This window comes from Meles meles, chromosome 18 (genome assembly GCF_922984935.1).
Source record: "Meles meles chromosome 18, mMelMel3.1 paternal haplotype, whole genome shotgun sequence".
Taxonomy (NCBI): domain Eukaryota; kingdom Metazoa; phylum Chordata; class Mammalia; order Carnivora; family Mustelidae; genus Meles; species Meles meles.
Window position 1 is genome coordinate 13,984,486 of NC_060083.1, and position 106,076 is coordinate 14,090,561.

The 106,076-nt window shown below is 43.0% G+C and overlaps 1 protein-coding gene and 1 non-coding gene across 4 annotated transcripts; one reads left to right on the forward strand and one right to left on the reverse strand.

The window, feature by feature from the left end:
• The first annotated feature begins 45,838 nt into the window (after positions 1–45,838).
• Positions 45,839–105,291, forward strand: DHRS7B (dehydrogenase/reductase 7B). Of its 3 annotated transcripts, none has more exons than XM_045984321.1 (7): positions 45,839–45,899; positions 83,550–83,728; positions 88,922–89,031; positions 97,787–98,003; positions 98,594–98,686; positions 102,287–102,439; positions 104,078–105,291. In XM_045984321.1, the coding sequence occupies exons 1-7, from the start codon at positions 45,880–45,882 to the stop codon at positions 104,281–104,283; spliced, it is 978 nt and encodes a 325-aa protein (XP_045840277.1). In that variant the 5' UTR covers positions 45,839–45,879; the 3' UTR covers positions 104,284–105,291. The 3 variants fall into 3 exon arrangements, with proteins under 3 accessions (XP_045840277.1, XP_045840278.1, XP_045840276.1); XM_045984322.1 differs by lacking the exon at positions 45,839–45,899 and adding an exon at positions 62,069–62,206; XM_045984320.1 differs by lacking the exon at positions 45,839–45,899 and adding an exon at positions 80,382–80,403.
• Positions 55,327–55,461, reverse strand: LOC123930411. Its single transcript, XR_006816110.1, has one exon. It is a non-coding gene; the product is annotated as a U4 spliceosomal RNA (small nuclear RNA).
• Positions 105,292–106,076: the final 785 nt, after the last annotated feature.

Sequence of the window (106,076 nt, forward strand, 5' to 3'; positions counted from 1 at the left end):
AATTTGGGGGGGGGGGATATCTGTGCCTCCTGGATCTGAATATCTGTTTTCTTCCTCAGATTAGGGAATTTTTCACCTCTTATTTCTTCAGATCAACTTTCTACCCCCCTTTCTCTTTCTTTTTCTTCATCTGGGATCCCTATAATGCAAATGTTTTTAAGCTTGATGATGTTGTTGAATTCCCTAAGTCTGTTGTCATTTTGTCTAATTCTTTTTTCTTTCTTTTGCTCAGCTTGATTACTTGCCATTATTCTGTATTCTGGTTCATTAATTCATTCTTCTGCTTCCTCTAGCCTGACATTTATTCCATTGAGTGTATTTCTAATTTCATTTATTGTGTTCTTCATCTCTGATTGGTTCTTTTTTCATCTCTTTGTTAAGGCTCTCACTGATGTCCTCCACTCTTTTTTTTTTTTTTTTTTGACAGAGAGAGAGGTCACAAGTAGGCAGAGAGGCAGGCAGAGAGAGAGGGAGAAACAGGCTCCCCACTGAGCAGAGAGCCCGATGTGGGGCTCAATCCCAGGATCCTGAGATCATGACCTGAGCTGAAGGCAGAGGCTTAAACCACTGAGCCACCCAGGTGCCCCTCCTCCACTCTTTTCTAAAGTCCAGTGAATATGTTTATGATCATTACTTTAAATTCTCTATCCAGCATATCACTTATATGCATTCCAGTTAGGTCTCTTGCTGTGGTTTTGTACTGTTCTTTCATTTGGAACATATTCTTCTGTCTAATTCTCTGTGTCTGTTTCTCTGTGTTAGAAAAGTCAGTTACATCTCCTGCTCTTGAAGGTAATGATGTTATGAAGAAGAAGTCCTGTAGGGCCCTACAGTGCAGTGTCCCGTCTGCCCCAGGACCTGTGTAAGAGACACACATAGAGAGTCTCCTATGTGTGCGCATGTGTCCTGCTCTTGAGTCCTGGCTGCTTTTTCTTCCAATCCAGTTGTCTGAAGAGATTCTCTTTGCCTGTTTTAAGCAGTGTTTTCTCCCTGCCTGGGTGGGGTGTCTTTTAACAGAGTATGAATTGGTCTGCTTTCAAAATAAGACCTGGCACCATCACTGCCTGAAGGGAGGCCCCACAAAAGGCATGGGTCAAGAGATAAGGTGTTAGTGGGGTTTGCAGGTCTTCTTGGGGTGGGGGCCTGAAACTTTATGCCTTAGACAAACTTGAGTAGAAAGGGCAGATCTGCCCATCCCATGGGGTTGGTTTATATAAATGAGTTAGTTAGCAAGTATTGACACTGCTGGTTCCTACAGGTAGCTGGGTGTTTATGCTGAGTGGTTGGGAAGGGAAATGGTGCCTGCCAGCTCCTTTGCTCCTAGAAGGTTCTCTCCATGATTCCTGCCTCTCTAGGCCACTCTCTGAGATGAGTAAATCATTATCCCTCCCATGGGCCACAGGCATTTTTCAAACTACTGCTTCCATGCTTTATCTCCACAGGCTGTTTGTTGTGCTGTCGCTTTAAGGGCAGGGACTCAGCTTCCTAAAGCCCTCCCAGCTCTCCCACAGCCAAGCCTGCTGATTTTTTTAAAGTCCAGGCTTTAAGCCTCCTCAGAAGATTTGGCCCCTCTTGCCTTCAAATCCAGGTATTATGGGGATTAATTTTTCCTGTGCAGGCTCCCCAGTGTGATAGTCTATTTCTTGCCTTTCTCCATGACACTTGCTTTCTCCTGACCATGCACAGTCAAGGTCCTTTCAACTCCCAAACCACATCGTTCCCCCTCCTACTTTCTTCAATGTGGTCTCTTTTCTACCTTTGGTTACAGAATTTGTTCTTCAGTTCATTTTCTGGGCTATTTTGCAGTGAGTGTTATCTACTTGTGCTCATGGGAGGAGGCAAGCTTAGGATCCTCCTACTCTGCCATCTTCCCAGCCTTTCTACATGAAGTTTGATTCAACAAACAATAATAGGGCCTTCCTGTGTGCAGAGCCCTGCTGAGACACCAGAGGCCGCCAGGTGAGGCCAGTACTAATGGCATCATCAGGCTGCCTTCCACACTGGGAAACAGGCTGCAGACTTGGGGAAGTGGTCAGTTTGGAAGCCAACAAAAGGATGTGGAGATGAAGGAAACCTGATATGCGTCAGGGCCTGATGTGTGCCAGATACTGGACTGGGTATTTATAGATACCATCTCACTTAATTTTATTTACTGAAATTATAGGTGTTATTTATCTCCCTTTCAAAGAAAGAGCTCAAAAAGCAAAGTTAGTAGGAAAAGGGCAAGAATTCTCACTAGTTTCTGGAACTCCAAAATGCACCAAAATGATGAGCTGAATAATAATCTCCAAAGATATTCATATTTTAATCACAGGGCCTTGAGATGGAGGAGGATTCTGGATTACCCAGGTGAGTCCAAGGACCCACGAGAGTCCTTATAAGGGAGAAGCAGGAGGGTCAGTTAATAGTAAGAGATAGTATGATAGAAGGAATTGTGATGATGAGAACGGGGGGATGCAGTCAAGGGATGCAGTCGGTTACTAGAAGCTGAAAAGCAAGGACACAGATTCTCCTCTAGAGCCTCTAGAAAGAGCCTGCCCTGCCAACACCATGGCTTTAGCCTGGTGAAACCCAGTTCAGACTTCTGGCCTCCAGAAATATTCTCTAGGGGATTAACTTGTGTTTTAAGTCACTAAATTTTAGTACTTTGTTACAGCCCACAGAAAACTAATATACTCTCCTTCCAGACCAGCTAACTGTTGGGGATGTCAAGTGGCATTTTCCCCAGAAATAAGCTGCTAGAGAATCCTGGAGAATACTTACTGGAGATAAAAAGAGAAAAGAGGAGACTTTATAGCTACTAATAAGCTCTTTATCTCTGTATTCTCTCACCAATGTGGAACGGCAAGTGGCCAAGTAAAACAAACAGAATCAATTTGTGGGGCTATGAGTGGACCATGCTTTTGGACAGGACCCTGGAATACGTCCTAAGGGTACAAACAGCCCGGAGCCTGGTCCCAAACCAAGACAGGAGCTGGCAAGTCAGCTGTGTGGGGGCACAAGGTAACAGAAAATGTCCAGGGATGCAGATGATATGGACACTAGCTGATCAGGGTCAGGAGACAATGCTCAGAGCCGTGATGGGGAGGGGTCCCTGGAGAGAGTTGTAAGGAGAACCTCAGAACACAAATCTATTCTCAATTGTGGTGAGCCTTAACTCACGGGTGGGGAAGATCTCTTCTCCTGTTTAGGTGTCCTGTAAGGTGAGGGGACTGGCCAGCAAGCTCCTTAAGGCTCCAGTTTGCAGCAAAAGGTTAAAATAAGCCTTTTAATTCCAAACGCAAGTTTACGGTTTTCAATACATATATTTTACATTCTCAATCTCTAGGAGGAAAATGCCTATTCCTTACCAGTTTAAGGTCCAACTGATAGTAATAACAATAACGACCACTTTGACTAATGACAATAATGAGGAGGAAGTGAAAGATAAGTTACCATATGCCAAGAACCTTGCTAAATGCTTTACAGATGTTCTCGCATTTAATCCTCACAATAATTAATACTATGAAGCAGGTACTCTGATTATCCTATAGCACAGATGAGGAAATTGAGGCCCAGAGCATCCCAATATCCAACAACCAATAAGTGCAGAGCTGAGATTTGAACACGGGGGCACATATGCTTACTAATATAAATGCACTGACTCTTTCCTTTTTAAAATAAAGATTTTACTTATTTATTTATTTGACAGAGAGATAGAGAGCACAAATAGGCTGAGTGGCAGACAGAGGGAGAGGGAAAAGCAGCTTCTCTGCTGAGCAGGGAGCCCGATGCAGGACTCGATCCCAGGACTCTGGGATCATGACCTGAGCTGAAGGCAGGTGCTTAACTGACTGAGCCACCCAAGCGCCCCTGCACTGATTCTTTCATAAGGGCTACACCACTTTTGGGGAAGTCAGGGATTTGGTTTCATTGAATACCAGATCTACAGTAAAGAACATGCCTTCTTAGCAACACATACACAGATATAATAACCAAAATAACCATTTCATGAAACAGCACTTCATCCTACTCTTTGGTACATTCTTCTCCATTTAAATAAGATTTGTCTGTAAATCTTTTTCCTATCTGTTGTTTGGTCCTGACCTGTAGTGTTTTGTTTTGTTTTTAAGATTTTATTTATTTGTTTGTCAGAAAGAGAGAGAGTACATAGGGGGAGTGGCAGGTGAGGGAGAAGCAGGAAGCCTGATGTAGGACTTGATCCCAGGACCCTGGGTTCATGACCTGAGCTGAAGGCAGACACTTAGCCCACTGAGCCACCCAGGCATCCCATGACTTGCAGTTTGAAAACAAAAGACCACATGACCTGTGAATTTCTAGGGCATAACATGTGGCTGCTGGAGAGACGTCCAAGTCTGCTAAACTCCAGCCCAGCTTCACTTATTTAATGCATTTCACACACTTTAGCCTGCTACTTATATTTTTAGGTCAATGGCTAAGACCTTCCAGCTTTCCCAGCTCCTGCAGATATCCTTTCCTATGACTGAAGTCATGTGTTCCAATTCCGCCCCCACGTGCTTCCACCTTCAGGCTGAGCCGCCCCCATATCCCCCACCCCTGCCACTGCTATCTGGCTTTGATTTCATTCCCCAATTCTAGGTCCATGTCAGATATATTACATGATCATAGGTATATAGATATATAGATTATATATCATAGAGATATAGATCATATAGATAATATATGTTAGAATTGTAATTTTGGCTCATGGAACAGAAACAACAGAAGCTTGAACAAAATTAAGTTAATTTCAAAATAATCTGGATATAAGAACTGTAAGGTTGGTATGACTGCTTCAATGGCCAGAAATTCAAGTTTCTCCCATTCCGTTGTTCAGCCATCCCTTGGCCATTGCCAGGTCTGTACAGTACAAGATGGCAGACTGCCATCTCCACTTCAGCCATTGGGAAAAAGAAAGGGGAAAGGGGGAGGAAAAAGCCTAGCCCTGCCCCTTAAAGAACACTAATACATGTTGTATCTACTCTCACCAATTCAGTCACTTAGCAACATCTACTCATAAGATAGACTAGGATATAATCTGTTTTCTGAGTGCTCATGTGCCAGGCTAAAGATTGAGAGTTCTACTGCTACAGAAGTGCGGGTAGATGACTATTGGAGGCAAGTCATAATCTCTCCATTTCCACAATCTGTTTTCATCCTTGGATGCAGTTAGCCCAGTGGGTAATGCTTCTGGTGCCCCAGGATCAAGGCTCTTTAGGACTAAGACTTTTGTCTTGCTCTTAGGAGTTCTCATCTAAGGGACCATTGTCCCATGCTTTACGTTGGGCCTTATCTGGAGACTGGCCTGCTGACAACTCTTTTCATGTTGACACCTGCAGTGGTTTCCTGGGGCTGTCATAACAAATTACCACAAACTAGGTGGCTTAAAGCAACAGGACTTCAACATCTCTTTTCTACCCACGACGGTCTGCTCTCTAGCTGCCCCAAATTCATGCCCTTCTCATATGCAAAATATATTCACCCCCATCTGTACATCCCCAAAAGCCTTGACACATTTCAATGTCAACTCTAATTACAAAATATCTAAATATCTAAAATCTAAATATCATCAACTCTAAAAGTCCAAAATCTCATCTCCTAAATCATCTAAACCAGATATGGATGATTCTCTGGGTATGGTCCATCCTGGAGCAAATTCCTCTCCTTCATAGGTCTGTGAATAGGTTGTCTACTTCTAGAATACAAAGGTGGGTCAGGCATAGGATCAACATTTCCATTCCCAAAGGGATAAATTGGAAGGGATGAAAGGACCATTGGTCCCAAGCAAGACAAACCCCAGCAGGGCGAAATCAATTTATGTTTAAGGCCTGAGAATAATCTTCCAGGGCCTAACGCTTTACCCTCTGGACCTCAGTACTTTCACTGACTCCCACTTCAGTTCACAGAGGCAGATGCCCCATCGGCCTCCCTAACTTCTGAGCTACCACTGGAGGTTTTCTTCCCTTTTCCTGAAGGATAATGAGTATTTACAGCTGAGTAGTTCTATCAGACAGCTACCTACCTACAGAATTCCAGAAGTCTAACAGCCTTCTTTCAGGTCATCCTGTCACTGTCCTCTGCAGTCAAAGCTGGTACTGTTTTGGGGGCTATATTCGTCTCACAATTACTGTGGGTCCCTATGTACGTCAAGAGGAGCCATATCATTAAACATGAAGATTTGCCATAGATTGTTCCTGTACAATTCAGCTCTCTTTCTAGCTTCTGCTGAGATGATGATGGGACTCATGAGTCACGTGCTTAATCTGACCTGCTCATTGTCCAACCACACCCTTGACATTCTCTCCAGAGCAGGCCTCAGCATCTTTTGCGATACGGATACGCTGAGAATCTGGGCAATCATCAAGTTCTGGTTCCTTTCTGCTTCCATTTATCCTTTTCCTCTCCCATTTTACCATAAGCAGGAAATCTCTTCACCTAAATACCCAAGGTCCACCCAACAGCAGAACACAGTTCAATCAATTTCCTGACACTTCTGCCAAGGCTCATCTTTCCTCCCATGTACAGTAACATGCTCATCCTTTCCTTCTAAGGCTTTACCACGTGTGCCTTTGACACTGACACACCAGGCTGTTGAACCAACGGTCTGTTAATGGTGATACATATATTCTCTAGGATGATGGACACTTTCTCTACAGCTCTCCTCACTTTCTTCTGAGCTCTCACTAGAATCTCTAATATGCATATTTTATCATCAATCTCTCCCAGGCAATCTAGCCTTTTTCTACCATGAACCTCAAAATTACAACAACATAAACATATTTCCTCACAGTTCCACAGCTAGAAGTCTGAAATAAAGGTGTCAGCAATGTTGATTCCCACTTGGAAGCTCTGAAGGAGCCTCTTCCTTGGTCCTTCCTAGCCTCTGGTGATTTCTGTGATCCTTGGTGTCCCTCAGCTTATAGATGCATCACTCCAATCTCTGCCTCCATCTTCAGATGCCCTTCCCCCTCTGTGTACCTGTGTCTTTGTTTTCTTTTCTTACAAGGACACTAGTCACTGGATTAGGGCCCACTCTAATCCAGTATATCTTCATTTTAACTATTACATCTGCAAAGCCCTATTTCCAAATAAGTTTACACTCATAGATATCAGGCGTTAAGACTTGTACATATCATTTTGGGGAATACAACCAACAGAAGAGTCTGCAGCTGGCCTGGGAAATAGTGGCTCTCTAACCAGCCTGTGAGAGCCAGACTATGGAGGGAAAGCGCCTTTTTCCCTTCTGACTCAAGTCTCCTCTCTCTCTCTCGCTCTCTCTCTCTTTTGTGAGTACAGCCAAAGAAGTTTATTAAATGAAGATCCAGGGAAAGCTCCTGAGAGTGAGAGGGGTCCCCAAAGGGTTGCCCCTGATTCAAGTCTTCTAAATGCCCTTCAGCGAGGTTGCTGAGCTCAGTTTTCCTCTTAGAAATGAACAGCTGGGGACTACATCCCAGACTTGGTCATCAAATTAGCCTCTCGACTTCATCCCCACTCAAATGACTGCTGCTATGAATAATCATGGAAATGTGCACCAGCCCCTGCCAAGTTTAGAAAAGCCCAAATGAGGGGAGAGAGGAAGCCATGAAAATAGGTGGGAGAGGAACATTTTTGGCAGAGAAACAGCAAGGACAGAGGCCCTCCAGCCGAAATAGGTGTGGCATGTTTGAGAAGTAACATGGCAGAGAGCAGGTAGGCAGAGTTACAAGAGTGACTCCAAGAGGGGTGAATATGGGCGACTTTGTTCCTCAAACTCACCAATCAGACAAGCTGGTCTACCTCCCTTAAGGTAATGAAGGACAGTTAGAAGGCAGGAAGGCAGGGACAAAGGGCCCCACCCTAAGAGGAAACCACTCTTTAAAAAAAAAAAAAAGATTTTATTTATTTATTTGACAGGCAGAGATCACAATTAGGCAGAGAAGCAGGCAGAGAGAGAGAGAGAGAGAGAGAGAGAGAGAGAGGAGGAAGCAGGCTCCCTGCTGAGCAGAAAGCCCGATGCCGGGGCCGAAAGCAGAGGCTTTAACACACTGAGTCACCCAAGGGCCCCAGAGGAAACCACTCTTTTTTTTTAAAAAAAAAGATTTTATTTATTTATCTGACAGACAGAGATCACAAGTAGGCAGAGAGGCAGGCAGAGAGAGAGGGAGATGGGGAGAAGCAGGCTCCCCACCGAGCAGAGAGGCCGATGCGGGACCCGATCCCAGGACCCAATCCCAGGACCCCGGGACCACGACCCGAGCCAAAGGCAGCAGCCCAACCCACTGAGCCACCCAGGCGCCCCCAGAGGAAGCCACTCTTAAAAGGATTTTACATCACCCTGAAGGAGCCCTCCACCCTTTCCCTTGGATAGATAGGTGACAAAAACCTGATTGGATGACAGGTGCAAGGAGGGTTCATCAGATTAAAACAGCCCACCAACAAGCCCATAAAACCCCCTAGATTTAGAAAGTTCGGTGGCAACCCTCTAGGGTCCCCCTCCCTCCTTGGGAGCATTATACTATCACTTTGCTATCGCTCAATAAACATTGCTTTGCTGCCCACCACTCTGTCCAGTCCACCTCTTCATTCTCCAAAGTGGTGTGACCAAGAACCATGGGCACCTACTGAGAAAAAAATCCTGTAACAAAGGTATCTCTCTTCTTAGAAGCACAGCTGAAATTTCCTCTCTTTTCAGAAAACCTTGAGTGTCAAGGAATAAGTGCGGGCAAAATAAAAGGTTAACTTGGCGGACTTGAGTTACTCAGATTCTACACATTCCAAAAGAAGGACTGAACCATAAGAGCTCCTGGGAGACAGCTCCAGGAGCTCCTTGAGTCCTTGAAATATCCTGCCTGATTAGAGTGCCATGTGTAACTAAAATCTTGGTCATGCCCATAGTTACTGTTGGCAATGTAATTTATGGTAAATGCCTGTTTTCGTTTGTTGGAAGCCCTGTGCCACACGTTAACTTTTTTTTTTTAATTTTTAAAGTTTTATTTATTTATTTATTTGACACAGAGAGAGAGAGAGAGATCATAAGTAGGCAGAGAGGCAGGCAGGGAAAGGGGGAAGCAGGCTCCCCGCCGAGCAGAGAGCTTGACCCGGGGCTCGACCCCAGGACCCTGAGATCATGACCTGGGCCAAAGGCAGAGACTTAATCCATTGAGCCACCCAGGTGCCCCCACACTGTATCATTTTGACCTCTGAATGTGTTAGGGCTGGAGTACGGGGAGCTAAGTTTATTGTGTGGACCCTCCACGCCTATGTGACTGACAGCCAATAAAAACCCAAGGTTCAGGTGAGCTCTCCTCATCGACAATACTTTGTGTGGTTGTCACACATTGTGGTGGGAGAATTAGGCACCATCCATACAACTCTCCTGGGAGAGGACAACTAGAAGCTCACCCTGGTTTCTCCCTGACTCTGCCCTATTGTGTCTTTTCCCTTTGTTAGTTTTAAACTGTATCTTCTCATTATGATAAACTGTAACCATGAGTATTACAGCTTTTCCCAGTTCCGTGAGTGCCTCTAATGAATCACCAAACCTGAGAGTGGCATGGGAGACCCTGACACAAAGTGGACTTTACCCCATCTATTTTCCCATCATCCAAGGGTCTGGGTGTGTGTGTATGTGTGTCAAAATCCTGGCAGAAAGATTCTGATTGGCTTAACTTGACTCACCTGACCCCCCACAGCTAGGGGAGTGTGTAATTGTATGGCATATTATATTGTCATATAATCCTAGTAAGGCTGCACCAAGGGAGAAGTAAGATTCCCAAAATTGTTGGTACCAAAAAAAAGGGAGTCAGGATGCTGTTTGGGACAAATGGCTATTTGGCACCAGATGGAGATGGGAGCCCAGGCTAGCAGGAGAGCCTGGGGTCCTGAAGAGAATTTCCAACAGGCAATGTGATATCCAGGTTTGTGTCCACCCAGCTGTCAGCATCAGGAAATCACACCACCAGAAATGAAGGTCTCAGCTGCAGGAGAAAGACAAAGCCTGTCAAAGATTTAGAGAGTTCTACTGTGTATTGAACTGTGTCCCCCCACCCCCACCCCAAAGATGTTTTAGAGTCCTAACCTCTAGGACCTCTGCATGTGACCTTATTTAGAAATAAGGTCTTTACAGATGTGATCCATTAAGCTGAGGTCATATTAAATTACGATGAGCTCTAAATCTAACGACCAGTCTCTCTATAAGGGGGGTTGGAGACACAAAGGAAGAACACCATACAAAAACAGAAGCAAAGCTTGGAGTGGTGTAGCTGTAAGACAAGGAATGCCAGCGGTGGTTGACAACCACCAGAAAGTACGAAGAACCAAGGAAAGCTTCTCCCCCGCCCCAGAACCTTCGGAGAGAGAGAGAGAGAGAGAGAGAGAGAGAGCACAGCCCTGCCAATACCTTGATTTCAGACTTCTGGCCTCCAGAACTGTGGGAGAATACATTTCTATTGTTAAGTGATAATTTGTTATGGCAGCCCTAAGAAATTAATACAGACTTTGGTAACTGTAAGTGGGGTTCCGCTGTAACAAATATGCAAAAACATACAAGGGGTTTTGGAATTGGGTTACAGGTAGAGGCTAGAAGAATTTTGAGACCCTTGATAGAAAAAGTCTAAATTGCCTTAAGAGACTGCTGATAGTAATATACATGTGAAAGGTAATTCTGCTGAAAAATCCTGAAAGAAGCAAGAAAGCTAGAGAGAAGGCTTCCGTTGTCTTTAGAGAATATACATGTCATCATGAGCAGAATATTGGCATGGCAGCCTGGGATATGAAGTTAAATTTTCCTGGTAAGGTTTCAAAGGAAATGAGCAGGTCATTGATCCTGGAGAAAAAGTGTTGTCTGTCATAAAGTGGCAGAAACTTGGCTGAATTGTCTTCTACTGTCAAGTGAAAAGTAGAACTTGCAAGGGATGACCTTGGCTATTTGGGTGAGGAAATGTTCAAGCAAAATATGGAAAGTGCAGCCTGGTTTCTCCTTCCTGCCATTAGGAAAATGCAGGAGCAAAATGATAAATGGGAGAAAGAATTATTAAACACAAAAAAGAAACCAGAACTCAAAGGTTTAGAGAAGTCTCATCATATCTAAAAGATGAGAAAGTGTGAGAGAATACCAGGGTGTGCCTGGACAATCCTTTGTTGGAGAGATTAGGTGTGTAAATTGTGGATCTAATAAAATATCTTCACAGAAGTACTGCCAGCTGGGACTGGCAGAAAAACAAAGATAATGAGACACACAGACATGGGAGAGAAGCATGAAACAGTTTTTCCCTCAGTCTCCAGTAAGAAGCTCTAGAAGTATGAGAGAAAGGATTTTTGTTGTTTGAAACCTCCCAGCTTGTGTTAATTTGTTATGGAAATGAATGCACAGATTTTCAAAAGTAATTACATAGCACAAACCTTTGGGGAGGCAGGCATCCTAGGAAGGTAAACAGGAATAAATTTAGAGGGCAATATCCGTAAAAATATAAATACATGTGCCATCTGACTAAGCAAAACTACATCATATATGGTTACATATTTGCACAAAGGAGGATGTTCCAGGACAACAAATTGCCACATTGTTTGAAACAACCATCAGGAGTCTGGATGGATACATTATGGAAAATCCTGTCAATGCAATACCTAACAAAAAGAATACACCCATGCCAGGAACATTTTACTTCTTCAAAAACAGTAGAAGGGACCTGAAGAAATAAGGTGACATTTTCTTTTTAGAACAAAATTACATGATGGTGATGCAATACGAAAATATACAATGGGGGGGTCATTCATAGGACAAACTATTCCATTTATGAAGCAAATTACAAGGAAGGAAAAACAGAAATGAGACCTATAACTTAAAAGGGATTTTAAGGGTTTCTGTCTCTGGTGTGGCAGAACAAAGCTCCTAATGGAACTGACCTGTCTGCAGAGAACTAGAAACTCTGAACAACAACAAAAGAAACAAAACAAAGCAAAGGCAATGACCACAAAGCATCAGAGAGAGAAGGAAAGCAGGCAGGCAACCTTCGGAGGGCAGCCAACACCTGGGAGAAGGACCAACTTGCAATGAATCTCCTGTTTTTATAGCTTTTAGCTTAAGGGTAAGCATATATTGTCTATATTGCATGGGCGCTAAAACTTCAATAGTAAACCTACAGTTGTTCTGACCTGAAAGTCCAGAGTTCAAACAAACCATAGCTGCTTGCAAGTGGTGGAGGAATTCTGGAAAAAAGAGGAACCAGAGAAAAGGAGCCCTAAATTCTGTATGTTAACCAATCCCTGTCTCTGGCTTATCCCCAGAGTAGCTCGGCAAAAAATAAAGAACCAAACTGAGATTTGAGCTGCCATCCAAAAAGACAGTATTTAAAGTTAAGATGATTAAAAAACAAAAACAGAACAAAACAAAACCCCTCTTCAGAGGATTGGAACAGAGTTTAGAATCCCCACAACATAACATTCAGTGTCTATATTAAGATTTTTGTTTGTTTGTTTGTTTGTTTGACAGACAGAGATTACAAGTAGGCAGAGAGGCAGACGGGGCGGGGGGGGTGGGGGGGGTGGGTGGGGTGGGACGCAGGAGCAGGGAGCCCGATGCGGAGCTTGATCCCAGGATCCTGGGATCATGACCTGAGTCGAAGGCAGAGTCTTTAACCCACTGAGCCACCCAGGTGCCCCCAGTCTCTATATGAAAAGAAAAAGTTACTCCACTATGAAAAACCAGGAAGGAATGATGAATTCTCAAGAAAAGAGACTATCCTTAAAGATTAATCCTAGAATGATCAGATGCTTCTAGCAGAGAAAAATTTCAAAGCAGCTGTAACTATGCTCAATGATGCAAAGCAGAAGTCACCCACCTTTTTCTGTAAAAGCTCAGATAGCAAGTATCTTTTGTTTTGTGGCCCACACAGGATCTCTGTTCTAACTGTTCAGCTCTGCAGTTGTACTGCAAAAGCAGTTACAAACAACATGTAACAAAGGGAGAGGCTGGATTGCAGTAAAATTTTGTTTACAAGAATAGCAAATTAGGCCCACAGACTGTCACTTGCTGACCCCTGACATAAAGGAAAATATTGTCACAATGAATGAGAAGATAAGAAACCTCAGCAGAGAAATAGAAACGGCAGAAAGAACCAACAGGATACTCTACAGTTGGAAACCATGACGCCTATCACAAAAAAATTGACTGATTGGGCTTAACAACAGAATTTAGATGACAATAAAATGGTAAGTGACTTTGAGGCTGGATCAATAGAAATCATTTAATTTGAAGGATAGAGAAAATGAAAGCCAAATAATAACCCAGGGACCAACGGGATAATATCAAAAAGCCTAACATAAGTGCAATTCAAGTTCCAGAAGGACAAGAGAGAGAGAATGAATTGAAGAATTAATAGCTGAGAACTCAGCAATTAAAAAACCAAACAGCTCTGATTTTAAAATGGACCACAAACACACACACACACACACACACACACACACACACACACACGGCTCTTTTGGCAAAGGAGTCACCATGGTTTAAAAAGTGGTTTTCGGGGCGCCTGGGTGGCTCAGTGAGTTAAAGCCTCTGCCTTCGGCTCAGGTCATGATCGCAGGGTCGTGGGATGGATCCCTGCTCCACAGGGAGCCTGCTTCCTCCTCTCTCTCTGCCTGCCTCTCTGCCTGCTTGTGATCTCTCTCTCTGTCAAATAAATAAATAAATTCTTTAAAAATAAATAAATAAAATAAAATAAAAAGTGGTTTTCTAGAGCAAGGCTCATCCATTGCTAACCCCTGCAATTTCCCACATGCTAGTAGGGGACTGTGTTAACACTTCCCTGAGAAAAAAAATGGGCAAAACACCTAAAAGACACTTCACCAAAGAAGGCATACAGATGGCCAACGAGCCAAGTAATTCATGAATCAAAGAACTAATCACAAGAAAAATTAGAAAAGACTTGGAATTGAATAATAATAAAATCAAAATTTCTGGGCTACAGCTAAGCTTGGAGAGAAGTTTAGAGCTTCAAATGCTTCTATCAGAAAAGAAATTTCTAATCAATTATCCAAGGGTCTGCCTTAAGAAGCTAGAAAATGTAGAGCAAAGTAACTTCAGAGTTAGTAGAAGAAAAGAAATTATAAAATTAAGAACAGAAATCAACAAAATGAAAAATAATTTTTAAACTAGTAAGGCCAAACAGGGCTTCTTTGACAACATTAACAAAATCAATATGCCCTATTTAGAAAAAATTTTAAAAATACAGAAATAAAAACAAGTTGGTGACATTAGGGATGAAAAACGGGCTTTGCAACAGAACCCAACGATACTAAAAGAATAAGAGAATATTATGAACAATGTCATGGCTACAAATTCGTGAACCTAGAAGAAATGAATACATCCCTTGAAAAATACAATTTACCAAAACTGACACAAAATAATAAAACAGGAAATAGAAATAGAATTGTGTCTATTAAAGAAATGGAATTTATTTAAAAAAAATCTTCCACAAAGAAACTAGGACCAGAGGATCTTACTAATAAATTCTGCCAAATATTTAAGAGATAAATAATACCAACCTTACATAAATTCTTTCAAAAAACAGGAGGATGAAATACCTTCCAAATCATTTTATGAAGTCAGTAGAACTGTAATGCCAAATGCATTTTTTTAAAGATTTTATTTATTTATTTGACAGACGGAGATCACAAGTAGGCAGATAGGCAGGCAGAGAGAAAGAGGGGGAAGCAGTCTCCCCATCGAGCAGAGAGCCTGATGCGAGGCTTGATCCCAGGACACCGAGATCATGACCTGAGCGGAAGGCAGAGGCCTAACCCACTGAGCCACCCAGGTGCCCCAAATGCATTTTTTTCTAGTGAAAAACACATTCTAAAAATTATAGGCCAATAAGTTCTGTTAATATGGATGGAAATTTTCATAAGAAAATTTAATCTAACAGTAGATAAATTGAATAATACATCATGACCAAGTAGCATTTATCCCAGTAAGGCAAAGTGGCTTCAGCATTAGAAAATCAAATGTCATTCACTATATTAAAATAATAAAGGACAACCATATTTTAATAAGTTAAAAAAAGCATTTGGCAAAATGCTCAACACTCATTCGTCATAAACACTTCCAGTAAACTAGAAATACTAAGGAATTCTGTCAATCTGACAAAAGCCATCTATAAAAAAGAAACCCTACCCTTAATATACTGTTTAGTGGTGTTCCATAAGATCATGAGCAAAGTAATACCAGCTCTATTCAACATTGTACTAAGAGGTCCTAGCCACTACAATAAAGCAAGAAAAGAAGGAATAAAAGGCACAAAAATCTGAAAGGAAAAATTAAAACTGACACTCCGATGATAAGATCATTTAGCTAGAAAATGCTATGGAATTTACAACTACTAGAACCTGAAAGTGATTTAGATAGAAAGTCAGACTTTAGATAGAAAATTACTATACAGCATTTAATTGTATTTTATATTCTAAGAGCAAAGAATTGGAAATAAAATTGTAAATCATTTCCATTTATAATAGTGTTCCTCAAACAATGAAATTACTAGGAATAAATTTAACCAATGACATGCAAGACTTGTATGTTGAAAACCACAAAACATTGCCGAGAGAAATTAGGGGATATTTAAATAAGCAGCAAAATACCACACTCAAGAACAGAAAGACTCGTTATCCTTAGGATATCAATCTCCTCTCATACTGATCAATAGCAGAGACTGGCATATTGTTTTCTCAATGGGCTAGATATTTTAGGCTTGTGTGCCATATGGTCTCTGTTGTAACTGCTTATAACTCTGCATTGTAGAGTGAAAGCAGCCATAGACAATAAATAAACGAAGAATCAGGGCTGTGCTCCAGTAAAACTTTATTTTTTAAAGATTTTATTTATTTATTTGACAGATAGAGATCACAAGTAGGCAGAGAGGCAGGCAGAGAGAGAGGAGGAAGCTGGCTCCCCGCTGAGCAGAGAGCCTGATGCGGGGCTCCATCCCAGGACCCTGAGATCATGACCTGATCTGAAGGCAGGGGCTCAACCCACTGAGTCACCCAGGTGCCCCTCCAATAAAACTTTATTTACAAAATGTGTGGCTGGCGGCCACAGGCCACAGTCTCCTAAACCCAAACTTATAAATTGGACACAATCCCAGTCATGATGCTAGCAGGATTTTGATGGAAATCCACAGCGTGATCTAAAATTTATTTGAGAATTCAGAGAATCTAGAATATCCAAAGCAATCTTAAAAATGAATAATAAAGAGAACTTACATTGTCTTACTTTAATATCTAATGGTAAAACCACAAAAATCAGGACATGTTGTATTATATTAGTAAAAGGACTGACAGATCAACAGAATAGAATAGAATGCCCAGAAAGAGATGCATATTTGTTAGTCAGCCGATTTTTAATATGACACCAAAACAATCCAATGAGGAATTTTCAACAAATAGATCTGGAATTACCACAAATCCTTATGGAAAAAAAACAAACCTCAATCCCTACCTCATACCATACAGAATTCAAGATTAATTCAAGATGAATCATAGATATAAAAGCTAAAGACATAAAGCTTTTAGAAGAAATCAAGAGAACATCTTCAGGATTGGGCTGGGGGGTGGGGCTGGTAAACAAAATTTCATAGGTCACTGAAAATAACAATAAAACAAAAATTGATGAGACTGTATGGAATAAAAATGTCTGCACTTTGTCAGGCTCCATTAAGAAAATAAATAGTCAGGGCACCTGGGTGGCTCAGTGGGTTAAGCCTCTGCCTTCAGCTCAGGTCATGATCTCAGGGTCCTGGGATCGAGTCCCGCATCAGGCTCTCTGCTTGACAGGGAGCCTGCTTCCTCCTCTCTCTCTCTCTGCCTGCCTCTCTGTTTACTTGTGATCTCTCTCTGCCAAATAAATAAATAAAATCTTTTAAAAAAGGGAAAATAAATAGGCAAGTCACACTAGGAGAAAATATTTGCAAAACATATATCTGAAAAAGGACTAGCACCTAGTTTGGATATATTATTACAAATCCTATAATCAATAATGCAAAGACCAACAACTAAATTTTAAAATAGGCAAAAGATTGGAACAGGTACACCACCAAAGGAGATATACGAGTAGCCAATAAGCATGTGAAAAACAATGAACACCGTTAGTCATCAGGGAAATGTAAATTAAAGCCATTACATACCATTATGCATTTGTCAGACTGGCTAAAGTTAAAGTGAGTAGCGTTAAATATGTTTGATGATGTGGAGCGGCTGGAACTCTCACATTATTGAAGGAATTTGAAATGTGACAAGCATCTATGGCCATACTACCCTGAACGGACCGATCTCATCTGAAACGTGACCACTTTGGGAAAAGGTCTAGAAGTTTCTTGTAAAATTAAACACATACCTACCCCGTGATGCAGAGTTCCACTCTCTGATATGTACCAAGAGAAATAAATAAATAAATATATGTATATATATCCATATATATATTAATTTTAAGATTTTATTTATTTATTTGACAGAGAGAGACATGGTGAGAGAGGGAACACAAGCAGGAGGAGTGGGAGAGGGAGAAGCAGACTTCCTGCTGAGCAGGGAGCCTGATGTGGGGCTCAATCCTGGGACTCTGGGATCATGATCTGAGCCGAAGGCAGATACTTTACGATTGAGCCACCCAGGCTCCCTGAAAATATATTTTCATGAAAAAACTTGCAAAGCAATGTAGCCACTTTCTTCATAATAGCCCCAGATTGAAAACAGCCCTAGTAGCCATCAATAGGAGAATGGTTAAACTATGGTGAATTCATTCACTGGAATACTACTCACCAATAAAAAGGAACGAATCACATCTCCCCACAACAGACGAATCTCAAAAACAGTTTCCTGAGTGAAGGAAGCCTTACACAAAAGGAAGCATAGTATATGATTCTGTTTATATGAAGTTCTAGAATAAGCAAAATAAATCTTTGTTAAAAAAACTCAGAATAGTGACTGCTTCTGGGCGATTGTAGATGGACATCAAACAGAAAAGGGCATGAGGACACTTTATGGGTTTACGATAAATTTCGATGTGTTTTGAGTTATTTATACATATTTTTGCCAAAACACAGAAGACGTAACCTAATATTTGCGCACTTCATTTTTATAATTTTTCTTTTTTATTATAGTAATGTGTATGTAACAAATTCTGCCATTTTAACCATTTTTAAGTGTATGATTCAACGTCATTAGTTGGACTTATAAGGAGCAGCCACACTGCTGTGTGTACCCCAGATGTTTCATCACCCCACATGGAAATTCTATGGCCATTAACCTGAAACTCCCCAACTTCTTATTCCTCCCCACCCCGGCACCTTCTATCTACTCTATGTCTGTAAGAATTTGCCTGTTCTAGGCGTTGGGAGCTTAACCTAGCTGGGGGTAAGAGAGAGAGAAAGCACTCACTGAGTTGCCAGGTGTTGGAGGAGAGCAACAAGCCCAGAATGAAAGAGTTACATTTTAATCACTTGCCAGATGAAACAAGCAAGAATCTAAAACTGGAGCAGGCACAGACTCCCCCTGTTCCATCTTCCCCTGTGAAACGATGCACCTGCTGAGGGTCAGGTGGATAGCACAGGTGTAAGGTCATCTTACTGTCGAGGGAATCCCAACAGAAGGCAGGTTTATGAATGCTGGTCAGAGGATAGATGAAGGAGAGGGCTCAGAGTGGAAAAGGGCTGAGTACTGAGTCCAACTGGAGAAAGAGCCCTGAGGTTCCCCCAATCCTCCCATAAAGAAGCCACACAGAAGCATCTGGAGATCTCTGCCCCAGGCAACAGAGAAGGCACCTGGGTCAGGAATGCACCTGGGCAAGGAGAGCGGCCAGCCAGGGGCCAGAGTCCTTGACCACAACTCTCCTTGGAGACTGAGTTGCACCTGCCAAGCTTGAGCCTGAGCCCCCATGGAGGGGGAAAGCTTTGACCCACCATCCCACTCCCATTCATGCCCGTGAGGCCTGACGGGGAAAGCCTTTGTGATACCCTGTGGTCAGGCCTGAAAAGTCACACAAAGGTTTCCAACCGGGAATGAGGCTCCTCACTAGATATTTCAAATAATTGCAATCTTACAACATTTGTCCTTTTGTGCCTGGCTTTTTTCACTCAGCCTAATGTTTTCATGGTTCATTCATACTGTAGCATGGATCAAAACTTCATTCCTTTTTGCAGCTGAATATTATTCCATAGTGTGTGGACACACAAGGTTACCCATTCTTCTGCTGATGGACACTTGATTGTTTCTGCTGATTGGTTATTATGAATAATGCTGCTGTGAATACTGGCATGGAATTATCTGTTTGAATGGTTTTCAGTTCTTTGGGGTATATACTGAGGAGTGGAACTGCCGGGCCATGTGCAAATCCTATGTTTAACTTTGCGAGGAACCGACTAGCTTTTTTCACAGCAACTGAACTGTTTTTACATTCCCACAGCCGTGCGTGAGCATTACAGTTTCCCTACATCCTTACCAATGTGTAATTTTCCTTTTTAAAAAAATTACAGTCATCCTAATGGATATAAGATGGTATCGCACTGTGGTTTTGACATGCATTTCCCTAATGACTACAAATGTTGCCCATTATCTTCTGTGCCAGTCTGTTATTTGAACATGTACTCAAGTCCTTTGCCTGTTTTCACATTGATTTGTCTCTTCGATGTCAAGTTATAGGAGGTATTTATGTATCCTGGGCATTAAACTCTGATGAGACACATATTTGCAAATATTTTCTCCCACTGCGAGTTGTCTTTTCACTTAATGGATAGTGTCCTTTGATGCACAAAAGCTTCACATTTTGAAGAGTCCATTTTTTTTAAGATTTTATTTATTTATTTGACAGAGAGAGATCACAAGTAGACAGAGAAGAAGGCAGAGAGAGAGAGAGGGAAGCAGGCTCGCCGCTGAGCAGAGAGCCCGATGCGGGACTCGATCCCAGGACCCTGGGATCATGACCTGAGCCGAAGGCAGCGGCTTAACCCACTGAGCCACCCAGGCGCCCTGAAGAGTCCATTTTATCTGTTTCTTATTTTGTTGCCTCAGCTTTTGTTGTGATATTGAGGAACCCGCTGCCAAAGGCAAGTTCATAAAGATTTCCCCTTATGTTTTCTTCAAGGCATTTTAGCCCTTAAATGTTAGTCTTTGATCCATTTTGAGTAAATTTTTGCACACGGAGTAAAGTAAAAGTCCGGTTTTGTTCTGCACATGGGTATCTATCTAGCTTCCCCAGCACCATGTTAGAAAGCGTCGTATTTCTTCATTGACTGGTCTTGGCACCCTTGTTGAAAATCTACTGACTACAGATATGAGATTTAATTCCTGGGTTGTCTATCTTATCCCGTGGGTCTCTTATTTATCATTATGCCAGTGCCACACTGATTATTCTAGCTTAGTAGTCAGTTCTGAAATGAAGAAATGTGAGTCCTCTAATCGTTTTTGGGGGGGGGATTGTTTTGGGGGTGCCATGGTGACTCAGTTGGTTAAGCTTCTGATTTGATTTTGGCTCAGGTCATGATCTTGGGGTCACAGGATTGAGCACCGTGTTGGGCTCTTTGCCCTGTCTGGAGTCCACTTGTCCCTCTCCCTCTGTTCCTGCTCCTCCTTCCTCCCTCTTTCAAATAGGTAAATAAGTAAGTAAATAAAATCCTTACAAAAAAAAAAAAAAAAGAGATTGCTTTGCCTATTTGGGGTCCCTTGAGATTCCAGATGAATTTTAGGTTGGGTTCTCTATTCTTGCAAGAAGGGCTATTGAGATTTTAATAGGGATGTCATTGATTTTGTAGATTGCTTTGGGTAGAATTGACAATACTAAAATTATTGACAATACTAAAATACTAAAATTAAAATTATTGAGATTTTAATAGGGATTTCATTGATTTTGTAGATTGCTTTGGGTAGAATTGACAATACTAAAATTATTTTGTAGATTGCTTTGGGTAGAATTGACAATACTAAAATTATTTTGTAGATTGCTTTGGGTAGAATTGACAATACTAAAATACTAAAATTATTGAGTCTTCTGTTGCATGAACACAGGATGTCTTTCCATTTATTTTGTTTTCTTTAATTTCTTTCAGCAGTGTTTCATGGTTTTCAGAAGATTTTCCTCTGCTAAGTTTCTACTTGTTTTCTGCATGTCGGAATGGCTAAAATTAACATGTCAGGAAACAACAGATGTTGGCGAGGATGCAGAGAAAGGGGAGCCCTCCTACATTGTTGGTGGGAATGCAAGCTGGTACATCCAGTATGCACAGTATGGAGGTTCCTCAAAAAGTTGAAAATAGAGCTACCCTACAATCCAGCAATTTCATTACTGGGTATTTATCCAAAGATATAGATGTAGTGATCCGAAGGGGCACGTGCACCCCAGTGGTTATGGCAGCAATGTCCACAATAGCCAAACTATGGAAAGAGCCCAGATGTCCAATGACAGATGAATAAAGAAGGTGAGAGATATATATATTATATATGTAATACATGTATGCATATATCTATATACCTACATACTCAGCCATCAAAAAAAATGAAATCTTGCCATTTGCAAAGACAGGGATGGAACTAGAGGGTATTATGCTAAGGGAAATAAATCAATCAGGGAAAGGCAATTATCATATGATTTCACTCATATGTGGAATTTAGAAACAAAACAGAGGAGCATAGGGGAAGGGAGGGAAAAATGAAACAAGATGAAATCAGGGAGGGAGACAAACCATAAGAGACTCTTAATCATAGGAAACAAACTGAGGGTTGCTGGAGGGGAAGGGGTTGAGGGGACGGGGGAACTGGGTGAAGGGCATTAAGGAGGGCATGCAATGTAATGAACACTTGGTATTGTATAAGACTGATGAATCACTGAACTCTACCTCTGAAACTGATAATACATTTTATGTTAATTAATTGAATTTAAATAAAAATAGAAATAATAAAAATAAAATAAAAATCCTATGAATGCAAAAAAATAGATTCTAATTAATGATATACATGATAAAGTATTTAGAAGAAAGTATATGGTGGCTTAAATTTATTTTTATTTTTATCTATTTTTTATTTTTTAAAAAGATTTTATTTATTTATTTGATAGAAAAGAGAGAGAGATCACAGGTAAGAAGAGAGGCAGGCCGAGAGAGAGGGGGAAGCAGGCTCCCCGTTGAGCAGAGAGCCCGATGTGGGGCTCAATCCCATGACCCTGAGATCATGACCCAAGCCGAAGGCAGAGGCTTAACCCATTGAGCCACCCAGATGCTCCTGAAATTTATTTTTAAAAACACAACAAAATATACTGGCTTGATGAATGGGTAGAGAGATGATACATACGTGATAAAGCAAGTATATCATTCAGGGTTCAACTAGAGAAGCATAACATAAGCGATATATACTACGAGATTTATTGCAAATAATTGACTTATACAATGGGGTGGGGGAGACTGTCTGGGCAAGTCTGAAGTCCAGGAGGCAGATCTTTGGGAAGATCAGGCCAGAACTCAAGTGTGTGGGCGAAAGCTTCTTCTCTCAGGGAACCCTCAGTCCTGGTTTTAAGGCCTTTCAATAAACTGAATCAGGTCCACCAAGATTATTCTAATTTATTACCAGATTATTTTAGGTTTAATTACACGTACAAAATGCCTTCATGGCAACATCAAGACTAATGTTTGATTGAGTATCTAAGAATTGAGTCTAACCAAGGAGCCTCATGAAAAAGATCATTACAAGAAAATATTTTTTAGGGGCGCCTGGGTGGCTCAGTCGTTGAATCTCTGCCTTCTGCTCAGGTCATGATCCCACTGTCCAGGGACTGAGCCCTGCGTCTGGCTCCCTGCTCATTCTCCAGCTGCCCCCGCTTGTGTTCCCTCTTTCGTTGTCTCTCTCTGTCAAATAAATAAATAAGATGTTAAAAAAAAAAAGAAAATATTTTTATTGAACTCACATTCCCAATTTCTTTAGGTGCTATTGAATTTTTGAACATATTTTAAAAATATTTTAAAGAAAAAGACCATCACGTCCACCCCTAACACCTCTAAAATACACGTAACTTGTATATATTGTAGATATTTCTAGAGCAAAATATAAGTAACAGGCAACCATCATTTCCTCTGAGGAAGAAGAGGGATAGGACAGAGGCTTATTATGTGCCTATTTTACAGTGTTTGAATTCTTACCATGGGCCCACATTGCTCTCTTCAAAAATAATTTTTAAATATATAAATGTAGCCAGCTATCGTCTGGGGGCACTTGGCCCCACACCTGCTGCGCTGTTTCTTTGTGCTTTCAGAAATGGAAGCCCCAAAACTACATTTCCCAGGCTCCTTTGCCAGATGCTGCCCAATTAGCTTCCACCACTGAAGAGCGAATGGGTGAGATTTGCGGATATGAGGGAAGATGAAGCTTTTTCTGCTGCCAGCAACTGCTTTATCAACAGCAGTGCTAAGTGCAGCTTCGTGGGCTCTGTTACAGAAGCTAGAATAGCTTACCTATCAGTAACACCATCTTTCCACTTTCAACCCTCCAGGCTTTTCAGCTACTTTAACTCATTCCTTGCAATGACTAGGAAGGAATTGGGGAGGATATTTGGGTGAATTTGGATATATCTTAGACCCTTGAACTCATGTGTAACCCAAGCCTTCCTTGCTTGAAGACCATGTAATGACCTCATTGGAGGCAGTTCCTTTATAAGGAATTATAATGGAACTCCCTCCGCCCATGTCTCCTTATTGCCCTCAGACCCTAACTAGAGTCAGATCCCAGGGTGCCCCCAAGAAGACAAGTACTGTGTTGTCTACACACCGAAAGAAATACAAGATGATGAACGAATTGTAAGATTTTAGACTTGTCCGCCCAAATCTGGGGAAATGAATGGAAACGGATTTTAAAGGCACTAGACCGAGAAGAAGAGAATATTTTGTTTGATTAGATAGAATTTAGGGATATGGATTCACTTAGGAGGACTTCAGAATTTGAGTAGCTTGAGTAGTGCAAGTGGCTTTAATGGATTGTTTGATGGGCTGAGTAAAACCTGAAATCATCTCAGCCTATATTCAATGAGGCTGAGAAGCAGAACATTCCCAGTTTAACACTAAACAGCTGCCCTTATACTTGCATGTGCCTACTAGGACATAAGCTGGTGGGCTTCACTCCGAAAAATTCTAACGCAGTAGGTTTGTGGCAGGAGCCAACAATTTCCATTTCTAACCAGTCTCTCCACGGTCTGGGCCTGTGCTTGGAGAATCACTGATATAAAGGACAGAATCCAGCATGAGTGAGCTAGACATGGTGGAGGAAATTTCTCCCATGAGACTCTCCTGAACTCCCTCTACCCTGAGAGTGTGCAGAGAATGGCCCCTTGGGAACTGAGAAATGCCTTGGTGCGGGAGCCTCAGCATCTTTGGAAAGCTATGGGGCTTTTAGAATGTGGGCATGGCCTATAGAAGACCTAATTTGTGTGCCTCCTGTGAGATAATGCCTGCAAGTTTGGGAGACTGTCCCATAAGACACAGCACATACTTAGAGTCAGTGATAAACATGTAGGGCTGTTTTTCTCCTGCAGCCAGAACCCTGGGGCTGGAAATCGGAGGTGGAATTGTAGCATTCCGTATGATGTTTCATTTCTTTCATTCTCTCTTCCTTTATTGTGGTAAAATACACATAACATAAAATTTACCATCTTAACTATTTTTAAGTGTACAGTCCAGTGGCATGAAGTATATTGACATTGTTGTGCAACTGTCACCACCATCCACCTCCAGAATTCTTTTCATCTTGTAAAACTGAAACTCTGTCTATGTTAAACAATAACTTCCACCCCCCCCCCATCCCTGGCAACCACTCTTCTGCTATCCATCTTTGTGATTTTAACTATGGTAGGTCCCTCCTATAAGCAGAACCATACAGTATTTGTCCTTTCGTGATTGGCTTATAAACTTAGCATAATGTCCTTGGTTCAACCGTGTTGTAGCAGAAGTCAGAATTTCCTCCTTTTAAAGGCTGCATAATACTTCACTGTGCGGATATACCACCTTTTGTGTATTCATTCATTCAGTCGTTTATGGACATTTGGGTTACTTTTATGTTTTAGCTATTTTGAATAATGCTGCTGAGAACATGGGTCTACAAATATCTCTTTCAGACCTTGCTTTCGATTCTTTTGAGTATATGTCCAGAAGTGGAATTGCTGGATTATACGATAATTCTATTTTTCATTTTTTGAGGAACCATCATACAATTTTCCATAGTAGCTGTACCATTTCACATTTCCGCCAACAGTACACAAGTGTTCCAATTTCTCCACATCCTTTGCAAACATTATTATTATTATTATTATTATTATTTGGTAGCTATCCTAATGGATATGAGGTTACCTTTTGTTCTTACACATAGATTCATGTGCAAAAATTTTTGCTTTTCATTGTCATTATGTTGGGCTCAACCTGGATTCAGTTCTTAGTTTCTTTCTTTTTTTTTTTTTTAATTTTTTTTTTTATTTGACAGAGATCACGAGTAGTCAGAGAGGCAGGCAGAGAGAGAGAGAGAGGAGGAGGAGGAAGCAGGCTCCCCACTGAGCAGAGAGCCCAATGTGGGGCTCGATCCCAGGACCCTGGGATCATGACCTGAGCCGAAGGCGGAACCTTTATTCTACTGAGGCACCGAGGCACCCCCAGGTTTAGTTTCTAATGGAGGAAAGTTTCCACAGGGGGCACAACAATTACCCCATTTAACTGGAAGTTGAGATGTCTCCTAGTTATTTTTAGCTCTTCCGTTGAACCAACAGGAAATTAAGAGAATTATTATGCTGGCTTGGATGATTGATCCTGAATACCAGATAGGATTGCTGATGCAAAATGTGGGCAGGGAAGGCCATATCTGGACCCTAGGGGATTTCAGAGGGGACCTGGGGCTTCCAGATCCAGTAGCAAAAGTCAATGGAAGATTATAGCAACATACTCTAAATGACAACATTGGGGCTCAGATCCTTCTGGAGGTACAGAGCCCGGACTAGCTGAGATGCCGGTGGAGGGTAGAGGTCACATGAAATATGTTGTGAAGGAAGGAGTTATAAACACCAATATGGCATCTGCCCAGTAAGAGTAAACGCTCTAGGAAATATGAATACTTCTGTTTTTGCTTATATTTGTGTATATTAAGGGCTTTCTGTTTCTCTATTGCGCTTTCCCCAAGCTATTTTAGATAAGGGAAGTGGTGGTGATTAACCTCATAGCGCTTAGGTACAGACTAGACAGTCCAGGATTCTGGCTGAAAGAGAAGAGAAATTAACATCATACGGAATGCTACACAATGACTGCTGGGATTCTGTGTCTCTTCTCTCAGGGAAGAGGATGAGAACGTGAAGGAGACTCATATATGTTAAGCAGAAGCATGATGCTGTTATTGATCTTTGGAAAGTGAAATAAAGACGCCCACTAAAAGCTGCTAAGCAATTTTCTATCTTTTTTTTTTTTAGCAATTTTCTTGATGACTCTCAGTGCTCATGATTCTCACCGAAATATCTCATACTTCTTATCTTCTTCCCCTCATACTTCTTCTTTCCTCTCTCCTCTCTCTCTCTCTCTCAAAAGTCCACAGAGGGATCCACTGAGTCCTTCCATTCGGGGAAATTTCCGTTTAAATTTAGAAAATCCTGAAATGTGAAAAATTTCACCAAACTTGTTACGACTTACCCACCAGAATTAAATGTTAACAAAGTAATCCCAGATAAAATATTTTCTATCATTTTGAAGTTAGTAATGTCCACCATATTCAGGGGTAAACATGTGACGTCTTTAAGAGGTTTTCTAGATCAAACAAGAGTCAAGTTTGGCCTAGAGCAGACTGAATGATCACGATTTCTTAGCAGAATTCGAACTCTGAAACTCTCAGACTCATTGTTAAATAATAAATCCAGAAGAGTTGGACACTGTCCTTCCCGCATGTGGGAAAAGAAAAAGGGGCCAATGATCTTCTTCAGATTTAACAGGTAAAAGTGTCTATTAGGAATATAGACACATCAATCATAACACTATCCCCCTCAGCAACAAACTATCAACTAAAGTAACTATGGAGGAATGATTTCCTTGTTGCAGGTTTCATTTGTTTGTTTTTGCAACAATTTCTAAAGCATCTTTGTTCAAATAACACTTGTAACAAAACATTTATTCTAATCACAAACACAAGCTGGTAGCTGTTCTCAGGGTTCACATTACTTTAGGTTTTGTAGCAGAGGGTGTACCTTGTTACCACTCACAACTTACTTTCTTTCAAATCAGATTATTTTAAATTGTTTACGATTATAATAGATGGTTTGTGTAATAAATTTTAATAGGTTATTTAAAATAGATTATTTTAAATGGTTTAAACTATTATTTTTAATAGTTTGAGATGCAGAACATTTTCTCTAACCATTACATCTTTGGTTCTTTCTGAGATTCCCTCTGCTAATTTGTAAGACTTGCAGTTTTTTTTTAAAGATTTTATTTATTTATTTGACAGACAGAGATCACAAGCAGGCAGAGAGGCAGGCAGAGAGAGAGAATGGAGGAAGCAGGCTCCCTGCTGAGCAGAGAGCCCGATGCGGGGCTCGATCCCAGGACCCTGAGATCAGGGCCTGAGCCGAAGGCAGAGGCTTTAACCCTCTGAGGCACCCAGGCGCCCCAGACTTGCAGTTTTTAAGGTCTGGCTCTGAAATGATGCTACTCATCATTACACACAAAGAACAGGCTGCAAAGAGCATTTTTGCTGCCAGAAATGGGGAAAAGATTGATAACAGCTTTTACTTAATAACAGTGAAATGAAAATGAAGAGTGTATGGAATGTTTCTTCTCTCAAACAAGTTAGTTTTCTATGAGAAAATACTCAAGATATTAATAATCTACACTTCTCGAAAAAGCCACTTTCCCTTCTATACTTTTGTGTAATTGTCACGATGGACCTGTGAAGTCGGCATTAATTTCCATTTTGCCCACGAGATACCTGAGGCCCAGGGGTGCAAACTCACATAGCTTTAGTGGCAAAGAGGACTGGAAGCTTGGCTTTGCCAGGGTTTGATGATGGTGGTGACATCAGTGGTAACAACAACTGATATTTATTGTATATTTATTATGTACAAGCTCTGTTCTGCGATATACTGCATAATTTAGTCCTCATAAAAGTCCTGTTAAGGAGTTACTAGGACTAATTCTATCCCACCTAGATGCATCCAACTCTTCACCCCAGAAAATGTTTATCCTTCAAAAAGTGAAAACGTTTACATTTCTAAAAACCTTGCATTCTGAGATAGGCCATGGATATAGAAGCTTCCAGAAAGCCTTGAAGTACAAATACCCGTAGCTTGTCATCTTTAGATAAACCATGTCTTGTTTTTTGTTAATAAAAGACAGGAATTTCCAGTTTTTGTCAACAAGAATACATTATCCAATCAGGACTGACAATTTGGATATAATAACCTTTACTATTAGCACCATTTCTTTTCATCTGCTAGCCAGTTGTTCTGAAAGCTAGACTCCTTTGTACATTTTACAAGAAAAGAAAAAGCTTTTTATTCAGTGCTCAATGCTAAGCTGTGAGACTCTTTATTCAGTATCTTCTTCACCATTATCATATTACAGAAACTGGGACACAGAGGTGCCTGGGTGGCTCAGTGGGTTAAGCCTCTGCCTTTGGCTCAGGTCATGATCTCAGTGTGTTGGAATCGAGCCCAGCATCGGCCTCTCTGCTCAGTGGGGAGCCTGCTTCCCCCATCTCTCTCTGCCTACTTGTGATTTCTGTCTATCAAATAAATAAATAAATCTTTTTTTTTTAATTTAAAAAAAGGGGGCCCCTGGGTGGCTCAGTGGGTTAAAGCCTCTGCCTTCAGCTCAGGTCATGATCCCAGGGTCCTGGGATCGAGCCCCGCATCGGGCTCTCTGCTCAGCAGGAAGCCTGCTTTCTCCTCTCTCTCTCTCTGCCTGCCTCTCTGCCTACTTGTGATCTCTGTCTGTCAAATAAATAAATAAAATCTTTAGAAAAATTAAAAAAAAAAAAAGAAACTGGAACACAGAAATGTTTGGTAACTTGCCCATGGTTACCCAGCTAGGATAGGGAACCTAACAATCTGGTCCCTAAGCCTGCTTTGACTCTCCCTGCCACATTCTGGCCGTCCCTTGACTCGTAAGTCCCTGCTTTGCTGAAAAAGTTGTTGGGTTTCTCACAATTTACTACCCCTACTTTTTCCTACCTCTGCCCTAGCCACTGGGAATACAGAGGGTGAAAAACACAGTCACTGCTCATGTGAGTTTAACATTTTAAATGGGGGCGTCGGATAATCGAACAATGATTATAGAGCTTGGGGTGGGGGGTGCCTAGAGGTCTGTGGGGCTCCAGGGGCAGGCACCTCACTTAGACTTAGAGGTAGGTCAGAGAACTCTTCCCAGAGGGAGAATACTGGAGCCAAGTGTTGAAGAACAAGAAGGGTTATTCAGATGGAGAAAGAGAGGGAGGGAAGGAGTGTTCCATTCAAAATGCTCCAGTTACCTATTGCTATGTAACAAGTCATTCCAAAACTTCGTGGCTTAAAACAACAAGAATCATTCCATTCCCTCATGGTTATGGGAGTTGATTGGTATGGTTCTGTGTCAGGATCTCAGACAGTCGTAGGGAGATGGCTGGCACTAGGATCACTTTGAGGGCTTCCTCAATGAAATGTCTGACAGTTGACGCTTATTGTTGGCTAGAGCTTGGGTTGTGGCTGTCGAAACCCTCTAAGTTGCCTTCATATGGCCTGGGCTTCCTCAGGAGGATCCCAAAATAGCCAGAAGGAACTGATCTCACCTTGACTTAGAAAGTGTATGGGTTCCTTATAAACCCTCCCAGATTCAAGGAGACAGGTTCCACCTCTCCAAAGGAGTATCATCAAAGTCACCTCTCTTCCCACCACACAGATGCAATTCAAACGCAAACAACCCTAGACCATAAAAAGGTACAGTGCACCTCAGTAAACTACAGACTTTCCCATAATAATTCCTTCCAAGCATTTTGGAATTTTTTTTGGACGGTTCTCTTTTTTGTGTGTGAGGGGGTTCCCTGTTTTGCTGGTGCTCTATGTTTGTGCTCAAACTATGTGTTAGGCACTCCAGTCCAGGGGGGAAGGCTGTTTCAGGCAGAAGGAGCAGCATATGAAAAGAGAAGATGTGAAAACGCATGGTTAAGTATATTAAGTGAGTAGATACTGGAAAGTGAATGGGGAGACCTCCACCGGAAGGTTGATAGGGGACAAAGGATGAATGGCCTTGAACACCAGGAACAATAGCATGCATTCTTTCATTCTTAGTATTCTAGGCACTTTTCATGTATTAACTCATTTAATTATTCAACAATCCTGTGAAGTAGGTAATATGACTACTTCACTTTACAAATGAGGAAAACTGGTCAAACACTTTCTTCAGGTTCACATGACTAGTGGGAGGCCGCGATATGATTTAAGGCCCAGAAAGTCTGGACCCAGAACCTGTTCCTTTAACCACAATTATTATGTCATTATCAAAGGAGTTTTTAGTTCAGCCGAAAGATGATACGGAGTGATTTATTAGAAGATGAAATTTGGGGAGGAGGAAAAAAAGAAAATGAAATTTGATTAAAATGAAAGTAGAGAATTCCCATTAAAACCTTCCGAGACCATTTTGGATCCTATGGGAATACTGACGCAAGAATGAAGTGGTGTGTCTGTCAAGAAGAAAACCATCAGCCCAAATGGCCTTGCTGAGGTTAAAGGCCCAAGTCAGTAAACCAAGACTTAATACCTAACCTAAACGCAGTTGCAATCCCCCAGGAGCATAACCTTTAACCAGTCAACATGGGAGTTTCCTGGTCAGCACTAGAAAGTTCGCTGATAGACCCCTTCCATTCCCTTTAGGAGGGTGGCCTTGCCTAAAAGAACGAATTCTCTGCTCATGATACCCTGTTTTCTGCTCCCTCTTGACTTATAAAAACCCTTTCTATTCTGTAGCCCTTTGGTGTTTCCCTCTACTCGCTAGATGGGATGGTGCCTGAGTCATGAATCAATAATAAAGCCTATTAGATCTCTAAAGTTTACTCAGTTGAGGGGCGCCTGGTTGGCTCAATCATTAAGCGGCTGTCTTTGGCTCAGGTCATGATCCCAGGGTCCTGGGATCAAGCCCTGCATCCAGCTCCCTGCTCAGCGGGAAGCCTGCTTCTCCTTCTCCCACTCACCCTGCTTGTGTTTCTTCTCTCTTGCTATCATTCTCTCTGTTAAATAAATAAAAATGTTAAAAGAAATGTTTTTTACTCAGTTGAATTTTTGTTATTTAGGACATCCTTTACCTTTTTTGCAGGGCAATATATACACCGTTGTTATACAGATAATAAAGTGCACTAAGGAGAATTTTTACATATGTATACACCTATAGAATTATTCCCAGATCAGCGTGTAGACAAATTCCTGTACCACAAGGCTTTCTCGTCCCTTTTTCCCCACAGTCCCCAGCCTCAGGAAGTCACTTTTTTAGCCTCTGCCACCTCCATCCCCTGTTCCTAGACTTCATGAAATGGTACTCAACTTTGTGTCTTTGTGAAAGATCATCAATCACAACGTCTGTGATATTCATCTGTGTTGCCCCTAGCGCAGTTAATTCTTTCCCATTAATTTGTTACAATACATTTTATGATTACATCACAATTTGTGTGTTGATGAACGTTTGGGGCCGTTTCTGCATTTTGGTGATTACAAATAAAGCAGCTGTGCACATTCTGGTACATTCCTCTTGGCAATACACCTACCAGGGAATCACTGGGTGACAGGATGGGCTACCCCTTCACTTGCTCAATTTGGCTGCCTTTCCCGCAGGCCACTCCGGGCCCAACACCCCCACACCCTGGGCTACTTTCTGAACGCGAGGACCCCTCAGCATTAACTCCTTGGAAAGCAGCGAGGTGGACACAGCGCTCAGCGCCCCCTCCTAGGACTCTGGGGACTGGTGGCCTCTCGGTTACTGACATCTCTTTGGCCCTCTAGCCTGCAATGCATGCTGGGAAATGTAGTCTTTTGTTGAAGACAGAGGGACCGGCTAAAAATCAGGGGATTTTTACGCCAATATCCATCCAGAGGATCGATATTTATTCCTGTTACAGTGACAAAAAGGGATTTTATAGGGAAAGAGCAGGGATTCAGGGAACAGAAATTAACAGGCAGCTTCAGAGGACAGGATACCAGGAAGTATCTGCCAATCTCTGCCCACCCCCCCCCTTTTTTTTTTACTTTTCAGACTTGAAGTAGCTTCTCAGTAAAGCCCTAGAGACAGAGCCTGATTGGTCCAAACGTAACTCAAGCCCAATCCTTGATGAAGATGTCTTAGCTGAAAGTCCTACCAATCTCTAGACTGATGGATAACTCACAGATGGGTGGACTGACTCACACATGAGCCCAAGGTCAGAAATGGGAAGGAGACAGCGATTCCTTGCAAGTGGATCCAGGAGGAAAACACTAACCAAATCAAAGACTATCCAAATCAAAACCACCCCTTTGTCTCCTGCAATGTGCTTCCTAACGCTCTCGGAGGCAATTTTAGCATCATTGATAACTTGACCGGCTACAAAGCTGGCTGGTAGGAGGAGCTGCCTCCCATGATGGGGTCAGAATTTGCATCTCTCCTCTTTTAATTTAAGTTGAAAAGGAGAAAAGGAAGTATCTCGTTGGAATCAAAATGTGAAATGTGATTCCCCAACAATTACCAGGAGGATGGTACCCATTTCACACAGAACCAGAAACTTAGAGAAGAGAAAGAATTTAAATGAATTCCAGGCAGCAAGGATTTTCTTATCCCTCAGTTAAGAGGCTTGTTACCATCTATCTATCTGTCCGTGTTCGATAACACACTAGGTGACATTTGGACCCCATAGCACTTTACAACCTCAAAATAACTAAGTATTATCCACGTTCACTTTATAGATAAGTACCCCTATGACTTCAAACATCAGTACCTAAATTACAAGGGGGAGATTAAGTAGTCCTAAGCACAAATTAAAGTAAGATGCTTTATACTTTTTAAAATTTAAATTCAATTAAAGGTAAGATGCTTTAAAGTCTCATATCTTAAACTTCCCTCAACAAAAGATTAATAGGGGTGGGAGAAGGAGGGATAAATAAGCAGAATACAGAGAATTTTTAGGGCAGTGAAAGTACTTTGTATGATATTATAATGGTAGGTACATGTCATTAGAGTTTTGTCTAAACCCAGAGAATATACAACAGCAGGAGTGAACCTTACTGTAAAATGTGGACTTGGGTGGTTATTTTGTGTTGATAGAGATTCATTCTTGGTTAAAAAAAAAAAGTATTGTGCTGGTGAGTCATACTGATAAAAGGGGAGCATGTATATGTGTGGGGACAGGTGGTGTGTGGTAAATCTCTGTACTTTCCTCTCAATGTTTTTATAAACCTAAACTGATCTTTGAAAAGTGGTCTTTTAAAAAGGTTATTAATGCTTAATATATATCAAAAAGGTGAGATAGAAAAATATAATTCCTTTCTTCGAGAATCTGTCAGTGGAGGTAGAGGGGAAGACCAAGGGTGGTTTGGATAATTAACACAACTATATGGGGAATTTGTTCCCCAAGCATCCATGTGATTGGAGCTATGAGAATATCAAAAGGTTCTGTGAATGGGAAAAAAATTTTTCAACCTGGGGTAGGAGGCAGAGTTGGGGGAGGCTTCATGGGGGTAGTGGCAAATAAGAAAATACCATGACATCATCAACATTTATATAACACATTCATTCAATGTCTGAGAAGAACGTGGTTATGTGGAAAGAAAGAAGATACCGATCTTGCCCTCTGGGAATTCACAGTCAAGGTCTATGGCACAATATCAATTTTTGGGGGGGGGGGTTACTTACACTTTAGTCACATGGTTCAGAAACATGAGCTTAATACACTAATAGGGCTCAACAAATATAATGTATAAAAAGTCATTCATCGTGGTTCTGTCATCCTTGTCACTGCCTGCCCCAGTGTCTGTGTCCCTCCGTGGGTTCCCTCCGAGCTTGGATGCGTGTGCATCTGTGCTTTGATTGGACTTTCGCTCAGTTAATAGTCACCCTTCTTACCTCCCTCCACCGTGGTAGAACTTGCTGCCTCTTGCTGTCCTCAAGTCCCTCTTGCTGCCGTGGGACTTGGTGTTCCTCTAGTTAACAGAAGGTGGGCAGAGGTGAAAGTGCACCATTTCCATTTCCTAAAGCTGAGGCTTTAGGAGATGTGGCAAGTTACGTCTGGAACTCTTGCATTCCTGCCATCTGCCAGGACAAGAGCTTGCATATTCAGACTGGGGCCCGGAATGAGAGACATGTGCAGCGCACCCGGACCTGCCTGGTAGCCCACAGCAGGGAGACCCCCAGATCCGTGAGAAAGAAAATGTTGTTGTTGTTGTAAACCAGTTAGAGTTGGGGAGGTGGGGGGCATATTGATTAGATTGTATTATTGCAGGAAAATCTAGTTTCATTTTGCCTTTTTAACTTTATCTATAAGTCACTAAGATATATAGTGACTTCCCATATTGGAGCACAGATTTTCTTCTTCGAGTTTCATGATATTCCAGCAGAGAATGTTTAAATATGTTTAACCAACTTTAACTAATGAGTGCTTGGCTTGGTCCACCTGAGATAGGGAAATTTAAAGCACTTTGTTTCAGAAAGGCTGTCCTTGTGACTGAATAAACCGAGGAAGCTAAGTTCCCACTCCAAGGGGGGAATCAAGAAAGTTAACCATTCTGAGTTTCATCCTCAGCCCCCATACACCCAATGACATCTAAGAAAAACCAGATCGCAAAAATGTTCCAGTACAAACCCTTAGCTCTGAACAAACCCTGGCCAGTACTGGCATCAATACCCCTGCCTTCAGTGATTTCTGAACCAACACCTGTTGTTTACCTGTCACTCACCTGTGATTGGACCCTACCCGGGAGTCCTGAAGGAACACGTACCCTGGACCCCTTTCCCATATAAACCCCTAACTCCGAGTAATGATAAGACTCACTTTCCTTTCTTTCCAAGTCCCCTAGACACTCAGTCTGCTATAATCTAATACTTAATGCTATTCAAAGAACTCTGCCTTCACTTTCTCCTGGCTTGCATTTGGTTTCTATCCTGGGCAAAGCCAAGGACCCTCCTGGCTGGTCCTTTGCCGCCCCCTCTGGGTCCTCAGACCCAGTAAGACTACAGTGCAACCTTTTGTTACCACAAATAAAGATGCACTGAATAGTCTTGGGCATACGTCATTTTACACATGTGCAACAGTATCTTTAGAATCTTGGAATTTCTGGGACACCTGGGTGGTTCAGTAGTTTGGCTCAGGTCATAATCACTGGACCCTGGGATTGAGCCCAGCACTGCGCTCCTTGCTCAGCAGGGAGTCTGCTTCTCCCTCTGCCTGATGCTTCCCCTGCTTGTGTGCGCTCGAGTCGCTCTCTCTGACAAATAAATAAAAATCTTAAAAAGAAAAGAAAAAACACAGGTTCATTCTTAAAAGACGTGGAAAATATGTAGCACCCGTAGCCACACAGCGAGGCTGGGGCAGGGCGGGGGGGCTGGGGAGGGTAGAGACAGAAGGGCAAACATGGGCCATGAGTTCTACTTTTTGGGGGTTCAAGGGGGGGGGCCTAGGGTTTCACAGGCTCACTCATTATTGGTGAATTGAAAAGACAAGAGGGGGAATTTAAAGTGCAGGGAAGAGAAAAAGACAAGTGGTTCAAATAGTTATTGAAATCAGCCAAGATTTCTAAATCAAAGGACCCTGAATGGGAAGGAAGTAGCCTGGCTTTTTGTGCAGTCTGTGGCTGGCAATATGTTTCTTCAACTTTGAGGTGGATACCTTATGGATCAAAACTTAAGTCAGGCTCTTGTATGGAGAGAGAGAGAGAGAAGACCAGCCATTGTCAAGGCTTATACTCCACAATCTAAGGTCCCACCTCCCACTTTGTTCATTCCAGGACCCAGACTATTGGAGAAGCCTCCCTATGGGACATTGCTGATCTTAAGGCAGAAAGAGGCACGATAAACTGCACACTGATTTCTACAGTTTTTGCTCAGAATTGACACATGTCTTTTCTGCCCACAATTCACTGGTTATGGAAATCTAATGGCCATGCCTGAGTTCTATGGAGCAGAAATGTTTAATCCTTCTGCAGGAGTGAGCAATAATTCAATCTACCACAGCCCTATTCTCTTTTAACCTCACAGTGTGGACCTGGGGCTCAGGTCCTTTCCCTTTTCCTAAGGTGATCCCCTGGACTCCCATGGTCTCTGCTCTGTCTCCAGTGCTGACAAACTGACAAGCCCAATGCTTGCTGGGCTGCTCTAGAGGGCTCCCTTGCCAGAACCTCAGCCCCAGCCATTTCACCCCCGCCCCCCCCCCCACCAGCCAAACCTGTTTCTTCTCTTATACCTGTATCACAACGGATCCTGCTTGAGTTATGTTTGCCTCTCCTGCTCCCTCCACTTCCATCCAGCCCATTGCCAAGTCACACTGAATCTACACTTGCCTCGTCTCTGGATTCCAGCCTCTCTCCACTGCATTTCTGGCCTCAGGACCCTAGTTTTGAAATCCGTTCCCTTCATTATTCCTAAAGTATCTGGCACATGGTAGGTATGCAAGAAATATTTATTAAATGATGAATTAACTTTCCATAATTCCTTAATGTGTTTTCTGTAAATTTGCATTAAGTTACATGCTTACCTGCGAACAGCATTACTCCTGTTTCCTAACTGGGCTATCTGCCTCTACTCTCAATCTTCTTCCGTGTATTTTTCAGAGAGAATCTGTGGGGATCTTCCTGGAGAAGTATACAAAACCGCTCCCCACTCCCAGCAGAACACAGGCCAGTCTGACCCTCCTGCTGTCCAAAATCTCATCTTCACCTATCCTGTGCAGTAGCCAGATCAGTAGCCAGTCTCTGTGCCCTTGCTAATGTCACTAAGGGTGAAATGGACATCTCCAGATTCTCCGTATCCTGCAAAACCCCACACAAACATCCACTCTTCCAGGAAGCCCTCCCGGGTGCCCATCCTACTCATCCCCTTCCAAATTTCCCTAGCAGTGTGTCTGAACCTCTCTATACCCCATGCCATTTTCTCTTGTCACAGCTAAGTGTGTTCACGTCTTCTCTCTCCCTCAGGTCGTGAGTTTCTTGAGGGCTAGAGCCGTGCCTGCTGTCTCCTTTTCCCGACAGTACCCCACATGTAGTGAGTACTAAGGATTTGTTGAACACGTAGGAAATAGGAAGTAGGAAAATCAGGTGTGTATCTCCACAAAAGATCCCTTCATCCAGGAGGATGCCCTGTCAGTCCTCTTCCGAGCACTTAGAGTTCACTAAGCCCAGGCGCGAAGTCCTGGGCTCCAGTAGCCGAACCCACAGACCCGGCGGCTCTCATTGCATGATTTTTCCACCCGCCTCTGGGTAGGCAATGGCGGGAGCTCTCACTTCCCATTTCACCTTCCAGATCAGACGGTTTAAGCTAACCCAGAAATGTCACAGACCGCGTGTCGCCGCGGCTGATGGCGGTTGCATGCGGGAAGTAAGCATACAAATAGTGTCTCGTAGGTCCTCACACAGAATTTTTGATGATCACATGTGCTTTTTTTAAAAACCAAAAATACCTTCACGATGGCAGGAAGTCTCCAAGTTGTAAACGGCAGACGCCACCGCTTTGAGTCCCAAGGATTCGGTGCCTTCCTGGGAGAAACCCTGAGATCAAAGCTTCCTTGTCGCCTCAAAGAGGGATGTGACCACCTCAAATATACAGACAAGCTCAGAAATCCATGGCCCAATGTTTCGGCTAAATCCCAGGAGGAATAGAAGATTATCCAACCCGGCAGCTGAACCACCTCGTTCTTCACTCCCTTAGGTGTCCCTGGTGAACGGTGAAGGGAGAGAGGAATTGCTTTGGCAAGTCCTGTCCTTAAGGGAAAACAAGAAATGGAAGATACCCCCTCCCTACACCAGAGTCACTTATCTACAAAGAGGAGCTCAAAAAGTAGGAGAGCTGGCAAGAAGGCAAGCAAGGCACAGACAATTCACTCCTGTCGAGATCTTCCACCCAGACGCTCCTGGTAAGGGGAGAAAATGGAAGCTGAAGAGCCGCGCTCGCGAGATGGCTCCTCGGGCGCCCGCGCGCCGGTCGCGGGCGCCACCTGCTGGAAGAGCTCGGAACACACCCTTCCGCGAGCACGGCTTTCCCCGCCCCCACGTGCGAGCCTGGGAACCGGGGGCTGCGGACCCGCCAGGCAGTTGTCCCTGGCTTCGCAGTCAACCAGGTCCTCGGTTTTAGACTTCTGACTTCATTGCCTTGTGAGGCCGCGGAGTCACGGAGAGACGCTGACGGGATAGAGAAAAATGTCGCTCGTCACACGATCTGCACTCTTGCCTCCGCCCCACCCCTGAGCCAGCTGTCTGCAGATGTCCCCAGGAATTCTGGAATTTTAAACACAAATACATCACAGTTTATTTGCGTGTTGAAATCATTGATTTGTGAAATGGGAACCTCAGAGGTATTCCATAAGTGTTGTCATCGCATTTTGGGATCGCGCGCGCGCGCGCGCGCGCGCGCGTGTGTGTGTGTGTGTGTGTGTGTGTTAAACACACCAGGAGACCTTAGACGGTGGGAGCCCTGGATTTGAATACAGAAGGGAAAAGCAAGTAAGATGGAGCAACCATTAAATTGGCATGTTTTGATTCAAACCAAACCCAAAGCGTTCCGGTGTGTGCATGTGTGCTTGTGTGTGCACGCGTGTGTAGCAAGGTGGGGTGGGGGCAGAGTCAGAGAACTTCCTCCCTGGACTACAAAAGAAGACGTCCACAACCAGCTGTCCAGCTGTGGTCCCTCCCAGGAAAAACTGGGCTGTTTAGCTATGTCCAGGGCTGTGCTCTGGAGTCAGACTCCTCAGGTTCAAATCCCAGTGTCTGCAGGTTAATTATTTTCCATTTGACATTAGCGCATTGTTCGACACAGATGTCTTTGACAGGAGTAGAAGAATCTAGTAGAAATAAAGGTGCAGAAGGAATGTTTTTCAAAGTTAATGTACCTTTGCTGTGACTCCTCTAGCGCTGTTCCATAGAACTTTCTGAGATGGCAGACATGTTTTCTATCCTTTAATGAACACTTGAAATAGAGCTGGTGTGACTGAGGAACTGAATGTTTTATTTTACTTTAACTAATTCACGTTGAAATAGCCACGTGTAGCTAGTGGTTACTGTATTGAACAGCACAGTTTTAGCACCGAATGTCACCAGCTTCCTGTGGAAAAATCGATTTTATGAAAATGTCTATTTCCTCTGACACTCCTAGCCTTTTATGGATGTTCCTCTTGAATATTATGTCTGATTAAAAGTATGAAGAAATCCAGTGTACAGATTATTAATTAGATTAGGCAACAGGATCCTATAGGACAATTTTACTTAAAAATTTTTAGAAATCCGGGTGCCTGGGTGGCTCAGTGGGTTAAAGCCTTTGCCTTTGGTTCAGGTCATGATCCCAGGGTCCTGGGATTGAGCCCCACATCAGGTTCTCTGCTCAGCAGGGAGCCTGCTTCCCCCTCTCTCTGCCTGCCTCTCTACCTACTTGTGGTCTCTGTCAAATAAATGCAATCTTTAAAAAATTAATAATTTAAAAAATCAAAAATTAAAAAAATTTTTAGAAATCCTTCTTCTCAGGGAAGAAATACAGGCTGCCTGAGAAAGATAATCTCTGTGCAGCAGTCACCAGCATTTGCTTTTCTCATAAGTTTCAGTGACTAGCCATAAAACTCCCCTTCCAGCCAGGAAGCTGAGCATTTCCCAGGAACCACAAATAATAGAACATTTTAGACACACGAAGGTGTGTGTCTCAGTTTTGTGCTTTTTAAAAAAAATGGTTTATTTTTAAGTAATCTCTACACCCCCACCCCCACTGTGGGGCTCAAACTCATAACTCTGAGATCAAGAATCACAAGCTCCACCAGCTGGGCCACCCAGGCATCCCTTAGCTTTGCGCTTTCTGCTCTCAGGTGGCCGATGCTCTAAAGTTGCATTGCCTTTCTTCTGTTATCACTTCCCAGTTGTTCTTCTGACTATCTTTACTATCTTTGGTATAACCTTTCTTTATACTCGCAAATACATCCGGGAGATGAAGAGGCGATAATGACAAGTGCCAAGACAAGTTCTACAAATTACTGATTCAATTCCAAGGGCTTTGGGAAGGTGGTGGTCGTTCCTGAAAGCTCAGTGCAGTGGGGGAGGCAAAGAGGGGTCCTTCGAATCACCACACAGCCTCCAAGTAGCATCATATGAAGCACATGTCAAAGGGAAACCGATTTTATTAAAAAGATGCATGGGGTGGGAGGATGGGGTCTTGTTAGGGTTCACTTGCTGAGAGAAAATTTTTCCTTAGAATTCTACAAAATCTGGGGCACCTGGGTGGCTCAGTGGGTTAAAGCCTCTGCCTTCGGCTCAGGTCATGATCCTAGGGTCCCGGGATCGAGCCCCACATCGGGCTCTCTGCTCTGCAGAGAGCCTGCTTCCTGGAACTCTCTCTCTCTGCCTGCCTCTTTGCCTACTTGTGATCTCTGTCAAATAAATAAAATCTTAAAAAAGAAAAGAACTCTACAAAATCTGTGTTGTTACCAATGAGACATTTTTTTTTTCCTTTTTCTGCTCTCATCAGAGGCAACTATGGTTATGGATCCTTGTACTCTTGTGACAATGATTCCACCATCACCAGCAATCAGAACAACAGCTACGATTTATTGAGCACTGACTTATGTGGCCCTTTACAGGTGTTACTGCCTTTGGTCTCACACTTTATTATCTTCATTTTAAGGATGAGAAGGCTGACGTGTTAAGAAATTCAACGCTTGTCTCGTGTGTGTGTGTGTGTGTGTGTGTGTGTGTGTTTAATTTTAAACTTTATTTTGAATGAATTATAGATTCACAGGAAGTTGCAAAAGGAGTATAGAGCATGACTGTAGTTCAGTATCAAACCAGGCATCTGACAATGTATGTGTGTTTGTGTGCAAGTGTGCAATTCTAGGTCATATGTGTGGATCTGTGTAACCACCAATACACTCAAGACACAGAATTACTCTATCGCCACAAAGATCTCCCTCCTACTAACCACTTTATAATCAAAATCATTCCCCTTTCTCCCATGGCAACCCATGGCAACCCCTAATCTGTCATTTAAAAAATCTTACATAAATGGAATCCTGAGTAGATAACCTTCTGAGGTTGGCTTTTTTCACTCAGGATAATGCTCCTAAGATTCATTCCAATTACTGCAAGAATCAACAAGTCATTCTTTTTCCTTGTTCAGTAGTACCCTGCGGTACGGATGTGCCATGATTTGTCTAACCACAAGAGATATTTTGGTCGGTTCCTGTTTTGTCCACCACAAGTGAAGTGTCTATGAACAACTGTGTTTGGGTTTTCATCTTTTTGTAAGTTTCTGTTTCTTTGGGATAAATGCAATTACTAGATTTTATGTGTAGTTTTATGTTTTGTTTTGAGAAACTCGCACACTGTTTTCAGGAGTGGCTTTACCGTTTTACATTCCCACCAGTAATGTATGAGAAATCCACTTGAATTTATTATTTTCCAATCCTATGCCCTTTATTTCCTTGCCTTGCTTTTTGCACTGGCTAGAACTTCTAGTACTAGGTTGAATAGCATCAGTGAAAGTGAATATCCTTGCCTTGTCCAGTTTTAGAGGGAAAGCATTTGGTTCACTATCAGCTATATGGACAGCTGTGGGGTTTTCATAGTTGCTGTTTTTCAGGCTGAGAAGGTTCCCTTTTATTCCTAGTCTGTTGAATGTTTTTTTCATTAATGGGTGTTTGATTTTGTCAAAAGCTTTTTCTGCACCAAGTGATATGATCATATGTTTTATTTTCTTCATGAATCTCTTAATATCATGGATTGCTTTGATTGATTCTTCAAATACTGAAACAGCCTTGCATTCCTGGAATAAACTTCACTTTGCTACGGTGTATAATTCTTTTTACATGTTGCTGAATTCTAATTGCTAGTGTTTTACTAAGAAGTTTGCCTCTATATTTATGAGGAATGCTGGTCTATAAGATTCTTTGTTTCTTTCCTTTCTTTTCTTTTTTCTTTTGGTATTGTCTCTGGTTTTGGTATCAGGGTAATATAGACTGACTTCATAGAACGAGTTAGGAAGTGTTCCCTTCTCTTCTAACTTTTGGAAGAGATTTGTAGAACTGTTATTACTTCTTCTTTAAATGTTTGGTATGACTCTCCAACTATTGGGGCCTGGATATTTCATCTTTGGCAGGGTGTCAATGATTTCTTTAGTAGTTCAAAATCTATTGTACTTTTCTATTTCATACAGGCAAGTTGTGATAGTTTGTACTTTTTAAGGAATTGGCCCATTTCATCTAAGTTGTCAAATTTATATGTTTAAGTTGTTTTAGTACTCCCTTACTATCTTTCTGATGTCTGTGGGTCTGTAGTGATAACACCATTTCATTACTCATATTAGTCATTTGTGTCTTCCCTCTTTTTTGTCAGTCTTCCTAGAGGTTTATCAATTTTATCTTTTGGAAGACCCAGCTTTTTGTTTCATTAATTTTGTTTTAGTATTCCATTGATTTCTGCTGCCCTTATTATTTTCTTCTGCTTGTTTTGGTCTTTTTCCCCTAATTTATTTTTAGCTTGTTTGAGACTGTTCTCTTTTCTATGTAACCAAATTTCCCTCTCAGAACCACGTTAGTTGTGTCCTGCAGGTTTTGATATAATGTATTCTCATTTTCATTTGGTTAAATGTATTTTTTCAAAGATTTTATTTATTTGTCAGAGAGAGAGTGTGTACAAGCAGGGCGAGCAGCAGATAGAACAGGCAGAGGGAGAAGCAGGCTCCCCGCTGAGCAAGGAGCCCCAGGCTGAACTTGATTCCAGGACCTCAGGATCAAGACCTGAGCTGAAGGCAGACACTTAACTAACTGAGCCACCCAGACATCCCAGGTTCAATGTATTTTTTAAAAATTTCTCGAGATTACCTTTTTGACCTATGGATTATTTAAAAGTATTTAGCTTCCAAGTTTGGGGAGGTTTTCCTGTCATTATTCTCTTGATATTTAGCTTCATCCCATTGTAGTTGGTACACACTCTATATAAATTCCACTTCTTTTAAACTTGTTGAGGTTAGTTCTTTATGGCCCAGAATATGGTCTATTTTGAAATATGTTCTGTGAGTGCTTAAAAATAATGTGTTTTCTGTTGTTGCTGGTGGGTGTCCCACAAGTGTTAAGTTCTGTTGGTTGATGGAATTGTTGAGCTATTCCATGAATGTGGGGTGGAAAGTGGCCCTGTTGCTGCTGAGTAGTGGTAAAGGTCCTGACTCTTCATTTAGTTCCTCTAACGCCACCTTTTTACCATTAAGTGGGGGTGGAAGTCCGTGTTCCCCATACAGTTTCCACTAACACATGGGTGAGAGCCTTCTGTCCAATGGGAATGAAAGTCCCAGCTCTCTACTTGGCCTTTTCTGACATTTTATCAGGACGGGGAAGAAAGGAGTAGCTGGATCCCTCTATAGTTTGGCTTGAGGGGAAGTCTAAGCTTTCTGCTTAGATTTCGCTGGTCGGGTTTGGGAGTATGGGGCTGGAGTATTTTTTGGGAGTTTTGGCTGGAGTAGAGGCATTGTTTAAGTTTTCTGCCTTCCAAGGCTGCCCTTTTCCTTGTCTTTCTAGTAGAGAGAGCAGCCAGCTTTTTTTGGGGGGGGGGGTTTGCACATGTGGGCATTTCTAGGTTGCCTGCCCCTCTAGTATCCAGTTTGGAATAATGAGGCAAAGAACCAAAACCACTACCATGTTGTTCCTTCGGTTCCAAGGTCCCTAGCCAGTGTGCCCTCCCTCTACTTTTCAGATACTTCTTATGCTTTTTAAATATATGTTGTCCAGGATTTTTAGTTGTACTTAGCAAGAGGAATAGCATGTTTATTTTTTTTAAGATTTTATGTATTTATTTGACAGAGAGAGAGATCACAAGCAGGCAGAGAAAGAGGGAGATGCAGGCTCCGGGGCTTGATCCCAGGATCAGGACCTGAGTCGAAGGCAGAGGCTTAACCCACTGAGCCACCCAGGCACCCCTATTCTGTCTTCTTAGGGATTCCCCTGTCCCTTTTTCATTGAAAGTCATGGTGTCTATTTGTATAGTATCTTGGCTGGGAAGTTAGAATTCTTATACTTGCATTTGACAAAAGATCCAACTCAAATTAGTTATAAAAAACATTGGAATTTTTTCTTGCTTCCAGAATGACTCCAAGTAGGACTGAAGCTTATGTTGACTAAAGTGATGATAGGCTTAGAAAATTAACCCTAGGAAACTGACTCAGTCTTGCAGTAAGGACTCAGGATCATATTGGGTTTGTTAGTGGAATAGTCCCACTTTGTGAACTAGCAAGCAGGAGTCTAGAGTTTCAGGGTGCCTGGGTGGCTCAGTTGGTTACGTGTCTGTCTTCAGCTTGGGTCATGATCTCAGGGTCCTGGGATTGAGCCCTGCATCAGCTCCCGGCTCAGTGGGGAGTCAGCTTGTCCCATTGTCTCTGACCTGCTCCTGCTCTCTCTCTCTCTCTCTCTCTCTCTCAAAATAAATGAAATCTTTAAAAAAAAAAAAAAAGAGTCTCTCGTTTCCAGAACAGTGGAAGGAGGGCGTACAAACTCCTGTGAAAATGTTTAAGGAAAACATTGTAAACATATTCTTTGAAAAGATAACTAACATTTAGTTAGAAATACAATTTCCTGTGTTTAGATTTTGTAAGTACTTGTGAGGATTTCCATGAAATATTAAATGACTAAAGTGAATAAAAGCAACGTACAGAGCTGTGTTACAGTATCCTGTTGGTAAAACAAGGGACCATGGGGAGAATGCTGAATGTACACAGAATTCCTGGATCATGCATAAGAGGGCTCTGGAAAGACAATAGCATTGTTACCTACTGGGAAGAGAACTGGGTACCTGGAGAACAGAAAGGGAGATTTTTCAACTTATTCCCTTTTGCCATCTCTTGAATTTTGAATTAAGAGAACTCTCCTCAGTTACTCTTTCAATATCTTCTTCCCATGGTTCCCCTTCAACCACTTCAGATCTTTTAAAAAATTTACTTGCAAGAATACTTATATATCCTGAGTAAAAATCATTTTCAGTTGTATGTATTGCATATTCCGCTCTATTCCTTGCATGGTACTCTCTTCTGTCTTTCCATGTCTTAAATTTAAGGACGCCCAATTTATCAACCTTTGTCTCTAAGGGCCGGTACTTTCTGTGTCCTGGTAAAAAGTATTTCCTTAACCCGTGGTCACAATACTGTGGTGTTATTTTCTAGAGCTGTACGTTTCACATTTAGCTCTACTTTTGAATTGATTTTTTTGTACGAGGTAGGAGTCAAGGCTCATTACCCACCCCCACTCCATATCGGCATTCAATTGATTTAGGTCTATTTACTGAAAATAACTTTCCTATTGCTTTATGGTGGCTCCTTTGTGGGGAAAAAATATGACTACATGTGGGTTTGTTTCTAGCCTCTTCTTTTCCACTGATCTTATATATTGCTGTTTTAATGATGTCTTTATGATTTATAGTAAGTCTTAACATTCTCCAGTGTACCGACCACTCCCCCCCAACTCAACACGCCACCGAGAGAGTGCACGAAACCCAAACCGCCGCCTTCCGAATTTCCCTACTAAAGATGGAAGAAAGGCACTTAGGTAGGAGTTCGCCTTTCAGACCTTAGGGTCCAGCGCCTCCTTCCGGCACCTCGAGGAACGCACGCCCGACACGCACGCGCAGTCTAAAGGCCGGGATTGGACGGCGCCTCGCGGGCGGGGCGAGCGAAGTCTCGCGTCACTTCCGAGGCGGGAGGATGAAGTTGATTGACCATGGTCACAGGGGCGACCAGGTAGGGGTTGGGGAGGAAGCGATCTCGGTGGCGAGGGGCGGAGGGACAGGCCCGGTACTGAGGCGCGCGGGTGTATCCCGACTCGAGTGCATTCCCGGCCCCGGCGAAGGGAGGCAAGCGGGTGCAGAGGCCGAGCAGAGGCCGCACACCCCGAGCCGGCCTCTGCCAACCGCCGCCCCACCCCCGCTCTGAGGAGACTCTGCTCTCGCGCTTACACTCGAGTCTTGCCTCTAGCGCTTTCTCTTTGGGCGGCAGGTGCCTTCACTGGGTCCCGGGACAGTGTGTGCGGCTGGGAGGGGCTGAAATGAGGCGGCGGACCCGCACAGGCTAGGGCTTGTCCCTTTCCCCGATTCCGCACCCACCGACGTGAAGCCCCGCGGTAGCGGGCGTGACCCACGCTCGAGCGCTAGAGGCTGGTGGCACTGGAGCCTGGCGTTAGAGACGTAGGATTAGCGAAGGAGATCCCGTTTGTCACACGGCAGCGGAGAGAGTTGACTGTGGAGCCCCCGCGGGAGTGGCTTGTTTCAGACCTCTTACTCCCCTAGTCCTTGCTCCGCCGCTTCCTGCCTGTGCGACTTTGGGCAAATGTCTTAAATTCTTGGCGCCTGGGTACTCAGCAGTAATTTGGGGCATAAGACGCCCATATTCGTGAGGTGGTTGTGAAACGTCAATGAGATTGCCAGTAGACTGCACCCCGCCTAGTGTTTGCCACACAGTAGTTAGGAAATAAGTGGTACCCATAGAACTCTCTTTTAATTTCCCTTGGGATAGTGATTGCGAGTTGAGAAGTTACTTCTGGGCTTCATAGACACCTATGTTTAGTGAGCTAATACTTGATTCTTGTAGTGGAATTGCCAGGAAGTGCTTTACGCGTCTTCCAACCGTATGGGGGTGGGGGTTTCTAAGGGAGTGGCACGTGGAACAAGGGATCCTTAGCCTGGTGATCCAGAGATACAATTAGTAAAAATGAGCTAATTCTTCAGAAGGGTAGGGAGGGGAACTAACTTATGACTCTTGTCTCTTGTAGATACTTCTCTTACTCTTCACCACAAAAGAATAAAGTGGGTGGTATTATCTACTTTCAGTGGAGTTAGGAAAGCCGAGATGACAGACAACAAATATTTGGGGGAGGCAGGCTTTTAGAACATACGGAAGTCTCTCGACTTTTTCCTAAGGTAATGATTGTTTTTATTTCTCCTGAGGCTTACGATGGGGAGGAGCCGAGATGGGAGGAATAAGTAGGGTCTTGACTGGGGGCCTTGGTCAGGAGTGACCAGTAAGGCTGAGTGCTTCTTCTCGCTGGGATTTTCTGGGCTGACCTTCTGTTATCCCCAAAGACAGTGTGGTGAAGATTCCAGATTAACAGCTGATTGTAGTTTATGTAGTCCCAATAGGGCTTGCTTTAAAAGGAGGCATTATAAAGATGCGTATGCATAAATTATGTTTTGCTGAATTAATCTTTTTCAGGAGACAGAAGACCACCTAATTTGTTCTATTATTTTTCTTTACAACATTTGAAGCTTCTTTAGGATCATTCCTTTTATCCCTGGGTGGAGGGTTTCTTTTATTGTAGAAAACACAGACTTTGGAGAAGACAAAACAAAACAAAAATTTATATCATTGGAAAGGATCTTTGTTGTAAATTTTTTCCTGGATTGTAGATTGATTAGGGATCTGGTAGAAACACTAAAACAGTAGTTACCATGTTTTAATTTTATGGCATATACTGAGCCATTTGCCCAAGACGGAAGTACTATCTTATCTTAATTATTTTTTTAAGGACTTATTTATTTGTTTTAGACACCCCTGGGGAGGGGTGGAACAGAGGGAAAGTGAGAAGGAGAATATTCAGCAGACTCCTGCCTGAGTGCGACACAGGGCTCTCTGTTCCGCAACCCTGAGATCATGATCTGAGCCAAAATCAATAGTCAGATGCTTAACTGACTGAGCCACCCATGTGCCGGGAGAAGTACTATTTTAGTTCCATTTTTTACAGATGAAGAAATTGAGGCTCAGAGAGGTTGAATGATGTGTCTAAATTTGGAGAATTTAAGAGAGAACAGAAGCAATTTTAAAGGGGATTATCTTGGGGAATGTAGAATATACCAGAAGGGTGAGAAAGGTTACCCTCAGATGCTGGAGAACTCTGGAATGAAGGGACATTTTCTCATTAAGTCTTGGAGTTTCCTGCTGGGAGGGAAGGGCACTTAAAGGCAAGAGCCAGATATCTGCATATCCTGGGCCAAGGTCAGCACAGCTGGACTGAGGTTCTCTAGGTTTTGAAGTGCAGGTCTGGAACCCTGCTGCCCTGCTTTAATGGGTTGATGATGTACTTTGCTTTTTAAGAACCTGACACTGTATACAAGAGTGTGCAAGCCACATAAATGCATGATCAGTTCACATCCAGAAAGAGTCTTGGCTTTATAAACATCTTTTTGAGGGTTCTTTTAATTTTTATTTAAAATTTTTTTTCTTATTTTTAAAATTTTAATTCTAGTTAACACAGTGTTACATTAGCTTCATTTGTACAATATAGTGACTTAGCAATTCTGTATATTACTCAGTGGTCATCAAGATTAAGTGTTCTCGGAGCACCTGGGTGGCTCAGTGGGTTAAAGCCTCTGTCTTTAGTTCAAGTCATGATCCCAGGGTCCTGGGATTGATCCCTGAATCAGGCTCTCTGCTTAGCAGGGAGCCTGCTTTTCTTCCTCTCTCTCCCTGCCTCTCTGCCTACTTGTGATCTCTGTCAAATAAATAAATAAAATCTTTAAAAACAAAAAAAAGATTAAGTGTTCTCTTCCTAGATGTCTGTCAACAGATGAATGGATAAAGAAAATATGGTATATATGTAGGTATGTACACACACACACACATATATACATACACACACACAATGGAATACTATGGAATACCATATATATATTGTATTATATATACATATGTGTATGTATATATATGTATACACAGAATGGAATACTATGCAGCCATCAAAAGAAATGAAATCTTACCATTTGCAACGAAGTGGATGGAACTAGAGGGTATTATGCTGAGCAAAGTAAGTTAGTCAGAGAAAGACAATTATATGATCTCCCTCTTATGAGGAATTTGAGAGGCAAAGTGGGGGGTTTGGGAGTAGGGAAGGGAAAAAATGAAACAAGATGGGATCAGGAGGGAGATAAACTATAAGAGACTGTTACTCTCACAAAACAAACTGAGGGTTGCTGGGGGGAGTGGGGTAGGGAGAAGGTGGTTGGGTTATGGACATTGGGGAGGGCATGTGCTATGATGAGTGCTGGGAAGTGTGTAAGCCTGATGATTCACAGACCTGTACCCTGGGGCTAATAATACATTATATGTTAATTCAAAAAAAAGATTAAGTGTTCTCTTAATCCCCTTCACCTGTTTCACTCATCCCCCCCCCCCACCTCCTTCTGGTAACCATCAGTTTGTTCTCTGCACTTAAGACTCTGTTTTTTGGTTTGTCTTTTTTTTTCCTTTGTTCATTTCTTTTGTTTCTTAAATTAGACATGAGTGAAAACATATGGTATTTGTCTTTCTCTGACTTAATTTGTTTGGTGTTATATTCTTTAGCTTCATCCATGTTGTTGCAAATGGCAAGATTTCATTCTTATTTATGGCTGAATTATATGTATGTATGTACATAGATGTATATATACACACGCATACACAATATATTATATATATAATAAGCATACTATACAATATACATACATATACAATATATGTATGCAATATTCGCATACAATATACATATATATATATACATACACAGGGAATATTATCATATATGTATGTATATACACACAGTGCATTGTATATATATACCACATCTTCTTTATCCATTCATCTGTCGATGGACACTTGGGCTGCTTCCATAATTTGGCTGTTGTAAATAATGCTGCAGTAAACATTGGGGTACATATATCCTTTCGAATTAATGTGGTTTTTTTTAAGATTTTATTTATTTATTTGATATAGAAGGAGAGTGAGAGAAAGAGAGAATGCACAAGCACGGGAGGAGCAGGTGGAGGGAGAGGCAGACTCCCTGCCCAGGAGGGAGCCCCATATGGTGCTCGATCCCAGAACTCCGGGATCATGACCTGAGTCGAAGGCAGACACTTAACCGACTGAGCCACTCAGGTGCCCAGTTTTGATTGTTTCCTTCACTCTGCAGAAGCTTTTCATTTTGATGTAGTTGTTCCCTTGCTTTAGGACACATATCTTTTTTTTCTTTTTAAGATTTTATTTATTTGAGAGACAGAGAGAGAGCATGAGCAGGGGTGAGGGATAGAGGAAGAGGGAGAAGCAGATTCCCTGCTCATCAGGGAGCCTGATACGTGGGACTCAGTCCCAGAACCCTGGGATCATGATCTGAGTCAAAGGCAAATGCTTAACTGACTGAGTCACCCAGGTGCCCCATAGCACACATACCTTGAAAGAATGATGTAATAGCTAATGTGAAAGAAATTACTGCTTGTGATCTCTTCTTCAGGGTTCTCTTAGATAATACTTTCCTATACTGTACTTAAAATATTTTATTCAGATTTGCAACTGTATGTTTGTATAAAGGGAGCCGTGTTTGTGTTCCAGTCAAGAGCATGGAATGTGTCTTCCCTAACATACTTTCCTCTTTTTCTGCATAATTATAATAGTTAACATTCATTGAGTGTTGTGTGCCTGACTTTATGCTAAACATTTTATTGGATTACTCAATTCTCACAATAACTCTGTAAAGTAGGAATAGTTCTTTTTATTTTTAGAGGAAGAAATGGGCTCAGAAATGGAAAGAAATTTATCCAAAGGCAAAGAGCTAGTAAGGGCAAAACCAGTTCTACGTACTCCAGAAGCTGGTGCTTATCTGTGTATTTCATTCATTCCTTCATTTAGCAGAACACACCTACTCTCTACCAGCAATGTGCTAGGTATTGGGGATACAGTGATGGCCAAAACAGACACAATCCCTCTTGTCAGGTTGCTTCTAAGTCTAACAATGGTGATAGGCAGAAAAAGCATTACAAACTAAATATTAATTATGGTTGTGGTGCATGCTGTGGAGGACAGTAGAGGGTGCTATGAGAATGTATAATGTGGCCATTTGGCAGCAGGAGGGAGTGAGGAGAGACAGGGAGGCTCTGTTGAGGAAATATTTAGCTGAGACTTTTAAGTATTGAGTTGGAGTTAAATTGGGCAAAGAGAAGAGTGAACCAAGGGGAGGGAAGGGCATGTGTGAAGCCTCAAGAATAGGAGGAGCTTGTCTTATATACTGTGTGGCCAAAGGATGGCAAATGTTGCCCAAGTCTAACACAAAATGTAGGTGGGGGTCTTATCCGAAGAGCAGTATCACTCCCCAGTCTTGGTTTGTTTGCTTCTCAGAATTTATAATGAACTCCACAAACCGTATCTATTTTCCAGCTCTGATTGGAGTCCAGTCTCCTTCAAACATGTGGTTAGACCTCTGGTTGCCCACAGAATGGGGATTGGGGTGAGAGGAGGGAAAATACCTAAATGGGAGACTTAATTGGCATTGGTAATTTCTACTACAAAGCTAAATAGACACTGAGTGTCAATATTTTGTTTCATCATATTTTCTCTGGTTTGCTAAATGATTTAACAAATGTTTTATAGCTGCACTGTGGTCCACACCCTATGTTAGTCACCTAGGATACAAATGTATAAGGACATTCTTTTCCTTCGCCATGCATAATTTAATGTTTTATTTCCTTCCATTTAAGATGCTGCAGGTTTTTTAAAGATATTTGAGAGAGAGAGAGAGAGAACGTGAGCAGGGGGAGGAGCAGAGAGAGAGACAAGCAGACTGTGCTGAGCCGGAAGCCAAACGTGGGATTAGATCCCATGACCCTAAGACCATGACCTGAGCCAAAATCAAGAGTCGGACGCCCAACCGACTGCGCCACCCTGGTGCCCCTGAGGTACTGCAGTTGTTTTATCATTATTCTTCAACATATATTTATTTAGCATTTGTTATGTGCTAGGCACCGGGCTAGAGACACAGCATGAGCAAATAGTCGTGGTCTCAGTCCTCATGGAGTGTAAGCTCCCATTTAGGGCTGGAAGGCAGAGAGGGAGGGAGAGAGTCAGGGAGATGAGGTTGAAGAGATAGGCTGGGGTCAACCACACAGGCCTCATAGGTCATGCCAAGGATTTAAGGCTTTTCCTAAGAATGGTGGGAAGCTGTGGAAGAATTTCAGTCACGAGAGTATCATCAGCGGGACTGTGTTAGTAAAAGGTCACTTTGGCTCCTCAGAGGACGCAAAAGCCAGTGGATTTGAGGACTGTTTAGGAGGTAGGATCAATAGGGCTTGTTCATATTTTCACTCTGGGATGAGAAGGGAAAGGGGGGTGTCAGAGCCGACTCTTCATTTTCCAGCTTGTGCTTCTGTGATAGGAACCCCTGGAGGAAGAACACGAGTTCAGTTTTGAAAAAGATGTCTTTGAAATAATCCAAGTGAAGGTGTCACAAAGGCAATGATATGGGAGGATCCGGTGCTCAGATGACAGTAATGGGCTAAGTCCCTGAAAAAAACTCTTGTTGGGAGGGTTTTTTTTTTTTTTTTTCCCTCGTATTGAGGGAGCCATCAGAGTTGGGAAAGCAGGGAATTAAATTCTTCCACATTTATGTTGGGGAAAAGTTAAGATCTGCCCACCTAAGAAATGGTCTCTGCAAATGTAGAATGAAAGAAGCTAGTTCTGTTATTTGAATAAGCATTAACTGGGACTGGGGTACATCGCAAGAACTCTGCTAATGAGATACAAAAACAAAAAAGAAACTCTACCATTTAAAATTCATTACATACACAGTCTCAAGATTAATGGTAATCTTGTAAGAAGACTTGACAGCACCATTTGATATATATGCTTTGGTAGTTCCTCCTAAATTCACCTGGTAATTGGGGTGGCCATCTGTACTAATTAATTGCCTTTATCTAAAGCAAAAATAAAACCTCTCAATCTCTCGGTGTGCAGGGAATAGAGTGTGTAGGCTAAACTACAGTGATTGGGAGAGGGGGCACTTTCTTCCTGGGTATTAACATTTAAAAGAGATGGCTTTTAGGAATGGAAAAACATTCCTGAGTTCTGCGGCTAGCTTATTTAACCTTTAAAAAGATTTGTACACATATCAAAGGACAGAGGAAAGTTTTATACAAATACTAGGTTATTCAAAGAAATGCTCTAAGAAGAAGGAGGGAGGAAAAAAAGATCTCTTTCCCTTTGGAAACAGAAAGTCAATTTTAAAAATTTACTTAAACTTACAGTGTAATAAGATGTTGGACTAGAGCACACACAGAATGGGGATTATTCTTTTTTTTTATTTTTTTTTATTTTTTTTTTTAAAGATTTTATTTATTTATTTGACAGAGAGAGATCACAAGTAGGCAGAGAGGCAGGCAGAGAGAGTGAGAGGGAAGCAGGCTCCCTTCAGAGTGGAGAGCCGGACGTGGGACTCGATCCCAGGACCCTGAGATCATGACCTGAGCCGAAGGCAGCAGCTTAACCCACTGAGCCACCCAGGCGCCGAATGGGGATTATTCTGAAGAGGACTTTTAAGTGAGTTCCATGTAGTTTTGCATAGTTAGGATACCCTCAAATGGTCAAATGTAGCCCATAATTTCTTGTACATTGATTCAAAGAAAAATGTATATTGGTCCTCCTGGTAGTTTCCAGCCAAAACTCTTGTCTCTCGAATTAACTCTTCCAGGGCTTGTCTTGTCCTCCTTAATGTCAATAATGTCATTTCTTAGTTCGACCCAATGTTAAAAAACAAAATTCAAAAAAGTAAAATTTAAAGATTTTATTAGCTTTATTCAGTGATTCATCAATCAGGCAGCATCCCATCTAGCAGACAGAAAGGAGCTCCAAGGAGCTATACAAAATGAAGGACTTATAAGCAGAAGAGAGTGGGAACAAGGAAGTCATACTAGCAAAATGTGGATTGGTTTTGGCAAAGTCACTTTCCTTTAGGAGATGGCAGGGGTCTGTCAGACAGATTACCTCACTAATGCTGACCAGGTGATTCCTGATCGGCTGGTTTAAGATTCCACTTCTGGAAGAGTCTGAGACTGTAACTAAGTTACGACTTGGTTTGGTGATGTGGGGCTTACCAAACATGACTGTTTGGGTCTTTTGTCTTGTTTTTAACCCCAGTTATAGACATATGAGACCTTTCTTTGGTAGGTAAAGTTAAGATTTTAATGCAGAAATGAACTCTCCATTAATCTGTTCTGGAAAGCTATAGACCTGAGGCTGGAAATTGAGGTTGAATGGCAAATAAATTTAGCTTGGAAGCTGCTTGCCACCCACCAAGGTAGGAAATTGAATAAATGCTTTTAGATTCTGCCTGGGCTCTCCCTCCCATGTCCTTATGGTAACCTGAAACTTGTCTACTCATCTACTTTGTGGAGGGAGTGGTCTGCTGATAGCAGCTGAATTAATGCAACGTTGCTTACCAGTAGTTTGAACTACTTTGCTGTAGCTAGAGCTTTATTTTATCAAGTAAGGTCATGTTTGCACTGGGAGCACTATGTTTTGAAGGGAGATGTAAGGTTTTCTAGGTTTATATGAGTAGTACTTAGCAGTTTTAAATTGGAAGGTGTATTAGGAAACTACTGTTACGTCAAAATTCTCTGTGAGTATATTATTACAGTCCAGATTGGCTTAAAACATTAGCTAAACTGGGAGCACCTGGGTGGCTCAGTGGGTTAAAGCCTCTGCCTTCAGCTCAGGTCATGATCCCAGGACCCTGGGATAGAGCCCTACATCGGGCTCTCTGCTCAGCGGGGAGCCTGCTTCCCTTCCTCTCTCTCTGCCTGCCTCTCTGCCTACTTGTGATCTCTGTCTGTTAAATAAAGAAATAAAATCTTAAAAAAAAAAAACAGCTAAACTGAATCAAGGAAATTGTACTGAGTTTCTGTTAAGCGATTAGCTTGTTTACATTCAATTCTTGCATAAAAGCCTTTGTATTTTGTTTGGGTGACTGCAGCTGAATATGGGGATCTGTACATCTAGACAGTATTAAAATTCTTCCTTTTTAAGGCTCCAACTAAAGGATTACTAATATTATTATTATTTACCCCCATTTAAGGGGGTAATGTGGACTTTAGAGTCTGAAAACCTGGTTCAGATCTCTATTCTGTCACTTGGTAGCTATGTGATTTTCTCATTTAGCAGATGGAAATTACTATCATACCTACCTCATAGTATTGCTATGAGGAGGAAATGAGATCTCAGGTATGGATTATGTAGCCCAGTAAGTTGCATACACTAAAAAAAGTTTAATAATTACTTGTCTTTACACAGTAGCCATATATGGTAACAAGCTAAAAGTTACTTTTTTTTTAAGTTACTTTTTTAAAGTACAGTTTGGACATTTGTTTACTGTTGTTGTTTCACTCTATTAAAGTCCTCGTGTGTGTTAGAAACTGTCACAGAATAGGTAAAAGATGAATTGGGAAAAGTTTTCAATTAGCAATAATCGCGCCTCAGATAAACCTCATTGGCTACGATACTGCCACTGCGCAAAGCTAAAAGATGAATTATATTAGAAATAGAAATGTACTTCTGGTTTGAGGAGTTGGGATATCTAGTAATTTCTGCTAAATTTTCAAGGAATTGAAAGATTGTGACATTGTAGCATTCTGTAGTATATAAAAAGCATCTGAAAGCATCATTGTCCTTCTTTTCCTATCAGTTGACAGGTCTTTACAAAGGGCAAGCTTTTTTCTCTCTTCTTAACCTGGACATTGACAAATTGTGACAAAGAGTGGTTCTTACATACTGTGCATGCACCTCCCAAGGGCCCAATCCAGTAGGTTGTACAAAAGTGTTAGAGCTCTTGCTCTCCGCTCTTTGGTATAGCTACTGGGGCCTGAAGTTCCAGCTCCTGAAAACTAGGAGATAGGAGTACCTCGAGGGAGCCCAGTGTTCAGTTTGCTCATTTCACATATGCTGCCCCTTTGTTTGTCCTTCGTTCAACAATATTTATTGAACATACACCTTGTGTCTGGCACAGGAAACAGAATTGAGCGGCTTAAACCTCCAGAGAGAGTCCACATGCGGACAGATCAAGTACAGCCAGGTGTTCTAGGAGCTCTGGCATGAGGCATCAAACAGACTGGGCTTTGTTCTTGATCTGATTTTCAGGTTGAGAAACACTCACATGAGTTAAACATGCCACAGCAGAGGATGTTTCTAGCAGCTGGGATAAGTAATTCCAGTGGATCTCATTCATCACTTTATAGTACACGAGGAACTATTCCCTCGCTATCTCTTATCTCATAACTGTCTTGAGATGTGTGTAGAATGAGGATTATTTCTTTATTTTATAGGTAGGGAAGCTGGGGTCCTCAGTGGAAAATAAATTCTGTCGTAGAACAGAAAATAAATGGTGGCAACATTTTGACTCCACCATTGCTCCGCCATGTAATTATAGTGATTGGCATTTCAGTTGTGGTGCTGGACTGCCTCAGTTTAAGGAATCCACACTTATGAAAATATAGGTGTATTAAGGATTTTCTAGCAAAGGTAGGTATTCTAACTTGTGGTATCCAGATGGACTTATGGTCGTTTTTTGGATTTTCTGATATCATTTCCACAGTTTATTTGTATAAACTTATATTCTAGCAGATTCAGCAGTAATAAGGTTTCCAAAGGAATCTATTTTGAGAAAAGGTAGGGAATTTTAAAAATTCAGTATATAAATTTAAAAACTATGGTACTTATTTTTCTCCAGTGTTCTCCAATGTTTCTTGGCAGTAATGCCCCCCAAAAATTGTTTAAAAAATAAAATTTAAATACAGCTTTGTAGGAAAATGTCTTATGTTCCTCAGGTGTTGTGTATGGTAGAATATCATACTGTGAGAACTGTCTCAATTAATGAAAAGGCGGATTAAAAAAAGAGAAGGTCACTTCATTGTTAATCGGTGGATAAGGAGAGATGAAATTTAAATAGTTAATTTGGCCACCCGTGAGTGCTAGACATAGCAACGAAGATAAATTTATCCATTTTCTTTGTTCCTTTTTTTTCTTTTAAGATTTTATTTATTTATTTGTCAGAGAAAAAGAGAGCATAAGCAGGGGGAATGGCAGGCAGAGGGAGAAGCAGGCTCCCCGCTGAGCAAGGATCGTGATGTGGGACTCAATCCCAGGACCCTGGGATCATGACCTGAGCCAAAGGCAGACGCTTAACTGAGCCACCCAGGCATCCCTTCTTTGTTCCTTCTTTTCACCCTTTCTGATATTACCTACCAAATTTTTAAGTAGATAACCCAGTAACCGTAGAGATAATTGGTATGATTTTAATCCTTCCTGCAACTGTGTGAGGCAGGTATTAGACATATTTTGCAGATAAGGAAACTGGCTGAAATATTAAGTAGCTTGTCTAGAGACACTTACCTGGTTAGTCTGATTATTGGTATTTGAACCTAGGTCTGGCTGGATCCAAAGACAGTTTACTGTATCATATCACTAATTTGAAGTTATCATACCTGTCACTTATATCTCAATAGAAAAATGGTAGCTGGAAAGTTGATCTTAGGTAAAAATCAAGAGAAATTTAAAAGGAAATTATTTATTGGAAAAAAACCCTACTGAATTGTAAGAAACAAAATTTGGTTCTGCATTTTATCAGAAGAAAGGTGTGGTTGGACACCTGTAGCAACTGACATCAGGCCAGGGATACTGGATGAAGTGAGGAAGTGTAAATTCTTACAACAAGAAGCAAATTTCACAGCGTTCTAGTATGGTTTTTTTTGCTATCCATAAACTTGAAATTAAAATTAACTGCTCCCCCCCATTTTAAAATTTAACTTGGCCACACATCACATCTGATAAGCCATTATCAAAATTCTTTTGAAAGTTTCTAATTGACATGCAGTATTTGATTATGAAGACATTCAGATCTGATGAATTGAGAGAATTTCCATTTGATTAGGTTTGCGTTATGATCATCAGTTTTAATTTCTAGTAGTAGGAAAAAGTCTATTCAGTCCTTGGGATGAGGTGAGAAGACTTCCGCTATGATAAAGAGGTTGCAAATTTCCCCAAAAAACCAACTGTAAAATAGGACATATGTCAGGAACAACCATTTCAGAGGTCCGGAAATTGACCAAAGACACACAACAAATTTGAGAAGCATTTCTTCATGAGAATGCATTGAACATTAGGTGAGACCAATGGGAATCTCTGGTGTTCCTGCCAGGGCTCCTCCCATCCCATCCCATCCCATCCCCTCAGCTCAGTTAGTGTAGTAGTTGAACAAGGTGAACAGCTATGTCACTGTTGGGGCTACTTGTTGAGAACAGAGAGAAAACAAGAAACCATGCCCAGCAGCTTTCTTATTCTTATGTTGTGGCCCTGGTTGGGCAAGCAGTGAACCAATAGACGAGATAGAAATTTGACAGGACCCATGTATTCTGGATGTCTGGAAAGCTATGTATGAGCATACTTTGCTAGAAAGGCCCCAGGCTATCCCACACATCCCTGGATAGTGTGCACTACGGAGGAGTTAGTCATGAGAAAGCTTGATGAAAAGTAAAAGCTGATGAAGACTTGAAAATTGCTTGAATTTTGAAATTACTTCCCATACCACACATAGATCCATCTGCAAAGGGTAGAAGCTGTACTTGTCTGAGGTGTTTGGGCAGATACTGACATACAATGGTTGACCATTAAGATATTCAGATAACCACCAGTAGGAATCCAAGCATAAAAATAAAAATAAGAAGAAAAGAAAAACTGAGCAGAGACATCAGTGGCCACATACTGTGGGTGAAAAAAAAAATCCTTAAGTTTAGTACAGGCAAGTTATTAAACAAATTTTAAAAGTCAAATTTTAAAAGACTCTACCAGTCTCCACAGGATGAGAATCTGAAGTTGCTACAAGGTAATATCTAAAATAACCAGTTTTCAACAAAAAATTTATAAGACATGTTGAAGAAACAGGAAACTGTGACTCATACTTAGGGGAAAATAGCAAAAAGAACAAAGGTTGAAGACAGATTAATAGAGCCTCAGATATCCTTGGGACAATATCAAGTATACTATCAGTTGGGAGTCCTAGAAGAGAGAATGGGGCAGAAAAAGTATTTAAAGAAGTAATGTCCTGGGCACCTGGGTGGCTCAGTGGGTTAAGCCGCTGCCTTCGGCTCAGGTCATGATCTCAGGGTCCTGGGATCGAGTCCCGCATTGGGCTCTCTGCTCAGCGGGGAGCCTGCTTCCCCCTCTCTCTCTCTCTCTGCCTGCCTCTCTGTCTACTTGTGATCTCTCTCTGTCAAATAAATGAATAAAATCTTTAAAAAAAAAAAAAAAAAAGAAGTAATGTCCCAGGGCACCTGGGTGGCTCAGTTGTTAAGTGACTGCCTTTGGCTTAGATCCTGGGATGGAGCCCTGCATTGAGCTCTCTGCTCAGCAGGGAACCTGCTTCTCCCTCTCCCCTTGCGTCTCCACTCACCCCTCCCCCCAACCTCTGCTCATGCCCTCTCTCTCTCTCCAAAATGAATAAATAAATAACAAAAAAAGAAATAATGTCCCCAAATTTGGTGAAGAACATTGTATTTGTTCCCTATTGCTGCTATAATAAGTTACCACAGATGTAATAGGTTAAAACTCCATAAATTTATTACCTTGTCGTTCTTGAGGTCAGAAGTCCTACAATCAAGGTGCAGCAAAGTTGTGTTCCTGCTGGAAGCTCTAGAGGGAATCTGTTTATTTGCCTTTTCCAGCTTCTGTAGGCCATCAGCATTTATTAGCTCAGGGCCCCTTCCTTATATTACTCTAATTTCTACTCCTGTTGTCACATCTACTCTGTGACTCATCCCTCTTGCCTCCCTCTTATGAGGACTCTTGTGATTGTATTGGGCCTGCCCAGATAATGCAGGATAATCTCCCCATCTTGAAATCCTTAATTAATCGTATCTGTAAAGTTCCTTTAACCATATAAATCAAGTAATATACTCTTACGTTCCAGGGAATAGGATGTGAACATCTTTGGGGGATTTTGTTCAGGCTACTATAAACATCGGTATATATATCCAGGAAATTCAGTGCAGGTAGGGTAAGCCCAAAGATTCTCACCTAGATACATCATAGTAAAACTGTTGAAAGCCAAAGATCAAAGTTAAAAGCAGTAAGTGAAAAATTACTCCTCATATACAGGGAACAACCATATATGATTAATGGCTTAACTTCTCGTCTTAAAGAATGGTGTTGGACCTTCTGGTTTCTTATTCAATACATAAGGTGCTTAGAAGTTGCCCTTCCACCCTAACAAGTAAAAAGCAAAACAAATGGAAAAATCAACCAACTCTTAGATCCATCAGAGTCACGAGATCACAAAGCAAACTGTTGCCACCAAAATTGGCAAGACGGGTGGATACAGACAATCATACTTATTCGTGCAGTACTGCTGTAGGAAAACTTGAACTGTAATTGAAAATTGCTGGAGGCTTAATGTGGAAAAGTCTGAGAGTTAAAAACTCTGGAGGGACCCAGTCTAAAGTGGGCCTCACAGTTTCGTGAATTTTGACTCCAGGACTTCCACCAGGCCCTCACAGTGAATATTGGGAGAAAATTCCCTTGTGCTTCTGTTACGGGGAGGGAAAAGTAACTGTTTTGAAATATGGCAGAGTGTTTTGTTCTTAACAAAACCTGCCCTCAGGAGAAACCCTTTTACTTAGGGAACTTACTTAGGGAAAGGGAAAATAAGTTCCCTTATTTAGGGAACTTTCTTAGGGAAAGTGAAATATTCAATTCCAGGTCCCTCTGGTCATCCTGTCCTATCTAAGGAGGGGGATAAAACCCTGAGAACCACTGATAAAGTTCTCAGTTCAGAGGCTAGGCTCACCACAAGACTAGATCTAATCATTGAACCATAGCATGCTTCCACTGCCTCTACATTTCTCAAGGCCTATTACTATAGTTCCTTTAAACCAGTACATCATTTCTGCCTTTTTTTTTTTTTTTAGTTTTATTTACTTATTTATTTTTCAGAGAGAGAGAGAGAACACAACAGGGGGAGCAGGAGGCAGAGGGAGAAGTAGGCTCCCCACTGAGCAAGGAGCTGATGTGGAACTTGATCCCAGGACCCTGGGGTCTTGGCCTGAGCTGAAAGCAAATGCTTAACCAACTGAGCCTTCTGATTTCTGCCTTTTAAGAAATCATTACCAGGCATACTGAAAGACAAAAAACACAGTTTGGAGAGACTGAACAGCATTAGAACCAGAGTCAGATATAGCAAGAAAGTTCGAATTTTCAGACTGATAATTTGAAAACTATGGTTAATATGCTAAGGAGTTTAAAAGGAAAAAAAATACAACATGGAAGAACAGATGGATAATATAACCAGAGAGATAGAAAATATAGGAAAGAGTAAAAAAAGAAATGCTAGACTTAGAAAACACCAAGAGAAATGAAGAATGTCTTTGATGGGCATGGCTGAGGAAAGAATCTCTGAGCTTGAGCATATGACAGTAGGAACTTTCTCTTCTATTCCTTTCTGTTCCTTGCTATATTCCTTTCTGGTCCTTTCTTCCCAAAACTGAAAAGCAAAAAGACAGAGATATATAAGAACTGTGAAACAACAACAAAGGATGTAATATACACATAATGGGAATATCAGAAGGAAAAGAAAAAGAATCAGAAACAATATTTGAAGCAATAATGATAGAGAATGTTCCCAAATTAATCGGAGACACCAAACCACAGATCTAGGAAGCTCAGGGAATACCAAGCAAGATAATGTCAAGAAAATCTCAGAACAACTAGGCATACTATTGTTAAACTTCAGAAAATCAAAGATTAAAAAAAATCTTGGAAGAAATTAAAACTACCCCCCTTACAAAAATAAAAAACCTTACCCACAGAGGAACAAAGATAAGAAACAGATCTGATTTCTCCTCAGAAACCATAAGCAAAAACAGAACGGCATGAAATTTCCAAAATGTTAAGAGAAAAAAGCCTAGAAATTTTAAACAAAATTTTTAAATATTTATTTTTTAGGTAGTGTCTGCAGCCAACATGGGTCTCAAACTCACAACCTGGAGATCAAGAGTTACATGCTCCACTGACTGAGCCAGCCAGGTGCCCCAAAAGGCCTAGAATTCTATACCCTGGAAAGTTATCTTTCAAAAGTGAAGGAGAAATAGTCTTCTCAGACAAACAAAAATTGAGGGAATTTTAACTTGCCTTGCAAGAAATGTTAAACGAAGTTCTTCAGAGAAGGAAAATGGTATAGATCAGAAAGTCAGGTATACGTCAAAGAAGAAAGAACATTGGTAAAGTAAAAACTTTTATTTTTCCTCTTCTTAATTGGCCTAACAAGTTTGTTTCGAATAATAATAGGAAAAATGTATCAGGTTGTGGGTATATGCTTATGTATAAGTGAAATGAATGACAGCACTGATTTAAGAGTTGGAAGAAAGGAATTAGTATTTTGTAACTTGCATTATCTGTGAAGTGGTAGAATGTTAATTAAAAGTGGGCTTGGATTAGTTATAAATATATGCTGTGTTCTGTAAGGCAAACACTAAAAAAAAGTTTAAAAAGAAGTATAACTGATATTTAAAAAAGAGAAAATGGAATCATAAAATTCTCAGTTAAAACTCCAAAAAGTAGAAAAAGTGTAGAAGATAAAAATAGGAGCAAAGAATGATGACAACAAAGAGAAAAGAGTAACAAATATAGTACATATTAATCTAACTATACAAATAATCACTCTAAAGTTCAGTGGTCTATATATACCAATCATAAGAAAGAAATTTTCAGAGTGGATCAAAAAACAAGACCCAAAATTATGTTGTCTACAAGAAACCTGTTTTAAGTATTAAAGACATAAAGATTAAAGTAAAGGATGGAGAAAGATATATCATGCAAATACTAATGAAAAGAAAGCAGGAGTAGCTGTATTAATTTTAGAGTAGACTTCAGGGTAAGGAAAGTGATCAGGAATAAAGAGGGGGCATTACATAATGATAAAGGGAGTAAAAAATAATCCCAAAAGACAACATTCCTTAACTGTGTATGCACCCAGCTACAGTGTGTCAAGGTACGTGTGGTAAAAACTGATAGAATTACAAAGACAAATAGACAAATCGCCTATTGTAATTGGAGACTTAATACCTGTCTATCAGAAATGAACATAATTCACTAGGCAGAAAATCAGTAAGAACATATTTGAAGTTAACAGCATCATCAATCAACTGGATATAATGAACATTTATAGAATATTTCATCCAACAGCAATAAATTACAAATTATTCTCAAGTTCACATGGGACATTCGCCAAGATACATCATGTTCTGGGCATAAAACACAGCAAATTTAAAAGAATAGAAATAATATATTGTCCGCCTTCAGGTCACATTGGAATTAAAGTAGAAGTCAATAACAGAAAGGTAGTTTGAAAATGCCCCAAAATACGTGGAAAATTAAATAACACGCTTCTAAATAACATGTGGGTCAAAGAAGAAATCTGAAATTTAAAAATATTTTCAACTAAATGGAAATGAAAATCCAATTTATCAGAATTATGGAATGTAGTGAAAACTATGCTTAGGATTTTGTAGCATTGAATGCATATATTAGAAAAAAAAAAGAGGGCACCTGGGTGGCTCGGTGGTTTAAGCCGCTGCCTTCAGCTCAGGTCATGGTCTCGGGATCCTGGGATCGAGTCCCGCATCGGGCTCTCTGCTTGGCAGGGAGCCTGCTTCCTTCTCACTCTCTCTGCCTGCCTCTCTGCCTACTTGTGATCTCTCTCTGTCAAATAAATAAATAAAATCTTTAAAAAAAAAAAAAAAAAAAGAAAAATCCAAAATTAGTAATTAAGTTTCTACCTTGGGAAAAAGAACAAATTAAATCAAAAGTAAGAACAGTAATGATAATTGGAGTAGAAATCAGTGAAGTTGAAAAATAGGAAATTGGTAAAGAAAATTAAAACTGAAAGCTGATTTTTTAAAAAAGATTTTATTTATTTATTTGACAGACAGAGATCACAAGTAGGCAGAGAGGCAGGCAGAGAGAGAGAGGGGGGAAGCAGGCTCCCCACTGTGGAGATAGCCCAACGTGGGGCTAGATGCCAGGACCCTGGGATCATGACCTGAGCTGCAGGCAGAGGCTTTAACCCACTAAGCCACCCAGGCACCCCAACTGAAAGCTGATTTTTTGAAGAGACCAGTAAAACTGATAAGCCTCTCGCCAGACTAATAAGGAAAGGGGGAAAAAAAAAAGACATTGCTAGTATCAGAAGAAAAAGAGAAAACATCACTACAGATCCCATGGACATGATACTGTGCCCACAAACTTGATAACTGAGATGAAATCGATCAATTCTTTGGAAGACACAATGCATGAAACTCATGCAAGAGTAAATAGACAATCTGAATAGGCCTATATCTGTGAAAGAAATGGGATTAATAATTAATATTCCAAAGTAGAAAGCACCAGCACCAGACCTGAAGAGTTCACTGATGAATTCTCTAAATGTTTAAGTAAGAAATTATGCCAATTCTCTAGAGTCTCTAGACAGAAGTAGAGGGAATACTTCCTAACTCTATGAAGCCAATATTACCGTGATACCAAAACTGGACAAAGAGATTACAAGAAAATAAGAGTACAGACCAATATCTCTTACAAACATAGATGTAAAAATCCTCAACAAAATATTACCAAATGGAATCAAGCATTGTATCAAAGGAATTATACACTACGACTAAGTGGAATTTATCTCAGCATGTAAGACTGGTTGAACATTCAGAAATCAATTAATATAACCCATCACACTAACATACTGAAAAAGAAAAATTATGTGACCTATCAATGGATGCAGAAAAAGCATTTGACAAAATCCAGTACCCATTCATGATTTAAAAAACAAACAAAAACAACCCAACTGTCAACAAACTGGTTATAGAAGAGAACTTCCTCAAATGGCAAAGAACATTTACAGCCAACATCAACCTGCTTAATAGTGACAGACTCAAAGCTTCCCTACTGGGATTAGGAACAAGGCAATGCTCTTTTCACCACTGCTTTTCAATGTAGTACTGGAAGTCCTATCGCAATAAGATGAGGAAGGGAAGTAAAAAGTACACTATTTGGGAAGGAAGATAAAACTGTCTTTTTTTTTTTTACAGATGACATGATTGTCTATATGGAAAACCCAAAGAATCAGTAAAAACAAAACAAACAAACAAAAACAACTCCTGGAATTAATAAGCAATTATAGCTAGAGTATAGGATACATAGTTAATTTATAAAAGTCAATCACTTTCCTATATGCCAGCAATGGATGGAATTTGAAGTTAAAGATAATATCATTTCTGTTAGCTTCCCCCCTCCGCAAAAATGAAGTACTTAAGTCTAACAAAATATGTGCAAGATGTACATGAGGAAAGCTTCAAAACTCTGATATATGAAATAAAAGATCTAAATAGTGAGATATTCCATGTTCACAGGTAGAATGACCTCATATTGTCAAGATGTCATTTCTTAGCTTGTCTGTGATTTCAACATAATCTCAGTAAAAATCCCAGCAAGTTATTTTGTGGATATTGAAAAACTGATTCTAAAATCTATATGGAGAGGCAAAAGATCCAGAATGGCTGACTTGGAAGTTGGAGGATGACACCATGCAACTTCAGGACTGTAAAGCTATACTAATCAAAACAGTATGGAATTGGTGAAAGAACAAACAGATCAATGCAACAGAACAGAGAGCCCAGAAATAGACCCGCAAAGCTATACTTAGTGGAGCATTGACAAAGGAGCAAAGGCAATACAATGGAGCAAAGAGAGTTTTTTCAACAATGATGCTGGAACAACTGCGGACCTACACCCACAAAAATGAAGCTAGACACAGATAAATTAACTCAGACTGGATCACAGACCTAAATGTAAAACACAACGCTATAAAACTAGAATATAATGTAGGAGAAAACCATGATAATCTGGGGTATACTGATGCCTTTTTAGATGTAACACCAAAGACATGAGCCATGAAAGAAATACTTGATAACCTAGACTTCATTAGAATTAAAAACTTCTGCTCTGGAAAAAACAGTGTCAAGAAAATGAGAAGACAAGCCAGATTGGGAGAAAATATTTGTAAAAGACCTATCTGATCAAGCACTGCTATCCAAAGTATCTGAAGAACTCTTAATTTGAGACACAATAGGGCACCTGGGTGGTTCAGTGGGTTAAAGCCTCTGCCTTCGCTCAGGTCATGTTCCCAGCATAATCCCACATTGGGCTCTCTGCTTGGCGGGGAGCCTGCTTCCCCCTCTCTCTCTGCCTACTTGTGATCTTTGTCAAATAAATTTAAAAAAAATTTTTTTTAACTCAATAGTAAGAAAATGAAGAGCTGAAAATTGGAGCAAAAGACTGACAGACGCCTTAGCAAAGAAGATATGCAGACGGCAAGTAAACATGAAAAAGATGTTCAACATTGTATGTCGCTGGAGAATTGCAAATTAAAACAGCAGTGAGATATCAATACACACGTATTAGAATGGCCAACATCCAAAACACTGACACCAGCAAATGCTGGCAAGGATGTGTAGCAACACGAACTCTCATTTATTGCTGGTAGGAATGCAAAATGTCACAGCCACTTTGGAATACAGTTTGGCAGTTTCTTACAAAATTAAACATACTCTTACCGTGTGACCCAGCAATTGCACTTATTTACCCAAATAAATTGAAAACTTACGTCTACATAAAAACCTGCCAACAGATGTTTTTAGCATATTTATTCATAATTACCGCAACCTGCAAGCAACCAAGATGTCCTTCAGTAGGGGGATAAACTGGTACATCCAGGAATATTACATATATTTTTTGTGTTACGAGAAAATGTTAGTGTGAAAAGGAAATGAGCTATCAAACCATGAGGAGACATGGAGAAACCTTAAATGCATATTACTAAGTGAAAGAAGCCACTCTGAAAAGGTTGCATACTGTATGATTCCAACTGTCTAACATTCTGGAAAACGCAAAACTGTGGAGACAGTAGAAATATCTGTGGTTGCCAGGAGTTGGGGTGGGGGAAGAAGGGATGAATCACTGGGCACAGAGAATATTTAAGGCAGCAGTACTATTCTATATGATACTACAGTGGTGGGCACATGTCATTATACATTTTTCAAAACCCGTAGAATGTGCACCAACAGAAAACCTAATATAAACTGTGGACTTTGGTTGGTAATGATGTGTCACTGTGGGTTCATTAGTTGTAACATTTACCATCGTGATGGGGGATGGTGGTAGTGGGGGAGGTTGTGCACCAGTGAGAAGAAGGGATATAAAAGAATCGTTACTTTCTGCTCAATTTTGCTGTGAACCTAAAATAGCTCTAAAAAATAAAGTGTAACAATAATTGGAAAAATAATGCTTGTCACAGAACAGTGGAGTTCTAAAGTTCAACAAAAAAACTGTCAACACCAAATCCTATATTAAATTTTACATCTAAAACTATCCTTCAAAAATGAGAGTAAAATATGGTCTCCTGTGAACAAAGATGAGGTAATCTATTGATTACAGACTTACCTTTCAAGAAATACTGAGGGAGGGGCGCCTGGGTGGCTCAGCGGGTCAAAGCCTCTGCATTCGGCTCAGGTCATGATCCCAGGGTCCTGGGATCAAGCCCCGCATCGGGCTCTCTACTTGGCTGGGAGCCTGCTTCCTCCTCTCTCTCTCTCTCTGCCTGCCTCTCTGCCTACTTGTAATCTCTATCTGTCAAAAAAATAAATCTTTAAAAAAAAAAAAAAAGAAATACTGAGGGATCCTCTAGGCCAAAAGGAAATGACTCCAGACTGTAAGTTGTTTCTACAGGTAGAAATAAAGAGCCCTGGAAATGATTAACTTGTGGGTAGCTATAACAGACTGTAAATATGTTTTCTCTTAATTTTTGTAAAAGTTATAAGATCGTATTAAAGCAGGAATCATTATTAACACTGTTGGGTGGACAAGATGTTTAGATGTAATCTGTGTGATAATAAATTCAGGAAGGCGATAGCCAGAATGGGGTGTTGGATGTGAAGATTGTATAGGGCTGCTGTTTGACTATGGGAGTGGCCGAAGTAGGTGGAGGAGTGGTCACAGAACTAAGGCACAGGAAGGGGCACCCATTTGCTGGTAAAATCTCCAAGAATTCTGGTGACAGGAAATGTGCTGGAGAGAGTTAACAGTGAGTAGCTAAAAATCTTTTGTAAGTAATGCCGGGGTGTGGGGGATGGTGGTGGCCAAGAGGAAAGCAGGTGATTATAAGAAGGGGCAGTGTGTGACGTAGTCTGACAAAGAAGAGGCACAGCTGGGCAGTTTTAGGGAGAAAGGAATAGTGAGGAGCAAAGATGGCCCCACTGTACCTTCGAGCCAGTTTGTGAGGGGTATGGGGGAGAAGACAGCCACCACTGCAGAGGTCTGCAGGGTAGTCTGTCCGCAGGAGGAGCCAGACATTGTTGGAACAGGATGGTGAAGGGGCTGTCCAGAGTAGAAGATGTGAGTTAAGATGCAAGTGATTTCGCTGTTGACTGACCAAGAGGACCACGGGTTAATATGGGGAAGGGTGGGAGGTGGGGTCAGAAAAGGGAGTGCACAGAATGGTTTGGGAGCCCGGGGATGTCTCAAGAGACCTGGACTTCCTCTGGTGACTGATGTAAACATCTATAAAAATTATGATGAGATTGGTCTCAGTGGTCCCAGGCATATGGGGGTGGCGGGGTTGGGTATTGCGGTGGGGGTGGGGGTGGAGGGTCTTGCTGGGAGCCTCTTCTGGGCTTCTGTTGATGGAACCTAGAAAAAAGGCAGTTACCCCAACCCTGTGAATGGAGGTTGGCAGATAGCCCTCGTTACCCTCAGAGTCGCCCATCTCTGTTAGTCGACAATTACGGAGATCTTCAGGGGCTTCTAACTTTAGTATCAAAATCATCAGAGGAGGGCATCAAGAGTCCAGATTCCCACCCAGGTCCATTTTTTCTGGTATTACTGATTTCAGAGATCTTTACTGGGTGGGGCCCTGGAGCTGGATTTCAATCGGTGCTTCTAATATAGACAGAGATTAGGAGAGGATGAGTAATGTAGCTTGGAGCAAGCTCATTTGGAAAATACAGCAGGAGGGGGAAGCCTGGAAAAGTCTGGTGATTTACTCTGTAGTCACCTGGTCTCAAGTCCCAGGAAAGGTCAAAATCAAGACCCCACCTGCCATGCTGCCCCAGATAGATGGCACCGTAACTTAACATTGGTCAGTTTGTCCCCTATGGTGTTCTACTTGGGGTTATTAAGAAATAACCATTAGCTAATGTTATTTTGCAAAGTTGATACTTTGAGTGTAGCTAATTGTTCACTTTAGCAAAGTTGAGAGTGAAGTAGAAGTTATGTAAATGCTCAAAGATACACAAAACCAGAATAGTATGGTGAACTCCCATATACCCTGTACCCAACCTCAACAACCATCAGCATTTTGCTGGAAGGAAAGAGACAAATCTTTCATTTCTTGGCTCCTAAAATTGGCTTTAAAATTTGTTTGCTTTTACTTCATTCTGTGGCTAAGCTTATTAACTTTTATATCACCAGGGAAAAAAAAGAAAGCTTCATTACGTAACAGTGTATATTTTAATGCAGTTTAAAAGGTAGCCCTTATACTGTTACACGCTCACAGCAAATATAGTGAATGTATAAAAGATGTTTTCAATTGCAGGTGTTTTTTCTTTTAATATAGATTCTGGAATTTGCCAAATATATATTTTTAAAGCCTGAAGAGGCTCAGAGAGAAGAGGAAAAATATGTTTGGGGAAGAGCAGGAAATCAAGGAGTAGTTGAAATAAAGTTTATTGACTCCCTACCATGGACCTGTCCTGAGGAGACATAGCTGTGTCTCAGGGAGCAGTTTGCTAGGATGCTGAAAATAAAGTGATCGGGCACTCGCTAGGCTATTTTTAAATGAAAGCTTAGAAGTTGGCTATGGAAAACCCCTCTCAGGTTATTATGCTCTTTTTCTCCTTTTGCCCTTTCAGTTTGTGAAATTCCTTCCTTTATGTTTTCTAGCATAAAAGTCAGTGCACTACAAGTTTTAAGTAGAAGCACTGTAAAAACTGCTTCAGAGTAAAGAGCATTTCCTAGTTAAATTTCACAATAATGTTTTTCAGTTCTAAAAATAACTTGGAATTCAGGGTGAAGCATCATCCTAAATGAATTACAGTAAGGGAGATTGTCTAAGATAGACAGTGGACAGGGACAGATGATTTATCTAAATCCATGAGGAAACTAAGACAGTCATTTCTTAGAATTAAAGATAATATGATTTCAACCACAAGCCTACTTGAAATTGGGCAGCATTTGTGTTTAATCCTTTGTGGCTGACATACTTATTTTTTTCTTTTTTGTTGTGATAAAATACAATAAAGTTTACCATCTTTATTTAAAGATTTTATTTATTTATTTTTAAGATTTTATTTATTTATCTGACAGAACACGAAAGAGAGGGAACACAAGCTGGGGGAGTGAGAGAGGGAGAAGCAGGCTTCCCGAGGAGCAGGGAGCCCAATTCGGGGCTTGATCCCAGTAACCTGGGATCATGACCTGAGCTGAAGGCAGACGCTTAACGACCAAGCCACCCCGGCGCCCCAATTACTGTAGCTTTGTAGTAAGTTTCAAAATCGGGAAATAGGAGTCTTCCAGTTTTGTTCTTTTCAAGATTGTTTTGACTCTCTGGAGACATTTGACATTCTATATGAATTTCAGGATGAGTTTTTCTGTTTTTACAGAATGTCTCTGGGATTTTGATAGGGGATTGCATTGAATCTATAGAGCACTTTGGGTATTATTGTCATTTTATAATATTTAGTGTTCCTCTCCATGAATATGGGATGTGTTTCCATTTATTTATATCTTACTTAATTTCTTTCAGGACTATTTCATAGTTGTCATTTTTACAAGTCTTTACCTCCTCAGTTAAGTTATGAAGTGTTTAATTTTTTCAGCTATATTGTAAGTGGAATTGTTTTTGTAATTTCCTTCTCAGATTAGTCATTATTTGTACATAGAAATACCAACTGTTTTTTGTATGTGAACTTTGTAGTTTGCTACTTTGCTGTATTTATTTATTCTCACACCTTTTTGTGTAGTCTTTAGGGTTTCCTATGTATAAGATCATATCATCTATAAATGGAGATAATTTTACTTCCTCCTTTCCAATTTAGATGCCTTTTATTTCTTGCCTCATTCCACTACTGTGTGGTGAGTGGGTATCCATGCTTTGCTCTTGATCCTAGAGGAAAAGCTGTCAGTCTTTTACCATTGAATATGATGTTCACTGTGGGGTTTTCATATATAGTGTTTATTAATTTGAGGTAGTTTCCTTCTATTCCTGTTTTGTTGAGTGTATTTATCATGAAAGGGTGTTAGATTTTGTCAAGTGCTTTTTGTTATGTCAAAACAAAACAACAAAAAGCACTTGACAAAATCTAACACCCTTTCATGATAAATACACTCAACAAAACCAGTAAAGCCATTGGATCTGAGACTTTTTTCTTTTTCTTTTTCTCTTCTTAGAGAGAGAGAGAGGGCATATGCAAACAGCAGGGAAGAGTGAAGGGAGAGAGAGAGAATCTTAAGCAGGCTCCACACTGAACGTGGAACCTGACATGGGGCTCGATTTCATGACCCTGAGATCATGACCTGAGCCAAAATCCAAAGTTGGATGCTTAACTGACTGAGCCACCCAAGCGCCCCCAGCACTTTTCTTTGTTGACATTTTTTATTATAGATTCAGTCTCTTTAGTAGTTATTGGCCTATTCAGATGTTCTGTTTCTAGTGATTAAGTTTTGGTAGGTTTTGGATTTCTAAGAATGTGTCCGTGTCATCTAGGTTATCCAGTTTTTTGGTGTATAATGTTCATAGTACTCTCGTAGTCCTTTTTATTTCTGTAGAATCAGTAGTAATGTCCTCACTCTCTTTTCTGATCTTAGTAATTTGAGTCTTTTCTTTTTCTCTCTCTTTTTTAGTCCATTTAGCTAAAGGTTTGTCAATTTTGTTGACCTTTTGAGAGCATAACTTTTGGTTTCATTGATTTCTATTTTCTATTCTGTTTCAATTATCTCTGCTCTAATCTTTTTTTTTTAAAGATTTTATTTATTTATTTGCCAGGGAGAGAGAGCGCGCGCATGCATGCACAAGTGGAGGGAGCGGCAGGTAGAGGGAGAAGCAGGCTCCCTGTCAATCAAGGAGCCCCACATGGGACTTGATGCTGGGACGCTGGGATCATGATCTGAGCTGAAGGCAGGTGTTTAGCCATCTGAGCCACCCAGGCATCTTTGTGCTCTAATCTTTGTTATTTCCTTTCTTCTACTAGCTTTGTCTTTAGTTCTTTTCCGAGTTGTTGTTTGTTTGTTTTTTTTAATTGTGGAGTTAGGTCATTGAGATCTTTCTTGTTTTATAGTGTACATATTATAGCTATGAATTTACTCCTTAGCACTCTTATTGTTGTATACCATAAGTTTGGTATATTTTTGTTTTCATTTATCTCTTAAGTATATTCTGTTATCTCTTGTTACTGATTTTCAGCTTTACCCTATTGTGGTCACAGAAGATACTTTAAGGGTGCCTGCGTGGCTCAGTGGGTTAGGCCTCTGTCTTCAGCTTAGGTCATGATCTTGGGGTCCTGGGATCGAGCTCCGCATCAGGCTCTCTGCTCAGCGGGGAGCCTGCTTCTCCCAGTCCCTCTGCCTGCCTCTCCTACTTGTGATCTCTCTCTGCCAAATAAATAAATAAAATCCTTTTTTTTAAAAGATACTTTTTATGATATCTTTTTTTTTTTTTAAGATTTTACTTATTTATTTGCTAGAGAGAGAGATAGCACAAGTGGGGAGTGGGAGAGGGAGAAGCAGTGATGTGGGACTTGATCCCAGGACACTGGGATCATGACCTGAGCTGAAGGCAGACACTTAATTGACTAAGCCATCCAGGTGCCCTGATATCTGTCTTTTAAATATTGAGACTAATTTGAGAATTTGTGGCCTAACATATGTATATCCTGGAAATTGTCCCATGTGTACTTGAGGACAATGTATATGGTGTAGTTGTTGGATAGTGTTTTATATGCCTGTTAGACCTAGTTGGTTTATTGTGTTAAGGCCTTTATTTCCTTATTTTGGTTGTTCTTTCCATCATTATGAGTAAGATATTGAAGTCCCCAACTACTCTTTTATTTATTTTTTAGATTTTATTTATTTATTTGACACAGAGAGAGAACACAAGCAGGCAGAGTGGCAGACAGAGGAAGAGGGAGGAGGGGTTCCATCCCAGGACCCCTGGATCATGACCTGAGCTGAAGGCAAATGCTCAAGTGGCTGAGCCACCCAGGCACCCTCAAAGTACTCTTATAGGACTGTTTTACCTTCATATACCTTCAAAGGTTTTACTTCATATATTTAAAGTCCATTTTTATATGACAATAGTGTAGCTACCCCTGCTCTCTTACTGTTTAGATGGAGTATCTTTTTCCATCCGTTCACTTTCAACCTCTTTGTGTCTTTGGATCTCAAGTTAGTCTCTTGTAGGCAACATGCAGTTGAATTGTGTGATTTTATCTGTTCTGTCAAATACTGTCCTTTGCAGAGTTTAATCCATTTACATGTAAAGTAATTACAGGTAAGGAAGGATTTACTTTTACAGTTGCACTATTTGTTCTCTGCTTTCCCCCCCCTCATTTCCTTTATTATTGTCTTTTACATTTAGTGGATTTTTTTTTTTGCAGCGAAATGTTTTGATTCTTTTTTCATCTCCTTTTGTGTTTGTTCTGTAGTTATTTTCTTTGTGGCTGCCATCAGGATTATGTGTAACATCCTAATGTTGTAACACTGGAATTTGACTTTATACCAGCTTAATTAACTTCAATAACAAACAGAAATTCTCCTTTTACAGCTCTCTCTCCATCCCTTTGGTTGTTGATGTCACAAAATTACATCTTTATACATTGTGTGCCCCAAAGACTAAAGTGGTAATAATTTTAAATGCATTAGTCTCCTAAATTATGTAGGAAATGGGGCACCTGGGTGGCTTAGTTGGTTAATCGTCTGCCTTCGGCTCAGCTCCTGATCTCAGGGTCCTCGGATTGACCCCCATGTTGGGCTCCCTGCTCAGTGGGGAGCCTGCTTCTCCCTCTGCCCCTCCTGCCCCACTTGCGCACTCATGCTCTCAAATAAATAAATAAAATTTAAAAAAATTTTGTAGGAAACCAGATTTGGAGTTACAGACCAAGGTTTCAATAATATTGGCTTTTAAACTAAAAATTGTTTTTAAAAAATGTATTATTCTGGGCACCTGGGTGGCTCAGTGGGTTGGGCCTCTGCCTTTGGCTTTGGTCATGATCTCAGGGTCTTGGGATTGAGCCCCGTGTTGGGCTCTGTGCTCAGCAGGGAGCCTGCTCCCCCCGGCCTCTCTGTCTGCTTGTGATCTCTCTGTCAAATAAATAAATAAAATTTAATAAATAAATAAATAATGTATTAATCTTTTAAATCATGTAGAAAACAGGAAGCAGAGTTATGAACTATTATAATTGTTCTAGTATTTATATTTTTGCATGTATTTACCTTTACTGAAATCTTTATTTCTCCACATGGTTTTGAAGTGCTGTCTAGTGTCTTTTCATTTCACCTTGTAAGACTCCTGTGACAATTCTTTTAGTGCAGATGTTGTGATAAATTGTCTCAGCTTTTGTTTATCTGGGAATGGCTTAATTTTCCCCTCACTTTTGAAGGACAACTTTGCCAGATGCAAGATTTTTGGTTGACCGTTTTTTCTTTTAGCACTTTGAATATATTGCCCACTGCCTTCTGTGTGTTGAGAAATGTGTTGATCATCTTATTGAGGATCTCTTGTGTGTGACAAGTCACTGTTCTAGCTTTCAAGGTTCTCTGTCTTTGCCTTTAGAAAGTTTGATTATAATATGTCTTGGTATGGATCTCTTTGAGTTCATGTTACCTGGAGTTCTTTGAGTTTTGGGGATGTTTATAGTCATGTCTTTCAGCAAAGGTGGGAAGATTTCAACCACTAATTCTTCAGTATTCTCTCTGCCCCTCTCTCTCCTGTGTTTGAAGCTTCTACAGTATATATGCTGGTCAGCTTGATGTGTCTTGTGGTTTCCTTAATATTCTGCTCACTTTCATACAGTCTTTCCCCATCATTTCTTAGATTTAATACTTTCCATTGCCCTGTCTTCAAGTTTGTTTATTCTATCAGCTTTGTGCTCACATCTGCCTTTGAATTTGCTCTAATGAATTTGTCATTTCTGTCATTCTTTTCAAGTCCAGTGTTTTCTGCCTCATTATTGATATTTCCATTCTTTTAATATATTATTTGCTTGATTTTCTCTAGGTCTTTCTTTAGTTTTTTGAGCAGCGTGAGACGGTTTTAATATCTTCACCAGATAAATCTATAGTCTTTCACTGGGACAGTTTCTTTGAATGGGCCATAGTTCCCTATTTCTTCGTATGCCTTTTGACTTTTTTGTTGAAAACTGGACATTTTAATCTAATAATGTGGTAACTCTGGAATCATATTTTCTTCATTCCCTAGTGTTTGCTGTTTTTTTAAATAATTAATTAATTGGCATATTTATTTTTGTAGGCTGTCTTTGTGCCTAGGATCAGTCTGATATATGAACCCAAGGTCTTCTCAGGTCTTTTCTGAGCATGTGCCTTTCCCTGGACATTCATGGTCACTTTCTAATTTTCCCCATGTATTCAGTTGCTTTTGAATGTCCTACTCTTTAATTACTGGCTCCTAAAAAGAGAAAAGGAGGAAAGTGAAGGGAGGATAAATTGCTGCTGGCCCTGTAAGTTCCCTGGCAGCCCCCTCATCTGGAGGTGGAGAGGCTTGTTACCATGGAGGGAGGTGCAGCCACACTGGCTGCCCACCTCTGTCTGCACCTCTCTGATCGGAAGCAGCAACCCACAGTCAGGCACAAATCCCTGATATTTAGAGGACAGGGTCTTTTTTGCCCATCTTTATTCCAGCAAACTGTGTGCAAATTGCTCCAGGACCTGGTGGCACAACTGCCCTCCCAGCCACTGGGGTGGAGGTTGTGTAGCTGCTACTGTGTTTGCAGCTGAAATTGACCGAAATTAACCCCAGCTTGCCAGCTAGGGTTTTCACAAGGAACTTGCAAGCCTTCAGTAGACTCCAGCGTTCTAAAATACACGGTTCCACTTGACAGATTCTGCTGGTGCAGTCATTGAGTAGGTGGGGAGATGGATTCCTGGTGCTTCCCATTCCACCATTGTCTTAGAATCCTTTCAATGTACATTTTATTTGCTTATGTTTTTATTGTTTTTCCCACTGATATGTCATCTCCAAGAGGACAACAATTTACTGTTTGCTCATTGTACCACAGAGCTTGGAAAAATGGACACGCAGTAGGTGCTCAGTAAATGTTTGTGGAATGAATTTATACTATAGCAGATATAGTGATAATTGTGCCCAAGTTTTAGTACAGTCTTGTTTACTGTGTTTTCTTCTTATTTCTGAAGCTGATACCCATGCACAGTTCCTAGTAGATACTCGGGCGTGGGCCCTACCAGGTCCTTTTAAACACACTGGATTCTTGGAGTGCCTGGGTGGTGCAGTTGGTTAAGTGTCTGACTCTTGGTATCAACTCGGGTTGTGATCTCAGGGTGGTGAGATTGAGCCTGACTTTGGGCTCTGTGCTCAGTGTGGAGTCTGCTTAGGATTCTCTCCCTCTTTCTCTGTCCCTCCTGCTCATGCTTTCTGTCTGTTTCTCTATATAAAATAAATAAATCTTAAAAAAACTATAAACCCACCAGATTCCTGATTTTATATTTACATGGGCACCTTATCTGTCATATTCACTATTATTTTTAATTTTGTAAGGTGATAATCTAAAACTTGGGAGTCGGAAACAAGCAGCTGCTCTGGACCAGGTTGTGTGTTGTGTGGCCAGCATAGTGGTTTGAATTGTTTTGGCTTTGAATTAAAGCTTCAGGTGAGGCTTGTCCTTTAGACAGGCCACCACTATGTGGTTTTACAATGATTGTTTCTTTCATTATCACAACTCCAATAATTTAATTTTTGTGTTTCTTTGTTTATTGTCAGTCTCCCCATCTAGGCTGTGAAGTCCATGAGGACAGAAACCATGTCTACTTCATTCATCGCCTTACATCCCAGTCTTAGCCGAATCTGGTACTGGATGGTACTTGCTATAGGAGGTGTGGGTGTAAAGTCATACGTTTCATCTTTTTACCAAATATACTTAAACATGACTAGCCCTTAAAGCCACATGCCTGGCTGCCATGTTGAGTTCCTGCCCCAGCTCCTCTCTGGGGACTGCCTTTCCTCCATGAGTTGAGGATTCAGGAGCATGTTTGTGCAGGATGTTAACATGTATGAGGTGTTTCCTGTGTGTCTTCTCATTGGAATAATCATCCGCATTTTGAAATTAGGATACGTACTTACAGATCACGAATACGTTTGCCCATGTTGTACAGCAAGTACATGACATGGTGCACTTGAACCCAGCCCCCCGAGTGCCACCTTGGTGTTTTTCTGTTTGACTCCCACCGCGGGTGTACTGTCTGGTTTCTGTCAGGGCCTCTTGTGTGTTTTCTAGGAGAGAGGGTGAGATCACCCCTGCATCCTCCAGTGATACTTAAATCATTTTATAAAGCACGTTAGATGCCAAAATTGGTTTTCTGTGGCAGGGCGCTAGGCAGACATCGTGAGCGCTGTCCTTAGAAGCAGAGCTAAGGCTCTGGCCGTGGGGCCCCGCTCCCGTGTAGGGAGCCTGCACGGCAGGGTCTGGAGCTGTGCTGGCACCTCTCTTCCCGCCCTCCCTGGCTGGGGCTCTGGCAGCGTGTGCTCAGCGTCTCACTGGAGAGCGGGGCTTGCTTCCGCGTGGTTCCTCTTCCCAGGAGTGGACGCTCAGGAGCCGGGTCTGAAATTGTCTCAGGCCTTCCTTTTGGTGTAGCTTTACTGCTGCCAGCCTGCGTTCCTTTAAACTGGGGGCCCTGAGGTTGGCATCCCAAAATACACCCTCCAGGCCACTCGTCACTGACTTGTTCCGGCGCTCCAGGGAGGGCTTGCTGGCCTGAAGGTGTCCTCTGGCCTCTAGTCTTAGTCACTCTGCCCAGGTCAAGGGACCAGAGAAGACGCTGGCACTGGGACCCGCCACTGGCAAAGTAGCTGGCATCTGAGGTAGGACATTGTTCTTTCTTTCCAGTGAGAGACGGCCTTAGCTGCTGCTTCTCATACGCTTGAGACCAAAGAAGAGCAGCTTCCTTCTGCTTTTACTTTCTGAAAATAGATGAGTATTTTCAGATATGGGTCATAGCATGACCCGTAGCTTATGTCACCTTTAACAGACCAGCTGTTTAATGCTGGTCGTCAGCTAGGAAATCCAAGAGCGGTGTAGGTTTGTGAGAACAGAATCCTAACTGCTTTGGGTGATACTAAGCCACTCCGTGATGCATGATTTCAGCGACCTGCCTCCTAGTTGGAACTCCTCTCTGCCCTTTAGCCTGATTTTCTTGTGCATAACATGACAGATTATTTCATGACTCATCCTTCTTTCGGACCTGAAATCATTTTTATTCTTTAACTGTGGAGGGCTTTCAGGTACCCTCTGTTGATTTTTGGGTGTGGCTGTTAGTAGTTTAATTTCTGTGTGTGGTTCTGAGTAGCTTCCCAATAACCTGGTTGGTTTTTTTTTTTTCTTTTTAAAGATTTATTTATTTGACAGAGATCACAAGTAGGCAGAGAGGCAGGCAGAGACAGGAAGGGAAGCAGGCTCCCTGCTGAGCAGAGAGCCTAGTGTGGGGCTCGATCCCAGGACCCTGGGATCATGACCTGAGCTGAAGGCAGAGGCTTTAACCCACTGAGCCACCCAGGCGCCCCCCAGCAACCTCTTTTTATGGATGGTTCTGTTTATTTTTTATAATTGGTTGAGAGAAGAAAGGAATCTTAGGAACAGATTCCATCTGTGAAATGCAGTGTAGAATTTTGGCTAAAGGATGAGGAATGAAATAACATTAAAGTGACATTTCTGCTCAGAGTTGAGTTCTTGGAGAGAGTCTTGTTTCCAGTTTGAGGTTCCAGAAGCCCTTTTGAAGAACTTCTCAGCGGAATAAGGGAACAGCTGAATTTCAAAGTCACAGTGACAACCGTGAACTTTCTGGCTGTCCAGCCCAAGTAACACTCACCCATGAAAGGACTTTTCTACCATTTACCGTCTTTTAACTTAGGTCTAGAGCTCTGTAGTCTGTGGGATATGAAAATACAAGCAGATGAGCTTAGTGTGTGAACGCCCGAACTGTCTAACTTCTTCACGCCAGCTGATGTGGCTTATTAGCGTAAGGTCATGCTTCAGGTCACTTCCCTGTCAATTAAGAGAGTAGACAGGATTATGATCGCCTCCTTTTCTGTTAGGCGTGCACTCGCACTTCTGGACCTTGTGTGATCTGTGGTTTCTGTTTGAGGGGGGCTATCTCACCTTCTTCCTTTTCTGACCTCACTCTCTCTTTGTGACTTGTCCTACTTTCTCCTGTAGCTCACAGTGATGCTGGGCTCTCCCTTTTATGTATGAGCTGATCTACAAGGGCTAGAAATCGTGGGATAGATTTTTTTTCCCACTCCCCTTTTATACCGTCAGTCTTGCCTTCCCAGTTCTATCTGAAACTAGCAGTTAAACATTTTGGTATAAAATGCAAAATTTGTAAACATATTAAAGTTCTTCTATGCCAGTTTCAAAGAAAACTGACCCCCTCTAACCTTGTTTTACATAGGAGTTGTATTTCCTACTCTGGAAATGGGGCCGGTCGGGACACAGTTCCTTCCTTCCACTTAGAAGCTGTGCCTCTGCTTGGAGAATGCCCCCGGACACCATACCAAGGCGGGAGGGCCGAGTTACCTCCGTGTCTTGCTCTCTTGGCCACCCTCACTGCCGATGGTGAGACACGGAGGAGCTGGCCCAGCCAGCATTCAGAGACCAGAGAGGCCTGGTGGCCCAGGAGCCTGGCAGTATGGCCCTGTGCAATGCAGAGTGGAGTGACGGGAAGGTCTTTAAGAATTTTGAGAAACTCCCAGAAAGTTGGGATTTGTTTGTATGACCAGCTTCACCTGGTCAGGAAAGTGACCTGAATATACCTACCTACCCTGATACTGAGCGTAATGCTCTCAAATAAATGGCTTGCTCTGGAATGTCTTTTCCCACCATCATCATCCTGAGTTAGCTGGGCACAATTGGTGCTGATTTCTAATTTACTTTGCATTCCGATTCTGTTAAATGACTTGTCAGACTGAATGCAGATGTGCACTCTCCCCACAGAAGCCGGCCCGTGGGCCGAGGATGGATCCCATTAACCTGTTGCCATATTTGCCTCAGGCAAAGTGGTCCCCAGGGCCAGGAGACCAAGGCTGGCATGCGATGTTGTGTCAGGTCCTCAAGGAATCCCAGAAGTGTACAAGACGGTGTGTAGTTCTCTCTCTTTTCTTCGTGTCCTGGATTGCTGGCTTGGGTTGTAAAAAGGTGCATGGAAATGCAGCTTGTTGGCAGCTATCGTTGTCTTCACGGGGTGGGGGGCACCCTCCAGTTTGTTTTCATCCTGCTCCTCCCTGGGTGTGAAAAAAGGGGAGCAAGGGACACGTGGGCACTTGTCTGCTCTCTCTTGGCTGTGCTGGCCTCGGTGCCTATTAGGGTGGCCACATTTTTGATATGCACCTTGGCATATGGGATCCTGACTTCTGATGAAGTTGGGGTTTCTTTTTTCCCTATACCTTAATGTCATTAAACCAAAGGGTTTATGAAGGTATAAAATTTAAACTCCAGCAAGCTCTATGTTTAATGACTTTCCTTCATTTTGAAGAAACCAGTTTTCATAAACCGGGGACTCTTCCAGACAACCTTGGAAATCTAACTGCCATGAAACTAATTCCTGGCCTAGGAGCTTTTAGTTAGTTCTGGGTCATGATGATGCCAATGGCAACTGCATTTACTGAGCACTTACACTTTTCTAGGGACTCGCACACATTTCCACGTATTAATTCAGCTAACCTCATAACAGACCTGTGAGGTGGACACTCAGATACCCTCATTTTACAGATAGGGAGATTGAGGCCTGGAGTGGGGAGGTCCTTTACCCAGGCTGGTAAGTAAGTGGCTGAGCCAGGATGTGAATCCAGCCAGGCTGGCTCGAGGGGTCATCCTTGTAACCCCTGCAGTGCTGTCACTTTCCAACAATTAGTGTTTTCCACCTGGCCTCTGCAACCTCTGAATTTTGAGGAGCAACAGGCTGCATATTGGTCCATGACACCCCTGTAGCCTTCGGTGGAGTTCTGGCTCAGCCCCAGATTGAAGGTCTGAACCAGGCAGACTCCATAAGGCTCTGGTCTCCAGGAGCCTATGGAGGAATGTGCAGAGCTATTTCCACCCAGCTGACCTAATGGAGCTCTGCGCCTCCACCAAGGGGCTGAGGCTTGTTGTCTCTCCATGAATCCCTTCTTCAACTCCCTGGTCACCTTGGGCACTGGCCAGGCCCCGTGTAATTCTGGATGAAGCAGGGTGGTCCGCCTTGGGACCTGCCTGGTAAAGATCTGGGGTGGTGGTGGGATAGAACTCTTCCTAGACAGCCATCCTGCTGGGTCAAAAGCTCCCTACCCCCAAGTTCATTACATGAAAGTTCTGAGTTATGATTACCTTGGGGCTTACCTATGTTTTCTGTCAATTGCTATAATTTTCCAGTAAAGCTGCACTAAGAAACTGGCAATCATTCCTGCCCCCCAGAATTCACCCCTCCCCCCCGGGAAGTACTCCTGCACCCTGTGGTCTTCAGGGGCTGCCCTGTGAAGGCCCCCAGGCAGTACCTGCAGACCCACAGAACTTGGGGAGGTGCCAGTCTCTGCTCTACACCGTTCTCAGTCCCTCCAGGTGCCAGACAGAGGGTCCCTGGGCTCTAGCATTTCCCCTGGGACTCGGCCTCAGCTTCCCGCTTTGGGCAGGGGGTGGCGCCAGTGGTACCCGGTAAAGAGCTTGGCACTTGAGAGGCCACTTTAATTGCCGGTTCATCTGGTGGAGGCTTGGCACAATGGAGGGTGAGAAGGAAATGTAACCACTTAGCAGACAGTCGCTGGGGACTTTTCAGAAGTAGATTAAGTGGAGCTTGATGGGAAGCAGTCATTTTTACAGATGTTTGTGTAAGAACGTTAATTATTTATGGTGACCAAGAAATTGGATATATTTAGAAAGGCAGATGAAAAACCAAACTAAATACTGAACTCGTTGAGTTGTCAGTTCAAATGCGAGCAGAACCCTTTTGCAGTCAAGCAGTTTAACCTAGACCAGGACAGCTCACCCGATGCTGAGGTTCATGGTCAAAGCAGCTCAGCATGTAAGCGGATCTGTGTTGGACTTCAGTGGGTTCCTGGCTCTGTGGTACCCACAGAGTTGACGTTGTCTTGGGAATGGAAGCAGAAATTTTTTTTAAAATATATGGAGTTGAGGACATGGGACATTCAGTTGGTGACTGAGGGTTTTACATAGTTACTCCCAATTTGATGAGGAATTGAAAGCTTTAGGCTGGTTTGCAGCTCTACCCTTGGTTTCCAGCCTCTTCCTTCCTGAACAGGATTACTGTGCTTATAATATCCTAGTCCTGGAGGAGGACTGTGGGTGGTGGGCCTTTTATGTAATAGACTCAGCCCACTTGTCAAATAGCCTTACAGGGCATTTCTTCCAAAGTGGCAGACATGGTATTGCTCATCACTGGCTCATCCTTGACCTTCCTTTCATCCTGGGTCTCCCTCCTCTCCTAGCTTGCTTTGGGCACAGGGGTATGGGTGAGTGACAAGGAATCAGGGAAGCTTGGAGGAGTCAGGAGCTTTGGGCAGTCATGGAAGGAACTGACTGCCGCTGTTGCACAGATGTTCCTGTGCCCTGACTTCACCTGACTGAGCGTGGCTCCCTGGTGAATGCTAAGTGAGAACACACCACAGCGCATGGCAGGGTACCCCGCCTCCCAGCCTGAGTCTGGGGCAGAGGGCAGCTCCCCGCTGCACAGAATTCCCTCTGGGTGTCTGTGAGGCCTGTGGCCAGGAGGACATTTATGGGCCCTCACAGACATAGTCCAGGACACACCCCACCCAGAAACATCCATCTGCTTAGGGAGGAGTAGAAGGATTGGTATAGTGTTCTTTTTCCTTTTTAAAAAGTGTTTTTTAGTTCGCACATATACGGGTTGAGAATGATAATGGACATACTTCAGTCCCCCTCAGTAGGTTCCTGAAGGAGAATCAGGTGAGTGTGGATATGCCAGAGCCTCCTATCACACTCATGGGTAACTGGGTCCTGCGCTGAATGACTCTTTTAGCTTGTTCTGGGGTCGCCGTGTGCCTCTGAGAGGCTCGCAAGGTCAGTGACTTTGCTGTCTACTCATGTCAGTCAGAGGGAGAGAAAGTATATTCCACCGTGCCGAGGGCGTCAGCAAGATGGTTGCTGGGCTCGGAGCTAAAGTCCGCATGAGAGAGACCTGGGCTCTTTATCAGTCTAGTGGGACGGGGACTGGCAAGTCCCTTGAGTTTACTTGTTTTGTCACAAATGCATTTGGTTTGGGTTCCTTCAGGAAGAGTCTGCTGAAGGTGAAGATCATGGACTTCATTACGTCTACGGCCATCCTGCCCCTGCTGTTTGGCTGTGTGGGAGTTTTCGGCCTCTTCAAGCTGCTGCAGCAGGTGCGCATGAAGGCCTACCTCCGGAACGCTGTGGTGGTCATTACTGGCGCTACCTCGGGCCTGGGGCGAGGTGGGTCCTGGGAGCGGTGCTGTTGGCGGGACGGGGGGCGGGGGGCGGGGAGGCAGGGAACTCAACCCACACAAGAGGAGCATCACCTCCACTGCACGCATGCAAACAAAGGAAGCGGGCTAGGTGACTTGGGAACAAGAGCATGTCACCGTCCCTGGTCCGCTTGGAAAAGGCGAGAACCTAATTGTGATGAGAAATGGCCCCTGGCTTTCATCCACATTGGTGTTGGGAGGCGAAAGCCACGAGGAAGACTGACAAACTGGAGACTCTCTTTCTCATCTAAGGGGGCCCCCTCACTCCACTCCAGCTAGTTGTGGAAATTGGGGGTTTTATGTGAAGATGCCCAATTGTCAAATACAGCAACTAACTTAAAAAACATTTTTACCTCTGTGAGAGCCAAACAAAGCATGCAGTTTCCTGGATTCAGCAAGCACCCCCAGTTCATGGCCTTGGTGTCCCCTTCCCCTCACCTTCCTCTCCTGGGGCTGTGCCTGCAGCTGCACCCTGAGCGTGGCCTTGGTGGGGTTGGGAGCAGAATAAGTGATACTTCAGATACTTGGTTCTTCACATGAGTTCCACCTGATTTGGTGAACACGTTGAGGCTCTGGGTCCCAGGGGTTTTATGCTGGGACACAGGCGCAGAGCCAGTCACCACCCCCAGCCTCATACAGATGAGTCTGTAGAGCTGCCGTCATTTCCCTTCCACACACATGCACTGCCTCTGGCAGAGTGCGAGCAGCAAATGCAGGCGTGTCTGTGTTGCTTCCTTCTCAGCGTCTGCACACATACCACCCACACCAGCATGTCGTCCACAGCAGTGCTCGGTGCCCTGGGAGAAGGCTTCGAGGCACCCAGAACTGTGGTAAACCTATCTCTGCTGCATCTTTTGGTTGGGGGTAGCACAACGCAGATGGAGCATCTCCCGTTTGGGAGGCTTGGACCAGGTGCTCGGACCAACCAAGGAAAGACAGGGTCCCTTTCCTCAGGGAGTTCACAGTCTGATGGAGAGCAGCCAGGGCTTACCTCAGGGTATTGACATTTCAGTAATGGGTGTTCCCACCCAGGCCCTGTAGGAGGATTAGGGGGATGTGCTGTCTTGCACTTTAGCTCACCTAATGCTCACAGAGGATGCAGAGACTTGCCCTAGGAATTCTACACTCAAACCCCAGGTCTGATGTCAGGACTCAGTCTTGTCTCTCGTGCAGGGGAGATGGCCAGGGAGAGGAAAGCATGGGCCAGCAAGGAGGGCATTGCACACAAGCCCAGGGCAGGGAGCAGCATGGTCATGCTGGGCTGGGAAGCGCTTGGGTGTTGCAGAAACATAATGGAGCAGACGTAGCCTTGTCTGCAAAGGAAGTGGCTAGCAGTCACGGGGGAGCCTGGGAAAGCATGGATTCATTTGTACACCACTCTGATGTTTTGGGTGAGGTCTCTGTGGGTGAACCCTGGGCCTGTCATTAGATACCCAGACCCGCGTAGGGACAGCTGCCTCCAGGCCCTTTGCCACGGTCAGTCCACTGACCTTACTCAGCTACTATATATAGGGTAGTCAGCAGCCACTTCTCCTGATCTCAGAGAAGGTTTTTTTTTTTTTTTTTTTAAAGTCCTTGAAGAGTATTTGAGAGCTGGCTGGGATGGTGACTTACAGGTGCTCCCATATGTGAATGTTGGAGAAAGACCGTGTCCTCTTAGTCATTCCACATTTCCTCTTCTGGAAACCAAGACTGAAAGGAATAGACAATATAACTGAAAGAAAAACAAAACATGTGTGTGTGTGTGTGTGTGTGTGTGTGTGTGTGTGTGTGTATTTCTGTCATATATTAGGTCAGCCATTTCCCAGATTCCGAATCAGTCTGTTTATATGCTGCCCCATTTCACATCTGAAGGACCAGAACCTATGTACCACTTTCCCCTCCGGCCAGATAAAATAGGAACAGATTCCTCACCAGCCGTGTCAAGGACAAATGCCACTGTGGGGGCCACCAAGGAGGCGCTGCCGCACCTCAGCTTTCGAAGGAGGAAGACAGAGTTGCCCTCAGTGGCTCGGCTCTGCCTGCCCTGTCAGCCGCTCTGAAAGCCTGGATTCTGTGATAAGTCTTCAGACAGCGTTCTGTGTTTCTCCTGTTTTGTCTTCTATTTTGTATATTTAAGCTACATGAGCTTATTCTTATAAAACAGTAAGACCATTGACTAGAGGAACAGAATGTTCTGGATACCCACTGTAGCCAGCTTAAGCCCTGAGGTCGTGAATAACTCTCTTGATTGAACAGGCCAGGAGTGCCGGCAGCGCCGGACAACCCTCTGGCAGCCCTTGCTAGATAAATGGTACTTCGGGACTGTTTTCCTTTTTCCCTTGACCCTCCTGCCTCCCTGTGTCAGCTTTTTCAAGAAATGAAAATGGAATCCCTGCAATCTGTTGTTTTCATTTCTGTCACTCCCTACACGGACTTTAATTTCCTCTGTGTTTGGCTGTGCTAGGAAGCAGAGCTTAAGTAGCACATACGTGACCGTTTTCCAGAAGCCGTTTAGATGTGAGAGTGCCTCCCCCCACCTTTGTTTCTACGTGTCTGCACTCTGGTGACACCTCACAAAACGTCCGTTGTGTCAGCCACGTCAGGATGAAAGGGGGTGAGGAAACCAACCATGCCCGAGATTCCTCTTCTTTGGGAATGATTTAGTAAACCCCATGAGCAGCTCTGGCCTCAGGAATGCTGGTGTCTGGCTTTGAGCGCAGCTGCTGCCCCCATCCCTGTGAGGAATGCCCTGCTGAGGAAGCACAGCCAGGTGGGCCACGCAGGGGCTGAGACCCTGACCGGACCATCCAGGGACAGGCAGAGCGGGTGTTGTGGCTCTGTCTGGGTTTGTGCCCTTTGTCAGGATGAGCCAGAGAACAAACCAGCCACATCTTCAAGGGAGGTGACACAGCACACTTGAAAAAGTCTTGATTTAGTCTGCTTAGCACTTCCTTCCAGAAAACTCCATCTGGAGACCCGCCTGGAGGTGCTGGTCTGGGAATGGTACGTGAAAGCTGTAAGAGGAGCTAAAGGAGGAGCCGCAGAGTGAAGAGAGAGGGCTTTGCACCATGAGACAATCCAGATGTCAGAGACCTTTCTGTTTTCCTGAAGGATGCAGGAGTTTGTTCTCCCCTCCTGTTTTGAACACTTCCAGCTTTTGGCTCTTTTGTGAGGGAAGGGCTATCAGACCAATACACCCTGCCTGGATCCTACAACAAGGTCCTCTGCTCCTAGCCAGGAAGTGACAGGCTTGATCCCTCAACCGCTTGCTGCATGGCTCCCAGAGCAGGCCTGTCCTTTCTCTGAGTCGGGGTATGAGACACCACAAGACGGCCCAGGACACAGTGGGTGGTGCAATGGCTCCTTGGTCAGCTGCAGGGGAGGGGTCCGCGCAGACCTGTCCGTGGGTGTTTGAGGGAGACCAGCCTGCAGCGTGGACAGGCAGTGCTGCTTTAAACCCTTGAGTTTCAGTTTTCACCAATAGTCAGTTTTTAGAATGTTTTAAAAAGGCAGCTTAGAAATGTGAAAACAATGAACACTTCTGTGCTTTTTTCTATAGTGCTTTTCCTCTACTGTATTACAGAGAAAAATATGTATGTATGTCCACTTTTACTCATGCAGTCTCAGTGCTGTTTTTACCTGTACTGTGTAGAAGAGGAAAGTGAGAAACACAGAGGTTATAATTTACCAAGATCACAGAACCAGGAAGTGACCAAGATCGGCATTGGACATGGGCGGTCCAGGTCAAGTCCAGTCCCTTGACCACTGGGCTGCACTGCTCTTCACAAGCTGTATGTTTTCAGGGCCCCAAACATTCAGTCAGTCCATGTCTAGGCTCAGAGCAAGCAAGAAGCAAGAGGCCCTCACCCTCCCTATCCGCTAAGGTTAACCCTGGTTCTGGAGGTTTCCTGTCCCTGCCCTTCCCCCTGGGCCTCAGGGGATTTGCCAGTGACCTTTGCTGGCCTCGTCCTCGAGATGCTGCCCCACGCTTCCTGGGGTTTCAGCAGCAGAGCTTGCCTGAGTCAGAGACCCCCGTGCTGTCTGGTGAGGGGGCTGTGTTGATGTGGCTCAGAGTGGCCTGCAACCCCGTTCTCAGCTTGGAGGGAAACCAGGCCAGGGAGGCGAAGTGGAGAAAAGGCCCTGCCAGCACTGAGAGAGCGCGGTTCCTGCCACCAGTGGCCCTGGGCGGCCGCTACTCCTGTCCCTCCCAAGCCTTGACCACTCAGCTCTTTTCTCTTAATTCTGGAGCTATTCCAGCATCCTCCTGATCAGTCTCTTTTTGCTTTGCCCTGGTGGGATTTCGGTCTCTTTTCTTGCCACCAAGAGAACACTGGTTAATCGAGGTACCCTGTCTCAGTTGATGTCACCTGGAGTGTTCCAGTGGGTTCAGCAGAGCCTGATCTCCACCACTCCTCTCACCTGGTGGGAGGGAGCCTTTCAAACTGCAGCCTCCCTTACTGGGCCTTTGCTGTTGTAAGCACTCCGCGTGCTGCAACTGTTCACCTTTGTCATTTCCCAGCCTGGTAAGGCTGTGAGACGCTCCACTTTCTGTCCCAGATATATCTGCGTGTGGCTCCTTGGGTGCTTTGCAAACGCTGCTTCTTTCCAGAGAAACAGCCCCTCACACACCCCGTCCCTTTGCAACAGAGTCCCGTGCCCCTGTGCTTGTACAAACCAGGGAAGCACGCTCCGTAGATCTGTACCTGGTGCACTGAAGTGACTTGGAAACAGCCTAGGTTGTGCCAGAACGCAGTCCTCAGCCACCACGGCCTCACAATGGCTGGTATTGCCTGATCACTGAGCACATTGTGTGACCTGAGCTTCATCAGCTGTGAGAAAGGGGGTAATGCCCACAGGGTTGTTCAGAGTTAAAGATCATTATGGAAAGTTCGGAGCATGGTACCTAACAGATCTGTCCACTGGTTCCGGCCTTCCTCCTGCCTTGGTATCTGCCATACGCCTGATGTGGGCTCTCCTAGGGCAGCAGCAGGCCTCATTTGTCACTGGGGTCTTAACTCCTAGCTCTACGCCTGGTCCTCAGCAGGGGCCAATATACATGTGCAGTGCGTGAAGAAACAAATTCATACTTTGAAACATGGAGTGAGTTTGGACTAACCTGCACTGGGGAAGAAAGGCATTGAATTTCCTCAGCTGTAAAGGTTCTTTCTCCTTTCCTTAGAATGTGCCAGAGTCTTCTATGCTGCGGGTGCTAAGCTGGTGCTCTGCGGCCGAAACCAGGAGGCCCTGGAAGAGCTCACCAAAGAACTTACTGCTTCTCTGGCCACCAAGGTGAGGCCAGGGGTGTGTTTTCCGTGGGCCAGGGGTGCTGTGCCTTATCTACAGGTGTCGAAGGAGATGGCGGCCACTCCTGGGCCGCCGCACGTTCCACGTGCTCGCTCTGGACCAGCGAAGGCAGCGGGTCTCCATTGCCGGAGGGGGCAGGACTGTCGCAGGCTTCAGATCCCAACTCTGTCGCTTACTGGCACTGAGTTTAGGCAGTTCCCTCCGTGAATGCTTTTGCTTCCCCTTTTCCTGGCTAATACCTAGTCATCTCTCTATGGTGGGGAAATAGCGGGGAGGTTGGCCATTACTTCTAAAATTTTAATTGTGAAAAAATATACGTGACATAGTACTTACATACATAGAAAGATATACATATAAATAAAATGTGCATGTCAAAGTGCTAATCATTTTAACCATTTTAGGTATACAACTCCATGGCATTAAACACATTCAGGATGTGTATAACTCTGCCACTTTCTGTATTTATCATCCCCAACAAAAATTCTATACCTGTTAACAATAATTCAGTCTTCCTCCTGTCTCTCTAGTGCCTGGAAACCTCTGTTCTACTTTCTTTCTATGTATCTGCCTATTCTAGATTCCTTGTATAAGTAGAAAATACAATATTTGTCCTATGTCTGGCTATTTCACCGAACGTTTTATCTTCAGGTTCATCCGTATTGTAGCACGAATCAAAATTTCATTCCATTTGATGGCAGAGTATTATTGCAGTGTACTTATATACCACATTTTGTTTATCTGGGACTTTGTTGATGTACACTGGAGTTTTCACCTTTTGGCTATCGTGAATAATGCTGCAGTGAACATAGTTGTATATATTATCTGTTTGAGTCCCCGGTTTTGGTTTCTGTGAACATACACCTAGAAGTGGAATGGGTGGGTCATAGGGTAGTTTTATGTTTAACCTGTTGAAGAACAGGTTGCTGTTTTTCACAGCAACCGCACCATTTTACATTCCCACCAGCAACGCACAAGGGTTTTGCTTTCTCCACATTCTTGCCAGCGCTTGGTTTTGCTTTCTCCACATTCTTGCCAACGCTTGGTTCTTTTCTGTGTGTTTTTTAATTGTACCCATCCTAGGAGATATGAAATGGTTTTGAGTTTCCCTAATAACAAGTGATGTTGAGCATCTCTTCCTGTGCTCACTGACCATTTATATGTCTTCTTGGGAGAAAGTCGTTTCAAGTCCTCCTCCTGTCTTATGTTTGTTTTTGTTGTTGAGTTTAGTTCTCTATATATTCTGGATAGTAATCCCCTATCAGATCTACGATTTACAAATACTTTTTCTCATTCAGCAGATTTTTTTTTCACTTCCCTGACAGTGAATCTGTATCCTTTGATGCAGAGAAGTTTTATTATTTTTAAAGATTTTATTTGAGAGATAGAGAGAGCATGCACACACGAGCAGGTGGAGTGGCAGAGGGAGAGGGAGAGAAAGAATCTCTATCAGACTCGGTGCTGAGTGCAGAGCCTGATGCAGGGACTCAGCCTCACAACCCAGAGATCATGACTTGAGCTGAAATCAAGAGTCAGTTGCCCAACCAGCTGAGCCACCAAAAAGTTTTTAATTTTGATGAAGCCCAGTTTATTTTTTCTTTTGTTGACTGTACTTATGGTGCCACATCCTTGAGGTCGTTGCCACACCTTATGAAGATTTTCCCCCATGTTTTTTTTTTTTTTCTTAAAGATTTTATTCATTTGTTTGACAGAGAGAGATTACAAGTAGGTAGAGAGGCAGGCAGAGAGAGGCGGGGGAAGCAGGCTCCCTGCCGAGCAGGGATCGATATCAGGACCCTGAGATCATGACCTGAGCTGAAGGCAGAGGCTTAACCCTCTGAGCCACCCAGGCGCCCCTTCCCCCGTGTTTTATTCTGTAATTTTAACTCCCCAACATTTAGGTCTCTGATCCACTTGATTTAATTTTTGTATACGGTGTTAGGTGAGGTTTCACTTGCGTGCTTTTGCATGTATATATCCAGTTTTCCCAGTCCCAGTTGTTGAAAAGATTCTTTCCTCCTTGAATAATCTTGGCACCCCTGTCACAGTCATTTGGCTGCATACGTGAGGGTTTATTTCTGAGCCGCCCATCCTGTTTCATTGTTCTGTGTCTGTCTTTATGCCAGTCCTGCACGGTTTGCTGTAACTCTGCAGTAAGATTTGAAATCAGAAGGTGTGACTCTTCCAGCTGTGTTCTTTTTTTTTTTTTTTCAGTGTTGTTTTGGTTGTGCATGGACCTTTGAGATTCCATGTGGATTTGGGGATGTTTTTTCTATTTCCTTCAAAACATGCACTTATTTTGATAGGGACAGCATTGACTCTTGGATCACTTTGGGTAGTATTAACTACTTAACAGTGTCAAGTTTTCCAGTCCATTGAACGTGAGACATCTTCCCATGTATTTGGGTTTTCTTTCATTTGTATCAGCAGTGTTTTGTACTGTTTAGCCTACAGATCTCGGACCTCTTCAGTTTGATTTATTCCTAAATATTTAATTCTTTTAGCTGCTATTATAAATGGATTGCTTTTGTAATTTCCTTTTCAGATTACTCATTGCTGGTGTACGGAAACATAGCTGGTGTGTGTCTGTTGATCTGGTACCTTGCAACTCTGCTGAGCTTACGTTAGCTCTAATAGCGTTCTCTGGATTCTTCGGGACTTCCTATGTATGGGATCATGTCATCCATGAACAGCTGTACCTTCTCCTGTCCAATGTGGGTGCCTTTTATTTCTTGTTCTTGTGTAAGTGCTTGCTCAAGCCCAGCACTGTGTTGAACTGCAGTGAGAGCAGGCATCCTCCTCTAGTTCTTGGTCGTAGGGGAACACTTCCTGTCTTTTTTTTTTTTTTTAAAGATTTTATTTATTTATTTGACAGAGAGAGATCACAAGTAGATAGAGAGGCAGGCAGAGAGAGAGAGAGGGAAGCAGGCTCCCTGCTGAGCAGAGAGCCCGATGTGGGACTCGATCCCAGGATCCCGAGATCATGACCTGAGCCGAAGGCAGCGGCTTAACCCACTGAGCCACCCAGGCGCCCCGAACACTTCCTGTCTTATACCATTCAGCATACCATTCAACATATATTAGGTGTAGGGTTTTCATAAATGTCCTTTTCCATGTTGAGGACTTTCGCCTCCATTCCTGGTTTTCTGGGGTTTTATCATTAAAGGGTGTTAGAGTTTCTCAAGTCCCTTTTTTGTGTTAATTGAGATGATGATGATGTAGTTCTTTCCTTAGTTCTGTCATCATGATATATTGGTTGATTTTGTTATATTGGACGACCTGGCATTCCTAGGATAAATCTCACTTGTTCGTGGTGAGCAGTCTTTCCAGTAACGCTGTTGGAGTTGAGTTCCTGGTATTGTGTGGAGGATTTTGGCGTCTGTATTCATGAAGGATACTGGTCTGTAATTTTCTTGTCTTTATCTGGACTTGGTATCAGGGTAATGCTGGCCTCACAGAATGAATTAAGAAGTGTTCTGTCATTCTTCTTCAGTTTTTTGGAAGAGGATGACAAGTGTTGATGTTAATTCCTTTTCAAAGTTTGGTGAAATTCACCGGTGAAGCCATCTGGTACCTCACATTTCTGTCGGGAGGTTTTAGGGTATCGCTTCAGTCTCTCTACCTCCTCTGTGTCTGCTGAGATTTTTCTATTTCTTCTTGAGTCAGGTAATTTGTGTGTTTCAAGGAATTTGTTCAGTTCTTCTACGTTATCTCATTTATGGGCATACAGTTGATTGTATTATAACCTTTTTAAACTATTTTTTTAAGATTTTATTTATTTTGTTGACACAGAGAGACACAGCAAGAGAGGGAACACAAGCAGGGGGAGTGGGAGAGAGAGAAGCAGGCTTCCTGCTGAGCAGGGAGCCAGATGTGATGGGGGCGGGGGTGGGGTGATCTCAGCCGCCTGAGATTATGACCTGAGCCTATGGCAGACCCTTAACGACTGAGCCACTCAGGCTCCCCTATAACCTTTTATATCTAGGTAGGGACCCACTCCTTCCTTTCTTTCTTTGTCTAGCTCATGGTTTCTCAATTTTGTCAATCTTTTCAGAGAACCAACTTTTGGTTTCATGATTTTCTTTATTTCTACTCTCTTTATTTCCTTCTTCTCCTAGCTTTTGGGTTAGTTTACTCTGTTCTAGTTCCCTAAGGTGTAAAGTTGTATTACTGATTTGAGATTTTTTTTTAATGTAGGCACTTATAGGTACAAATTTCCCTCTTACCACTGCTTTCACTGCATCCCATAAGTTTGGGTGTTTTGTGTATTCATTTTCATTTGTGTCTAAATAGTTTCTAATTTCCCTTGTTGTTTCTTTTATGAGTCAGTGCTTCTTTAAGAGTGTGTTGTTTAATTTCCACTGGTTTTCCAGTTTACCTTCTGTTACTGATTTCTAGCTTCATCACACTGTGGTTGAAGAAGACACTTTAAATGTTATCTTTTTCAATCTGTTAACATTTGTTTTGTGGCCTGACATGTGGTCTATCCTGGAGAATGTTCCATATGTGGTTGAGAAGAATGGGTGTGGTGCTGTTGTTGGGTGGGATGTTTTATATGTCTGTTCAGTCCTATTGGTTTATAGTATTTGGGTCATCTATTTTGTAATTGATCTTCTGATTGCTTGTTCTGTCTCTTTAAAATGGAATATTGAAATACCACAATCTTATTATAGAACTGTTTGTTTCTCCCTTCAGTTCTGTTGATTTTTGCTTCATATATTTGAGGGTCTATTGTTAGGTAATAAATATTTATAACTATTACTTTTTTTTTTTTTTTTGCTCTAATGAATGCCTTTCTATGATCATGGGCATGCCTTATTTTATTGTGCTTCCCTTTATTGTGCTTTGCCAGTGGGGTGTATTTTACACCTTGAAGGTTTTGTGACAAGCGTGTATTGATCTAGTCTATCAGTGCCATTTTTCTAACAGCATTTGCCCACTTCACATCTCTCTGTCCTGTCTCTGTGTCACATTTTGGTAATTCTCAGAATATTTCAAATTTTTCCATTATCAATTTGTTATGGTAATCTGTGATCAGTGACTACAACTCACTGAAAGTTCAGATGATGGTTCACATTTTTTAGCAATATTTTTATTTTTATTTTTTTAATATTTTCAAATTAAGATATGTATGTTGTTTTGTTAGCTGTAATGCTATTACATGCTAATAGACTACAGTGTAGTGTAAACAGAACTTCTTCATCTACTGGGAAACCAAAAATTAGTTTGGCTGGCTTAAATGAGATATTTGCTGTACTGTGGTGTTCCAAAACCAAACCTGCAATGTCTCTGAGGTATGCCTGCGTATAATGTCCTTTTTGTCTCTTGTAACCTTTTCTGATTTAAAACCTATTTTGTCTGATACAAATAAAGCCACTCCAGCTCTCCTTTGGTTATTATTTACATGGAATAACTCTTTTTCATCCTTTCACTTTCAGCCCAATTGTATTTTTGGATCTAAAATGAGTCTCTTAAAGACAACATATAGTTGGATTTTTTAAAAAAAATTCTAGCTATCGAGTGGTGTTCTGATGAGAAAGTTTAAATTGTTTATATTTAAAGTAATTACTAGTAAGGAGGAACTTCTTCTATTTTGCTATTTGTTTTCTGGATGCTTTATAGCTTTTTTGGACCCTCGTTTCCTACATTACTGTCTTCTTGTTTGCTTAGTTGATTTTTTAAAAAAGATTTTATTTATTTATTGGACAGAGAGAGAGAGATCACAAGTAGGCAGAGAGGCAGGCAGAGAGAGAGGAAGGGAAGCAGGCTCCCTGCTGAGCAGAGAGCCCAATGCGGGGCTCGATCCCAGGACCCTGGAATTGTGACCTGAGCCAAAGGCAGAGGCTTTAACCTACTGAGCCACCCGGGCACCCCCCCCCCCTTTTTTTCCCCCCAAGATTTCATTTCTCTGTTTGACAGAGAAAGAGATCACAAGTAGGCAGAGAGGCAGGCAGAGAGTGGTAGGGAAGCAGGCTCCCCGCCGAGCAGAGAGCCCAATGTGGGGCTCAATCCCAGGACCCGGAGATCATGGCCTGAGCCAAAGGCAGAGGCCCAACCCACTGAGCCACCCAGATGCCCCTGATTTTTCTTTCTTTTTCTTTTTTTTTTTTTTTGTAGTGGAATGTTTTTTTCCTCAGGTGCATATTCTATAGCTGTTGTTTTGTGGTTTTTCAGGGGACTCATAGCATACAAAAATTCTGCTTTATGGCTCTGTCCTCCCCCATTTCTGGTGTTCACATCAAACAGGTTACATTTTCATACAGTGCTTGGTCCATTATCAGATTAATAACATTTTTAAACACATTTATCTTTTAAATAATGTAGAGAGTAAAAAGTGAAGTTACAAACCAAAATGACAATAATAGTAGCTTTTATAATTGCCTGTGTATTTACTTTCCCAGAGATCTTTATTTCTTCATATGGCATCAAGTTACACTGTCCAGCTTATTTTCATTTCAAACCTAAAGGACTCCCTTTAGAATTTCCTGCAGAGTGGATCTGGTGGTAACTAGCTCCCTCAGCTTTTGTTCAACTGGGAATTTTCATTTCTCCCTCATTTTTGAAGGATAGTTGTGCCAGATACAGAATTCTTTGTTGACAAGTTTTTTCTCTCAGCCCTTTTAATTTATCAACCCACTGTCTTATGGCCTCCAGGGTTTCTGATGAGACATCAGCTCATTGTTTTACTGAGAATTCCTTCTTTTTTTTTTTTTTTTTAAGATTTTATTTATTTATTTGACAGACAGAGATAACAGGTAGGCAGAGAGGCAGGCAGAGAGAGAGAGGAGGAAGCACGCTCTCCGCCAAGCAAAGAGCCCGATGCGGGGCTTGATCCCAGGACCCTGGAATCGTGACCTGAGCCAAAGGCAGAGGCTTTAACCCACTGAGCTACCCAGGCGCCCCACTGAGAATTCCTTCTGTGTTAGAGTAGTTCTCAATGTTTCCAGGATTCTCTCTCTCTCTCTCTTTTATCTTTTGGGAGTTTTATTATAACATGTCTTCATGTGGGCATCTGAATTTATCCAACTTGGTGTTAAGCTTCTTAAATGTGTAGATTCATGTGTTTCATAAAGTTTGGGACATTTTCAGCAATTATTTCTTCAGATATTCTTTCCACCCCTCTCTCTGTCTCTTCTACTTCTCAGATTCCCAGTGTGTTTATTGATCCACTCGATGGGGTCCCAGAGGTCCCATAAGCTCTGTTTACTTTTCATCATTCTTTTTTCTTGTTCTCAGACTCAGTGACGTCAGGCATCCACTCTTCTGTTCCACTGATTGACCCTTCTGCTTTCTCAAATGTGGTTTGGGGAACCAAATGATTGGGGCTGAGGCGGGATACCCGGTGGGCTGAGTTGAGGGTGGGTATCAGTCAGCACGTCGGACTCCAGAAAAAACAAAATGCAAAGAGGTTTAAAAGATGGTGGATGGTCAGAAAGATGAAAACTTCTAAGAAGTAAAGCTAAATGAAGAATGAGAACTTTGCTGGGCGCAGAGCAGCATTTTCCATTTTAGAAGTTGTTTTGAGCTTTAGAATTTTTTTTATAATTTCACTTTCTTTGATGGCATTTCTTTAATGATACTCATTTTCTATATACATGAATTTTCTGCCTTTCTCCATGTCTTCCTTTAGCACTTTGAGGATCTTTTAAGACATTTGTTTTAAAAATCTTTGTCTTATAAGTCCATCGTCTGGGCTTCCTCAGGTATGTTTTCTGGGGATTTATTTGTATTTTTGAATATCAAAACAACATGTGTTAACTCTTCTAAATCTACTGGAAACCATTTTAGCTAGTGATGATTAAAATAATGCAACTTGCCTCCATGCCGCACCTCAGTGATCCACCACCAGGACACAAACCTGATTTTTAGAAGACAGGGTCTTTATTGCCTACGTTGGCTCTCTCATGCTGCCCCAAGAAGTGTGGCTTGTCTTTCCTACAACTACCTGCCACAGGGATGTAGGGATGGGGGATGGAAACCTACCACCAAGGCAATGGCTAGAATTGACCAAAATTATCTATAATTTGCCAGCCAGGCACTGCCTTAGAGGCTGCAAGGATTCAGATATACTCCAGAGTTCCAGAATTTTCTCTTCAGAGAGTTTCTGCCAGTACAACGTCCAGGTGGAAAGAGATTCTTGGCACTTCCTACTCTGTCATCTTCTCTGATTTCACATCCCCACCCCTCCTTTTAGTTCTTATTAAACTCCCATCCATTGGGAAGCCCTCTAAGTTAGACGGCTCAGTTATTGATTTCTCTAGGATCTTATGCTTCTTCATGATATGCTTCACAGCTACAGAATTTGTCTTCCTCACTAGACAGGATGCTTCTGGAAGACAGGAACGGTGTTTGTCCTGCTTTCTGCACTGTCCCTGGTCCCTGGCACATAGGAGATATATAACAAAATGTTTCTTGAACAAACGAACAAAAAGGACTGTCTGAAAAGGATGGCCCCTGTCAGGAAGGGCACTCTTTAATATCGTGATGACATAGCACGGTGCTGGCACAAGGCATTGAGGGGAGCCTGGCTCAGTAGTCATTTTCAGTTCCGGGGAAAAGTTGCCCAGGTGTGGTGTAAGCACCAGAGGCAGGAACCTCCAGGCCACATTTCTTTGGAGGAAGAGGTACTAGAGCCTGTGCCTTGCCACACCTAGGCCACTCCCGGTGCTCTGAGAAGCAGGGACATGTGGCTCACATGCCTGTCACTCTAAAGGTGCATTTGGCTTCTGTTGTATTTGACCAGGTGCAGACACACAAGCCTTACACGGTGACCTTTGACCTCACAGACCCTGGAGCCATCGTCGCCGCGACAGCCGAGATCCTGCAGTGCTTCGGCCACGTGGACGTGCTCATCAACAACGCGGGCATCAGCTACCGAGGCACCATCGTGGACACCACCATGGACGTGGATAAGAAAGTCATGGAGACAAACTACTTTGGCCCAATTGCTCTAACGAAAGGTAACAACAGTCCAGAAGTCAAAGGGAAAGGAGCACTCTATGTTGGCACTCTTTTTACTTTACTTGATTTCTTTTTAGCTAAATGTTGCCTAACTCCATCTATTTTACCCCGGAATGGGTGTTGTCATTATAGCTTGGGTGTTTGTTTTCTCCAGGCTTTCCTTTGTATTTGCTTGATCTGCTTTCCAGCCTTAAATCAAGAGGTTCTCCTCAGGGAGATGTACAGCATCACATCCATTTCCTTTTCATGGTATTTGTTAGCCCAGGCAGAGTGGGGACATTTTTGTGCCCAGCCACAGATACCACTCACGGGGAGAGGCTCTCCCTAGAAAGGGGGACCGAGCAGACCGTTTCTAGTGACCAGGTGTCTGCCTGCCTCCCTCCTCGCACCCTTACCGCTCCTCCCTCCTGGCGGTCTGCCGGGTGCCAGAGGCCTGAGAGTTCCCACCAGTGTGCTGCTCCCCATGAGAAGCTTTTCCCGTTCATCTCCCTGGCTCTGACTGCATATGATAAGTGAGGTCTCCTCCTGTCCCCGTTAGCTGCAGTGACCAGAAGGGTCCTCCGCTAAAGCCTCTGCTGTCTTTCTTTAGCACTCCTGCCCTCCATGATCAAAAGACGACAAGGCCATGTTGTGGCGATCAGCAGCATCCAGGGCAAAATCAGCATTCCTTTCCGATCAGCATGTGAGTACTCTCTTCTCTCTCCCCCAAGTGTTTTTCCTTATTGTCTTCTCATGATTATAAAGAAAGCACATTTAGCATGCAGAATTCAGACATGTAAGAAATACTCAACGCAGAGTGTGAGGGGGCTTGATCAGAATATGTTCTGCTGAGCGGAATGTCTGGGTTCCAGCTCTGCTCCTTACCCCCTCTATGTGACCTTGTGCAAAGGTGCCCACTGCTCTGTACCCCAGTCTTTATCTGTAAAAGGGAGGCCGGGGCAGTCCCAGCCTCGGAGGGCCGCTGGGAGATTGTGGCAGTCTGCGAGTGCCATGCATGCCGGGCTGGAGTGCACCCACGCGTACGTGCCGTGCGTGTGTCGGCCACTAGCCCGTTACTGGGTTTCACCGTGGACACACAGCATGTCCACGTGATCACTCTGCAGCACGTGCCTCCCAACTTCATTCCTGTGATCAAATACTCAGACACAGGATTACAGTATACATACTGTTCCGTGCCTTGCTTATTCCACTCGCTAATACAACTTTCCACATCAACATATGCAACTCACTTGATCCTTTCAAGTGGGTCTGTAGTAATGCATTGAATAGATGTGACGTGAGTCATTTAGCCATTTTCCTGGACACAGGAAGATCGCTTTCCCTTCAGTTCTTGACCAGTAGCAATGATGTGCTACCCAGGATATCCTTAAAGGGTATCCTTTAAGGGTCTCCAAAAAGTGGAAATAGTAAGTAGGAGCAAAAAAATGAAACTGCCACATTGACTTCCAGTTCCCACTCTCACCTCCGTGTGCAAGTGACTGCGCCAAAAGTTTGAGATCTCATTTCTCCCATCCGCCTGCCATCATATTGTGCCAGCAAGCAGATGGAACCTGGGCTTGTTGTGTTGACAGATTTTAAAGGCGATTTCCCAGACTGCCCCGGTAGCTCCGTTCTTTGCTCCACCCTCCGCTAGACTGACCTGTGGCAGCCTCCTCTGCTCTCACCGCCTCCAAGCGCCGGCCTCACCCAAAGGCAGCTGCAGAATTGGCAGCGAGGGAAGGGAGAGCAGAGCTGGGTCAGCACTTTGGAAGGACGTTAGCAGACATCCAGCTGGATGACACGGCGTGGCTGATCTGGAACTGTCACAAAGACATCCTCTTCCTCTCCAGATAGGACCCCCTGCTCTGCCTCGTGGTTCTAGTTGCATGTCCTTGGGCGAGTAGCTAAACTCCTCTGACCCCCGTTTCCTTGCTTGCGAAGAGACTGATGGCTCCCACACAAGCTCCACAGAGCAGCGTTAAAGGTTAAATGAGACATCTGGAGACGGAAAGTCCTTTGTGATTCTGGAAGCACTCTGGCCATATTTGTTCCTGTAGTGGTGATTTCCCTGTTTGCTAGCATTCTGTTTCAGCTCTGACCGCACAGGACAGCTATCGAGGGCAGCTCAGCGGTTCAGGAATAAACAGAATCACCAGTGATAAAGCAAGTGAGGTGAAATGTTAGTAATAGATAAATCAGGGTGAAGGCTATACAGTGTTCTTTGTACGAAATTACTTCCAACCTTTGATTTATCTCTGATCTGGGCACTTGGTAACAAGCAGACTTGAGTGTGGCAGTGCACCTGGGCACGTTGGTTAATCCTGGTGTGTAGCAGTCTTCTCGTCTGTGAAATGGGAGAGTAGCTCACCCCGCCTTCCACTGCTGTCTTGAGGACCAAAGAAGATAACCCAGGTGGCACTTTGAGCCCCGTGTCCTGCAGTTCGGCAGGGCTCCCTGTTGCCAGCCATGGTGACAGTGTAGGTCAGCACAGCTGCCTGAGGACCTACAGCCTGAGATTCTGTGAGACCTGGTATCAGGGTGCAGCCTTCTATTTTGGGGGGCCCCCAGGATGACTCTTGTCTGTCCTCAGGCCTGGGCTACACCCCTGGGATCACAGCTGATAGGAGAAGCTCTACCTGCCTACCCACAAACTATGCTTCCAGTCCCCAGTAGCCTGTGGTGGCCTCCAGAAGTTGCTGCAGTGAGTTCCAACTTCTGGAATTTCTCACGGGACTCACTGGGACACTTCCTTGCTTTCCCTTTTCCCTTTTCTTGGTTGACGGATTGCCCCTTTCCTAACACTAGAACATTTAGAAGTCTGAATTAGAGGAAACTGATTTTCAGTGGAGATGCTGTGTGTTTTCCAAGAATGTCATTGTCAGGTCACCGTGTCTCCACGCAGAGCGCCTGTCAGCATGTTTGGAGCCGTGGCTCCCAGGGAGCAAGCTTGGTAGCTTTTCCTGACAGAGAGCCACTCCACAGAAGCTCATCAAACAAAATACATAAGAAAGCGGGGCATGGATTTCAGACACACACTCCCTTGCCTGCAGGGATGCTCCCTGGTAGCACTGCTTCAGTGACAAAACCTGGAAACCACCCACGCAGTCCCATGGCCAGTGCGGCTTCTGTGGTCCCGGACCCGTGGAAGCGTGGCGGGCCTGCGTGGGCAGCACAGAGACTGATCGCTCTGCGGCCCTGCGTGAAGAGAGCTGCTTGCAGGAATAATGTAGACAGTATGAGCTCAAAAAAATTCTTTAAGTGCCAAATCACATATATGTACATAGGATATGTAGAAGATAAATTCTGCGACACCAGTAGCACAGGTGACCTCTGGAGAATGGAACTAGAGGACAGAAGGAAGACCTTCACTTTTTACTTCATGTCCTCTGTCCTGTGTGAATGTTTTACCTATTAGGCATTAAGGGTTTTTTTTTGTTTTGTTTTTTGTTTCTTTTAATGCTTAACATTAGAATAATTGCAGATTTCAGGGCGCCTAGGCAGCTCAGTTGGTTGAATGTCTGACTTGTGTTTTCTGCTCACGGGGCCTCTCATGGGGCGTGAGGTCAAGCCCTGTGTTGGGCTCCGTGCTCAGCGGGGAGTCTGCTTGAAATTCTCTCCCTCGCCTTCTGCCCTGCCCTCCCACTCACACTCTCGCACTCTCTCTAAAATAAATAAATACATCTTTAAAAAAAAAAAAGAATTTCAGATTTAAAGAAAAGTGTCAGGAACAGTACAAAGAACTCCCATGTCCCCTTCACACAGATTCCCAGTTGTTAACATTTGACCATATTTGCTTTGTCCTAGTCTGTGTGTGTTGTGTGTGTATGCACATACATGTGTGTATAAGATTTCCAGTTTTTTTTTTTCTGAACCTCTTGAAAGAAGGTTGGAGACATGACATTCCTTTACTCCTACACAGTTCAGGGTATTTCCTGAGAATAAGAATACAGTATGCCGGGGCGCCTGGGTGGCTCAGTGGGTTAAAGCCGCTGCCTTCGGCTCAGGTCATGGTCCCAGGGTCCTGGGATCGAGCCCCACGTCGGGCTCTCTGCTCAGCAGGAAGCCTGCTTCCTCCTTTCTCTCTGCCTGCCTCTCTGCCTAGTTGTGATTTCTCTCTGTCAAATAAATTAAAAAAAAAAGAATACAGTATGCCTCCCTAACTCAGGAAATATACACTGCTATATTACTGTAATCTAAAATTGTAATATCAGTTTTTAAATAAAAGAGAATGAATGAGAATGAATCTGTAGGCCTGTCCCAGGCCCTCTCCCTCACCTGAATGTCTGGCCATGAACCTTTGCAGATGCGGCTTCCAAACACGCAACCCAGGCCTTCTTTGATTGTCTTCGTGCCGAGATGGAGCAGTATGAGATCGAGGTGACCGTCATCAGCCCTGGCTATATCCACACCAACCTCTCTCTCAATGCCGTCACTGCTGATGGGTCCACATATGGAGGTGAGGCCCTACTTTCTGTTTTCTTCCATCACAGTGAGATGTGCTGCTTTGTTTTTTTTCATTTGGGATGTAATTTTAAAAATTGTGGGTGGGTATTGCTGTGCGGGTATTGGTTATACATACCGTTGCTTCGTGGTCATTACCACGAGCCAGCTGCAGCCTGAGCTCACCATTGCAGGTGACAGAACAGGGTCCCTGGTGGCCAGGACTTTGAGTCCTTTGAAGGACTTAGAAAGCCCAAGCTTCCAAATTAAAGTCATTAAAGTAAAACTAAAGTGGATTAACTTCATGGAAAGTATGGCTTGCTTGACCCAAAAGATTCCCCGCCCAGTGTGCTTGAGAAATGACTGATTTCAGGGTGCTCAAAGGAAAGAATGCAGCCTCTGGGGTGAGGCTGGGTGCGCCGGTCTCAGTCCCCATCTTGCTTCAGCCAGAGACGTGGTGAGCTGACATGCAGTCAGCACTGGTGGGCTTGGATGGCCTGGCCCCAGCATGCGGGCTCCAGCAGCCTTCCGAGGCCTCCTGCGGCCTCTCCGGCCCACCGGCCCACCTGTGCTGTTGATGCGGGGGCCAGCTCTGCTCCCCTTCGCGTGCATGGCCCCACCTCTTGAGAAGTGACCGCCGTGTCCTGCCTCTGTGGAGGGCCCTCTTGGGCCTGTGTCCTGGTGTTCAGCAGGGGCCTGCAGGTTGTGTACCACCCCCGGCCAGCAAGTCAGCAGGAGCCGAACAGAAGCACCAAGCCAGAAAGGTTCATACTTACTTATACTTGGGAGAATCTTTTTTTTTAACAATTGCCTCTGTGGCATTTAAAAGTAAATAACAATCAGAAACCTATTCTGTGTTAACGGAAACACAGGGAGAGCAGATATTGGGGAGGAAGCTGATGCAGTTTGGACAACTCATTGATGGTTGCAGATGGCCTGTGCTGGTGGCCTTTCCTCTCCGCCTGCCAGTTGGTTCTATTTTGTGGGCAAAATTGTCAGATTATAAGGAAAGTAGGAACATCAGTTGGTGTTAACCAGCCTCACACCTCACAAACCCTGCACCTCTCTGTAACATCTCTAACAAACCAGGGCTTTCTTCCTGGTCCTTGTCCAGATAACATAGGATGTGGGGAACCGTGACATCTGTTCCTGAGTCACTTCATTCTCACTGTGGGGGGAGGAGTGGTATAGTCTTCTCCCATCCCTCACCTGGCAGACCTCAAGCCAAGTCACCCAAGACCCACTCAGGGCCACACCAGCCTTCATTGTCGGTTCCAATAGACAATTCCCAAGGTGGAATCAGTGTGTGTGAAGGCTCAATCTTTGGGACCCCATCCCAGCTGGCCTTTGGTCTTTGTCACGGACCACCGGTTCCTAAGCACTGAGGAGGCCCTGTTTGCCTCATTCCACGTCTCACCCACACTCCGCCTCTCCCCACTCACACACACGGAACTGCAGACGGCTTCATCCTTTCTGTGAGTACAGAACAGTCATGGATGGAGGTGTCCCACCTGTCCCCTGGCAGATGGCGGGGAGAGCTTCGTGGTGGGAAATTCAGCAAACCTAGCTGACGCTGGTCATTGTCCATTCAAGTCCTTGGGAGAGGAACTTCTGCTTTGTAGTTCATGTCTTTCTTTTGTTTTGTTTATTTTAGTCATGGACAAGAGCACGGCCCAGGGCCAAAGCCCTGCGGAGGTGGCCCGAGATGTTCTGGCTGCCGTGGGGAAGAAAAAGAAAGATGTGATCCTGGGTGACCTGTTGCCGTCCTTGGCCATTTATCTGCGAACTCTGGCTCCTGGGCTCTTCTTTAGCCTCATGGCCTCCAGGGCCAGAAAGGAGCGCAAGTCCAAGACTTCCTAGTGGCGCGTCTGAGTTGGGGGGGGAGGGGGAGCGGCACCTGCCCGGGGTGGTGGCCTGCCTGGGCGCAGCTGCATTTGTTGACACCTTACTGGGTACTCGTAGTACGGGTGGGAAAGAGGGAACACACACTTCTCCCGAAGCTCCCTGGCTAGCCCCTGCTAATAGAATGAGAACCCAGAAGGGCAGCCACCTGCTCAGGGCTGGGGGGTGCATCTGAAGGAACGAGTGTGGAGCTGGCTTTGGGCTAAGACTCTGAAATAAATGAACGGTTAAGGGCTATAGTCCTCAAGGGCTGAAAGCACTGTGCCTCCTTTGAATTCCAACCTGAGCCAGCTCCTCGAAAGTGTTTCAGCCTTGAAGACGGAAGACATCTTGACATCACCTCACCCACTTCTCTCATTTGACTGATCTGGATCACAAACTGATGGTTTTGGCAGAGTCCCCCACGGTACTCAAGGGAGCAGGCTGTGGTTTGAAGATGCCGTTGTCCGTATCCATTTCCAGGGTCCTATAGGACATTGTCCAGCACAACAAACGGGCTTCTGTTTGTTCTGTCTTTCCATATAGCCCAAGTGATGCCGACTTTAGTACCTAAAGGCATTCCCCAGTTTCCCTGTGAACTCTCACCAGAAGCCGTGTAGACCAGGCCCCACTCCAAGCAGAAGATGAATTTACTAAGGACACAATAGCCAAAAGGGAGAGGAAACCCCCGCATGGTCCCACAGATGCTCTAGGGAGTCAGACTCTGAAGCCCGCGTGGCTGGGGGGTTCTAAGGCCACAGCCGGCCCCGGTGAGAGCAGCGCTTTGTTAGCTGTGCCTATTGGGAGCATAGCCAGAGGGGTGCCTGCTTCTACCTGTCTGATTTATTAAAAATACGTGGTTGAGGTTGAGTAAATCCACTTCGTATCTGATGTTTAGGATGACACTTTACCTATTATTGAGGCTGAAAGTGGAAATTGTGGCTGTCTTGTATGGCTTCCCCAACTCGGAATAAAAATGTCCTGGCATGTCCTAGTGGCATCTTGCGCCGTCTCCTAACTATGACCCTGTTGCGCTTGTATCTTGAACAGCTGTCCCTGAAATAAAAATGGCCAAAGCCAGCCTATGGTTAGTGTTTGAGGCTCTTAAGATTCCTGGGAGCAGGAGGACGAGGAGTGGGGTGTTAGATCTGGTGGTCGTCCCCAGCTCCCAGCATGGCCTGAACATTCCAGGGGCCCAGGGTTGGAATGTGGATACGGACGTACGGGTTGGCTCTTCCATTTACTACATAAACCATCTACCTCCCTCGTAATGTAGAGGAGAAGGATCTCACTGTTCACATCACGGGCGTGAGCGCCAGGGAAGAGCTGGGCCCATGGCAGCCTTAGCGGCCACTCTGAAGCCTATTCTGAGACTAAAACGGCCAAGTGCGTAGCGGGTCCTCAAGAAAAGGCAGCGACAGAGGCAGCTGGGCCTCTGAATGGGAACATCTGTCCTTGGACACAGTGGACGGGCACCTTCACTGGGCCCCGGATCCAGGTGCTGTCCTTTCCTGTTCAACAAAATGGGCAGCAACTGGAGACCAATGTGACCTGCTGTCCTCTAAAGGACACATGCTGAGCAGCCACACAGTGCGTCATCAGAACATGGCACCAAGTCCGCTGCTGGGTGGTTGCCTTGGGGGCCACTGGGACAGCGGTGGAGCCCACCAAGTCCCAGGCCAGGCGCGGGTCAGCACGCAGAGCCTGGAGCAGACACGAGGGTTCTCTCAACCTACACACGACACCCAAGCCAGATTGCAAACCACTGATTT

Coding starts and splice junctions, on each gene's coding strand:
- DHRS7B (XM_045984321.1), top strand. CDS start 45,880: ATGGTCACAGGGGCGACCAG. Junction 45,900..83,549: donor ATGGTCACAGGGGCGACCAG/GTAGGGGTTGGG, acceptor GGGTTCCTTCAG/GAAGAGTCTGCTGAAGGTGA. Junction 98,004..98,593: donor CCCAATTGCTCTAACGAAAG/GTAACAACAGTC, acceptor GTCTTTCTTTAG/CACTCCTGCCCTCCATGATC.